The following is a 121,896-nucleotide window of genomic DNA, read 5'->3' as shown; positions in this document are numbered from 1 at the left end:
GTCACTGTTTCCATTTTCCCCCGTCTGTTTGCTTGGACATCATCAGAATAATCTCGAATAATCTCTGTGCACGGGAGGACACTGTCCCGAGTGCACAGGCCCCACAGGACGGGGGAACACAGTCTCCAACTACAAATCCAATAAAGGTTTAATAACCAGGATATACTTTCTAAAACCTCTAAAACTCAAGAACAAAAACTCTTGAAACTCCTCAACGAACGAAAAAATTAAAAAAAAAACTAAAAAAAAAAAAACCAAATTAAACAAAAAAACACAACAATGAATAAACGGTGGAAACGCTTTTTATGTTAAACATGCACATTATATGTATAATCTAATACACGTACACACATGTCCACGCCACACGACTGCGGGCGGCGCCTGGGTCACAGCTGAGAGCGCTGAGACCTGCCTGGGGAGTCCCCGGCCCCCCCGCCCCTCAAGACATTCCTCCAAGGAAGACTTAAGCACACTCACGAAGTGCCCGAAAAGGTAGCGTCACTGTTGGGAAGACGCCAATCAAACCACAGTGAGAGGCCACTCCACTGTGGCAACGCTACCTCCGAACAAAACAAGTGTTGGAGAGGACGTGGAGAAATTGAAACTTTTGTGCACTGCTGGCTGGAATGTAAACGATGCAAATGCCATGGAAAACAGAGTGGAGCGTCCTCAGAACTGAAACACAGAGCTACCATGCGGCCCTGCAAGCCCGCCTGCAGGTGTGCCCGCCCCCAGATGGAAGCAAGGTCTTGAGATCATCGAGCACCCGAATTCACAGCAGCGTTTTAAACATAAGCAAGAGGTGGAGACAATCTGGTGTCCGCTGTTGGGTGAGTGGGTTTCACAGTGGGGTCTGTCCATGAATGGAATATGACTCATATTTACCTGGAAAAAAGGAAGGAAATCCTGACACAGGCTACACCATGCGTGAGCGCTAAAGACTTGGTGCTCAGTGAAACCAGACACAAAGATAAGTTGTGTATGATTCTACTTCTATGAGGTCTCTAGAATAAGCAGACTCACAGAGACAGGACAACAGAGGTCATCCCAGGATTGGGGAGGGCGTCCCTGGTGGCTCGGCGGTAAAGAATCCACCTGCGGTGCAGGAGACACGGATCCGACCCCTGGGTCACAAAGATCGCCTGGAGATGAGAATGGCAACCCACTCCAGTGTTCTTGCCTGGAGACTCCCATGGACAGAGGAGCCTGGCGGGCTGCTGTCCACGGGGTCTCAGAGTCAGACATGACTGATGACTGAACCATCAGCAGCCTGGGGGAGGAGAGTGAGGAGTTTCCGTTTGGGAAGATGAAAGTTTGAGAGAGAATGATGGTAGTTGCACAACAGTATGGATGAGCTTACAGCTGATATTTAAATGTGGTTGAAAGCGTATAATTTCACACAGACGAACGTGGCCTTAACTGCAGGTGCTGAGTGGGTCAGAGCTGAGAGCCCTGGGGCCTACACTTTGGGACTCTCTGTGCATCCCAAGTGCCCGCCTCTGGGTCCTGGCGGCTCTGAGGTCTGAAAGGGGCAGGGTAGGCTCTGCTAAGGGGCTGGGCCTGGCTCCAAGATCCAGAGGCTGTGGAGGGGGAATCAGGTCCCAGCTTTGTCCCCAGAGTCAGTGGCCCCGGGCAGCTGGGGAAAGGGATCTGGTCCCCCAGACGTACCTGTGTGCTCAGGGCCACAAGTCGTGGCCGGAGTCTCAGAGGAATCAGATGCTTCTCTCTGGGACTTCCTGCTGCTACCCAGGCGTGGAGGAGCCGCCTGGAGCGTCTGCAGGGGGAATGCAGTGGGCCTGCGGTGGGTTGGGGTCCGGCCTCTTATTTGACAAGAGGAGAGGCTGCCGTCCATGGGAAGGGACTCCTCCTTGAAGAGGCGGGCCTCTCAACACAGGACAGGCGCCCCTAGATGCAGGGCCGGGAGCACAGGAACAGGCCCAAGGGGACACGGGAACAGGGCCACTTTGGCACACAGAGACAGGAGGATGGGGACACGGGGAAGCAGGGACGGGGACACAGGGGCAGGGGCACGCAGGGGCTGGGGCACAGGGGCGTGGGCACACAGGGACGGGAGCACAGGGGCGTGGGCACACAGGGGTAGGAGCACAGGGGCATGGGGACGCAGGGACGGGAGCACAGGGGCGTGGGCACACAGGGGTAGGAGCACAGGGGCATGGGGACAGGGGGGTAGGAGCACAGGGGCGTGGGCACGCAGGGACGGGAGCACAGGGGCATGGGGACAGGGGGTGGGGGCACAGGGGCACGAGGGAGCCAAGGGTGTGTAGGGATGGGGCTGCGGGGAAGGGACTGGGGGTGATTGTGCTGTGGCCCTGGGTGACCTCAGGGAGGCCACACCCACAGGGCGGTGTCACATGGTGGGCAGTCATTGTCACCACACTGAGAGCCACAGCATGGGGCCTGGGGCTGTGAGGGGGCGGGGCACGCAGCTCCCTCCCTGCTCAGCCCAAGGCCCTCTGCTTTCCGCGGCCCATCACCCGACAGGGGAGGCCTGGGCAGAGGCCTGGGCAGAGACCGCGGGCCGGGACCGTCCTGGGAGTGGGTTCAGACAGCCCCCTCCCCTCTGCCGCCGTGCGGGGCAACCCCCCTCAACCCGCTCTGGGCCCGGCTCACGGGCCACATCCCCAGCAGGACTGCAGTCAGCACAGCCCGGCCTGAGACTGAACAGGCCACCCGCTCGGCCTGGCTGGCCCCTCCAGGCCCTGGACTGGCACCAGGGCAGTGGGGGCCCTTCTGTCCTCTGGGTACCACGGCACCAGAGAGGGGCTGGCCTGAGGGGGCGAGAGAGGGTCCTGGATCCCAGCTCGGTGTCCGAAAGAGCGGCCCCAGCTCCTGTGTGGGCGGCGCGGCCCTCGAGGTTTCTCAGGCGCTAGGCTCCTTTCTAGGGCTGCTGACCCCACCCCTTGCCCCAGGGCTCAAGAGCTGTCCTCCCGCCGAGCTCTATCTTCCTAACTCTCCCTTCCTCCCCCTCAAGGGCAGGCCTTCCCCAGCCTCACTCAGGAGACGGCAGGGCCAGGAGGGGGCTGGGCAGCAGCCGGGCGACGGGGAGGTCACCTCCTACCCACACGCGCGTGGCATGGCGCCCAAGCCGGCGGTGGCCATGGAGGATGGGAGGCTGGGCGGGCACACCCCCGCCCCAGCACGGACCCTCGAGCCCTCAGCCCACTTCCGTGCCCCCACGGTGACCGTCTCCACGGTGACGCAGACGGAAGGGCCGGGAAGCTGGCACTGGGTGGGTAGGGAAGTGCTGCTCACAGCGCCGCCCCAGCCGTCACGTGAGGGGTTCCTCTGGTCATGTGACCCCAACCGCCTGACCCGAAGCTGCCGGGCAAAGTGAACATGAGCCCCCATCCCTGGCCGACCCTGCTCTGGGCCCTGGTTCTGCTGCTGGGGCTGCAGCCACGAGGTCTGGAGGCCGGGGGTAAGTGTGGCCCAAGGCCCCCATCCCTGCCCTGGGCCCCACTCCCCATCCCCCGCGACCCTTGCAGGGCCCGCCCCCACACCCCCCTCAACCCGCGCCAGGCCCCCTGCACTCAGCCCTGGGCTCCAACCCCCATCCCCCGCGACCCTTGCCAGGCCCCAATCCCCGTGCCCCCTGCCTGGCTCCCTCCCATCCCCCCCCATACCCCTGCCTGGCTCCCTCCCATCCCCCCATACCCCCGCCTGGCTCCCTCCCATCACCCCTCACCCCTACCAGACCCCCAATCCCCGCGCGCCCCACCCGGCTCCCTCCCATCCCCCCCCCCCCACGACCCCTGCCGGACCCCCAATCCCCGTGCCCCCTGCCTGGCTCCCTCCCATCCACCTCGATCGACACCCCCCAGCCCGTCCCCCATGGCCCCGATGGCTCCCCCGACCCCGCTGAGCGTGGTGCCCTCTAGCCCACAGACCCAAGGACCCTGAGTTTCAGGAGGCCTACTTCGAGCAGCTTCTGGACCATTTCAACTTTGAGAGGTTTGGGAACAAGACCTTTCTCCAGCGGTTCCTGCTGACAGGTGAGCCGCCCCGGGAACAGCGCCCGCTGCTGGTGAGGGGGGCACCCTCCCCCACCCCTCACTCGCCTCCACCCGACAGAGAAGTTCTGGAACAGGGGCGAGGGGCCCATATTCTTCTACACCGGCAACGAGGGGGATGTGTGGTCCTTCGCCAACAACTCAGGATTCATCCTGGAGCTGGCAGAGCAGCAGGGGGCCCTGGTCGTCTTTGCCGAGCACGTGGGTACCGGCTGGGGCTGGGCGGTGTGGGGGTGTCGCTCTGGGGGCTCAGAGTCAGCGCCCCCCACCCCTGCCGCCCACCTGCTTGCAGCGTTACTACGGAAAGTCACTGCCTTTCGGTGAGCGGTCCACGTGGCGTGGGTACACGGAGCTGCTGACGGTGGAGCAGGCCCTGGCTGACTTCGCAGGGCTGCTCCGGGCGCTCCGGCAGGAGCTCGAGGCCCCCGATGCCCCGGCCATCGCCTTTGGCGGCAGGTGCGTCAGCGTCTCCTTTCTCTCCCCAGCAAGTGTACTTGGCCCTGCCCAGAACTTCTGTGGGTCTTGGACGTGTCGGGTCCTGGGGGGCACAGGGCGGGAGGCCCTGGGAAGGCAGAGGACGTGGGTGTTGGCCACACAGCATGCACGCTGAGAGGCTGCCGAGTCTCCCTTGCAGGCGACGGGGCGCTGGGGGTGCCCCAGGCTAACTCTGCAACCGCACCAGCTACGGGGGGATGCTCAGCGCCTACCTGAGGATCAAGTACCCACATCTCGTGGCGGGGGCCCTGGCGGCCAGCGCCCCTGTGGTCTCGGCGGCAGGCCTCGGCAACCCCTACCAGTTCTTCCAGGACGTCTCCGCGGTAAGCCGAGGCCCTAGCCCCTCTCTATCCTGGGCAGCCCCGCTGGTGGGTGCAGCCACAGCCTTCCTCCCTGCAGGACTTCCAAGGCCAGAGCCCTGAGTGTGCCCGGGCCGTGCAGGACGCGTTCCGGCAGATCAGGGACTTGTTCCAGCAGGGAGGTGAGGCGGCTGCCCCCTCCAACCAACACCATCCCGCCTCCCAACGTGGGCCCGCGCCGCCCCGCCCCCACCGCAGCCCCCTCTGGCCCGCGCCGCCCCGCCCCCCTGCAGCTCCCTCAGGCCTGTGTCAGCCCCCACAGCCCCCTCAGCCCCCTCAGGCCCGCGTCCCCCCTGCAGCCCCCACAGGCCCGCGTCCCCCCCGCAGCCCTCACAGGGCCATGTCCCCCCCAGCAGCCCCCTCAGGCCCGCATCCCCCCCACAGCCCCGCACGTCGTTAGCCAGGAGTTCGGTACCTGCCAGCCCCTCTCCGGACCAAAGGACCTCACCCAGCTCTTCGGCTTCGCCCGGAACGCCTTCACCGTGCTGGCCATGATGGACTACCCGTACGCCACTGACTTTGTGGGCCACCTTCCTGCCCACCCCGTCCAGGCACGTCACCCGCCCCTGCCGCCCAGAACCTGGGGAGGGGCCCAGCCACCCTGGGGTGCTCAAAGGCACCCGGGCCTGCCCCGGGGCCTTGTGCCCGCTCAGCCCTGGGACCAGGGAGGGGTGGGGCGGCGCGGCTGCTGAGGTGTTCCGTGCTCCCCCAGGTTGGCTGCAGCCGGCTGCTGAGCGAGAGCTCAAGGATCGCGGGGCTTCGTGCACTGGCAGGTGCGTCTGCCCCCCTGCCCGGACCGGTGCTGAGCGCGGGGGCCCCCGAGTTGGTGGGCAGCAGCCAGGCCCCAGGAGGGCGGTGTGGGGTGGGGAGCCCCTGGGAGGAAGTGGCCACCCCCGTGGGCCACCCCCTGCGGAGCATGGCTCCGGGGCCTTCTGGAAGGCCCCCAGTCAAAGGGCAACACACCCCGTCCCAGCCCACCCTGCTGGGAGGGGGCACGTCAGGTGGGCTGACCCGCCACCCTGAGCGACCCGGACGGAGCGGACAGCACAGCCCGTCCCCTGGGACCAACACCCGGTCCTCGCTGGTTCCACTGGGCCTGAGAGCCCCGACCCCTGCAGGACCCCTCTAAGTGGACAGGGTGGGTGTCCAGGCCCCTGGCCCCAGCAGCCCTCTCCCTCAGGGCTGGTGTACAACTCCTCTGGCATAGAGCCCTGCTACGACATCTACCTGCAGTATCAGGCCTGTGCTGACCCCACGGGCTGCGGCTTGGGCAGTGATGCCAAGGCCTGGGACTACCAGGTACGGGGGCCTGGGGGCTCGGGGCGGCTGGGTACAGGGGGCTGGGGGCCCGGGGCTGCGTGGGCTGGCCTGATCACAGTGTGGTGGCCCGCAGGCCTGCACTGAGATCAGCCTGACGTTCTCCAGCAACAACGTGTCCGACCTCTTCCCCGAGCTGCCCTTCACTGAAGCCCAGCGCCAGCAGTACTGCCTGGACACGTGGGGCGTGTGGCCACGGCAGGACTGGCTGCAGACCAGCTTTGGGGGGGGCGGTGAGGCCCACGGCGGGGGTCGGGGCGCGGTTCCTCCCACCGCACTGAGCAGGCTCCTTCCCAGGCTCCAGGACCCAGCCCCTGGGTCAGGGTGAGGGGGCCCCCAGTCCCACCACGCTCCCTCCATCTGTTTCAGACCTCACAGCTGCCAGCAACATCATCTTCTCCAACGGAGACCTGGACCCCTGGGCGCGGGGCGGGGTGAGTCTCACGGGAGCCTGGGCCCGCGGGCACCACTGCCTCCGCCCCCTCCGTTGGCTCCCGGTCTCCTTCCCGTGGCCTGGCATCTGCTCGTTCACGGTCATCTTTCCTTTCTAATGAGGCTACTCTCAAGCCCCTGCGGGGGCTGCATTCTACCTGCTGGGACGAGCAGGTGGTGAGCACGCGCCCCTGACACAGGCTCCTCCCACGACAGATCCAGAGCAACCTGAGCGCGTCCGTGCTCGCCATCGCCATCCGCGGGGGGGCGCACCACCTGGACCTCAGGTGCGCCGCCTGGGGAGGGCTCGGTGCCTGGTTGGGGCGGGCGAGGGTGGCAGGGCTCAAGGCCGGCCAGCTGAGCGCCTCCCTGCCCGCCCCCAGAGGCTCCCACCCAGACGACCCCGCATCCGTGGTGGAGGCCCGCAGGCTGGAGGCTGCCCTCATTGGCAAGTGGGTGGAGGCAGCGAGGTCCACGGGGCTCCAGGGCTGAAGGCTGCCCGCCGCAGGGCCAGAGACGACCGGCTGGGGCAGGCACCGGGCCCCGGCTCCTGCAGCTGGAGCCGTGCCAGGGTGGGCAGGGCCTTGCCCAAGGAGGCACTGGACAAACACTGCTGGCCTGTCAGGCGTGTCCAGTCGTATCCGTCCCGTCGGAGGCTCTGGACACTGGCATGCTCACACCACCTCGTCAACGTGGCTGTTGAATAAAGCAGAGTCCTCAGCTCCGCGTGCTGTCCTGCGTAGGGCGCGTGGGCCTTTACCACGGCAGGAAAACCCGAGATTCCACAACCAACGGCTGCCCCAGTGACCCTCCACCCTTCTCAGCCGTGCTCTCCATCCCCAGCTACTGCAATGGCCCCTGCGGCCCCCAAGTCCACCTGCTTGGGGCCAGGCTGGCCCAGGGTGGGGGGCAATCTGCTTCACTGGGCCAACTGTGCCCCGCAGGGCCGCAGAACGTCAAAGACGAAGCCTGTGGTCCAGAGTCCGGACAAACCATTGCTGAAGCGGCTCCTGGGCTGCAGGGTGGTGGTGGGGCACACTGTGGGCCCTCCGGCTGGTTTCTGCACACAGGCAGCCCCAAGAGGCAGGCCCTGCTCACATGTGGGTAGAAGCCCCGCTGGGCCCGTGGGCAAGAGGGGGATGGCAGCCTCACAGGATGGACACAGGAGGGCCGTCAGGACCAAGTGCCACCTGCGGCTGAGCCAGGGCGGTGGGGAGGCCCCTGCAGAGTCTGCCAGCAATAACAACGTGTCTCGTCACACAGCCGGGGAAAGGGTCAGCCCGGCCCATGAGGGCGCTGGCCTGGGACTGGGCCCAGCCTGTGGATCTGGCTTCTTGCTGGAAAGCCACACCGTGGTCACTTCACTTCACTCGCTCTTGTCTCTTTGCAACCTCATGGACTGCAGCACACCAGGCCTCCCTGTCCATCGCCAACTCCCGGAGTTTATTCAAACTCATGTCCATTGAGTTGGTGATGCCATCCAACCATCTCATTCTCTGTCGTCCCCTTCTTCCACCTTCAATCTTTCCTAGCATCAGGGTCTTTTCAAATGAGTCAGCTCTTCACATCAAGTGGCCTAAGTATAGGGGTTTCAGCTTCAGCATTGGTCCTTCCAACAAATATTCAGGGCTGATTTCCTTTAGGATTGACTGGTTTCATCTCCTTGCAGAACCAAGGGACTCTCAAGAGTCTTCTCCAAGATCAGTTTGAAAGCATCAGTTCTTTAGCTTTTAGCCTTCTTTATGGTCCAACTCTCACATCCATACATGACCACTGGAGAAACCTTAGCTTTGACTAGACAGACCTTGCTGACAAAGTAACATCTGTGCTTTTTAATAAGCTATCTAGATTGGTCATAGCATTTCTTCCAAGGAACACGCATCTTTTCATTTCACTTTCACACCCTGGTCAGCCCTAAGGAATGGGTGCTGCTGGCTGAGCAGAAGGGACTTGACAGGCCAGCCAGGCGCCTTGAGAGGAGCAGCAGGCGCTGGCAGCCCACACCCAGGGCAGCGGGCGGAGCACAGGGCCCACTGAGGCCCACAGCCAGCATCTCACACCCTCACCCTGGGGCCGCCTGCCCAGCACAAGTGCTGTGTGTGGACGTTTCCACACTTCCCGGGGCAGAGCCAAAGCTGACGTCTGGACATGGGACACCAGATCTGCCGCAGCCCCTTGTGCCGACCTCACGCTGGAAATCAGAAAATAAAGACGAAGCACATGCCATTCAGAACAAGTGTACTTTTATCGTGGGTTAGAAGTCCCGTCTGTTGGGCTGGGAGCCGGTGAACATGCCCCCCAGCCTTGCCCAGCCCTGTAAAGGCAGGGGCGGATCCCTGAGTCCAACGTGTAAACACCACAGCCAGCCAGGAGCCCGAATCCCCATGAGGTCAGGACGCCCCGAGCCCCTGCGTCGGGCGTGTTCACAGGCTGTGATCCCGAGGCTGGGCTGTACTGGGCTGTGCCCAAGACTGTCTCTGATCATATCGCAGGCTCTGGGCCAAAGTGGCTTGGGGTGACCAGATGCCCAGGACCCCGAGGAAGCCCTTGCAGGGCAGCAGGAGAGTGTTCAGGCTTCAGGAATGTAGATCATTTGATTTGATTTTCTAGGAAGAAGGAAGAAACTCGCTGAGTGGACAGGATCCCCAGAATCACACCGCCCATTTATTCCTATGTGTTCCAAACGGTGATCCAACAGGAACCAGGCGAGGAGCACAGAATCAACGGCAGAGCACCGGACGCCCAGTGGCCACCCCGAGCAGCTATGAGGCCCCGAAACATCCTGGCCCTGTGGCCCACCGGCCTCTGTCACCAGCCCGGCCCGGAGCACGTGCCGCCAGCTGAGGGGACACCTCACAGCCAAGGTCAGGGCCTGGGTCTTGCCGACAGGCATCCTCACGGACAGCACATATCAGCCTCCTGGGCAGCGCCTACTCGTGAGCCATCCCGCCCTAGGAGGGGGCCCAGATGGGCAGGGGGTGAGCCTCTGTGTTGAACACGTAGGTGTCCAGGCTCAGCAGGTCGGGGTCGTCAGAGAAGAGCAGATACAGGTATTTGAGCGTCTCTCCCAGAAAGAAGCTCTCCATCTTGTCCCTGGGCTGGGGGTGGCGGGGGTCCTGGACGTTGCTGATGGAAGAATAGCCGCCCGAGGGGACCTGCTCGAGAGCCGAGGCCGCAAATCACGATGCTGGCTCAGCCCTCTGGAGGGCTGCCAGCCAGAGGCGCGCACCCCGGGGCCTGGCCCACCCCAGAACACACGGCCCCCCAGGGCAGGGTGTGGGGTGGAGAGGACTCCAAAGCCCAGAGGGAATGGCCACCTGGAGGTCAGCCATGGTTCCCTTCAGTGACCAGATGCCAAGTGCCACCTCCAAAACCTGTGCAGGCCTCACAAAGGCCCCAAGGCCACCCGAGGGGTGTAGAGTCCACCTCAGGGGCCACAGGGCGAAGGTCAAGTCGCAGCCCTGCCAGGGTGGGCAGTGGGCCCTGGGCATAGCAGGGGGTGGTGCGGGTTGGGGCCCCCGGCCTGGGGAGTAGTGGCTCAGAGGTCACCGACTGCTGGATGGAAACACGCTGCCCAAGCCACATGGAGGACCCAGCAGAGACACAGTCTGTGCGCCTCGGGCCACTGCAGGGACCCTCCCGACACAGCTGTCCCCCAGACAAGACAGACAGATGCCCCGACCCCCGGGCCCTCACAGCAGGGCAGGGCCTCCCAGTGCAGCCCCTGGGAGGTGACAGTGAGGCCCTGGGGACACGGCGGGGGCTCACCCGCGTGTAGGTGTTGAAGCTGTGCAGGATCTCCCAGCCCCAGTCCTGGTACTTGCGGTCGCCCGTGAGGCGGTGCAGGTAGAACAGGCTCTCCACGGTCTCGGGCCGCAGCAGGTTGTGTCTGTCGGCCGCCTGGGGAGGCACATGGGCTCAGGAGGTGCCTCCCGGCACTCCCATCTGGCCCAGCCCTGGGCCCAGCATGGCTCACCTTCACCTGAACGTCCTTAACAGCCTTCGTGTGGTGGAGGTTGAAGTGTGCGATCTCGGGGCTCAGCCCCGTCTCCATCTGACGGTACATCTGGTAGCAGGTGTCCATGAGTGCCTGGGCCAGCTCCATGTGCTCAGCAGGCAGGCCGTGGTGGGCACCCAGAGCCAGTGTCCCCGGCAGGAAGCACACCAGGTGGTCCTGAAACCACAGCGTCACCTCAGCAGCAGGTTCAGCGCCGTCAGGCCTCAGACAGGGGACTGGGCTGCGGGCCAAGCACCTGGGGCCCCACACGGGCAGGGGAGCAGCTTCTGGAAGGACCACCTCAAAGGCTGACAGAGCCCTGGCTGCAGGAGAGCAGGACGGGGTGCAACTGGGAGTGGGGGTTCCCCAAGAGTGTGGAAAGAGAGACCGGGGCAGGGCAGGGGACCTGGAGGAGGTGGGGGCTCCGGGGTGGGGGCCCTGGCACCCCACAGACCTCAGCTCCTCCTGCTGCTCTCACGGGACACCCACATCCACCCAGGACCGCCCCGCTCCACAGCCAGGATCACGAGGTCCCCCCGGTCGTCCCCACTCAGAGCCATCAGACGTCAAGCACAGAGGCCGGGTCCCCACGCTGCCTTGAGGCCGCATCAGGGAAACACCCTCCCACTCACCATCTTGGCGCTGAAGCGGCCGTGGTTGAGCTCCCCAACGAAGGTCAGCTTCCTGGGCTCAGACCTGGCGAGCAGGTGCTTCCTGATCCCGTCCACGGCTTCCAGGTAGTCTTCCAGCAGCCTATGCAGAGCAGCGGGGCCTGTGTGCTCTGGCCAGGTGGGCGCACAGCCCTCAGGTCCACAAACAGGGCTGACCCCGAGCTCCTGTCCCCGTTCTGGGATCTATGAGGCCCGGCCCTGCCAGCCCCATGGGGTCAGCCTCTCGGGCTTCTGTGCCACCCCACTCCAGTGAGGCCAGTGCCTCCCAACCAGCCCCAAGGGGCCACTGGAGACCAGCCTCTGCCCACCTGATTCACCCTGAACCAGCCTGCGGGCTCCCAGTCAGTGACACTTCCTGGGCCACAGTCACCCCCAGGCTTGAGGCTTGAGAGGATCCCAGCACCCCACTGGGGTTTATCTCTTTTATAACTGAACAAGGAGCGACCAGGCTGCTCCCTGGGAATGTGTGAGTTTTCAGTGTCAAAGTGCTAAGCGTGAGGAGGCCCACATGGCCCTGGCTGCCTCCCGCCGGAGCCGACGACCTAGCAGCCACAACCCCAAGGAAGACCCCTGTCTGCCCACCCCGGTGGCTGGTCCTTGCTCTGCATATAGGATGAACAGAAACACCCTTCCCCACAGAGGGCCCCGCCACCCCGAGCCCGGGGGGCCACCCCGAAGGCAGAGAAACAGGCCTCACTGCCGCTCCTTCTTCCCGCCCTGGATCCACTGCTTCAGCAGGTACTCGTAGTAGCTGTCGGCCCTGGCGCCCAGGGTGAACACGCCCAGGTGGGTGAAGCTGCCGCTGTTGGTGTTGATGAACATGGGCACCAGCCCGTCCAGCTTCCCGTGCAGGGCATGCACACGTCTCGTCACCTCCTCTGCGGCCTCCTGGGCAGACGGTGGGGGCGGTGAGCAGGTGAGCTAGGTAGAGGGGCTGCCGGCAGCCGACCGCGGGGCTGAAGCTGTCCTCGAGACCCTTCCCAGCCCTGAGCCAGGAGGACAGGTCAGAAGCAAGTGGCCTGTGTGGTGTGACCACGTCCCAACCTCAGGACAGCACAGGCCCCTCACGGCAGTGCCCGGCCGGGGACCTGCTGGGCCTCCTACGCAAAAGACACGCGGCACGTGGACACACACACGACAACACACCACTGGTTAAAAATCAAACCCAACTGGAGGCACCGTCACACCCCCGTGAGGAGGGACAAGTGACAGCTGGATGGCGGACAAAGGCACGTCTGGACAGGTGGACCCAGCCCGGGCCCTCCCGCCAACGACCCAGCGGCACACCAGCTGAAGCTTGGCAGTCATCAGCCCAGCAACAAGTCCACTGTGTCAGGGATTCTCTAAGCTGAGAAAGGAAGGATCCTGACCGGTCCTGCCACCTTGAGACAGCAGGCTCACTGGCCACCCAGACTGCAGCCACGGCAGGAGAAGACGCCACTGAGCACGGGGAAAGCTCCGCACAGCCTACCTGGCTGCCCAGGCTGGTGGAGTGACAAACGGGAAGTCGGTGAACAGTGCTGGGGTCGCTTGGGTGGGGGGGACAGTTCTAGAGGGGGACGACGGCCAGACGCGTGAGCACAGACAGCCACGGTTACGGGAGACGGCGGGACCTCTCGACACAAACATCTCAACAAAAACAAGATAGGGTGAGCGGAGGAAACAAGGAAAGCTCAGCGGATGCCGACACGCAGACAGACCCGCCACAGGAGAGGCCCTGTGGAGGCAGGTGGCAGACGCTCCTGAAGACAGAGACAACCAGAGCCAGCCAGAGAGACAGGTCCGCCATCCCTCCACACACACAGTCAGCGCCGCGAGCCGGAGCCAGGCCGGCACCCCACTCCAGCTGCCCACCCGGGACAGCGTGTGGGCCCCGTCAGGGCGCCACAAACGGGACGACGACGACGTCACCTACGCTGACCTGGCTACGAAACCCAGAGCTCCAACACACCCCGTGGCACTCAGCCACAACACAGCAGGCGGTCCTCGCCACTGCAGGAGGGCACAGGACAACGGCAAGTGGACACCAGGCCATGCCGAGCGCAGCAGGACAAGCCGTCAGCTGTCGGGGCCCCGCAGGCCAGGCAGAGGACTCGGCCTCCAGTCAAGGCCTCTCCCATCTGCGCCTCTGGCATCACCAGAAAATGCGATTCTGCAGGAGAACGTGGGACAAGAACCAACACCGACGCGAGTCTCGTGGCCCAGCACCCACAACCACGCAGACCTGCACTCGCCTCCACGAGCCGGAGACGGCCCCGCAGAAAACCCGCACCAGCCGGGGGCAGAGCCCCCCCATACCTGAAATTTCTTATCCCCCGTGAGACGAGAGAGCTCTCGGAACTCCAGCTGAATGCTTGTCACCTCAGCCACCGTGCTATCAGAGGTCCATCGGGGTGGGTGAGCAACTCCAGTGCCAATGTTTACATCGGAGTATGGAATCTTAGAGGGTGTTCGGAAGGCAGGCATTAACCGATTTCCAAAATCCTCCTGACACACAACACAGCGATGAGTCAACGATTCCTGCTGCTCGGCGGCCTTGTCTCCACGACACGATGGTGAACCCAACACCCCTTTTCATCTAATTCCGTGGACAGACCCGAGTATGCTGGCTTCACCTGACCCAACCCTGGCCAGCTACAAAAACCGAGCTGGACTCAATTCATTCAGAATGACCTCACGGGCAGGCAGCAGGCTGCCACAATGCTGCTTCAGCCACCCACGTGCTCAGAAAGAGACGCCAGAGCGGGAGGAGACAGAACCGGAAACAAACGCCCGCCACAGCCTAATCCCGTGAGAAAAGCATTGACTGCTGAGCACTTGAGACCCCAGTCCCCCCAGGAAGCGAGCAGACCCGACGCCGGGACACTCACAGCCTTCTTCAGGAAGAGGATGTCCCCAGACAGGTGGAAGGCACTCAGAAGCCCCCCCAGGATCCGGATTGTGCTCTCAAACAGGTTGACGTCCACATCTTTCTGAAACAATAACCTCTTCGACACCCAATTCCTGGCTTCTTGAAATTCTGCCACGTGGAACAGCAGAGACACAGGAACAAATGAACAGGCCAGCCTTTCCTGGCCGGGCCCTCAGGGCTCTGCACACCCCTGCAGGGTTCCGACATCACCTCCTCACGCAGGAGGGGGGCCCAGGAGTCCTCCAACCGCACAGAAAACATGGGGCCAGCGTGCAGCTGGGGGAAGGCTGTGCAGCGTGAGCACAAGTGCTCAACGTCAAAGCCACGCTACAGAGAAGCACGAGAGAGTGAGTGGCTGGAGGCCTGCAGTGCAAGTGTTAGACGGAACAGGGCCGTGCGCGCCAGTTCAGAAATACCCAGGACACGCCACCCGTCTCACCCTGTCTCCACCGACAAGGCCTGAGGGAGACTCGGGGCGCGGCTGGCCACCGCGTCGGATCATGTGCCGCCTCCCCCCACAGGGCCCTCCTGACCGCCAGAAACACGGGCTGCAGACGCCCCTGGACTCCACCCTCCACCACGCTCGGCGCTCTGCAGGAGGCGCAGGGCGCACAGATGTGCGAGGACAGAGAGCTGCCCACCGCCAGCACAGCCACGCTGGCAGCCAGGACAAGGGGAAGCACAGCCCAGCGGGACGCAGCGTGTGGTCGCCTCCCAGACCAGGCGCGCTCGGGCCCGAGGGTCACGCGCGGCGAGCTCGAGCCCACCACAGGGACGGCCAGGTACCTTTCTTTAGCCCCAGAATCCACATGGTGTCCAGCGCGTCGATCAGCGTGAGGCCGAGGCCAAACCACTCGCTGAAGGACCTGGTCAGGGGCTTCAGCTCGTCGTGGCCCCAGGCGAACTTGCGGTATCCAGCCCACGCGTGGAGGAAGGCGTCTACCACAGCCTTCTGGCGCTCGTTCTGGGGGGCTGGGAGGAGGAAAGCAGGGTGTGGGCACCCAGGCAGACCTGCCCTGTGGCCCCACAGCGAGTGAGCCTGCCGTGGGGGCACCTTAGGCTGCAGTGAAGGCCCAGCTGAAGATACCACCGGCCCAGGCTGGTCAGCCTGCACCAGGTCCCAGCAGGGACCCCCCTCCAGGAAACAGCGAAGGAGCGAAAGCGAAGGACCCAGTGTGCCTGGTGTGCAGTCTGGCTTGTGGACATCAAACGTGACGGGCGCTGGTGACCCGGACAAGAAAACCTTGTCTGACCAATATAGAAGGTCCTTAATAAGCTAGTAATAGAGCTACCATGTGACCCCGCGACCTACTCCTGGCTATAGATCCGGAGAGAAACACGACTGAACGGATCCACGACCCCCAACGTCACCGCAACACTGTTTACAAAAGCAAGACACGGAGGCGACCTAAACGTCCACCAACAGAGAAACAAAGAAAGAAAACGCGTTACATGCAGACAGCAGAAGCTCACTCAGCCTCGCAAAAGAGTGAAGTGATGGCATTTGCAGCCACATGGGCGGAGCTCGCAACCGTCACAGTGAAGGAAGTAGCTCAGACAAAAGACAAGTATTCTGTGACACCCCTTATACATGGAATCTAAGGAAAAATGATACAGGTAAACTTAGTTGCAAAACAGAAAGGGACCCACGGACGCAGAGAATGAACTTACGGTGCCGGGGGAGTGAAAGCGGGGAGGACGTAGTTAGCGAGTCTGGGCAGCCTCGTCTACACTGCTCTACTCTAAACGGGCAAACACAGCATCTACCTCACAGCACACGGACCCCTGCTCAGTGTTACACGGCACTCCACACACAGAAAAGCGTGCAGTAGGATGCGGACGTGTGTGTACGGTTGAGCCCTTCCCCTGCTCATTTGAGACTGTCACAACACTGTCAGTCACCTCTACTAGAATACAAAATAAAAGTTAAAATGGCTGCAGCACCGGATACTGAAAGACATCTGTCCGGGAGACAGACGTCGTCACCAAAGCTATAGAGTGCCTGACCCACAGGAGCCTGGTCCACCTGGGTGTCCAAGGCTGAGCCGAGCTTTCGAGGGACAGCAGGAGCTGCACAGCCACCCCAACTCTCAAGCGTGTCCTTTGCTGCAACACTCAGAACGAACAGCAGCTGAGGCCGGAGGCGGCAGGCGGACCTTACCTGGGTTGGCCTGAATCCTTGCTGCCTTTGGGGAAGGCCTGGCAGGGAGCTCTGCCTTCTTTCCAGGAGGTTCAGTGCCCTGCTGTGGCTTGGTCCCTGCTCCCCTCCAACTACAGGGAGAGAAACGTGAATGCTCAGAGCAGGGACAGAGGTGTGGATGCCCCAAGGCTGCCACCGAGCTCAGGCTCAAACTCGCACGCTCCCCAGGGGACCACGAATGGACAAGCCACAGACACCCTATTCCGCGAGGGCGCACGGTGTGAAACACAGGAAAACACTTGTTAGCACTTTGTCAAAAAAACCAGAAAACACTGGTTCCCAAGATCAGACCATCTCTGATGCTCCCGGTACCTGAGGCCGTCTCTCTGCGCCTCTGCTCCCCAGCCAGCCTCGCCCACCACCTCTGCCCTCCTCTGGGCCCGGTCCTGCCTCCTCTCCTGGGGGTCTCCATCGGGCGCTCTAATCTGCAGGTTGGGGGGTCCTCGTCGGAAATGCCTTTGGGGCTTCTGGACAGAGACAAGAGTCACTCGTACAATGATTCCATCCCGCTTCTAGGACGCAGCCCATCCCGTCAGACCTGGAGCCACATAGGGAGCGCTGTGGACTGGCTGAGCAGCTGCCGTTTCCTAGAGGAAATGCTTTCCACTTTTCATACGATGCGCAGCTTTGGGAGGAGCCCCTTTCTCGTCAGATCCTGGCTCTGACTCCCTGATGGAGGCTCTGCCGATGGGTGAATGTAGCCCTGGAGAGTCAGTTAAGCCCCTGGCCAGAGCGTGTCTGGGAGTCAGACCCTAAGGGTAGCAGGGCAGGGATAAACCACCCCATCCCCGTCGATGGAGCCACAGAGAACACTGCCCAGGCCTGCACCCGGGACTCCCACCTCAGCCTCGGAAGGCTGCGGCAGAGGCGGCCGGTCAGTGACAAAGCGCCGTGGGAGGCCGCACTCATCCTGGCTCCAGCCCCCCAACAGTGGCTGTGACAGCAACTCCTCCAGCTCCCAAGGACACAGACCCGTGAATGGAAAAGCCTCTGGCGGCAGCACCCACGGACACCTTGGGGGAGGATCCGTGAAGACACCCCCTTCCAAGATCCAAACCCCACCGAGCCGGGCCCCCAGGTCACGAGAGTAGGTGCGGCTGAAACAAAGCTCCATGGATGAAGCAGGTCTCGGGGACGAGTGCCGGCATCGGACCCAGAGAGGAGGTGCCAGCGGACTCAGGATGCGCAGGGACCCCGAGACTCGCTCCACAGGAGACGTGGATGTCCACGCCTTCATCCCAGGCCCCTCCTGGACCCCAGAGTCCAGGTCATGGATGCTGAGGTGTGGAAACGTGTCTCTCGGAGGAGAAACAGCCACGTTCTGCTGTCACATGACCGTGAAGTCAACACACAAGAGTGGGCACAGAAGTGACAGAAGGAATGCTCTTGGCTCTAAAGGGAGAAACCGGCTCTCTCACACACAGACCTTCCAGAGAGACGGGGTGAGAGCAGGCAGCCTGTGGGGCTTGAGGCCGGCATCAGTCCCAGAGCCTCTCCCTGGGGGCGCCTGGGCACACCTGGACACCCCAACCCGCAGGAGCGTGCACCTGGCACAGAGCACCCTTGGTGCTCAGAGGCCGGCCGCCCTCCTGGGGTGGGACCTGCCCTGGCTCTGGCTGACGCCTCGCCCTCTAGTCTCCACGTGCTACCCCGCCCTCGCTCGCCCCCCTGGACGGCTCGGGGTTCCCCAGGACGCGACCTCACCCCTGCCCCCACCCCTTCTGGATGGCAGGGGGTGAGGGCACCTGCCAACTCCCAGTCCTCCCTGCTGACCCCACTGTGATGCGGAGGCCCCAGAACCTCTGTCTGGGCAGGTCCAGAGTGGAGCCCCCGCCTGACCGCCCCCGGCCAGTAGCTCCCAGAGAAAAGGGCCGGTCTCTCTCACCTCCCAAGGACCCGGAGCAGCAGATGGGCCAAGAGGACAGAGGACAGAATGGCCCTCCTCCTCTCTCCGCGTCTCCTCCATCCCCCCAGCCCAGAGCAAGGAGCCTCAGGTGAAAACCTCAGACACACGGCAGGAAGCAGGATTCTTCCCAGTCCCTCTCAAACAGCCCACGCTGTGCTGAAGCGCCTCTGGCCTGGACCCCAGTTGCGACTCCACCTTCAGTTTACTCCAAGTACCTGAGGCGACAGCCCCGCCACGGCCTCCGGGTTCTCAGCTGCTTTCTGAGGAGCTGGCAAGACGGGAGGATTTGCTGGTCTCATCTGCCCTGCTGCCGCCGACCTGCTGTCCACAGCTAAACAGGAGAATCTATTTTATCTCCAATACGCCTCAAGGCCCAGAGGAGAGTCAAAGGGCGCTGGAAACAGCACCTACACAGCCAGCCCTCCTGGAAAAGGACAGGCTGGGGCCTCCGCAGAGGGCAGGTCAGGGAATTCCAGAGTGGCCTCAGGGAAGCAAAGCCTGCCCATAGCCCCCGGCAGCTTCTGTCTTTACCCCACCACAACCCACACACTTGGCCTCTATCTTTCCACTTCGAGGAGGCCCACGGTGGCACACGGGCCATTCACGGGAGCCAGCCGCGGGCTCTGCAGCTTTCCTCCTCCAAGGAGCCGCGAGCAGAACCCAGGAGGGAGCTGCCCCTCCTGCCGGCACCTGCGCTTCCTTCCCAGCACTGCGGTGCGTGTTAGGAAGCACCTGCAGCACAGCGCGTGCAGACTCCGCCTGTACCCTCGGACCTGGATCTCGGTGTGAGACGGCCGGCGGACAGGCCGCTTCTCACAGCAGACGTCTGGGAAACAGTCACACACGGCAGATTAACAGCCACCTTATAGCGGGGGGCTGGGAACATTCTAGGCTTCTCCTTATCTCACTTCCCGCCAATGCGTTGAAGTCTGGGCCTCCTGCCGCTGCCAGATCGCTGTGCCACCCCTTAGTCAGCCCTCAGGACACCCGAGGATCATGCAAGCTGGTACCTGTCCACTCGTCGGCCACGTGGACATAGGACAAGAGGCCGAAGAGCATCAGGACCAGCAGCAGGAAGAGGGCCACCGTCCGCTGTAACCTCGACAGCTGCTTCCATTTCTGACGGACAGAGAACGACCATTTTACTGAAAGGAGCACACGGAGCAATCTCTCCCGCCGTGTCAGACTCCGGGGGGATGAGGAGCAATTCCCGAGGCCCAGCGTGGGGCTCTGCTGCTTCTGAACCGGGACGTTTCCTCCAAGCGGGGGCCGCAGGCTGGAGCGGTACTGCAGCCGACACCCGCACCGGCTTCGTGGGTGCTAATGACTCGCAGCGTCCCACTCCGTTCGAACCCCATGGACTGTAGCCCGCCAGGCGCCTGTGTCCATGCGATTTCCCGGCCAGCACACTGGAGTGGGGAGACACCTCCTCCTCCAGGGGGTCACCCCGACCCAGGAATCGAACCCGCGTCGCCCCTCGACAGGCGGGTTCTTTACCGCCGAGCCACCTGTGAAGCCCCAGCGGTCGGAGCTGGAGAAAGGAAACTCCACGCAGACACCGTCTGTGCCCACAGTGGACGGTCGAGAGGGACCCGCAGCCCTCCTCGCCTGGGCCCCGCGAGGCCGGCCGCAGTCGCGCCCGGTCCCCAGACCCCAGCCCGGGGAAGCGCCGACCCGGCCGCCCGGCCCGCCCCTCACCCGCCAGCAGGAGCGACGCCTCAGGCCCTGGCCGCCATCGTAGCTCCGGCCGGGGCTCAGCGTCACCGAGATGAAGTCCCGACGCGCCGGCGCCGGCGGCGGGTACATGACGGCCGCAGGGGCCCGAAGGGCCTCGCCTTCCGGCGGCGTCAGGAAGCCCTGCTTCGAGCCGGGCTGAGAGACCAGTCGGTCTGAGTCGGGTGTCCGGCCATAGCGGCGCCGTCAACTCCCCGCCCATCGCGCCGCGCCGCGCCGCCAATGCGCCTCTGCCGCGCCTTCGCAGCCCCACTGCGCCTGCGTCCGTCGTCGCGACTCGGCTGAAGGCAGGCTTGGGTCCTACGCCCTCTGCGTCTGCTCGTGCGCGGTGACGTCACGCCCACACGGCCGCGCCTGCGCGCAGCTCACCGCCGTGGCTGCCCCGCGCTGGGACAGGCTTCCTGAGGGATTCGGGGCCGCTGAGCCGTCCTGCGCCCTCGCGCGGCTCCCCCGGGGCCTGTGGGCATCAAGGATCAGCCAGGGCTTCTCACGGCAGTGCTGACCGCGGGCAGGTGTCTCCTGCTCCACCACGTCAGCCGGGAGCCCCTGAGCTGCGGACCCCAGGGCTGGACCCTGCCCCACCCCCCCACCGGTTGGATTTGACCTAGTTGGTGCCCGGCCCGGCTGGGTGGGCGGGATGACGCGGGGCCCGCTACGGAGTTAGAAGCCCGGGGGTTTTCATCCATCGGACCTGTCAACCGTAAAAGTAGCCAGCTGTTTGGTCAGCAAACTGAGTTTATTCGGGCATGGCAAAGGGTTTGCAGTTAAGAAGGTGCACCTGTAGCAAATAATAGCCATTTCGAGACCAAGGAGAGGAATATTACTTTTGTTGGTGTTTTCCAAGATCTGGCGGCCTACGTATCGATGCTGTTTGATCAAATGCAGTTTTTTCACGGAGACTTTATGTCCCTGTAAAACAGAACAGTTTTAACAGATTGCTGATGGCTTCCTGTGAAGAGGTTTGAGGAGAGCAGAATAGTAAGTCGTCCCAATGCTGTAATGGCGTGGAGCCTGCAGGAAACCTTATATCGTCCAAATCAGCTTTTAAGTCTTGTGAAAGGAAGGAATTTTAGTGAAACCTCGGGGCATTCATGTCCAGGTGCGTTGTTGTCCTTCCCAAGTGGAATCTGAGAGGTCTTGGCTAGCCTTAGCTGGAATGCAGGCACACCTCGTGTTAGCATACTTTCCCTTTCACACTTTGTGCATACTATGTCTTTTAAATTGAAGGTTTGTGGCAACCCTGCATTGAGCAAGTTTATGGGCACCATTTCTCCAACAGCATTTGCTCACTTCCTGTCTCTGTCACATTTGGTAATTCTTGCAACTTTTCAGACATTTTTGTCACTATTATATGTGTTATGGTGATCTGTGGCCAGTGATTTTTGATGTTACTTTTAAAATAACTTGTTAATGGTGAGCAGTTTTTTGCAATAAGTATTTTTTAATGAAGTACATCCGTTTTTTTAGACACAATGCTTTTGCATGTTTAGTAAACTACAGAAGAGTATAAAGAACTTCTTTGTGCACTGGGACCAAAAGGTCGGCGTGACTTGCTTTGCTGTGAGGTTCCTTGTTTTGCAATGGTCCTGAACGAGACCCACAGTGTTCCTGAAGGTGCACCTGTGCTAAGGAACACACAACGTAACTACAGTGAAAATTGCTGCTTTCAGCAGGAGTGCTTGTAGAGGGTGGGGATTAAGAGCCAGAGGGTGCTGAGGGGCAGCAGCGTTGATAATGGCCTGCAGGCCCTGGACAGACCTCTATCCTCAGCCACTGGGCTTTCTCACAGGTTCCGTTTAGCAGTGTGCACGGGGTGGGGAGGCCCTGAGCCCTGGAACCCTGTCACAGGCTTTAAACCTGGAGGGGCTTCTCTACTTAAGGCTATTGGTTCGTTCTGGGGAGAGGATTCGAGTGACTTAAGTTTGAGTCTTGACGGGAAGAGCTGTGGGTTTTGTTACTATCAGCTGGAGATGTTGCCCATAAGGAGGGTGGTAGCTGATTCAATAGCAACAAATAGGTCAGTGTCTCCAGAAACAGCTCCAGGACTGTGAGGCAAAGCAAAGCAAAGGCGGTGAACAGTCAATCCACTTTGTTGGCTGTTTTGTTACTGTGAATTCCTAGAATTCTTTCCCCTTTCGGGAGAAAGAAATTCCAGCGTAGTATTTTCTACGATGTCTTGGCCTAATCAATGGAGGTGGAAGAATTGAGGAGAGGGAGTGGTGGGTATCTCGGGGGGCTTAAGCAAAAAGAAACAGGTTCAGAGACACGTTGAGGTTCATCAGGGACCACCACCATTTGGACCACTTTAGTTTTCCAAGACAGGGGCTACTTTACTGCAGTTGAGCTGAGTGTGGTAAGACATTCATTCCCAGACTGGAAACTTGTTTCTCTGAGCTGATGATGAACAGGGTTTGGAAAGAGCCTTGTCACTGGGGGCTAGGAGGGCGCTGGAAAGGCTGATTAGAGCCTGAAGGCAGTTGAAGTACTTAAGCTTGCCACAATCTCTTTCCAGTGTCCCGGCTTTTTGCAACGCTAGCAGAAACTAAAAGGGTTTGTGTAGGGACCATTATTCACTGGAGTTGAAGGTTAAGGATTTGAGAGGCCGCTCTTGGTTGAAGGACTTCCCTGGTGGCTCAGAGGTTAAATCGTCTGCCTCTAACCCAGGTCTCCTGCAAAGAGTCGGACAGGACTGAGCGACTTAACTTTCACTTTAACTTTCTTGGTTGAAGGCTGCTGCTGCTAAGTCGCTTCAGTCGTGTCTGACTCTCTATGACCCCATAGACGGCAGCCCACCAGGCTTCCCCGTCCCTGGGATTCTCCAGGCAAGAACACTGGAGTGGGCTGCCATTTCCTTCTCCAATGCATGAAAGTGAAAAGTGAAAGTGAAGTCGTTCAACTGTGTCCGACTCTTAGTGACCTCATGGACTGCAGCCCACCAGGCTCCTCCGTCCATGGGATTTTCCAGGCAAGAGTATTGGAGTGGGGTGCCACTGCCTTCTCCATTTAGCTAAATCTGGAGTAGACACGGTTTCCTGTTTGATCCCAATCCTTTGAACTAAAAGGGAAGGATCTCCTTTCAGCCAATTAATGAACACAGAGCTAAAGGCTACCTCAAAGAATCTGTCATGAAACCAAACTCAGGTCCACTTGCCCACACACTATAAAGTCAGTCTCCTGATACCAGCTTAGCCTGCGGGCTCTCGTTTCCGCAGGGCCACCAGGCTGCAGCCCCTGGACGGACGCAGACCTGGGACACCCAGTGCCGCTCCGCCACTCGCTGGTCAGACAGCGCGCTCGCCAGGCCGGGCTGGATCCCAGCACCTGGTGTTGACTGGAAATCCCTGCATCCTGGGAAAACTGAGTTTGTCCATCTTTCAAAACTCAGTTGCTTCAACTAGCAGCTGTCTGGGTGAGAGATGATGGGGCACGTGGCTCCTAAGGAAGCAGGAGGGAGATGCTTGTAGCCATGGGACCCCCAACCCACAGGGAGCCTCACCCGGGAGAGAGGACTCAGCACGACCAGGGTCTCCTGGTCACGGCGTCCTCGCATCGCAGAAGGACAGACATTGCAGGAGACGGCGAGGTGTACCCGGGACCTCTCTGCGCTGAGCGAAACCTCACGTGAAGGTGTAATTATTTGAAAATAAAAAGGCTTTGTGAAAGCAAGCTGTTTTAATAGTTTACCCAACGAACTCGACTTGGGAAAGAGGCTGCCCCGTCGTGGCAGTGAGGAGCCCCTGGGCCGGGCGGGACCCTCAACCTCGGCCTCCTCCTTGGTGACCCTCGTCTGCCCCAGGCCCTCTGCTGGCCTGTGGAGCAGCTGGGAGAAGGCAAGTAAGGCACAGGTTAGAGCCTGGGTGGAGGCACAGCCCTGGGCCTGGCCCTGACCCTGCCGGCACACCCGAGGCGGGAGGCTCACTGCCACTGAAGCCCCTGGGACAGCACCCTTCCTGGGGGAGACGGCCGCACGTGGGCTGGAGGAGCGGGGAGGGGCGGGGCGGGCGGCACTTAGGAGGCTGTTCACAGGAGGAGGGGCAGGCGCCCTGTGCTGTTCTCCAGGCGGGAAGCGGCCCCAAGCAGCCAAGCCCGTGGAGAGAGACCAGAGGCAGCCAGCTTCTCCCCACCTTGACCAGGCTGAGGGTGTGCAGTGAGGGTCTGTGCCCACCCCTCCCTGGGTGGGGCGGTAAGGAGTGCGGGCACCGTGTTGTCAGAATCTCCCTGTAGGCTTGGGGCGGGGGCGGGAGGGCGGCGCCCTCCACGGGTCCCACTGTTTTCTGGGGGCTGAAGCTTTGGATGGAACTCGAGACAACTGTGCCAGGCATGCAGGCCAAGCTTCCCGGAGAGCCAGCTCCGGACCTGCTGTGGGCCGCAGCCGGGCAGGGAAGGGGCGCCTGGCTGTGACCCCCAGGCTCAGCTGTCCCTCCCAACACAGAGCCCTGCAGGCTCTGCCGTCGCTGCAGAAAAGCGCAGCATGGCTGCTCCTGCTCCTGCCAGGTGGGTCTGCAGGCGCACAGGAGCCCTTTCAGCTCAGACAGGCCCGTGCGCCTGTCAGCACCTGCCGCACCGGCCTGGGCCCCACCCCAGTCCTCCGAGTCCCTCTGCCTCCAGCCTGGACACCACTGCAGGAGTGAAGCCAGAGCGCCCCCAGGGACCCTGCAGGCCCGGGGTCACCCGGCTCCCAGGGCCCTGGTGGCGGGAGGCCTCCCACCCCTGTGGAGGAAGCCTGCTCCGTTCTGTGGTCTCCAGTCTGCAGCCAGAATCGCAGAGCAGCTCTCCTGCCTGGAGCCCAGGTGGGGCTGCGTCCTGAGTCTTGGGCCCCAGGGTTGGCAGGGGTCAGGGCCGCAGCTCCCTGGCCATGGCCTCGTCCAGGATGAGTGGGGGCCGGAACTCGCGGCCTCGCAGGTACTTCTCCAGCCCCTGGAGACGAGCAGGTCGTGATGACCGGATCCCACCTCCTGGTCCACTGGGTGAGGCCCCAGGTCAGCCCGGAGCCAGTGAGAGGCAGGGCCAGAGAGGTTGGTAGGAGCGAGGGCTGGATGCCACCTCGAGCTCCCGGGCCTGTGCAGCCCTCACATAGGGCTGGCCAGAACTGCCCACGGGAGGCACAGCGGGCTGTCCTCCCACTGAGAGGCTCCCACTAGCCCAAACCCCAGGCTCAGATGGACCTGCTTTGCCTTCCCCAGCCCCTCCAGGCTTCTGACAGCTCACTGCACCCCAGGTCTTGGACAGTCCTCTGCCACTGAGGGACCGCTAACCCTGCCAGTTGACTGTGGCAGAGCTGTGACTTCCCAGCCAAGCGTCCAGCTCAGCCTGCCCCGTCCAACCCCGCCACCCCAACCCCAGCAGAGCCCCCGCCGCCGGTCGGCTCTCACCTCTCCAGCGTATGACACCAAGGGGGAGATCTCACAGATGGCTGGAGGCTCTGCGCTGCCAGGCAGGCTGGGGGGTGCACTCTTCAGGATCAGTTCAGGGTCCTGTCCCAGCGCCCTCCCTGGCCCCACCCACCAGGAAGCCGGCCAGCCCCTGCCCACCCAGTGGACCATCCCCCACACCCGCAGCCCTCCTCCAGGCAATCTCCTCTTCCTCTGAACACGCAGCCCCGGACACCACCCCAGAACGACAGGCCCTGACTTGGTCTGGAAAATGCTCCTTGCCCTCTGCAGGCATCTCACAGCCTGGATAGCCAGATTCAGGAGGTGGCTGTGGGCAGTGGGGTGGAACCTAAGTTCCTATTCTTTCCCCACCCTAGAAAGTCACCTGCCTGCTGCTTTCTGGGTGCCCCGCCTGGGAAGATGCGGCCCTCACGTCCCCGGGGCCCTGAGCAACCTCGAGGACCGGGCACACGGCCACCTGCATTCAGTGTGGTGCAAGGGCAGAAGCCCCCACCCCAGCTCAGCAGCCATGACAGCAGGGCCCTGCAGTGCAGCTTGGGCTGTGACACCCTGACATCACTGTCCTTCGGGCCACACCCCGCTGCCCACACTCACCTGAGCTGCTCGGGGAGCTGGGCCCCGTGCACGTCCAGGAAGCGGGCGCCTGCCCGCAGGGCCCACCGGCAGTGCTGGGCAAGCAGGGCCCGCCGGGACGTGGAGGGGTTGTCCCTGTCGGCTGAGTCAGCGTTCTTGAGTGGGGAGAACTCCTCCTCCCGCAGCACTTGGAAGGCCATGAAGTTCCTGGGGGAGCAGGGGAGACAGCTGCAGACCCGACGTGCTGGCCCAGACGCCCTGGGCCCCGGCAGCTGAAAGCCAGGCCGGAGCGACACAGACTACGCGGGCGTCTGTTCTCTGGGCCCCCGAGCACGCGGGAGTCTTTGTTCCAAGACTCCGGAGCTATGGTCCTCTCTTCCCTCCCCTTCCCACCAGCCTGACCCCCAGAACCTGGGACCCCAGGTGGGGGCCACCTACCCTGGCAGCTCCAGCTACTTCCCCTGGAAACAGCTTCAGGGCCCCGGGCCAGGGCAGAGGGGGACTCAAGAGGAAGCACAGGTGTCCCCGCAAGTCCACAACCCCAAGGGCTCCGACCGCTCTAGACGCGCCCTCTGCTCCCACCCCAGGGACTGCTTCCTCTGGGCTTCTTGCACCAAAACCCTCCTGCAGCCCCCCAGCCCCCCTGCAAAGGGGCATGGCCTCCACTTCCCTGCCTGTTGGGCCTCAGAACTACCACAAGATGGGGGTGGGGGCAGGAACAAAGACAGCTTCTGCACTGACTTGGCAAACGGGAGCACGTCAAACACGAACTTCTCCATCTTGATCCCGTTCGGCTGCAGCGGCTTTACTGGGTTCCCGTGCTCATCCACACAGGGGACCTTCTTCACAGCCACGTGTGGCTGCAGCAGGGGCTCGAGCTCCCTGGGGATGCGAGGCCAACAGGAGGTAAGACGCAGTTCAGATGGGACACCTCGGGGCCCCAGCCTGCCTCCCGCACGCCTGGCCAGGTGAGGCAACTGGACAGACGGACACAATGGACACAGGGCAGTGAGAGCCCAGCTGAGCCCTGTCTCTGCTGGCCAGAGAGCTGGCCACCATCGGCCTCACCCCTGACCAAGCACAGTGGCAGCAGCAAGCCCCGGGGTGGGTGGTACCCGCCGGCACAGCCTCTCTACAGGAGGGCCAGGCCCACTCGGCCGCACCAGCTGCCGAGCTCTCTGGTGCCTCCAGCTTGTTTAAACTCAACAGCCATTCTGCACTGCAACCCACAGAAGGTCAGGTCTGCCCTCAGGCCCTGCAGCCAGGCTGGCCGGGAAGCCGCCTGCCACGCACACCTGGTGACCGTCCGGAGGAAGTCTCGGGTGAAGAAGTGGTTGCAGATGTTGCCTGCGTTGTACAGCAGACCCCCACCTGGCGCGCGCAGCTGCGCCACCTCGGGGCTGATCTCGCTGTACTCCACCACCTGGGGGACGCCGTCCACCTGGCACACCACGCCCACTGGCTCCTCAGGGTACGCCTTCTCCACCACCTGCAGCCTCGACAGGATGGATAGATGGCTGGCTGGGCAGATAAACTGACTGGGGCCGGACCGGGCAGGCGGGGACGCGGGGCGGGGAGGGCGGGGCTGAGAGGAGGAGGCGGGGCCAGGGGCAGGAGGAGGGCGGGGCTTGGAGGGCGGAGCTGGAGGAGGAGGCGGGGTCGGGGCGGGATGAGGGCGGAGCTGGAGGAGGAGGCGGGGTCCGGGCGGGGCGAGGCGCGCGCCGGCTCACCTTGGCTCCACAGTCAGCGCCCCGCAGCACGCAGAAGCCTATGAAGAGCGGGTCGGCCAGCCGCACCAGGATGTTGTCCACACAGTACACGTGCACGAACTCCACTCCTCGCCGCTCCATGTCCTCTAGGATCTGGTGGTCCTCCAGCGCGCTGTACAGGCCCCCATTGCCATCTGCCGACGGAGGAGAAAGGGCCTTGCAAAGGCTCTGGCCGGCCTCTAGTTGATGGTGTGCTAGAGACAGGGGAGGCCCCTCGGGGCTGGACCTTGCGCCTAAGGGCGCGCTCTATCGCCATCCAAGTAGCCCTGTGGCTGTTCCAGGTGACAGATGGGAATCAAGGCCCAGAGAAGGGAGGCCCCTTGCTCAGGACTACGCAGCCTCTGGGCAGCATATTCTGGCCTCTGTCCCAGGCCTCTTGACCCCGACCTAGCTCCACATTCTCGGCCCTCCTCCACATTCAGACCCTTCCTGCCTCAGAGACAGGCGTACCTGGTGCCATGGCGACCTTGTCTTTCCTCTCCAGGATGGCCCTGCCATCGAAGGACACAGCAGGCAGCATGCGCTGTTCAAACATGATCACGTTGTTGGGATCCAAGTGGAAAAAGTCATGCTCCTTGAAGAACTTGGCTGTGGGCTCCAGCGTGAACTCACTGGTCATGATGTACCTGCAAGGGAGGCAAGGCTGAGCCAGCCTTGCAGAGGGCCTAGTCCCCCTGGCAGATGGGACTGGCAGGCCTCCCTCTGGGTGGGGGCTGGGCTCTGACTGGGACTGTGCTGGGGTTCAAGTCCTGGTGCGGAGCAGGACTGGGGCTACACAAGGTAGGGGAGGGGAATCACTCCGGGGCCAAGGGAATGCAGGTGGGCACACCAGGGCACAGTGCAGCGAGTCCCGTAGCGCTCGCCGGCCAACTGCTCCACCCGCCGAATCCGTTCTGCCTGCAGTTGGTACAGGGTCTTCTGGCTGGGCAGCCCCACTTGATACATGCCCTTGGGGTAGGTCACGCCCAGGCGGGTGCCCTGCCCGCCAGCCAGCAGCAGCACGGCCACCTTGTTCAGGGCGATCTGATGGAAACCTGGAGGCAGGGGGCACCATGAGGGGGTTCCCGAAACCCACCACACAACCACCCCTTCATTTTAGCGCAAACCAAACTTGAGCCTGGGGCTGCGAGCCACAGCGCATAACTTTCCAAATGACACTCTGACCTGGGCCGGGGCCTCACCGACCCTGCCGAGGTTCTGACCACGCCCTCCTGGGTCCTTCAGAGGAAACACCCCGCGGGCCTGTTCGGAGCCGCCGGCGGGGACCCGGGGGAGACTCCACTCCAAGAGCAACAGCCTCAGCTACGGGCCAAGAGGCAAGGAGCACAACTCGCCAACACTGCTGTGAAACGGAGCCTGTGCAGGTGTCCAGGGGTCCCCTACTGTCAGTAAGTGGCAGCTGGCCATCCAGGGGCGCCCAGCACAAAACACGCCCCCAGGGAATTCGGCCCCAGAACCAACCCGAGCCGGTACGTGTGAGAAGGCAGGCGATTTCACGAAGAAGGCAAACTGAGCTCCAAGCTCCGCTTCCCCGCGCGCCCCGCTCGGCCCGCTCCGTGGGCGTGGCCCCTTCCGGCCGCCCGCGGCGCCCGCCGCCGGGACCCCCGCCGCCTACCTTCCTCCTCCCAGAGCCGCCGGGTCTGGGGGTCACCCTCGCTCGCGCTGCCCACGCGCTCAAGAGGCAGGGGCTGCAGGCGCGCAGCCAGGTCGGGCGGCGGGCCCGGGGGGCGCGCGCAGGCAGCAGCCGCGCGCTGGCAGTGCTGGCGCAGCGCCTCGGGCTCCAGGGCCTCGAGTTGGGCCAGCAGCGCGGCGCGGGGCTCCGGCGCCAGCTCGGCGCAGAAGCGCAGGAGGTGCTCCTGGCTGGCGCGCTGCAGCCGGGCGCGCAGGTCCGCCTCCGAGGCCATGTTGCCGCCGCCGGCCGCGCTGGCGCTTGTGACCCGCGCTCTCCGGCCGGTGTCACGGGACCCGGCGGGCGGCCCGGACTCCAGCCGGGCGGGCCCGGGGCGCCCCGCCTTGACCCCGCCCCGCCCCGGCCCGGCTGGGTCGCAGACCCCTGCCCACTCCGCCTCTCTTCCGCCCCCGCCCCGCCCCTCCACTATTCAGCCCCGCCCCTGCCCGCGCTGGCGCTGGAGGGCGGGCTTCACTTTTAGTTCACCTCCTAGCCCACAGTCCCCTGGGGAGGCCAGGGTCAGTCCCTGCCAGTGGCCATGTTTGCATCCAACAGGACCCCTGGCGCCAGGGACCCCAGTCCGGGGGCTCAGGGCTCAGGGCCAGCAGACTGAGGGCTGGGCGGGGGCGGACTGAGCCAGATCTCCAGCAGGGCCCCCCAGAAGGCCAACCTTCCTGCCTGCCTGTGGGCCCCCTCCTTCTCATTCCTCCTCCTTCCCATTGCCGTGTGACCGGAAGCACGCAGGGGCTGCCCCTGGCCCTGGCTTTTTACTTGAACCATCAGGTTTTAAACCTCTTGCTGTTTACAGCCTCCTTGGTGGAAAATATGAAAGAGTAGCTTCAGGCACTAGAGGACAAAATTTTCTTTTAGAAACTAGTTTCATTAAGTCTAAAAGTCATACGTACCCATGGTTACAACAAGTTAAAATGGTGCTTTAGGACCCGAAATGAAAAGATCTCTGGGACTTCCCAGGTGGTCCAGAGACTAAGACTTATCTCCTGATGCAGGGAGGTTGAGTTCAATCCCTGGGCAGGGAACTAAGACCCCACAGGCTCCAATTAAAGATCCCAGATTGTTGTTATTGTTCAGTCATCAGTCGTGTCTGTCAGTGACCCCACGGACTGCAGCATGCTAGGCTCCTCTGTCCGCCACTGTCTCCTGGAGTTTGCTCAAATTCACGTCCATTGAGTCCATGATACTATCCAACCATCTCATCCTCTGCCACCATATTCTCCTCCTGCCTTCCATCTTTCCTAGCATCAGGGTCTTTTCCAATGAGTTGGCCAAAGTATTGGAGATTCAGCTTCAGCGTCAGTCCTTTCCATGAATATTCAGGGTTGATTTCCTTTAGGATGGACTGGTTTGATCTCCTTGCAGTCGAAGGGACTCTCAACAGTCTTCTCCAACACCACAGTTCGAAAGCATCATTTTTTTCTGCTCTCAACCTTCTTTATGGTCCAACTCTCGCATCCATACATAACTATTATCGCTTTGACTGTATGGACCTTTGTCAGCAAAGTGATGTCTCTGCTTTTTAATATGCTGTCTAGGTTTGTCATAGCTTTCCTTCCAAGGAGCAAACGTCTTTTAATTTCATGGCTGCAGTCTCCATCCCCAATGATTTTGGAGTCCAAGAAAAGACAATCTGTCACTGCTTCCACTCTTCCCCTTCTATTTGCCATGAAGTGATGGGACTGGATGCCATGGCCTTGGTTGTTGTTGCTGCTTTTTAATGTTGAGTTTCATGCCAGCTTTTTCACTCTCCTCTTTCACCTTCATCAAGAGGCTCTTTAGTTTCTCTTCACTTTCTGCCATTAGCATGGTATCATCCACATATCTGAGGTTGTTGATTTCTCCTGGCAACCTTGATTCCAGCTTGTGATTCATCCAGTGCAGCACTTCCCATGATGTACTCTGCATTTAAGTTAAATAAGCAGGGTGACGATATATATATAGCCTTGCTGTATTCCTTTCCCAATTTTGAATCAGTCAGTTGTTCCATGTCCGGTTCTAACTGTTGCTTCTTCTTCCTTTTCTTTTATTTTAAATAATTTTAGTTATTTACTTTTGGGTGTGCTGGGTCTTTATTGCTGCACAGGCTTTTCTCTAGGTTCAGAGAGCGGGGTCCACTTTCCAGTTGCCACGCATGAGCTTCTCGTTGTGGTGGCTTTTCTTGCAGAGCACGGGCTTTAGGGCGCTTGGGCTTCAACAGTTGCAGCTTCCAGGCTCTGGGGCTCAGGCTCAGTCGTGGTACACGAGTTTAGTGGCCCTGCAGCATGTGGGATCTTCACAGAGCAGGGATGGAACCAGAGTCTCCTGTATCGGCAGCCTGACTCTTTACCACTGAGCCATCAAGGAAGCCCTAACTGTTGCTTCTTGACCTGCATACAGGTTTCTGAGGATACAAGTAAGGTGTTCTGCTATGCCCATCTCTTTAAGAATGTTCCACAATTTGTTGTGATCCACACAAAGGCTTTAGCACAGTCAATGAAACACAAGTAGATGTTTTTCTGGAATTTCCTTGCTTTCTCCATGATCAAATGAATGCTGGTAATTTGATCTCTGGTTCCTTTGCCTCTTCGAAATCCAGCTTATACATCTGGAAGTTTTCGGTTCACATACTGCTGACATCTAGTTTGAAGGATTTTACCTGGCTAGCATGTGAGATGAGTGCAATTGTGTGGTAGTTTGAACATTCTTTGGCATTGCCCTTCTTTGAGACTGGAATAAACACTTAGCTTTTCCAGTCCTGTGGCCACTGCCGATTTTCCAAATTTGCTGACATATTGAGTGCAGCACGCTAACAGCATCATCTTTTAGGACTTCAAATATTTCAGCTGGAATTCCATCACCTCCACTAGCTTTATTCATGGTAATGCTTCTGAAGTCTCATTTGACTTCACACTCCAGGGTGTCTGGCTCTAGGGAAGTGAGCATGCCATCATGGTTTTCCAGCTTACAGTTCTTCAGTGTATTCTTGCCACTTCTTAATCTTTCCTGCTTCTCTTAGGTACTTACTATTTTTTCCTTTACTGTGGCCATCCTTGTATGAAATGTTTTCCTGCCATCTCCAGTTTTATTGAAGAGATCTTTAGTCTTTCCCAATTTGTTGTTTTCCTCTATTTCTTTGCATTGTTCATTTAAGAAGGCCTTCTTATCTCTCCTTGCTATTCTCTGGAACTCTGCATTCAGTTGGGTATATTTTTCCCTTTCTCCCTTGCCTTTCACTTCTCTTCTTTCCTCAGCTATTTGTAAAGCCTCCTCAAACAACCACTCTGCCTTCTTGCATTTCTTTCTCTTTGGGGATGGTTTTGGTCACTGCCTCTTGTACCATCCTACATGCCACAACGAAAGATCCTGCGTGCCGCAACTAAGACCCGGTGGGAGGGAGACAAAGAAAGAAAGAAAGAAAAGAAAAACCTCCTCCAGCCTGTCCCGCGAATGCCTGTTAAGGCGCGAGCCCCACCCCTTCCAAGTGCCCTTCCTGGGTTGGGAGGCAGAGCTTAACAGCCTCTCGGGGGTCCCCTGCGCTTGCTCGGGACCTGAAAGACGTGTGCCTGCCTCAGGTCCTTTGCACCTGAATGGCTTGTTTTCAGAAAGTTGGGGGACTTCCTGCTCCACTTTGCCAGATCTCTGCTCACAAGTCACACTTGGGGAGACCCTTCTATCCTTTTCTGTCCCTCCTTGCCTTTCTGCACCCTCCCCTGCCTGGCTTCCCCGTGGGAACTGAACCCCCTGAGAGCTGGATGTTGTCTGGTTCACTGCTGTGGGCCATCACCTGACCCATGACCAGCACGCAGTGGACACTCAGCCAACGCGTGTTAACGGAACGATCGTGTTGGGCCCCAGGTCCAGCACAGGGACTGGGCCTGACGGCTGTGTGGGCGCGCACGCTGCATGAGGGGCTGGTCCGCTCTATCAGTCTGTGGCCCTGAAGGGAGGTCTGTGACAGGCACTCCAAGTGGACAGTGTGCGTGGGAGGTTGGGACTCAGTTGAGGTCAGAAGGATTTGGACAATTGAGACCATGTAGCCGGAGGCACCTGAAGGGCCAAGAGTAAGGGGGCCGGCCCACCTGGGCAGAGGGGGCACTGACAAACGGGGATACCTAGGAGGCACAGGTGGGTGACAGCTTCTTGGGCCACCTGCCAGGGGCGGCAGAGGACAGCGTGGCCAGTGCCCCTGCCTGCTCCAAAGAGCTCCTGGCTGCCGCAGAGAAAATTACAACTAGGGTGGGTACCTCAAAAGTTTAAAGGCCGCAGAGGATCTGCCTGGCCTGGGCCTCTGGGAAGCCTCCCCCATCCCCCACCAGGGTGACAGCCAACCTGACAGTTACAGGTGGGAAGGTGTTGGGCAGGTTGGAAAGCGGAAGGAGGAAGCGATCAGAGTTCAGGATCAGAAAGACATGGGGACCACGCCTTAGTCCCATGACCAGAGCTGGCACTGACTCCAGCTTCTCCATAACTTTCTCCAGTGCCTAGTGAGGGGCCATCGGAACACCCATGGACCAGGGGCCGGCAGGGCCCACCTTCCCCATGGCTCTAGAAGCCCTGAGAGGCCTTTGCTTCCTTGGCATAGTGGGCTCAGGCTCACAAGGGCCGTGGCCTAGCCTGGGTCCCGCTGGGCATGACGTCTGAGAGGCAGCAGCTTTGCTTGCTGCCAGACGCCGGCCTCCACACCCACCCTAACCCCACAGAGCTGCCCCCAGGCCGCCCCCTCCCACAGACCTCGCCGTGGTTCAGCGTCCCACCCAAAGATGCTCTTTCCGCTGCAACCTCCAGGAAGGTTTCCACTGAGCACCACTGTGGACCAGAAGAGCACAGGGCTCAGCCAGGAGCACAGAGGAAGGGTGTTCCTGGTAGGAGAGCCCCCAAGTGCAAAGACTCAGAGGTGAAGGAACACCAGTACCCTAAGCATAGGGGACTGGGGTAGGGGATGGTTGCTGGAAGCAGAGAAGGAAGGGGAGATGAACTGCAGGACAAAAGACCTGAATGCCTCTGGGGACGTTGGCTGGTCCTGCCACTAAAGGGGAAGGCAGGGACAGACCAGTCTCCATGGGGTGACTCTAGGCTCACAGCTTTCTAGGTACCCCCCAAGTTCCTCACCATAAAAGAGTCCTCACTTTGAGGGATAACCCCAGGAGAGAAGTGGACCCAGGACACTCCCTGGCCAGGGCAGCTGCCCTTACAACAGCTTGAGACTCAAACCAGTGCCTGTGGCCCAAGGACACAGAGGCACAGGTAGGCAGGCCAGCCAGAGTGTGGAGCCCATCGCCACATCAAGAGCCTGTCTGGAGGAGGTGGTCGTCAACTCTTTGTTCTTTTACCCCCCAAGGTGAACAGTCTTCTTCTAAAGCAGCAGATAACTCATCTGCTCTGCTCAGTGGCAAAGTGGGGTATCAGTTACATGGAGAAGACCATCAGTGGAGGAAAGGGATCAGGGCAAGACCTCAGGGCAGGCTATGGGGAAGGCAGGATCCCAAGCAGACAGTATCTCGGGTCCTTCCCTGATTTGGGGAAGGTCCCATCAGTGGGCCTGAGATGAGCCCCTCCCAGACTGACCAGACAGAGTGACCAGGGAATGAAGCAGGGGCAGTGGGCAGGGGTGGGAGGGGGTGCACAGGCCTGCCTAGCTGGCTTCAGGAGGCCATGAGTGCCCTGGTTGCAGCTGGAGGAGGTGTCCAGCCAGAGGAAGGGGCCGGAGCAGAAGGACCTTGTGAGCACACGGCAATCTGGGGACACAGGAAAAGTGGCTTTGTCCTGCGGCCGGCAGGAAAGGCCAGGCTTTCCCGAGGGACCGGCGGAGGAGGGAGCAGCGGTGGGGACAGAGAGATTTCTGTGAGCGGAAGCGCCCAGCTGGCTGGAGCCCACAATCCCCTTGGGGCCCGCCTGGCGCAAGAGAAAGAAGCCCCAGGGCTGCGCCGAGGGACACTCAGCGAAGAGCGCGCGGGGCAGCTCGAGGGGGAAGGGGGGTCCCTGGAGGGCTGCTCTCCTCCTTATCCCGGGAGGCGACCTGGGAACAGGTTACCGCCGGCCCCGGGCCCCGCCCTCCGGAAGGTGGGCTGGGCGGCCAGAGCCAGCGAGGTCAGGACCGCGGAGGGAGCAGCCGGAGTAGTTGGGCAGGGGGAATCTACGGGGGCGCTCGGGGGTCCCGCCCCCATCCGCAAGCTCGAGAGGGAGGCGGACTTGGGGGACCCCGCCCCCTACCCGCCGGGCGCCTCCGCTCGCCCCCAGGCCCTCTGGGCACGGCGGGAGCGCGCGAGCCACCGGCCTCTGCACCCGAAAATCAAACCGGGGCTGCCGGCCTCTCAGCCAATCAGAGAGGAGACGAGCTAGCCTCGGCCAATGGCCGCCGCGAATGCTAATGAGCGTTGACGCCACGGGGAGGCCCATTCAAAAAGTCGCCGCTATTGTCGGGGTGGGTCGCGCGCCGCCGGGCCCGCCGTCGGACTGCGCAGGGACCGAACCGGGGCGGCTTGAGGCCGAGTGCTGCGGACGGGCGCCCATGGCCGGAGCCGCCATGGCCGAGCCGGGCGGCGGGCCGCCTCCCGCGCCCGGCACGGAGGGGCTGCCGCGCGCCTTCCTGCAGAGCTTGCGCACGCTCTTCGACATCTTGGACGACCGGCGGCGCGGCCTCGTGCACTTGCGGGAGATCGAGTCCCGCTGGCGGGGCGCCGACGCGCGCGAGCTGCCCCGCGGCGTGCTCGAGGGCCTGCGCCAGGTGGCCCCAGCCAGCGGCTACTTAACCTTCGAGCGCTTCGTGGCCGGCCTGCGCACCGCGCTGCCGAGCGCCGACGGCGGCACGCGGGGCCCCGCACGCGACCCGGCCCGGGAAGGCTGCTCGGCGCGGCCCGGGGGCCAGCCGCCGCCCCCGCGCCTGGTGTTCGCGCGGGCCGACGAGCCGCGGACCGTCCTGGAGAGGAAGCCCCTGCCCCTGGGCGCGCGCCCCGCGCCGGCTGCCCCCGGCGTCGCGAGTCGGAACCTGGAGAAGCCGTGCGGCCCGGCGGAGGCGGCGGCCGGTCCGGCGGAGCCCGAGCGGCCCCGGGGCGCGGCGCTGGAGCGGAGCCCGAGCAAGGACACGGGTGAGTTCGGGGCGGCCCCTGGGCCCGCCCGGAGCTCCCCGCTGGCGTCACCCCGCTGCCTGCAGGGAAAAGAAGTTCCTCCGCGCTTCGGGTGCTCGGGGACCCTGCCAAGGAGCTGCTTGGAGCCCCCGCAGACCCCATCAGGAGCCCACTCCGAGCTAAACCCGAGCGGGGAGCCGTTTTGGTCTGAGGGCTCTCCACCTCAGTACTTGCCCACACCTGGGGACACCCGGGCCCTTGGGTTCATCTGGTGACTCAGGCAGAGGCAATTCTCACTGGTGCCAAGGGAGGGTCCCCAGACTGTGAAGGGCCTTTGCTGCCTCCTTGGGTCCTTCTCGGTCTAGCAGCTCGGCGGAGAGACCTGGGCGGACCGCCCCCTTGAGGGCAGGGTGGAGCTGCCAGGCGTGGTGCAGGAGAACCTGGCCCCAGAAAGGGCAGAGAGTGGAGGGTCTCCAGCCGAATCTTCCAGGCCTGGAGCCTTGGCGCCTCTGACACCTGGGCGGGATCAACCACAGCCCCCTGGGGATGGCCCAGCTTCCGGTCCAGTTGGCAGGGACAGGGCATGACTGAATGGTCTCCTGTTTATCCCCCAGAGAGCCTGCCCTGGGAACAAGACTGGCATTATCCGGGGAGGGGGCGGGGCCCGGCCCCCTCGGGCCATTCAGCCTGTGCAGGTGCAGGCCCTCCGCTGGGCAGCTGTGGCCGTTTCTATGCTGCCCACCGCTCTGCCAGCCTTGCTGGACCCCCTGCCCAGGCTCAGACATTCCCCAACTCCATGACTGCCAGCTGGAGCTGCGGTGGCCCCCGCCTCCCTGTCGAGCTCATCAGACCCTCAGCTGGGGGCTCCTGCATCCAGGCTCCTCGCTGCCCGGCCTCCACGTCCCCCCCGGGTGTGAAGGGGAAGCGGGCTTCTGGGCGTGCGGCCCTAGTGCGGGCCCAGTGCTGTCCGCGTGATTGCATGCGGTTGAGAATTGGCCGTGGGACTGGGGTTTGCAGCCTCAGGCCCGTCATCGCACCAGGTCCGTCACTGCGGTCCTCTGAGGTCCAGTTCCGGCGTCCACTGTCACCTTTTACCAGCGGAGGCCCAGACGGGGCTCATTACATACTGTTTGGGTGCAAAACCTGGAGGTCTGAGAACCCTTAGCACCCCAGGAAGAGAAAGGTGCCCCACGTTCACAGCCCCCCAAGCCCTCCCCGCCGTCCAGGCCCTCCTTCCTGTTTCCTGTTGGGGTTCAGCATGCACCCCAGGCTGGCCTGAGCCCCGTAGGTACAGGCTGCTAGATCCCACTCGGATGGGGTGGGGTGGGGTCAGGGATGCCTCTGCCTGCTGGGCCTCCAGCCTGCTGTCATCTGCGGGCCCTGGGCCACCCTGCAAACCTCTGGTGCAGACCAGCCCAGGTGTTCCAGGGTGGCCCAGCACCCCTCTGCTGTGCCTTCTCTGCCTGGAGCGCAGCTCGGCAGGTTGGAACGTGAACTCAGCCTGCCTGGAGCCGGTCTGCCAGGCTGGCTGGTTGGAGCTGGTCTACCACAGCTAGCCGGTGGCCCACATGGCCACCTGGTCCCAGCCCTCTGGAAGTGTCCCTGTCAGACATACCTGTGCCTGCTTCTTGCATCACCTGCCCACTGCCATGCCAGGCAGGGCATAGGGCTTGGGAGCCCAGGGAGGGCGCCCTCTTCACCTGCACCCACTCCCCCCTCATGGGCAGCCCTGCTTGCCTTCCCTATCCTCCAGGGAAGCTGGTGGCCCTCCAGGAGGCCCGCCCAGGGAAGCACCTGGCTTTCTGGCCCCACGCCAACTCTGCGGGTGGCCATGTATGCGTAGGAGTTACTGCTGGGGCTCCACTGGTGCAGGTATGCAGGGATCGTGCTGCAGTCTCCTTCCTGGGAGAACACTGGGCTCTGCTACCTAAGCCCTACATTCCTCCTGCTTGAACTCCGTGTGTGCTAAGTCGGTTCAGGCATGTCTGACTCTTTGCAGCCCCATGGACTGTAGCCCGCAGGGCTCCTCTGTCCCTGGAGTTCTCCAGGCAAGAATACTGGAATGGGTTGCCATGGCCTCCTCCAGGGGATCTTCCCGACCCAGGAATTGAACCGAGTCTTTTTGTGTCTCCTGCATTGGCTGGCGAGTTCTTTACCACCAGCACCACCTGGGAAGCCCCAGTCACCCTTAAAGGGCCAGGCGGACAAGGAGAGAGGAGTGGAGGCCAGAGGTCACCTCGCTGGCTCCGAGTCCAGCAGCCTTTGAGCCCTTGAGGTATGGGCCCTGGGTGTGCAGAGCTGAATGAGATGGAGCCCCCTGCCCTCCAGGAGCTTGCACAGGCGGTGCGAGTGCAGACCTGTGCCTCAGTGGCCGCACGGCTGTCTGCAAGGCAGGTGTGAGGGCAGCTTGTGAGGGGTGAGAGAGGACCAGGCTCCAGCCAGGCCCCAGCAGGGTGTGGCCCAGGGAGGCTCTGGATTGCTGAGGATCCCAGAGGCATGCAGGCCTGGGCACCTGGCTTTGTGCAGCCGGGATTGGTTGGGGGGTGGGTCTGGGATGGATCTTTGGGGGTTTGGGGGAGTCAAGCTTGCCTCACGGGAAGTGAGCCAGGCTCTCACTTCTCTGCTACAGGAGCAGTGACCTGCAGGGCCCAGGAACTCGGCACGGGGGCTGCCCACTGGGGGCCCCGTGCCCGAGGGGAACGGCGGAGGCACACCATCACCAACGGCGTGGACTGCGCCCTGGTGAGTAGGGGCCCGGGGGCGCTACCATCTTGCCTGGGTTTGGACTTGGCCCCCACACATGTATGTGGTTTCCTGGACCATTCCTCTGCCTGGGAGGGGACCCTGTGGCAGGAACATCGGCGGTTCTAAACCTCAGTTCCTGTCCTGGTTTGAACCCACTTGGGAGCTGGCCCACGGTCAGGTCAAGAAGTCCTTTGGTCAGCCCCTCCCCGGCACTGCACTGGCCCCTACCTGCTTCCCTGGCACGTCAGGCCGGCCCACCCGCTGAGAATGACCACATGCCATAAAGGAGGGAAGATTCCCTTGGGAACCCTGTGTGGAGAGGCTAAGGAAGGCCAAGACTGCCCCCAGTCCCGGGAGGAGGAGCGGGGCTGTGTTCCCAGTGCGGAGGCGCACAAGGGCTCCTGTTGGTACCGGGGTGTGTGAGTGCAGGTGTGCAAGGAGGTGTGTTGAGCAGGGGGTTGTACTCGGGTGTGTGTGTGTGGGCCAGTATGAGTTCCAGGCACAGGCAGGTGCAGGCCATCCTGTCCTGCTGCGTGCCTGTGTGCAGCATGGCACGTGCCCGTGGGTGACGCAGCGTGTGCCCGTGTGCGGCAGCTGAAGCAGATGAGGGAGCTGCAGCAGGAGCAGGAAGTGCTGCTGCAGGGTCTGGAGATGATGGCACGGGGCCGGGAGTGGTACCAGCAGCAGCTGCAGCGCCTGCAGGAGCGCCAGCACCGCCTGGGCCAGAACAGGGCCAGCTCGGTGAGTGACGCTGCTCCCTGGGCCCGTCTTCACCCCCACCCCCGGGCACAGCGACCCTCCCCCCACAGTGATCCCCTGCCCAGGTGGGCAGAGGACAGTGGGTGCCCCTCTACCCAGAGTGCTGGGTCACCCTTCCCTGCCATGATACTCTCCACCTGTGACACTCCTGGGCTCCCTGCCCATAGGGCCCCCCTGCACCCCTGGGCTGGCCCTGCTCCCTGACCGCCCCTCCGTGCTCTCCTCCAGGACCTCGGGGCTGAGGGCAGCCCCCGCCTGCTGGGGCAGCTGCTGCCCAAGGTGCAGGAGGTGGCCCGGTGCCTGGGGGAGCTTCTGGCTGCGGCCTGTGCTGCCAGGGTGAGTGCCTCCCAGACCAGCTCGTGCTACCCTCACCCTCATCCTAGAGGCTGTGCCAGGCCTGCCTGACTGTGCCCCCCTGTAGGCTCTGCCCTCGTCCTCCTTGGGGCCCCCTGGCCCTGTGTCACCCTCGGCCCCCAACTGGCAGCAGCAGACCATCCTCATGCTGAAGGAGCAGAACCGGCTCCTGACCCAGGTGGGCGGGGGCTGGGGGCGGGGTGCGGGCAGGGGTTGGAGGCGGGATGCGGTCCGGGGTGCCAGCAGGGGCTGGGGGGCCCTGGCCAGGCCCTGACCGCCCTCCCACCTCCCCAGGAGGTGACCGACAAGAGTGAGCGGATCACACAGCTGGAGCAGGAGAAGTCTGCCCTCATCAAGCAGCTGTTTGAGGCCCGAGCCCTCAGCCAGCAGGACGCCGGGCCCCTGGACTCCACCTTCATGTAGCCAGCCCCGGGCACAGACATGGGACCTTGCCTCCTGGCCAGTCTCTCAGCTCTGGGCAGGGGGGCACTCCCTTGGCCCCCCTCTGAGGCAGAGGTGCCTGGACACCTGCCTGGACATCGCCTCCCTCCTCCCTTCTGGTCTGGTCTTCGGGGCTGGCTGAGTGGGAGACGCCGTCTTGCCGGCGCCCAGCCTGGAGCCGCTGTCAGGGAGGGGACGCCGCCCTCAGCAGCTGTGGGCCTACTCCCGTGTTCTGCTGGCCTGTGTACCCTCCGCCTCTCCAGTCCGCGGTCCTGCTCACCCTGCACTGCTAACTGGCCTTGGAGCCTGCATTTGGGTGTCTCGGATAGGGCCTGGAGTAGGTGGCCCTGGGGTGGGACACCTCAGACCCAGTGGTGATTGGCCCCGAGGGTCCATGGACACATTTCCTTCCTCAGGACTAGGGGTCCGACCTCAGCCAGGAGTCCAGGGGCTTCTCCTGGTGTCCAGTTCCAGGGGAGCCCGGGGCACAGTGTTCAGGGTTCACTGGATTCCTGCCTGAGCCAGAGCTGGTCTGCTTTCTCTTCCTCACAGACCTTAGACGCTAGGCGAACAGGCTGGCGGTCACCCCGCTGGCCCGGACTCCACTGAGCAAACAGTACCCCTTCTTGGGCCTGCAGAGTAGCCAGGCCAGGGCCATGGGCACCAGCGTGGCATAGGGTGCCCTCCGTGGGCAGTGCCCTGTCTTCAGGGTGGTGGTACCCTCTGGCGTGCCCCAGGAAGTCCTGGAGACCCAGCAGCCTTAGCAGCACCCCCACCAGATGCGTGCTTCCCAGGGAATGACGGGCCTGGGTCTGGGTCCGAGGAATGTGGGCCTGAAGGACTCAGGAACAGCCTGGCAGCGGGTCCGGCCGGGGTCGTTTGTTGCCTGTGCCCCCACGCCCGGCCCGCTCTCAGGGAGACCACCTGCTCAGCTGGCCTGTAGCCACCCTGGCAGGGGCTCCGAGTGCCCCCAGGGCCCTCCCCTGGAGCTGAGGGCATCCAGGCTTGGCAGGCAGGCCGTGTGGTCGGGCACTTACAGAGCCAGGATCTGAGGGCTGACTGTGCACAGCCTCACTTGCCTGGGGGTGGCAGCCTGCCCAGAGAGCAGGGTCCAGGGTGCTGCGCCCACGGGGCCCAGCTCTGCCTGTGCCAGCTGGAGCCCTCCCCACACCGGCAGCCAGTGGAGGAAGGTGGTTGTCTCAGGTCCGGCATGCAGGCTACTTGACGTTGACCTGAGCAGGTTCCCTGGGATGTGAGGCAGAAGGGGAGCTGGACCCAAAGGGCGGCACCAGGTCTCCAGCATCTGAGCCATGCGGTGACTGGACCAGGGCCCACCAGGACCACCCAGAGGCTGCCCCTCTCCTGGTTTCCCCTGGTCGTCCCCCTCTGCCAGCCCTTGACCAGAGCCCCCGCACCAGCTCAGGCCCTGAGCCCCTCAGTAGGAGTCTGCTTAATTCCAGAACTGAAAACAGCCCTCCCCAGCTCCGAATCCTTCCTCCACCCGCGTGACTCCACCAGGCTGGGGGCCATCCCAGCTCTGGGTTCTGGGGAGCTCCCTCCCCCGCTTCACCTGATCTGCTCCTGCCCAGCCCTGCCTGAGCCTGCGGGGGCTGGAACAGCAGAAGTGGCAGCCTTTGCCCTGAGGAGCTCTGCGTCCCTGCTGAGAGCTCGGTGTTCACCCCAGGGGTACCACCAACTGCAGGCGGTCCCTTCAGTTGCAGGGTGAGTGGGAGAAACCTGTGACTTGCAGAGAGGCCTTTAGTGATGATGCTGGCTTTCCACGCAGGACGTGACTTGCAGAGAGGCCCCTAGTGATGACGCTGGCCGTCCACGAAGGACGGAAGACATGCCCTCCTTATTTGCAGCCTGCACTGAGGCAGCCTGTGCCGCCCTGGAGACCCCAAGGGGAGAGCTGTGAGTGCCCGCAAGCTGGCGAGCCCAGGTGGCTGGCAGAAGCAAAACAGCCTTTCCAGAGCAGCGAGTGTGAGCCACACAGGGGCAGCGCCCAGGGCGGGGTGGTCTTGGGGCCTGCCCGTGCCCTGGAGGAGGTGTAGCAGCATCTGTCCACTAGATGCCAGCAACACTCAGTGTGACACCAGCGCTGGGAGTGGGCGGGCGAGGCCACCCTTGGCTGAGCATCTGTGCCAGAGCGGTACGGCTCCACCAGGCCTCGAGATTCCCTGTGGACCAAGTGCCAAGGACAGGCAGTGTCTCCAGTTTAAAACCTGCTCACAGGGGAAGGAGCCACTGAGCCAGGAGAAAACAGATTCTGTGGCCATTTCAGATACCGGGACGGTCAGAGAAGATGCCGATGTTTCGTGTAGCTGGAGAAATAAAAGATGCTTGAAAACACAAACACGGAATCATCTATAGTTTCTTATTCCATTAAAAGTGTCAACCTTGACTCTATAAAAGTGGCCAATAAAATGGATCTAATAGAACTAGAAATTTGAAAATAAAATTTAAAACTTGACTGGGCTTGATGTGGAAAATTTCAGCACAGCTGAAAGACTTTATGAATTGAAACAGAGCTTAGGGGACGATTTGAGGACCATTCACTTAGAGAGTCAGGAACTATGAGAGAAGTGTCTTAAGAGGTGGAGGGCTGTTTGATTAGATTTCCTGAAAGGATGGGGAGGAGGAACAATATACGAAGTTAAAATGGCTTAAATTTTTCCAGAATCATCTTAAGAAACCAATCTACGTCCAGGAATCCCAGTGGATCCCAGGCAAGATGAATTAGAAAAATGACATTTTCTCTTGCAAGATGGTTAAAGCATCCAGAGACAAAGCCAGTTACCCTCAAAGGAGATACCACAGTGACATCAAAGTCCAGAGACTGAAAAGCCATCAGTAGCTGAGATGATGTCATTATTAATCTAGATGCTTACACCTGCAGACACTCTTTCAAGAGTGAGGATAGGGGCTCCCCTGGTGATCCAGTGGCCAAGACTCCATGCTCCCAGTGCGAGGGGCCGGCTTCAATCCCTGGTCAGGGGACTAGATCTCACATGCCACAACAGAAAGATCCCACGTGCAGCAAAGTTGCTATTTTTAAAACCCACAACTTAGTGGCTTATGTACACAGCTCAGTCGCTTAGTCGTGTCTGAGTCTTTGCGACCCCACAGACTGTATGTAATAGCCTGCTAGGCTCCTCTGTCCATGGGATTCTCCAGGCAAGAGTACTGGAGTGCCATTTCCCCCTCCAAGGGAACTTCTCGACCCAGGGATTGAACCCACGGCTCCTGCATTAGCAGGTGGGTTCTTTACCACGGAGCAAGCAACACATTTTCTTGCCATTTCTGTGGGTTAGGAGCTGTGGCGTTGGCCTGGAATTGCATGAGGCTGCGGCAGAGGCGGTCCTCGGGACTGCAGCCTTCTGCCATGCTGAGCGACCAGGGAGGACTCACTCCAGAGATGGCGCGTCCACACACTGTCAGCGGGCCTCCTCCCTTTCTGTCTGCGGTGACAGTGATCCTAATGAGGATGAGGGTGCTGAGCTCTGGGGAAGTGGAGGAGAACCCAAATGTCACGATGGCAGAAATGGGGGAGCTGAGGCATTCCCAAGTATAATTGTTCACAAGGCGGGAAAAGACACCAACTGGGTTTATTTTACTAAGTTTGCAAGTTACAATAACTGGGAGAACCAGGTAAGACAATAGCTAAGAGTAAAACTTTCCAAAAAAGGGAGGGACAGGGAAATGGAGGAGAAAAGGGGAAAGAAATTCAAATCTAGAAGAAAAAATGTAAAAATCAGAAAACACATAAGGTCAAAGAAGTATATTACTATTCACAGTATATGTGAAAGATTAACTCTGGTGAGTTATCAGATTGGGTTTTTAGAAATTCAGATATAAGCTGTTTTAAGAGACACACCTGAAATATAATGATACCAAAAAAACAAAAACAAAAAACTCAAGCAGTTGTATTAATCTAAAACAAAATAGATTTTAAGGCAAGAGATGTTAATAACATTGAAGAGAGTAACAATCTCAAAAAGTTTAATTTACCAGGAAGATACAGCAACCCTAAAGTTGTACTCACCCAACTGTAAAATATAACTCACAAAGATAGGCAGACATTTCACTGAGGAAGACACACAGATAGCGGATAAGCATGCGAAAAAATGTTCAACATTATTAGCCGTTAGAAAAATGCAAATTAAAAGTACAGTGAGAATGGACACGCCCCAATCAGAGAGGCTAAAGTGAGGAGCTGGAGACACCACCTGCGGGCGAGCACGTGGGGAGACGGCCACTCACACATTACTGGCCGGCGTGTCCAGTGACGCAGCCGCTCCAGAGAATAACTTGGTCGTTCCTTTCAAAGCTAAAATCACATGTGATGGCTAATTTCACGTGTCAGCTTGACTTGGGTATGATTCCCCATCCTTTGGTCACAACACAGAGGCTGCTGTGAAGGTATGTTTCAGACATGACTCACTTTTACATCAGTGACCTCTGAGCTAACCAGATTGTCCTCCATAACGTGGGTGGGCCTCGTCCAGTCAGTCGAAGATCTTGAGAGAAAAGACTGCAATCTCCTGAAAGGAAGGAGGTCTGCCTGCGGGCTGCCTCTGCACCCAAGGCTGCTACATCGGGCCTTCCTGGGTTCCAGCCTGCTGACGAGCTTTGCAGACTTCAGACTTGCTGGCTCCCACAACTGCGTGAGCTAGTTCCTTAAAATAAAAATCTGTTTCTCTCCCTCTCCCTCTTTCCCTCCCCAAACATGTATCCCTATTGGCTCCCCTTCCTTTCTCGGGGGCACCCTGACTAATACACCAGATGCACAGCGATGGCATTCCTGGGCGTTTTTCCCAGAGGAACAAAGACTTGTTTTCAGACAGGAACATGTACAAGATGATTCACAGCAGCTTCACTGGCCGTCGCTCCCAGCTAGACTGCTCAGATGTCCTTCCTTCTGCGGGTGTCTGTTCGGACACTGTTCCAACCACGCCACAGGATGCAAGTCAGCAACGAGAAGGAAGGGACTGCTGCTAACGCAGCAACATGGGCGAGCCTCGAGGAAGGGATGCCAGGTCGGGAGAACCAAACTCAAAAGGACACGTGACGCGTGACCCATCCCTATGCCGACCGGGAAACGACACGGACAGGGCTGGGCGGCGTGGGGCGGCTGGAGCTGGTGCCGCGATCGCTCGGGGACAGTTCAGTCGGGTTTCCTAATTGTCACGGTGGTTACACAGGGCTCCACGTGGGATAAAACTGCAGAGAGCTACACACACATGCACGCGTGCAAGGAAAACCAGTGAAATAAAGTAAGCTCCTTGGACGGTACCACTGTCGGTTTCCTGGTTTGGCTACTGGTGTTCAGCTGCTAGGTCATGTCTGACTCTGTGACCCCAGGGTTGGTAGCATGCCAGGCCTCCGCATCCCTCACTTTCTCCTGGAGTTTGCCCAAGTTCATGCCCACTGAGTCTGTGATGCCATCCAGCCCTCTCGTCCTCTGCTGCCCTCTTCTGTCTCCGTTTGCTATTGTACCATATGTTTATGTATAAAATACATGTATATATTATACATATGTATACAGCAAGACTCGTCAGAACTGTAAAGAAAAACCAGCAAACTCATCATCACAGTGAGAAGTCTTAACGTACCTCTTGATAACTGACAGCAGATTTGGACGTTATTGGTAATGGTGATGCAGCGTACAAATCCAGACCAATGCGTTCACTAACTGGAGAACACACATCCTTCTCCAGCACACGAGGAACATTCGTATCTCTTTATGACCACACACCGGGCCCCAAACCCAATCCGACAGATACCAGAAGACTGCTTGCAAGCAGACTCCGTGATGTAACCACGATGCAGGTACCTTAGATAAAAGCCCAGGAACTTCCCTGCTGGTCCAGTGGCTAAGACTCCAAGCTCCCAATCCACGAGGCTGGGTTCAATCCCTGGTCAGGGAACTGGGTCCCACGTGCCGCAGCGTAGACCCAGTGCAGCCAAATAAATATATATATATATATTTTTAAAAGCCCAGACTTCTGGGTTTTAAGACACACACACTTCCTCAGAAAAACAAATCCAAAACAAAGCAAAAGAAAAGGAAACAACCAGAAAAAAAAAGAAAAAAACATGAAAAAAGAGATTTAAAAAACACCCATATCTAAGCAATTCATGTGTCAAATAAGAAATTGCAATGAAACTGGAAAAAAAATAGATGAAAACAGCATGCAACGAGAGCAGAGACCAGAGGGAAACATACACAGACATCTAGACATTTACATTAGGAAAGAAGAGAGGCTTGTAAAGCATGAATTAAGCATTGAACTTCAGATTCTGGAAGAAGAAAGATCCAATACAAAGAATATAGAAGACAGGAATTATAACACGTCAGTTTAAAATATTTTTGTTGAGTGTATATGTACCTGGCAGGGCTTCCCAGGCAGCTGCTGCTGCTGCTAAGTCACTTCAGTCGTGTCCGACTCTGTGTGACCCCATAGACGGGAGCCCACCAGGCTCCCCTGTCCCTGGGATTCTCCAGGCAAGAACACTGGAGTGGGTTGACATTTCCTTCTCCAATGCATGAAAGTGAAAGATGAAAGTGAAGTCACTCAGTCGTGTCCGCCCCTCAGTGACCCCATGGACTCCAGCCTTCCCGGCTCCTCCATCCATGGGATTTTCCAGGCAAGAGTACTGGAGTGGGGTGCCATTGCCTTCAGCACTAGTGGTAAAAACCCGCCGGCCACTGCAGAGGCATAACAGACATGGGTTCGATCCCTGGGTTGGGAAGATGCCCTGGAGGAGAGCATGGCAACCCACCACAGCATTCTTGCCTGGAGAATCCCATGGACAGAGGAGCCTGGTGGGCTAATGGGGTCACAGAGTTGGACCCAACTGAAGCGACTTAGCACGCATGTACACGGACCCGACCCTTCTCTTGATGCTGGGCAACAGCTGAGAGAGACGCAAAAACTCCTGCTCACACAATGGCATATCCGAGTATAAATAATAACGATTGAGCAGGAATTAGTGAAACAGAAAACAAACATCCAAGGACCTCCCTGGCGGTCTCAGGGTTAAGACTTGGTGCGTCCAGTGTGGGTTTGATCCCTGGCTGGGGAACCATGCTTTCACACGCATTATATGAAACATCGACAAAGGGGCAAAAACTTGACTGAGAAAACTCACAAAGTGCAGAAACGTCTGCCTGGATTAGTGAAGCATAAAAGACATAAAACAAATAAAATGATGTTAGGAATTAAAAAAAAAAAAACAGAAATAACAACAAATGCCGCAGAAATAAAGCAGACACTAACAGGGAATTTTAAACAGGATTACACCAATCCACCAGCAGTGGGTAAATGCCTCATGGCAGATTACACGTACAAGCCCCAAAGGTGCAAAGGACAGAGCAGAAAACGGATACGTCGGACCAGTCAAGAGCTTCCGTGATTTCACTGCAAGGAACTCATGGCCAGAGTGTACATACAAGCTGTGCAAATCAGCAAGGAAAAGACAACCATCCCCGGAAACCGAACTCAAGATTCAAACGGGTGCTTCACGGAACGCAGGAAAGACTCAACTTCTGTACTAACTGACGAAACAGCATGAAAAGCTCAAAGAGATTTCTTTCTCACCAGCGTCTCAAAAATCCAAGAGTTGCAGGGGGACCTCCCTGGAGAGACCTGGTGGCTGAATGCTTAAGAATCTGCCCTGCGATGCTGGGTACACAGGCTTGATCCCTGGTTTGGGAACAAAGACCCCTCATGCCTTGGGGCAACTAAGCCCATGGACCGCAGCTCCTGAAGCCCGCTTGCTTCAACTGGAGTCCATGAGCCACAGTGGAAGACCCCTCAAGACAGTGACGGTCTCATATGCTGCAACTGAGATCCGACGCAGCCAAATAAATAGTGTTTTTTTAAAAAAATCCAAGAGTTGCAGAATAGCAACCAAAACAGTGGCGCGCCCTTGAGGTCACCAGGTGGCGCCACCTTGCTGTAAACCGGGCGTGTTGGCGGGTGACGCTGAACGCACACGTGCTCTGGTCCCCCGCCCCTAAGCTCTTCCCCAGGGAAAGGCTCGTGTGCAAGTGTGTGTAGCAGCAATCAGTGAAAGCAGCCTGACGCCAGAACCACGAACACACTCACTATGAAATGTGAGGTTTGCGACACTCGTACCAGAAGACAGAGCTTCACGTGTCAGCATCACGAATCTCAAAAATCCAAAAGCAGGGGAAGAAGCTAATTCCAGAAGAGCATTCCAGCACGTCAAAAAACAAAAACAAAAACCAGGAAAAACAGCACAATAGATTATTTAGAGATGCATCGAGGGGTGGAAAGCTATAAGCAAAAGCAAGGGCCTCACCAGTAAAAGGTGCGGTTGCGTCAGGCGGTCAGGGCTCGTGATACGCCAGCCCCCTGAACAGGACTCCTCCGGAGGCCCGGGGCCTGCACCTGCTGTGCGTCTGCAGTGCCTTGCGAGGCACCCCTCCCTGGACCTGCGGCGGGTCCTCCCCACACACTGCCTTCGCTCACTGTGCATGCAGTCTGGGGCGCCTGGTCCTCAGAAGGATCCCGGCAAACATCTGCTGAGTGACTTCTCGAGCACAGTGAGTGGCGAGGAGTTTCAGCCACAGGATGTGGTGGCTTCCCACTAGGAGATGGAGGCAGGGGCAGTGGAGGCCTTGACCTCTGGGACCCCCTCCCTGGGAGGTCTGGGTCCTTCAAGGGGGGTGGGTTGCAGGCCCTCCCCCAGGGCCTCTCCTGGCACCTCTCTGCAGCCACATTCCTCTGCCTGGAGCCAGGGCCAAGCATGTGCAGAACATCTGGAGCCCCACCTCCGCCGAGGTTCCCGGAGGAGGCCGGCTCGCCTTCAGCCCAGTGGGCCCCTGCCAGGGCCTCCCTGTTGCATGCCCCCCAGCCCGCCTTCCAGAGTCCGGTGGTGGTCGTGGTCGAAGGATGTCTCTGGGCCAAGAGGCAGTTCCGACCGGCCCCTGTGGGGGGGAATTCACTCCCGTTCCTGTCTTGCCCTGGCTGTTCCATGCCCCCACTTCCTCCCATTGGCTCTCCCCAGGCTAGTCTGGGCCCTTGGCATGAGCACGGGGGCCAGGCCTGCGTCCCTGCGCCCCCTCCACTTGGGCCTCAAGGGCTGGGGGGGGCTGGGGCAGGCTGGCACACCAGTGTCTGCCAGGCTCCCTCTGGGCCGCCTTTGTCTCTTCCTTTTCAGCCTAGACTGCCGGCCTCTCCCTCCTCTGAACCTTCCGGGGTGGAAGAAAGGGCCTGGGCTGGGAGGGGTGGGGGGAGCTGGCGGGAAACCGGGGCCTGGAGCCCTGAGTTGGCCGCACCCAGTGACTCTCTGCTGGGCCCCAGCCAGGAAGGTTTGGGGAGGCCAAGCGAGGTCCCGGGGCTCCCACCCCTCCCGCCGGGTCCTGAGCTGGAAACAAGGCTGCATTGCTGGGCCTGAGACACCAGCCCCTCAGCCTGGGCAGCCGGCCCGGCGATCCTGACTGTCCCGTCCCGTTCCAGCCGGCCGTGGCACTGCCCAGACCCTGTGCCCATCGAAGGCTGTCCTTCTGGGCCCCCTCCCGCCCCAGCCCTGTTGCTGGCACTCCAGGGTGGTCTTGCCACATAGTTCGCTGCTGTGGGAATTCCCATTTTGCGCAAAGTGGGGGTGGCCCTTGGCCCGGGTAAGGGGTGATTCTTGGCCAGGGTGGCATGCAGGGTGGCATAGGGATTCAAAGCATAGTGACCGGACATGTCATGGGGCGCAGGGGCAGAGCTGGGGCTTCGGCCAGTGGAGCACCTGTCCACCCCAGTGTGCCCACCGGCCGGCCTGCAGCCCCTCTCCCCCTCCCCTCAGCGGGATGAGGCCTCCTGTGCAGAGGCCCCTCCTCCCCAGTCCAGGCTTCTGGGCCCCTGGGCGAGGGCCCTGCGCTGGGCGGGAGCGGTGGCAGGGCCCCGGGCCCCTGAGCAGGGCTCCCTGTCTCCAGGCTCCGTGGGACTGTGGGCTCCCTGCTCTGCTCTCTGCCTGCACCCTCACCAGTCTCCTTGGAACCCTGTGAAGTAGGTCTGGCTTCCCCCTGCTTGGCCCTCAACTCTCAGCTCTCAGCACCCCCAGGGTAGGCAGGCCCAGCCTGGGTCAGCACAGCGTGCTGGGGCTTGACTGGCACGGTGCCCTGCCATGAGCCCAGGATTGGGTGGGCACCGCAGGCAGGTCGGCCCTTCCCTGCAGGGACCCAGCTGGGAGCCCACCTCCTTCCTTCAGGATCAGGCCAGGGGATAGCCGGCTCTCCAGAAGAACGACCCTCCAAACAAGCGTGCCCAGGAGGACCCCAGGCCAAGGCCAGAGAGGGCAGGGCGTTCTCTGGGTCCTGCTGGAGTGCCCAGCGGCCCAGCGTGGCAGGCTCTTAGAGGCTGGGGTGGTGGTCCGGTCAGGAGGGATGACTCTAGGGCAGAGCAGACAGGAAGAGGAAAGGGGGCAGTGAGCAGGGTGCCTGGGCTGCGGCCGGGGCGCCGAGAGGGGCGGCGCGGGTGACTCAGCAACCGAGACTCTCACCTGCGCTCGGGGCGGGCTGGAGGTGGGCGGGCCGTCCCGCCGTGGGCGTGGCCTCCGCGGACCGGTCCCCGCCCCGGGTGCCAACCCCGCGGTCCCCCGACCTCGTTCGGCCTCCCGGCTCCCCGCCGCCGCTCCGTGCACGCCGGGCCCGCCTGCGCACCCATGGCCGGGAAGGCGCTGTCGCTGCTGCCACCGCTGCTGCTGGCCGCCGCCGGCCTCGCCGGCCTCCTGCTGCTGTGCGTCCCCACCCGCGACATCCGGGAGCCGCCCGCCCTCAAGGTGCACGCTCGAGCTCCCGGGCAGCCCGGCGCAGTCCGCGGGGGGCTTGGATCGAGCCGGGCTCGGCTGCGCCCGCGTGCCAGCCGGGACCCCGGGCGCTCCGCAGCCGGCCCAGCAGGGTGGGGTCCGGGCCCCTCAGCCGCGCTCCGGCCCCGGCCCAGGGCGCTGCAGCGGCGCTTCCGGGGGACGCGGTGCCGGAGGCCGACACGCCAGGATCTCTGGTCGCTGCGCCCGCCGCGGAGCCGTCTCAGAGCGGCCAACGGGGAGTCTCTCCGCACCCCCAGGGTGCCCGGGACGTGGCCGGGCCCGCGCCCCCAGCACACTCGGCCTCCCTTGGGGTTTGGCCCGGATGGGGTGCGACAGGCGCTGGGCCCAGGGACCCCTCCCCAACCTCGCCTCTGGCTCTCACGGTGCGGGGGCAGCCCTGACCGGTCCTAAAAAAAAGTTCGAGCCGACTGGGCCTGATTCCCCCACCCGCCCTCGCCAGAATCGACCTCCGGGAGCCTGGGCTCCCTTAACCCTCTACTGCACTGAGGGCCAGTCTGGTGCCCGGGTAGACAGCGGGTGCTTGGAGCCCCAGGCACCGGGAATGCAGGTTCAGGGTGAATGAGCTGTTGCCAGGGGAGACCCCCGGCTGGGGTGGGGCCCGGCGGGCTGTTGGCTGGCTCTGGTACAGGGACTCCAGCAGGCTCCCCAGCAGGCTCCCCTTGCTGAAATGCAGGCCCCTGGGGCAGGTGCGGGGAAAGTGGCTCTGGCAAGCTGGGTGCTATCATCTTCCGACGTGCAGGAAAGGCCCCTGCGGTGTTCCAGCAGCTCTGCACAACAGCGCCCCCTGGCCCTGCCCTTGAGGCCCAGGGACGGGGCCTCTGCTCATTGGCCAGTGATCAGCCTTGGTCCTGGCTTCCCTGGGGCCTCTATTTCACATCCTCAGATGGGACAGAGATCAGAGAGACAGGACAAAGGGTGGGAAGGAAGGGCCGGTCTGAGGGGCTCTTGCTGCAGCCTGAGGACCTCAGGCCCCCCGCCAGGGCTCCCAGGGTGGCCCCCGACCCCTGACTCTGCTCGAGCCCCTCAGGAGGCTCCTGCAGTCAGCGGTGGCATGGCCGATGGCCCTCCACCTCCACCCCCATCTCTGCCCACCAAGCCATGTCCCAGCGGTTGTCCCTGGCCTTCTCGGAGCCTCAGAACTTCATTCTGAAGCTTCCAGTCTGGACACAGGGTCGGGCAGGGTGGGCCAGATAGCTGAGAGAGCCACAGGGCATGGCTTCACGCCCTGCCCCACTCCTAAGGCTGACCCCCACCCCACCCGCAGTATGGCATCGTCCTGGATGCGGGCTCTTCCCACACGTCCATGTTCATCTACAAGTGGCCGGCGGACAAAGAGAATGACACAGGCATCGTGGGCCAGCACAGCTCCTGCGACGCGCAAGGTAAGAGCCCCCTGAGCGCTGGGCGCCCCCAACCTGCATGCCCGCTCACTGTGGGGCCTCGGGAGCCCTCCCTGGTCTCAGCTGCTGCAGACTCGAGCCAGCAGACCTCTCTGCTTGGTGCCAGGGGGCCACTCCAGGCAGGAGCTGCAGGAGCCCCCCACCTCCCAGAGGGAGGCTGCATCCCTAGGCCTTGGAAGGGCTGTGGACAGTTCCTAGAAAAGAAGCCCCAGGGAACATCTGGAAGGTTTGGGCCTTGCCTGGCCCAAGATTGGCTCTACATCCCAGTAGAGCAGGAGGGGTCCCAAGGAGCTGGTGGGCACACCCAGGCAGGCCCGTGGGGAGGCCGGGCTGGGTGGACAACACCCAGTGCTTTGTCCAAGCACCTGTGTGCATGCCCACTGGGCAGGTGGCAGCTCGCAGACCGTGGGTGGCCCACAGGCGGCCCTTTCATCTCTGAGCGGGCGTCTCTGAGCATTTAAGCTGGGAAATTTGGTCTCAGCTGCCACCTGGCTTGGGAGCACAAACGCCCCCAGTCCTGCTGGCCTGTGGACCACCTAGAGGCTGCCCACCAGGCCCCTCCTGCTGCTCCCTCCAGGTGGAGGCATCTCTAGCTATGCTGACAACCCTTCTGGAGCCGGGCAGAGCCTTGTGGAATGCCTGAACCAGGCGCTTCGGGACGTGCCCAAGGAGAGACACACGGGCACGCCACTCTACCTGGGAGCCACGGCGGGCATGCGCCTGCTCAAGTGAGTGTCCTGCCCTGTCCGCTGACCTCCTGGCCCTAGGGACCACGGCAGCCTGAGCCCAGGGTGGGCCCTGCACACCCCCAGCAGCAGCCCTGGGGCCCCTCAGCTGGCTGGGCAGACGCTGAGCACCCCAGCAGCAGGATCACAGCCACCTGGGGAAGACTCTGAAGTCCTCCCTGTATCACAGCCTGACCAGTCCAGAGGCTTCAGCCAATGTGCTAGCTGCCGTGACGCAGACGCTGACCCAGTACCCCTTTGACTTCCGCGGTGCCCGCATCCTCTCAGGCCAGGATGAGGGCGTGTTTGGCTGGGTGACCGCCAACTACTTGCTGGAAAACTTCATCAAGGTGGGCCCGGTGGCCAGCCCGATGAGCCAGGGGTGTGGGCACCCACCCACTGGCTGACCCCAACCTCTACTTCCCACAGTACGGCTGGGTAGGCCGGTGGTTCCGGCCAAGGAAGGGGACGCTGGGGGCCATGGACCTGGGGGGAGCCTCCACACAGATCACCTTCGAGACGACCAGCCCCACGGAGGATCCGGCCAACGAGGTTCAGCTCCGGCTCTACGGCCAGCGCTACCGAGTGTATACTCACAGCTTCCTCTGCTACGGCCGTGACCAGGTTCTGCGGAGGCTGCTAGCCCGTGCGCTCCAGGTACCTTCTACTGAGTCCTCCTGGAAGTAGGGCTCGGGGAAAATGGGGGCCAAGGGCCCAGAGCAGAGCCTGAAGAGTGGCCAGAGCGGGGCTTCTCCAGGAACCCAAGTCGTGCTTGGATTAGCTGGAAGGACAGGTGGGCAAGAATCCAGCACAAGCAAAGACCCAGAGGCTGGGGGTGGACCTGGTGAGTAAGGAGGGCTGGGGCCAGCTCTCAGAGGATCTGAACTGCCTGGCCAAGCACTTTGGGTTTTGTCCAGCAAGTGAGGGGGAGCCATGGATAGCTCATGCATTCAGAAGAAATGCTGTCCTCTGGGGAGGCCCTCCAAGGGTCCTAGGGTGGGGGTGGCTGGTAACGCTCAGAGCGGGACTGATGCACACCCTCATCATTCCCCAGACCCACGGGTCCCACCCCTGCTGGCCACGGGGCTATTCCACTCACGTGATGCTCTGGGATGTCTACGAGTCGCCCTGTACTGCTGCCCAGCGGCCCCAGGCCTTCAACAGGAGCGCCAGGGTCAGCCTGGCGGGCAGCAGTGACCCTGCCCTATGCCACAGCCTTGTCTCCCAGCTCTTTAACTCCTCCTCCTGCCACTTCTCCAGATGCTCCTTCAACGGCGTCTTCCAGCCCCCTGTGGCTGGGAAGTTTATCGTGAGTCCAGAGGACAGGAAGGTGGGGGGCCCATGCCCTGAGGTGCCTGGGGTCTGGTCACAGTGTGACTGTACCCGCGTTCCAGGCCTTCTCTGCTTTCTTCTACACGATGGACTTCCTGAGAACGGTGATGGGGCTGCCCGTGGCAACTCTGCAGCAACTAGAGGGGGCTGTAGTCACCCTCTGCAACCAGACATGGAGTGAGGTGAGGCCTGCCCCCACTCCACCAGGACTGTGCAGGGTGGGGCTGGGGTTTCTGCCAGCCAGCGCCAGGCCTCCCGATCTTTCTTTTGCTCTGTGAGTAGAGGGGTGTGGGGATACACTGCCAATCAGACTTGAAAAGTGGCCAGGCTACAGCCAGGAGCCCAGCAGTCAGATGAGATGGGATTGCAGAAGCCTCTCTGAGGCCTGACCCTAGATCCAGGATCTGGAGGGTGGAGAAGACAGCCAGTGCAATGGCCCTGGGGCAGCAGGGAGCTTGGAGTGGACAGGGCAGGGAAGAGTGTGGCTGGGAGAGCGTGGGGGAGAACAGACAACCCGGGGAGAAGTGGAAGGACCCGGACTCAGCAGGTAGAACAGGCAGGGCTTGGGGAGTCAGGAGTGGAAAGCAGCGGTGCTGATCCCCTGTGAAGTAAGATGGAGGGGTCTGGGCCCGCGGAGGAGGAGGGAATTCCGGAGAAACACTTGCGTGCCTGTGAGGCTCCTCCTGCTCTCTCTGTGTCTAGTCCCAGGCAGACTTGGGGAGCTGGGGAAGTGGGCTCAGGAGGCAAGCCCAGGACTCGGGAGCAAGCCGGGAGCTTCTGCTCCCCTGATCTCTGCAGGCCCGCTGCAGCCCTGCTCCCCGGGGGCCATGCCGCTGTTCCCTGGCCCTCAACCTCACAGGCACCGCGCCGCTGCCATCCAGAGGTCACGCTGCTCCTCCCCAGGAGAGAGCCCCGCCTGCTTCTTTCTGGGACCTGCAGTGCCGTCTCCAGCCCCGCACTACCTTTCTGTGTCTGGTGGGGCAGAGACCTCCGGGTGGTCGCTGGCCCTAGAGTCTCCCACTTGCATCCCAGCTGCAGGCTCGGGCGCCGGACGACCGAGCCCGCCTGCCCGACTACTGTGCCGGGGCGATGTTCGTGCAGCAGCTGCTGAGCCGCGGATACGGCTTCGACGAGCGCTCCTTCGGAGGCGTGACCTTCCAGAAGAAGGTGGGAACTCGGGAGTGGAGGGGCGGGGCCGCCCGGGCCAGGGTGCGAAGGGGCGGGGCCGCCCTGGCTGCGCCGAAGCTCAGGCCGTACCTTTGGCCCGCAGGCCGGGGACACTGCGGTCGGCTGGGCGCTTGGCTACATGCTGAACCTGACCAACCTGATCCCCGCTGACCCGCCTGGGCTGCGCAAAGGCACAGACTTCAGCTCCTGGGTCGTCCTCCTCCTGCTCTTCGCCGCCATGCTCCTGGCCGCGTTTGCCCTCCTGCTGCACCAGGCACTCTCCACCAAGTCGGCGAGCACCATCTAGGGGCCCCCAGCGCCAAGCCTCCCCATCTCCATATCCCCTCATCCCTCACCCCACCCCGCCACCAACATCTCTGTCCCTAATGCAGCCCAGGATCAAGACTCAGTGCCCACGCCGACATCTGGCCGGGATGGGCAAAGGGAACGGAAACCAGCCCCACCCCCCCCCAACTCCAGCCTTGGTCTCACCTCCAGGCCTCCTGCTCTCCTTCTTACTGAGGTTGGGGGTCCTCAGCCTGTGAGAGCAGAGTCGGGTCTCCGGGAGTGGAGTTCTGAGGGCCCCCCACCCCAGGATTGGGTATTAGGGGGCAGGTCGTGGTCACAGCCCAGGCCTACTTGTACCCATTTTTTACTATTGAATAAAAGGATTTTCGTAGAGCAGTGGAGAGAATGTCCACGGGGCGGGGCCTCTCTGTCGCCTCCCTCCCCACCCCAGCTGCACTGGCTGCACAGGCCCCACTCTGGTCCTAGGGGAGGACCCTGGCTCTTCCTACTTCCTTCCTCTCTGGACTCAGGCTGGGGGAGTGCCGACCCTGCACCACCGTGGCCTGGAGTAGCTGTCAGCTGGCTGCTCTAAAACAGAGTCCCTGAGACTCCTGCCAGACTGGAGCCTGGGCCCTGGTCTCAGGTTGGCTGGGGTGGGGTGGGGATAGCGGACGAGGGAGTGAGTGGGCCCAGTGATGGCCTAAGTTGTGGGCAGTGTTCAAGGGGGCTTCCCCGGCGGCTCAGCGGTAAAGAATCCGCCTGCAATGCAGGAGGCCAGGAGACGTGGGTTCAATCCCTTAGCTGGGAGGATTCCCTGGAGGAGGAAATGGCAACCCACTCCAGTATTCGTGCCCAGGAAAATCCCATGGACATGATTGAGCACGCAGGCCTCGCAGTCGCTGCTCAAGACACTGAGGGAGGTCTCGGGAAGGAGGGGGCAAACCCTCCGCAGGAGGCGGGAGGTGTGGGGAGAGCCCAGGAGGGATGCAGGGCCCATTGCTCAGGAGGATGAGCCTCGCAGAGAGCCTGGCTCTGGCGAAGCCGAAGCCGCACAGTCGCACAGACTCCACCTGCCGCTCGGGCAGCCCCTCCCCAGGCCCTGTCTCCCCCGAGTGGGCAGGCGTGGTCTTGCCTGAATCTCCCCGCCCCCCTACCCCACATTTTGGGAAGTGAGCTCTGACACTATTTCTGTCTGATCAGTGCCTCGTAGGGGACGGGGGCGGTCCTTCTTCTGCATACACACACACAGCACCCCCCCCCCGCACACCCCCGCACACCCCACATACACGTATGCCAGATTCTGAGCATTTCACAAACCTGCGGGCCGCCAGCCCCGTCTTCGGAGTTCCGAGACTCAGAGGGCCGAGAGGAGCACCGCGGGCGGAGGGGGCGGGGGAGAGCCGCCCTAATCTCTCAGGGACGGGAGCCTGGGAGGTTTCCAGGTGGGATGCGGAGGCTGCGCTCCCAGGAGGCAGTAGGTGGGGTTAGGGGGTGCACCCCAGTGCTTGCCGTCGTGGGGCATCCCGGAGCTAAAAGGCTGTCACCTGGGCACCGTGGACAGCTCCCAGCTGGTTGTTAGCAGCAGTTCCAGGTCACTCTTGCCCCCTGGTGGCCTCACCGGGAGCGGCCATCCCACTCCAGTTATCATGCCAGGCTAGTCCTGTGCGCCTGTGTGTGCCTTTGCCGTGTGTCTGAATGCCCAGTCGGCCTCCGGGCACACCTGCGCGTCCCCGTGCGCCTGCCCAGCTGTGTGCGCCTAACGTCCCTCCAGACCCAGGCGGATCCTCCGCTCCAGGAGGGTGGCTGGGTGTGGGTGGGAGTTATCAGCCCGAGAGGGACCGGCTGGGGAAGCGCATCCCAGGGGACCCAGCCCTAACCAGTGCCCCGCCTGGAGAAGGTCCAGGTTGCAGAAGTCGCAGAGGCTGAGGCGCCCGGAGAGCTGGCTGGGGGGCCGAGGAGGGGCTCGGAATCGGAGCGGGGGGCGCAGCCTGACGGCGGTCCCGCCTCCGCAGGTGGGGCGCGCAGGCGCACTCCGACTCGGCGCCCTCGCCGCCCCCTCCCGGATCCTCTGCCGCAGCGTCAGTGCCGCCGCCGCCGCCTGTTTTCCTCGGCGTCCGCCTTCGGCCTCCGCCCCCTCCTCGCCGCCGCCTCCCCCGGCGCCCCGACCCCGCGCCCAGCCCCGGGCCGCGCGGTGCCATGCTGCCCCGGCCGCGGCGCTGAAGGATGGCGACGCCTGTGCCCCCGCCCTCCCCGCGGCACCTGCGGCTGCTGCGGCTGCTGCTGTCCGGCCTCGTCCTCGGCGCGGCCTTGCGCGGTGCGGCCGCCGGCCGCTCCGGTGAGCGACGCGCTGGGCAGCCGGCTGCGGGGCGCCCCGGGGTCGGGGGTCGCCGGGTGGGGCTTCGGCCGCGCGGCGCCGCGCTCACCCTCCCCGCCGCCGCCGCCGCCGCCCTGGTCTGGGCCCGCAGGCCTCGCAGGCCCCGCCGGACCAGCCCGCGAGCCGCCGCGCCGGCCTCGCCTGGCCCTGCTCGGGTAAACAGTCCCCGGCGGGAAGGGCGCGGCGCCGCACCGCCGAGGGACTCCTCTGGACGGGGCTTCTCCGGGCTCCTTGGCGGCGAACCTTAAGTCCATCCGCTTCTTGTCTTTGTCTGGGTTCGTGAGCCGGTGGGTCGGTGTCGCAAGCGGGCTGTCTCGGAGCGGGCCGCGGCCTGGAGCCGGTCCCAAGGGCGTTTCTCTGTGCGCGCGGCTCCGGTGCCTGCTGGCCTTCCTGCCGGTGGCCGTCCTGGAGTCGGAGCCGCAGTTCTGATCTGTCCCTGCCGCTTGGGTGGTGGACACGCACCTTGCTTTGCTGCCGTGGTGGCGTCTGAAGTTTCCCGGGCGTCTGACAGCTCGTCTCAGGCTTCGGGGCATGCTATGGCCTCGCTGGGGGCAGGAGGAGCTCACAGTCTCTGCTTCCTCACTCACCCTCTGCCCTGCGGGGCCCTTCCGTTCCATCTTCTGTGCCTGGCAGTGGGGGCACACCCCCAGGGCAGATTCAGGCAGGGAGGGATGAGCCCAGGGTCCTGGGAGACCCTGCCAGCTTCCCAGATGGCAGTGAGGCTCCAGACTTCTGCAGGAACCCAGAATCCTGCTCGCACCCTCCCAGGTGGCAGGACCGGGGGACTTTGTACCCAGGCCCCATTTCTCCTAGCAGCTCCATAGGAGAGGTGCTGCCTTTAGCCCATTTCACAGATGAGAAAGCTGAGGCACAAAGAAGTGAAGTGACTAGGATGTGCTGCAGCTGGGACGATAACCTGGGCAGCGTGGTCTGCATGTGTAACAAGAGGCCAGAGCAGGGCAGGCTTCTTCCTGGGGACAGCACCTCTGGACAGGGGCCTGGCCTGACCAGAGGAGGCTCCCAAGGAGGCCTGAGGGCCAGGGCATGGCTGGCCAGGGATGGTGGAGGCTGCTTGCTGGCGGCCTGGCTCCAGGGCGTACAGCGTGGGGCTCCCGAGGAGACAGCGAGGCTGGGTGCCGCCCCAGCAGCTCATCAGCTCTGTGCTCGCCCAGATGCAGGGCAGCGTGCCAGCCGCTCTCCAGGTGCTGTTGTTCCTGGGGCCTCATTTGCACTCTGAAGCTAGAGCGGGGACCTTCCCAGGATCAACGGGCAGTACCCGCGTCTTCCTGGGGCAGGGGGCAGGGAGCAAAGGGAGAGCCCTGGAGCCCAGAACCGAGAGCCAGCTCTGGACCACAGGCCCCTAGCCGTGGTCAGTGCACTCCGGGTTCTCAGCACAGGGGCTGGGACTGCCTGGCTCCCTGGGGCCCAGCTGGTGGGTGGGGTCTAGACAGACCTGCTGGCGCAGGCTTGATGTTTAACCAGCCCCAGCCCTGGGTCCAGCGCGCTGATACTGGCGCCTGCTGACCCAGGCTGTGCAGGAGGCGGGAGCCCTGGGAGGGGAGCCCCAGCCTGCTTGCCCACCTGCTGTTGAAGCTGCTGGAACTTCCTCCAAGGGATACCTACAGCCAGAGGTTGCAAGTATTGTTACCAAGGAAACCAACTCAGGCCAGCTGAAGTCTGGAGGACAGGCTGGGATGACACGCTCCCACGGGGTAGGGGGAGGGTGCTGGGCCAAGGGGACCAGTCCTGGTTGTCCAAAATACCCCCACGCCCACCTCCCCAGGCATGATTGACAGTCCTTTGGGTCTCTCCGTGGCTCCCCAGGCTCTGCTGTCGAGTGACTGGGGCCAGTGTCCCAGGCCTTGAGACTCCCCAGCGTGGAGGTGCCTCACCTTCTGCATCCAGAGAGGAGGCTGAGGCTCGAGGGCCACTGCCCTCCAGTCCCCAGCATCAGGGTGGGAGCCACGGTTGTGTGTGCAGGACACTGAGGTCTGGGCCCCAAATTAGAAGCGGCCTCCCTGCTGGAGTCCCAGGGCCCCCGTCCCCGGCAGCGGCGGCTGCAAGAGTGCCCCGCCTGGTTTCTGTTTGCAAAGCCAGTGAAGCCAGCAGACCCCATCCCAGGTTTCCCCACCCCAGCAACCCCTCTCTGTGCCGGGACGGGCTAGAAGGTAGACATGGTGGGAGCGACTGGATCTGGGCCGTCTCCCAGCCGGGCTTTCTAGGGCTGTAGGATGTCGTGATGGGCTTTGAGTGGCAGCCCTGAGGGGATGAGAGATTCCAGGGCCCCACCCTCTGGGGCTCGAAGGCTGGATGAGGGGCTTGCTCTGGGTCAGCTTGAGGCCAGAAGCAGGGCTTGGAGGGCTGCCCGGTCCTGCCCGGGAGAGCTCTGTGCTCTCAGGAGGACAGGGCAGTTTTCGTGCAGACAGCTGGCCTGGGCCTGGGCAGTGGACTCTGGGGAGTGGGTGGGGCGAGGGAGTTCCCATAAGTGTCAGGACTGTTTGTCTTCCTGGTTCTGATCCCTGATGCGGGGGAGGCAGGGCCTGCCCAGAACAATGGCCGGAGCCGGCTTGGCCAGCTCTGGGGTGGGGGCGGGGTGGCCAAGACAGCACCACTTCTGGGCAGGGGCTGAGTCAGGCCCCCTGAGATGCTTTTCTTCCTCTGTTTCCTTCCCAGATACAGCCGCCTGTCCTGGGAGCCTGGACTGTGCCCTGAAGAGGCGGGCACGGTGCCCCCCAGGTGCACATGTCTGTGGGCCCTGCCTGCAGCCCTTTCAGGAGGATCGGCAGGGGCTCTGTGTGCCCAGGATGCGCCAGCCTCTGGGTACGGCCTCTCCCCTCCCCCCAACCTGGTACATCCGCTCTCTTCCTTAGCACTCGGCTCGGGCGTCCTGTACTTTGTGGGATGCCAGGACTCGCCAGTCTCCCTCCAAGTGGCCTGGTGACCCTTTCCGGATGGCACCATGAGGAGTTGGGTAGTGGGCTGGGGCCTGGGGCAGTCACCCTTCCCAGGGCCACCGGTACCCAGCATGAAGTGCCAGGGTGACCCCAGGAGAGACAAGGTCAGAGTTCCCCAGGCCTGAGTCTCCGCAGAGTCAGGCTCCCACCTCTCCACCCCGCGAGCTGCCTCTGCTCTTTGCCCAGCACCTCTTCTCTCTCCATCACTCACTCGTCCTGTCTGCTTGAATGCCCTGGTGCTGCCCTGACCCAGCGTCTGTTGGGATGGTGCCAGCCAGAGTGACTTCAGGTGTGATGGGGCATTACAGAGGGTATTGGGGCTGAAGTGTTGGATAGGGTGGGAGGGGCTTCCAGGAGGAACATGTCCCTGGCAACGAGTTGGGGGGTGGGCCCTGAAGGCATGTGGTCTGGGATGGGGAGGCCCATCCACAGCCCCTCCCTTCCTCCTGGTGACCAGGCAGGGGTGGGGGTTAGGACGGGGCTTCTCTGCGTCCCTTGGGAAGTCCTGCCCCCCTCGGCCGAGGAGGCCCACGCAGCCCGGGTGACGCACTGTCCCTGTGTTCCTCCCACCACTTTGTGGGAGGCGGGTAGGGAGAGGGCCGGCACCCCTGTCCTGTGCTGGCCTCTGCGTGTTCCCCCCGCACTTGCTCCTTGCCTACTCGCCTGGGAATTGCCGCTCACACAGTTGCTTCAGCTGTCACCATGGCGACTAGGATGGCCAGGGCCTCGGGCTGGCACCTGGTCCTCTGGCTCCTGGGGCCTAAGAGGAGCCTGTAGGGAGGAGACCCAGGCCTGGGGACTGGCTGGCGGATGGGCCTTCCGGCTCTCTCTGGGAAGGCCACCTGTAGCTGGTGTTGCCAGGGAGGGCCCAGGGCCTCTCCAGCTGATGGCCCCTCGACCTCGCCAGGGGAGGGCTTGCACCAGCCCAGACTGGAAGAGGAGATCGACTTCCTGGCCCAGGAGCTAGCCCGGCAGGAGGCAGGGCGCCCCAGGCTCAAGGCCCCACCCCAGCTTGAGGCACAACAGCGGCCCCCAGAGGCGGGTGAGACCCTGACCCGTGCATCTGTCCGGCTCCCTACACCCTTGACCCCAGCCCGGTCTTGCTGTGCTAACTTGCCATCTCCCTGCAGCGGCCACCCTGGGGCTTTCAGAGCGAGGCCAGGGACTCGATCTGGGCCTCCCCTCCACGCGGGGAGCCCCGGCGCCCACACCCCGCCCCTCCCTGGGCCCCGCTGTGTCGTCTGGGCCTGTGCACATGTCCCCCCTGGAGCCGCGGGGCGGGCACGGTGACGGCCTCACCCTCGGTAGGTCCGGCCGGGCGGGGAGGCGGGGTCCTGCCCCGAAGGCTGCCCTCACCGCACCCCCTCCCTGCAGCGCTGATCCTGGCGTGCTCCGTGGCCGGCGCGGCCGCGCTGGCGGTGGCGGCTCTCTTCTGGTGGCGGTGAGCGCGGGGCGGGGTGGGGCCGGGCGGTTGGGAGGGGATAAAGGGGCGGGGCTGGTGTGGGAGGGAGGGGCTGGTCTAAAGGGGCGGGGCTGGGGAGGGTGGTGACCCCGAAGGTCTCTTCGTTCCCCGCAGGCTGCAGCAAGACATCCGCCTGACACAGAAGGCCGACTACGCGGTCCCGCAGGGGCCCAGCTCCCCAGCTCCGCCGGGGATCTCGGTGCGTGGCCCCGCCCCGCTCCTCCGCGTCCCACCCCTCCGTCCCGGGCCTGACCCTCCCGCCCCACCCCTCCCGCAGCCCGGGGACCAGCGGCTGGCGCACAGTGCGGAGATGTACCACTACCAGCACCAGAGGCAGCAGATGCGATGCCTGGAGCGGTAAGACGCCCCGCCCAGTGCTGCCCACCCACCCACTCCAGGGGCCGCTGCCTCCTCCTCAGCCCTCCCCACCTCCACCCCGGCCTGCCGCCACCCCTGCCCTCTACCCTGGGCCGCTGGCACCTGCACGGTGAGGGAGCACCCAGCGATCCTGCCCCCCACCCAGGCATAAAGAGCCTCCCAAGGAGTTGGACTCTGCCTCCTCCGACGAGGAGAACGAAGACGGCGACTTCACGGTGTACGAGTGCCCGGGCCTGGCCCCAGTGAGTGCGGGGCTAGGGGGTGGGGGGTATGGGCCGAGGGAGGGGTGCAGGGGGAGGCGGAGGGGGGTCCCTGCCCTGCTCTGGGCCCACCTAACGCCAGCGTTCGCAGACGGGAGAGATGGAGGTTCGGAACCCATTGTTCGACCATGCCTCGCTGTCCGCGCCCCCGCTGCAGTGACCTGAAGGCTGACACCCACCCTTTCGCCCACCCTCTCGAGGACGTGATGCACACTGGTGGGGAGGAGCAGGGGGCCCGGCCTTTCCCATTAGAGAGGGTGTCCTGATGCGCGCCTGCTTGTGGCTGGGGCCTCAGCGGCTAGGAACCCCTCGCAGGGCAGACTCCTGCCTGACTGTGCCCCCTTGTTGCACCTGTCCCAAGTGTGGAACCCCCCCAGTCGAGGGGAGGAGGAGAACCCTAGAGACCAGGCATGGATTGGTAATACCGGAAACAAGCCAATTAAAGTACATTTCAAAACTTTGGCTGAGTGTGTTAGAGACTGACCTCCCCCTCAACAGGCGGCCATGGTGGATGGACCCTGGAGTGGGTCTTCGGGCCTTCTGCTGCACCCCCAGCCTGGGAAGACCCTGTCACTGCCTGCTGGGGAAGAGGGCTGGGGAGGGGACAGTATGGGTGCATGGCCAGGCCAGTTTGGAGTTAGTGCTCTTTCCTCAAACACCCCATCCTGTGTATGATGACAAGGGCTGGGAGTGGGCATTGAAGATGCCAGGCAGTGGGCACTGAGGCCTCCAATCCTGCCTGCCTCCATCTGGGCCAGGAGGGATGGGCTGCACACCTTGTCTCTGGGCTTCCTGTGGGACCACGTGGACTCCCGGGCCCCTGCAGCACATAGGGGGTATGCCAGGCAGAGGAATGGGCTTCCTGTGGGACCATGTGGACTCCTGGGCCCCTGAAGCATGTAGGGGGTATGCCAGGCAGAGGAAGCTAGGCTACACACAGGCGGGTAGACCAGGGTGGGCAGCTGAGGTGACAGAGGTGGTGGGGTCTCTGAATGTCAGGAGGTACCTCTGAGTCGACCTCAACGCCCCGCCAAGGAGCAGGAAAGCCAGTGGAGGGGGAGGTGACCTTCACCTGAAGCCCCAGAGTAGGGTCCAAGTTTTGTGCTCAGAAGTGATGAGGAGACTGGGCTGGGAGGAGGGGCTTCTGGGGTCCAGGGAGCAGTGGGAGCCTGGTGCAGACAGGGTGGGAGTCAGGCCTGTCTGCCCCACCAAGGGTGGGGAGGAAGGGTGGTGGGGTTCAGAAGCCCCTTAGTGAGTCCTCGGGGCGGGTCCCGAGGTTGCTGGACCTCTGGCTCCTAGTGCGGCAGCCCTGCAGAGGGCGGACACGGCCCGCTTGGGGCAGTCTGGTCCCTCAGGTGGGGCTGGGCAGTGGAAGCCGGGTTGGCCCTCCTTAGAGCTAGTGGCTCTCCTAAAGCAGTGTGTCGCTAGGGCTATGGCCTTGGGTGGGCCCCCAGCGGGAAGCCACGGTGTCCCTCTGGTGTGCTGGTGTGGGAGATGGAAGGGGGTGGGGACAGGGAGCTGGGAATGAGCGCAGGGTGGCATGTGGGCAAGGCATTGAGGACCCTTGTCCCCTGTTACTTAGTCCATGTCATGAGGGGGAACGGCCACAAAGAAAACTGGGGGACAGAGAGGTTAAGGCCTCCCTTAAGGGTAAAGGCCAGTCACCAGCTGAACCCTGGAGACCCAGGACTGAAGGTTGCCCTGGAGCCCTGGAGTCCGTGGATTCCTGCAGCCCCTGCAGCCTCATGCTGCTCTGACCTGGGCAGAGGATGGCCACCCACGTGCCCTGGTGGACCACCGACTCCCTCCAGACAGCAGTGCCTAGGCGGGGCGGAGGGAACACCCAGCTGCAGCCAAAGGGGCGTCTTGGGGCCAGAGGGCCAGAGCACACCTGTCTGCCCCCAGGGCTGGGTCAGCCCAGCCAAGTGGGGCCACGGGCTCGGAGCGCCCCCTGGTGGCGGAGCTTGGCTGTGGGCTCCTGCAGAAGGGGGCGAGGGCAGCAGGGGGAGCCCGCGCTGCTTTTCTCCAGGGAGAGTGTGAGGCCAGGGCTTTGGGGAGCCCCTTGGGGAAGAGGGGTGCACAGAGGCTGGCAGTTGGCCAAGGGAGCCCCAGGTCAGGTGCAGCTGCGGGGGCAGCAGTCACAGCAGGCAGCTGCCTTCAGCCTCACTGCGGACCACCTGAGGCCACCAGCCCCTTCAGCCCTCCTGCCCTTCCCACCCGGCCGGGGGTCCTGGCCACATCCCATCCAGGGGGAGCTCCAGGGCCTGCTGGGCCCCCTCTAGGGCCCTGCACACCACAGCCTGCCCCGGCTCAGCGCCTGGTGCCGCTGGAGCGGCAGAGGTGTGCGTGCAGGATGGGGTCTCCAGACCTGCCCACCTCCGGGCTGTCGGGGGCTTGGTTCAAGCAGTGATTGCAGTTTGGCTGCTCTGCTTGAGCTCACCGGGGCCAGTGGCGGGAGTGGGCACTGGGCTCCGTGGGGCCGAGAGCCCAGTGCGTGGGCTGAGGGGCCTGGTCCCAGCCCCTGGCCCCTCTTCCCTGACTAGCGGCCGGCCCTCGTTTCACTGAAGAGGCCTCTAGGAGGAGCCTCTTCCCTTGGGCCCTGGGGACCAGTTAGGGGCCCTCCAGGCAGGTCCCCCTGGAGCAGCGCCACACGTGGCTGGGCTGCAGGGGTGACTGTGTGTTCCAGGTCCAAGGTGCTCATGGACAACTGAGCCAGCCGTGAGTGCCTGCCTGCACCCTGTTGACTCTGGGGCCTGGCACCGAGTTGGCAGGAGGCCCCGCTTTCTCTTTGACTCAGGCTCGCCAGTCTCTTTCTTTTTCGCTCAGAATCTCTCATTCTGACCCATTTTTGGGCCAAATCCTGAGCCCCATTTCCCAGAAAGCAGGTTCTCACGAATGGGGCCCTGGCTGCCCCCCGAGCAGGTAGGCGTGCAACGGGCCCCGGGGAGCATCCCAGGCGAGGGTGGGGCGGCTCCTGTGAGTCCACCCAGGAAGGGAGCGGGCTGCGGGTGTGGCTGGGGCCTCTGGCAGAGCCCCCGCCACCTGGCAGTGCAAACAGGAAGGGCAGAGGCCCTGGCAGCCAGGAGCCAGGTCGCCAGCGGTCTGTGGGGGGGTCGGCTCCTTCCTGCCCTCCCCCACTGCCCTCGGGGTGCCTGCCACAGGCAGAGGGGGTGGGGTCCTCGGGGGTGCCGGCCACCCTCTGTTCTGGCCAGCCCGATGCCACATCCACCCCTCGGGCCTCCAGACGGTTTCCGACGGTTCCCACGGCCCTCCCCCAACACCCCCCGCCCCCCAGTGTTGCACAAGAGCCTCGCCACCACCGCTCAGAGCCTCTGCTGGGGGTGAGGAGCCTCAGAGGGGCCAGAGGGCCCCCTTCTCCCAGACCGGCCTCTGTATCCCCCATGGGTGTGCTGACGGCTCCTCAGTTCCCGTCCTGGACACAGTCTGGTCCTCACCAGGGGACGAGAGCGGGGACAGGCTGGTAGTCCCGGGAGCCCAAGAGTGGACAGGGTGATGGGCGGCCCCCAGGACATCACAGGTGGCAGGCCTGGTGAAGGTTCCAGGCTGGTGTTCCTTCCACGACACCCAACCTGCAGCCTCCAAGAACCGGACTGGCCTGAGGCCCTCAGGACGCTAGCGCCAGGGCTGGGCCTTGCTGGCCACATCCGGCTGAGGTGAAGGAAGCTAGTGACCGAGAGCAGAGCGGGCTGGAACCAGGGCAAAAGGGGAAGGAACTGGACCTCCATGCCTGGGCCCCAGGACTGGCGGACGGCAGGGTGGGGAGAGGGCCTCTGGACTGCTGTCTTCCTTTTCCTGGAGCAGGTGCTCACGTCAGGGACACAGCGACTCCTTCCCTTTCCAGCCTGGAAAACCCCCTCCGTACTCCCCCGCCCTGGGCTGTGGGGCCTGGAGGAAGAGACCCGGAGCCCCCAAGGGCGGCGTCCCAGCCCAGGTTCCCGCGTCTCTTCCTGGCCTGGCCAGACCCAAGGCCACCCAGGCTGGGGCTCCTGCAGACCGATGCCGTTGGTGGGGAAGGAAGGCGTGGCAGCCCCACAGCCCACTGGAGCCAGGCCCAGCCCGGCGCTGTCCACCAAGGGTGTGTGCTGGGGCCCTGTGTGGACCCTGCGACGGAGTCCCTCCCAGGGAATCCGGGTTCTGGGACAAAGGTGTCCTCGAGGCCGCAGGGATGGGCGGCATGGAGAGGCCTGGCGAGAAGCAACGCGCGGGAGGAACCTCAGCCTCCCGGGTGGAGCTGAGCGCAGTGAGTCTGCAGCCAGAGGGTCTGGGGGCCCACCGCAGAGCCGAGAGGGGGGAGCGGGGGAAGTGGGTGATGACACAGCGCCAGGGGAGGCAGCGGCCCGCGCCCGGCGGCCGCAGGGAAGCACGCCTGCTCTCTGTGGCACCCCTGGCAGGGCAGTGGGCGGCTACTGAGTCCTCGATGTCAGGGTCGCCCTTTCCGGGTGGGGGCCACCTCCACTTGCAACGGCCTCCCCATCCCTGAGGCCAGGCAGGCCCTCTCCTCCCGGGCCAGCCGGCGGGTCATCTCCAGGCCTTTCCAGAGGCCAGCAGGGGTGGGAGTCACGGTCCTGGACCTTGTCTGGGTACCCTTCCGGGAGCCGCCGCCCCCCAGCAGCCAGGGGCCTCTTGGGGGAGGCGAGGCGGCATTTGGATGCTGGTGGTGTCAAAGGTCACTGGGGGCGGGACGGGAGCGGGAAGATACTCTGGTGGCCTTCCTCCGGAGCAGACGAAAGGAGAGTGTTTGCAGGCGGCGACCCAGCGCGGGGGAGCAGCTGTGGTTTCAGGGCGTTCCCGCAGAGTGGAGGCCGTGATTTGAGGAGCCGTGAATGCAGAATGCTGGTGAGTCTCTGGCCTTGAGGGAGGCCTGGGCTGGGAGCCTGGGGCCCGTGGAGAGCTGGAGGACACAGCCTCTCTTCCTGTGTCCCCTGCAGGGCTCAGCCCCACTCCGAGCCTCCGGGCTCTGGGGGGCCTGGCCGTGGCGGCCCTTCTCTCCACTGTCTGGCTCTGGTGGCGGCTTGGGGCGGCCCCCGGGGGAGCCCCAGCCCCACAGCCCACGACCACCATCCTCGTCTGGCACTGGCCATTTGCCAGCCAGCCCCCAGAGCTGCCCGGGGACACCTGCACCAGGTACGGGGTGGCCCGCTGCCGCCTGACCGTCAACCGCAGCCTGCTGGCCGGCGCCGACGCCGTGGTCTTCCACCACCGAGAGCTGCAGACCCAGCAGGCCCGCCTGCCCCTGGCTGAGCGGCCGCGGGGCCAGCCCTGGGTGTGGGCCTCCATGGAGTCGCCCAGCCACACCCGCGGCCTCGGCCGCCTCCGAGGGGTCTTCAACTGGGTGCTGAGCTACCGGCGTGACTCGGACATCTTTGTGCCCTACGGCCGCCTGGAGCCCCGTGAGGGGCCGGCGCCTCCGCTGCCGGCCAAGCGCGGGATGGCCGCCTGGGTGGTCAGCAACTTCCAGAAGCGGCAGCGGCGCGTGCAGCTGTACCGGCAGCTGGCGCTGCACCTGCGGGTGGATGTGTTCGGCCGCGCGGCCGGGCAGCCCCTGTGCGCCAGCTGCCTTCTGCGCGCCGTGGCTGGCTACCGCTTCTATCTGTCCTTCGAGAACTCCGAGCACCGGGACTACATCACCGAGAAGTTCTGGCGCAACGCGCTGTTGGCCGGCGCCGTGCCCGTGGTGTTGGGCCCGCCGAGGGCCGCCTACGAGGCCGTCGCCCCGCCCGATGCCTTCGTGCACGTGGACGACTTCGGCTCGGCCCGCGAGCTGGCCGCCTTCCTCACCAGCATGAACGAGAGCTGCTATCGGCGCTACTTCGCGTGGCGAGACCGGTTCCGCGTGCGGTTGTTCAGCGACTGGCGAGAGCGCTTCTGTGCCATCTGTGCCCGGTTCCCCCAGCTGCCCCGTGGCCAGGTCTACCAGGACCTTGAGGGCTGGTTCCAGGCCTGAGCTCTGCCCATGGAGGGGGGAAGGGGCGGGTGGCTGGGGAGCTGGACATGTGGGTAGTGGGTGTTGAAATCAAACCACCGGCATCCGACCGGACCCCCATAGGCAACGGCAGGGCGGACATGGAGGCTGGGGTGGGGGGCTGGGAAGCAGGGCTCGTCTGGGCAGCCTGCCTGGAGGAGGAGGCTGCTGGGCATTGGAGCCACTCTTTTGAGGCAGAGGCGAGAGCAGGGAGGGAGGGATGGAGTACGGGGTGCTGAGGTCCGTCAGGCCCTCCGTCCCTACCTCGATCATATCTCAGACGGGCGGGGGCTGAGAGAGGCTGTAGGCAAGGCCCTCGGGGCTGCAGACATGACCCCTGAGGTCTGTGGGGTACAAGCCGGCCCCCAGCCCATAGCTGGGGTCCCTTTGTCCCGGATGTGCAGTCTGGAGCCTGCAGACCCTGTGGCCTGCTGCCCCCTGGGGAGGGGAGAGCAACGAATAAAGACACAAGCAGAGTGTGCGTGGACTCTGCCTCCCCTGCACCCCCGCCACAGGGGCCTCCTGTCCTGGCCAGATCCGCCCCCGCCCCCAGGCTCGTCCTCCCGGCCTCCATCTGCCTCACTGAAAGGCTCTGCAGCAGAGAGCCCGCCCTGACGCCCTCCACCCCGAAAGGCCCAGGGGCGGGGAGCAGAGGCCCAGCTCAAAAACGTGGCTGGGGGACGTGTGCAAGGCGCCCTGGGACTTCATTCTCAGGCTGTGGGCATCCAGGGTGTGATGAGGCCCGGTTAGATGTGGGCTCTCTGTCACTGGTGGCAGCGTGGGCATGGGGCAGCACCAGGTTCCTGCTGCACCAGGGGTCCTGGTGTGCAGGGGAGGGGGATGGGGGCTGGCGCTGAGCCTCTGGGTGGCGCTGCCAGGGCCCCAGGTGGGTGGGCAGCAGGTGGTAGCAGGAAGCTGCTGCCCTCCCCCTTGGCAGTGGCTTCCTGTCCTGACCTAGCCCCACGTCCTGATAGAGGAGAAGGAAGTGTCCTCAGGCTTCAGGGGGAGGGGGGAGGAGGAGGGGGGGAGGGGGGGAGGAGGAGGGGGAGGAGGAGGGGGAGGAGGGGGAGGGGGATGAGGGGGGATGGGTCCCCACCCCCTCCTGCCTGGCGCTCAGTTTAGAGCTTTCTCTGTGTAGCGCGACACCACTCGGTTTGCCCCTCCCATTCACAAATTGGGAAACTGAGGTTGGGAGGAGCCCAGAGAAGCGCAAGGCAGGACGCTTCTTGCAGCAGGGGCGGGCCTGCCCTCTGCTGGCCTGCCCGGGAATGGGCCTCCCCACGCGGCTCAGACCTGGCCAGGCACTGCCCCAAGCCTGCAGGTGCACTGGCCCCAGACACCCCTGCAGAGGCCACAATCACCCACACCCACAGGAAGAGAAAGCGGCCCCTCACAGAGGGCGCAGCCTTAGCCTCCCCAAACACCAGCCTGCCTCGCCTGCACAGGGTGGTTCTCTGGGTCCCTTCTCCCCCTGGCTGAGCCCAGGGAGCTGCAGCCCCCACCGAGCCCAGCCAGGGCCGCCCTAAGTGGCTCATTCACAAGGAGCACAGGAAAGTCTTACAGGGGAAGGGCAGCCCACCTGCTGCCCTTCTAGTCAGTACGTCCCCCCACCAAGGTGCAGGTGGGGTTGCCCCCAGTCTGGCAGGAAAGCCAACTCTTTGAGCCTTTAGAGACATGCCCGCTCTGCACAGGTAGGACCTGCATCCGAGGCTGCGCGCCCCCTCCCCAAGTGTGGGCAGCTGTCCCCCACCAGCCCCCAAGTGCCCCAGGCACTGGGATCTGGCTCTCAGGTTCAGATGAAATTCCTGCCATCGTCAGCTCTTCTGCGCGGAGGGCAGACAGAGGTGGGGACCTGGTGGGGAGCGAGCATCCCCCAGCATCCCCCCAGGGGCCACGGGCCGGGGCCAGGGTCGACCTCGGAGCGCCTCTAGGAGAGGACTATTTCAGGGGTTGGGATGCTGCGCCTCGGCTCGGCGCCCGTGGGAGAAGAGCGCCCTGGGACTGAGTCGGGGATCTCGGTTTACGTCTGGGTTCTTGGGCGCATCACCTCAACGCCTAGAGGGAGGGGGGCAACCAGAAAGCCTCTCGTGGCGGGTCAGAGCTCCGGGAACCGCCCAAACGCCGGTGGGCAGGCGACCCGGGTCGGGCGACGTGCGGAGGGCACCCGGCGGCCCCTTTAAGCGGGGGCGGCGCAGGCAGGGCGCGGGCGGGGGGCGGTGCGAGTCGCTGCCGCCGCGGCCGCCGAGGCGGAGCCAGCGCCGAGCCGGTCCCGGAGGCTCGAGACCCCGCCCCGCGCGGGCGATGCCGAGCGGCGCGGCGGGCGGCGGGCGGCGGGGCGCGCAGAGGAGCGGGCCGCAGCGCGGAGGCGGCCGGAGCGCGGCCCCGCCATGGGCTTCCTGCACCAGCTGCAGCTGCTGCTCTGGAAGAACGTGACGCTGAAGCGCCGGAGCCCGGTGAGCGACCCCCGGCGCCGCGGGCCGGCCGGAGCCGGAGGCTGCGGGCACCGGGGCCGGCGGCGCGCTCCCCGCGCGCACGTGCGGCGGCCCGGCCGGGCGCGCGTGGACCCCAGGCGGGCGGGGCGGCGGGTGGTCGCCCCTTCCTGCCCTCGCCCCTGCCCGCGCTCTGGCCTCCAGAGAGGGGGCTTGGCTGTACCCGGCCCGCCGCCCGCGTCCGCTGACATTCGTGGAGCTCGGCTGAGTCACGGGGCGGGCGCCCTCCGCAACGCGCTCTCCCGGGCCAGCCTCAGGGCTGGAAGGTGGCCCCCGGCTCCTGGGGGAGCGGGAGGCCCTGCTTCCCCCGGCAGAGGACCGGCTGGGAGTCTGGGTCCGACTCAGAGGCGCTGAGGTCTCTGGGCCCAGCCCTGGTGCCCCTGCAGGGACCCTGCCCCTCCTCCAGGCGCAGCCCTCTGTCCTTGGACAGGAGCCTCTCCTCGCACACATCCACCGACCCTCGCTCACGGGCTCGCGCCGCGTCCTCGCTGTGCCTGCCTCGGCCCGCCCAGGCCCTGCCGCACCCTTTTGTCCTTCGGGGCCCTCCTCCCTGAAGCGGTCCACTCTCCACTCCCCCAACCCGGCCTCCCCCCGGGACTGGGTCCTCTGACCACCATGCTCCCCAGCTCTTTGCCCTACCCTTGGGGGTGCAGGGCACAGCAGCTGTCAGGGGCTGAAGCACCGGTGAGGAGTGGGGCTGGGGCGGTATGGGTGTCATCACACTGACCGCCACTGCTCCGGCCTTGGGAAGGGCAGGGGCATCTGCTGGCCTGCCCAGATGGCACCAGCCACATCGCAGCGAGGCCTGGGCAACTCGGGTTCCTGACAGGACACTGGGGATTTTCCAGCATGGGGCTCAGGGCAGGTTGGGGTCTGGAGATGGAACCTGAGGTGGAGGCATCCTCCTGCCCCTCTGGAGTTTGGGGGCTCCTGTCCCACCTGGCCCCGGGGCCCCTTGAGCTGACCTGCTCCTGCCTGGGCCCCTCCCTGAGAGGGGTTTCAAAGTGCACAGCGGGAAACCCAGACCTGCAGATGGGCAGGGTAGCCGTCATCACCCTGGCCTGGCAGGATTCCCCTGGGCACCTGGCCCTGGCAGGGAGCCAGGCTTGTGTTCGCTCCCTGCCCGCGGCGCCCGGGGCTGGCTGGCACTGGGCTTGTGGATCAGACCTGCAGCCTCTGGTGCTGCCTCCTCTGCTGCAGGTTTTGGGTAACTGGGGCCAGCAGGGCGGGGCCCTGGGGAGGGATTGAGACTGGACGTGGGCATGCATCAGTGTCAGCCCTCAAATTCCTGGCAGGGAGGATGGGAGCTAGGAGCAGAGGCTCCCATGAGGGCCCCAGCATCTCCTGGGGACCCCAAGGCTCAGGGAAGTGGGCACCTGGCAAGCAGGGGGGAGGTGCCCACTGACTTACACCCAGGAGTAGCCCCCGAATGTCAGGTTGGGCCTCCCCAGAGCCTTCCTTGCCCCGCCCCATGGTGCCCCCAGGGATGGCTGGGCTTGTGGAGGTCCTTGGCCTGTGGCCACAACACAGCAGGAATTCTTCCTCCAGGTGGCTGAGGCCTCGCTGGGCTCAGGCAGGGAGCTGGGGCAGGCTAGGTGGCCGGCGCACTTGGCCACTTTTCTGGGAGGGTCTTGGGCGTCACAGTTGGCTCCCTGGACTTGGCTGGCAGAGGGTCTGCCTGCGTGCTGCGTGCCTCACTGAGGGTGCATATGTGCCCTGGGGGAAGCCTGGTCTGGGGCAGGAACCGAGGCTCTCTGTGCCTGGCTCGCTCCACCTCCCCAAGCTCTGCGCCTCGGTTTCTCCATTTGCCGGTGTGGACCTCGGTCTGGATCCCGGTCTGTTCTGGGGCTTCTGGCTGCTCCTGGGGGGGGGACCAGGTCCCTGCAGTCGGGGGCAGCGCCTCCGTCCTCAGGCCTCACCTGTTCTCTTCTGGACGCAGCGGGAAGGGCCCGGAGGGGACACACGGGGCGCTGGCCCGTCTCCAGGGCCAGGGGTCTGACCACCTTGCAGACTGCTGGGTGGGGCGCCCAGGTGGGGCTGAACCTGCACTGCCTGCGGTAACTAGATGCCCCTCTGGCCACCCGCCCGCCAAGCAGGCCTCCCTCCTCCCAGCAGCTCATGTGCGGCCGTTGCTATAGCAATGAGGAGGCAGCAGGCCGGTTGCTGCAGTTACTCGTGGAGGTGCCCGGAGGCAGGGTGGGGGTGGGTGGGGCCGGCTCAGCGGCCGTGACCCCAGCCATGCTCGGTGTGCAGGCGGCAGGCGCCTGTCCTGGTCCACGATGCCTCCTGGGCTGGCCTCAGTCTGGCTGCTGGCTCAGGACGGGGGTGGAGGCTGGCACGGGCTGGGGCGGGCGTGGGGCGCAGACACACAGCAGGGTGTTCCACACCACAGAGCCCTATTGTCAACCCAGTAAACACAGCAGCATCTGGCCCCGCCCTGGGGGACCAGGGCTTGGGCCCTGGGCCAGAGAGAGCACCGCTGGGTCAGCGCTCTGAAGTCAGTTTGGTGTGGGGGTGAGGCTAAAGGAACCTTGGTGCCTCCGCAGAAGCTCAGTAGGGGTAGGGGTCAGGATGTGCCCTCGGGTGGGCCAGGGGCCCCCAAAGAGCAGCCAGCCCAAGGTCCGCCTCCCCCTTCCACCGTGCCCTCCCTGAGCCAGGAGGGGTGCAGGCAGGAATGGAGGGAAGTCTGGACCCCAGGCACTTCTTTCCCGCTCCAGGCAGGCCCCAGCAGGGCTCACCTCGGTGCTCAGCCTGCAGCCAAGTCTCCCAGGGAACCCTGATCAAAGGCCCCAGTGGCCGCGCCCACTCGAGCCACCTGGGGTCGTGGTGGGCCGGGGCAGGAGGCACCTGCGTCTCAGGGTCCGGGGGCGGGGGGGTGCTGTCAGACCCCTGACCAGGTCTTCCAGAGGCTTAGGGCCCAGGGCTACAGCCAGGCCCTCCCCTCACCCAGGCCTCACCTTCTTAGGCCTTTGCCAGCAGGGGAGATTGATGGCGCTACAGCTGCAGGGAGGAGGGCTGACCCTGGGGGCGAGGGTGGGAGTCACAGGCCAGTCCAGACACTCCTGGATCCTCTGAGATCTTGCCCAGGCGGCCCTGCAGGCAGGCAAGGAGCTGGGCGACGCGTGGGTCAGCGTGGACCACAAGCTGCCTGATTTGTCCCTGCCGGCCTTCAGCGAGGCACATCTGGACTGGGTGTGGAGACCTGGTTCGCTTGAGCCAGAGAACACTGACCCTCTCGCTCCTCAAAGAGGTTCTGGAAGGAAGGGGCTGTGATCTCTGTGGGCTTGGGGGACCTGGGTGGACCTGTGGCCCCTGGCGGGGCACGCAGGGTTCAGTGGGGCTGGGCTGGCCCTGGGAGGGGTGGGTGTCTCTCTGAGGGAGAGTAGGGTTTGGGTGTGTCCTGTCCGGCCCTGGGCAGGTGGCCTCACTCCGCCTGCCCTTTCCAGTGGGTCTTGGCCTTCGAGATCTTCATCCCGCTCGTCCTGTTTTTCATCCTGCTGGGGCTTCGGCAGAAGAAGCCCACCATCTCTGTGAAGGAAGGTGAGGGGCTTCTGGGGGCCCGGCCGGGAGGGGCGGGCAGGCGGCCCTCATGGCGTCTCGCACACCCGTCAGTGTGCACACGGCTCCTCCGGGCACAGGGGTGCCCGTCCCCGCCGCGGTCCCATGCCCCACGCCTGGCTGGGCTGGGGTGACCGCGGCGCTGGGTCTCACTGTCTCCTCTGTTCTGTTCTGCCCCCTCCCCGCCCTGCATGGTCTCTGTCCTCCTCCTGGGCCTGCATGCAGTCTGTAAGTGCGTGGTCGCCTCCCGGCTGGCCCGGGCAACCTCAGGAGCCCTGAGGGGCTTCCTGGTGAAGCTTGTGCCCTCCCCCGCCCCTCGCTTGCACTAACGGAGTCTCCTGGCCAGCTGGGTCCTGCAGGGCCCCTGCCTGCTGTCAGGAACAGCTGGCTCAGTGGGGTGGGGGTGGGGTGGTGGGAGGTCAAGGCTGGAGTCCCCTGGACGTCGGTGGCTCCCTGGTCAGGCTCCCCGGTGTCACTCAGGGTGGGGTTGCCTGGCCCTGCTGTGCAGGGCTGCAGAACCTGGCCGCTGTCCACTCAGACCTAGTGGGCTCTTGCGTTCACTCTACTAACCAGCTGGCCAGAGAGGTCAGAGGTCACTGCCCAGTAGGGGCCCCCTGTGCTCCTGAGCCCTGGGGGCAGTGCCGCCTTGTGTTCTTGGTGAAGCAGTCAGAGCGCTGGCTTTGGCTGGTGGAGGGAAGAGGGATGCTCTAGCAGTTGTGGGGAAGGGATGGTGAGATGCCCTTTGACCTCTGACCTGCTGGGGTCATCTGCACTAGAACACTCAGCCTTCTGTTTCCTGTCTGCTGCCTGCAGCTGCTTTTCTTCCTGACTTTCTCTAAATCTCTCTTCTCGGCCTCTGTCTCTTCCCACCCCCCAACCCCGCCCCTCCCCGGCCCTGGGCCCTCTCGCCTGCCCCCCAGCCTTCTACACGGCGGCGCCCCTCACCTCCGCCGGCATCCTGCCGGTCATGCAGTCGCTGTGCCCCGACGGCCAGCGGGACGAGTTTGGCTTCCTTCAGTATGCCAACTCCACGTGAGTGCCCCGCCCCCGGCTGCCCCGCCCCGGGCCTGGGCCCCGCCCCCGGCTGCCCCACCCTGGGCCTGGCGGCCTGCAGGTGAAGGCCAGTGGTGCTGCAGGGTCACACAGCTGCTGGAGCGCCTCAACCGCGTGGTGGAGGAGGGCAACCTGTTTGACCCGGCGAGACCCAGCCTGGGCTCGGAGCTAGAGGCGCTGCGCCAGCACCTGGAAGCCCTCAGCGCCAGCCCAGACCCCCTGGACGGCCGCGCAGCCCGACCTGCAGGTGCGCCTGGGGGCGGGGCGGTGCCAGAGCCCTCGGTCAGCGGTCAGCGGGGTTTGAAGCCGGGCTCGGGTGCCTCCTGCCGCGGGTCCCACGCCCACACCCCTGCCCGGTGCTCACCTGGTGGCTGCTGCCCGTCACCGTGGCTCAGCCACAGTGGGAGCTGCTAGGAGCTCAGTTCTGAGGCCCTTTAGGGCTCTCTGGCCCCGGGCAGGGCCGGCCTTCAGCCCTGTCCTTCTGCCTGTCCAGGGTCCTCCTTCTCTCTGGACTCGGTGGCCAGGGACCCGCGGGAGCTGTGGCGCTTCCTGACGCAGAACCTGTCGCTGCCCGACAGCGCGGCCCGGGCTCTGCTGGCCGCCCAGGTGGACCTGCCTGAGGTGAGGACCAGGAGCCTCAGTGGAGCGCCTGTGTCTGCTCCTGGGAGCCCCCTGCCCTGGTCCTCCCCTGGCTTCCGTGGGGGTGCAGGGCTCCTGTGTCTGCTCCTGGGGGAGCCCTGGCCCTGGCCCCCCGCCGGCTCCCATGGGGGTGCAGGGCTGGAGCCCCAGCAGCTGAGCCACGACCCCCTCACGCTCAGGTCTATCGCCTGCTTTTTGGCCCTTCGCCTGGCCTGGATGGGGGTTCAGGGCCCCCCAGGAATCAGCAGCCCCTGTTCCGGATGGAGGTGAGGGACACATGCTGCCTGCTTCTGGGTGGGTGAAGAGAGGGCTCCCCTTGAGGGTGAGGGGGTCCCCAAGAGTAGGTGGTTGTCCCCAGGAGGCAGGGTGGGAATGCGTCTCTCTCCCTCCCCCTGCCCCCACCTGCTGTTGCAGGACCTGGGTGGTCTCAGACCCGCCCGCTGGGTGGGGCAGGGTAAAGCCCTGGGCCCTGTGGGCCAGGCCTTTGGTATCCTCTTGGCTGGGGCTCCTTTCAGCCATTCCTCTGCACCCTGCCCCCAGGAGCTGCTGCTGGCCCCTGCTCTCCTGGAGCAGCTCACGTGCATGCCAGGCTCTAGGGAGCTGGGCCGGGTCCTCACTGTGCCCCGGGGTCAACAGACAGCACTGCAGGGATACCGGGATGCAGTCTGCAGAGGGCAGGCTGCAGCCCGTGCTCACCGCTTCTCGGGGCTGGCTGCCGAGCTCCGGAACCAACTGGATGCAGCCAAGATCGCCCAGCAGGTGAGGCCTGCCCGCCAGCCGGCCTGCAGATCTGGCACCTGGGCGAGGGGGTGTGCTGGGGCTCCTCGGGAGTGCCTGGGCCCGGGCTCTGCCTAGCTGCCCTTGGGTCCCCTGCCCTGGGCCTTCGATCCAGCCTGTCTTCCCGTCCCTGGTTGGTGCTCCTTGACCCCCGGGCTGCTCCCCTGCTCGCCTCTTGTGTCTCCTGCGGGTGTCCTCCCCATTCCACGCTGACCTCAGCCTCCCCTGCAGAGCAGCCCCCAGACCCTGCGCCTGCCCCTGGGCCTGCGTCTGCCCACTCGCCCCATTTCCCCTCAGCTGGGCCTGGATGCCCCCAATGGCTCTGCCGCCCCACAGCAACCGCCACCCCCACCGCAGCTGCAGGCACTCCTGGAGGACCTGCTGGATGCCCAGAAGGTCCTGCGGGACGTGGACGTCCTCTCAGCCCTTGCCCTGCTGCTGCCTCAGGGCGCCTGCGCAGGCCGGGCTCCTGGGCCCGCAGCCAGTGGCCCTGGCGGGGCAGCCAACAGCACTGGGGCTGGGGCAGGCCCCGGCTCCAACAGCACGGCTGAGGAGGGGGCCCCGTCCACTGCAGCCCCGGCCCCCTCGGACGCGCTGCAGGGCCAGTGCTCCGCTTTCGTGCAGCTCTGGGCCGGCCTGCAGCCCATCCTGTGTGGCAACAACCGGTAGGTGGGTGGCAGGGGGCGGGGTGAGGAAGCCGGGGGTTGCTGGGCCTGCCCCCAGGCCTGGCTCTGATGCCCCCTCCCTGGTCCTGGTCCATGGTCCCCTACTCCATGCCAATTGTTTGACACCTGCACCCACTCGGAAGCCCCGCGCCCACCCTTCCCTGCCGATGCCCCGTCCTACCTCGAGTCTCGCCTGCTTGCCCCAGCACCATCGAGCCTGAGGCGTTGCGAAGGGGCAACATGAGCTCCCTAGGCTTCACGAGCAAGGAGCAGCGGAACCTGGGCCTCCTCGTGCACCTCATGACCAGCAACCCCAAGATCCTGTACGCACCCGCGGGCTCCGAGGCAGACCGTGTCATTCTCAAGGTGTGCGCCGCGGGCTGCCTGTGTCCTCTGGGGCAGGAACTGAGGGAGCTGGGCAGAGGGCTCTGCAGGCTGGGGACGCAGTGTGGGGGGGCGGCGGTTGGTAGAATTGGCACGAGAGGGGTGCAGCCCTGGCTCTTGAGAACTCCGGGGCTTGGCTCTCTGGGTGAGGGGACCTGTGAGCAAGTCTGAGGTGCAGGGGCACTTTGAAGGCTGCCTTGAGGATGCCCTGCCTGGCTGGTGTGGCGCAGGGTCCTGGCTGTTTGAGCATGACCAGGGCTGGGCAGCACTGGTGAGGGTAGAGGAGGGGCCGCAGGCAGAGACCGTCCAGAGCGTCGTCCGCTGGGTGAGATTTGGGCAGGGCATCTGCGTGGTTTGGGACCAGCTGAGAGCAGTGTCTGTGGCCCTCCCGGGTTGCAGTCTGGAAGAAGTAGAAACCAGGGCTGGAGATGGTGCAGGAAGGGGAGGGGCTGTGGAGGGGTTCCCTAGGATGAGCATGGGGGGAGATGAGGGCCAAGTGTCAGGGCCACTCGAGACGTATGTGGAGGGGTCCCACAAAGGGCCGGGGAAGACACCGCTGGTGGCAGGGGCTGGGGAGGCTGTGCTTTCCTGGGAGCCGGGCAGAGGGGGTTTCAGGGGAGGCGCTGAGCAGAGGCCTGGGAGGGAAGGCCTTGGAGCTTCCAGGGGCCATCTGGCCAGACCTAGATTGGTGGTTGGTGGGGACTGGCCAGTGGGTGGCCTCCAGCCACGGAGGGAGGTAAGGAGTGAGAAGCCTGCTGCTGGCCGGGGTCCTTCCATGAGCCCCATGCTCTGCCCTCACCCTCTGCAGGCCAATGAGACCTTCGCCCTTGTAGGCAACGTGACTCACTACGCCCAGGTGTGGCTCAACATCTCGGCGGAGATCCGCAGCTACCTGGAGCAGGGAAGGCTGCAGCAACACCTGCGCTGGCTGCAGCAGGTGCTGGGGGCCGGGCTGGGCGGGTGTGGCAGGGCCCCCTTGGCCAGCCCAGGCCACCCTCTGAACCGGTCTCCCCCTCCCCCAGTATGTGGCCGAGCTGCGGCAGCACCCGGAGGCACTGAGCCTGTCACCTGAGGAGCTGCCGCCCGCCCTGCGCCAGGACAATTTCTCACTGCCCAACGGCTCAGTCCTCCTGCAGCAGCTGGACACCATTGACAATGCGGCCTGCGGCTGGATCCAGTTCATGTCCAAGGTGGGTGGGTGGGCCCCATGGGCCCTGCGGGTGCCCAGGTCGCCTCTCATGACTGTCCTGTCTTAGGTGAGCGTGGACATCTTCAAGGGTTTTCCAGATGAGGAGAGCATTGTCAACTACACCCTTAACCAGGCCTACCAGGATAATGTCACCGTGTTCGCTAGTGAGCCAGCCCCCTGGGCAGGTCCCCAGCCCGGGTCCCCCGCCTCTCCCCTGCCCGAGACCTTCCCATCCCGGTCCCCCTTTACGGTCAGTCACCCGCCCCGCCTCCACCCCCGGCCCCACCCCGCCCCGCCCACCCCTCGGCCCCGCCCCCACCCCTCGGCCCCGCCCATCTCCCCTCCCTCCGCCCCGCCCCTTCTCCTGTCCCAGGTGTGATCTTCCAGACCCGCAAGGACGGTTCCTTGCCGCCCCATGTGCACTACAAGATCCGCCAGAATTCAAGCTTCACGGAGAAAACCAACGAGATCCGCCGGGCCTACTGGCGGCCGGGGCCCAACACCGGCGGCCGCTTCTACTTTCTATATGGCTTCGTTTGGATCCAGGGTGAGGGCCGACCCTGGGGCCGCGGGGGGCGGGGCGCAGCCTCCGCTGACCACCATCCTCTTGCTCCTCCCACCCGCAGACATGATGGAGCGCGCCATCATCGACACCTTCGTGGGCCACGACGTGGTGGAGCCCGGCAACTACGTGCAGATGTTCCCCTACCCGTGCTACACGCGGGACGAGTGAGTGCCCACCGAGCGCTGGGCGCGCGCTGGGCGCCGCGTCCGCCCGCCTCCGCCTTACGCTCCTCCCTCCCCCCAGCTTTCTGTTTGTCATCGAGCACATGATGCCGCTCTGCATGGTGATCTCCTGGGTCTACTCTGTGGCCATGACCATCCAGCACATTGTGGCTGAGAAGGAGCACCGGCTGAAGGAGGTGGGGGAGATGGAGGAGGGGAGAAGAGGGAAGGGGTGGGGCTGAGGAGGGGGGCGATGGAGACAGGTGAGAGGTGGAGAGGAGTACAGGTGGGGAGCAGCCGTGGGCAGCCCCTTGCCCTGCTGCCCCACAGGTGATGAAGACCATGGGCCTGAACAACGCGGTGCACTGGGTGGCCTGGTTCATCACGGGCTGCGTGCAGCTCTCCATCTCGGTGACGGCGCTGACCGCCATACTCAAGTACGGCCAGGTCCTTGCGCACAGCCACGTGCTCATCATCTGGCTCTTCCTGGCTGTCTACGCCGTGGCCACCATCATGTTCTGGTGAGTGCTGTGTGGCACAGCGGGCTGGAGGGTGGACTTGCTTCGAGTAATGACCCAGGACTCGGGTGTGGTTGACGGCCCATGGCCCTGCCTGCCCCCAGCTTCTTGGTGTCTGTGCTGTACTCCAAGGCCAAGCTGGCCTCGGCCTGCGGCGGAATCATCTACTTCCTGAGCTATGTGCCCTACATGTACGTGGCTATCCGTGAGGAGGTGGCCCACGACAAGATCACCGCCTTCGAGAAGTGCATCGCGGTGAGGGTCATGGGGGTGGCCCAGGCTTGGGGGTGTCCGGCCTCCTTTCCTGCACTGACACTGCTGTCTCCTCAGTCCCTGATGTCCACGACAGCTTTTGGCCTGGGTTCCAAGTACTTTGCTCTGTACGAGGTGGCAGGCGTGGGCATCCAGTGGCACACATTCAGCCAGTCTCCCGTGGAAGGGGATGACTTCAACCTGCTCTTGGCTGTCACCATGCTGATGGTAGATGCGGTCGTCTATGGGGTGCTCACGTGGTACATTGAGGCTGTGCACCCAGGTACCGAGCCCTTTGGAGGGGAGGGGAACAGGAGAAGGGGGCTATCTCTAGGGGGACACATGGCATGGGGGGGGACACTGACCCCAGGCCCTGGGTCAGCCTCCCCTCTCCCCATAGGCATGTACGGGCTGCCCCGGCCCTGGTACTTCCCACTGCAGAAGTCCTACTGGCTGGGCAGCGGGCGGACGGAGGCATGGGAGTGGAACTGGCCATGGGCTCGCACCCCCCGCCTCAGCGTCATGGAGGAGGATCAAGCCTGTGCCATGGAGAGCCGGCGCTTGGGTGAGTGGACACCAGGTGGGGACTGGGGCAGTTGCTGACTTTGGGGGGCTGAGGACATCCTTGGTGCTCACTCTGGCCCCCGTGCAGAGGAGACACGGGGCATGGAAGAGGAACCCACCCACCTGCCGCTGGTAGTCTGCGTGGACAAGCTCACCAAGGTCTATAAGAACGACAAGAAGCTGGCTTTGAACAAGCTGAGCCTCAACCTCTATGAGAACCAGGTCGTGTCCTTCCTGGGCCACAACGGGGCTGGCAAGACCACCACCATGTGTGTGCCGGGGGGTGGGTGGCAGGGAGGGCTCCCTACAGGAGGTGGGGCCGTGACCTCACCTGTCCGCCCAGGTCTATCCTCACCGGCCTGTTCCCACCTACGTCGGGCTCGGCCACCATCTACGGGCATGACATCCGCACGGAGATGGACGAGATCCGCAAGAACCTGGGCATGTGTCCCCAGCACAATGTGCTCTTCGACCGGCTCACGGTGGAGGAGCACCTCTGGTTCTACTCGAGGCTCAAGAGCATGGCCCAGGAGGAGATCCGCAAGGAGATGGACAAGTGGGTGGGGCTTGGGTGGATGCGAGGCTGCAAGCAGCAGCACCCCAGCCCTGCGGCTTACCTCCCGTCTGCCCCCAGGATGATCGAGGACCTGGAGCTCTCCAACAAACGGCACTCGCTGGTGCAGACGCTGTCCGGCGGCATGAAGCGCAAGCTCTCGGTGGCCATTGCCTTCGTGGGCGGCTCCCGGGCCATCATCCTGGATGAGCCCACGGCCGGCGTGGACCCCTACGCGCGCCGCGCCATCTGGGACCTGATCCTGAAGTACAAGCCGGGTGAGCGGGTGCCGAGGGTGCAGAGAGCGGCCCCCTGCCCGGCCCCACCTGGCCGCCCCTCTGACCCCCGTCTCCCCCAGGCCGCACGATCCTCCTGTCCACCCACCACATGGATGAGGCTGACCTGCTCGGGGATCGCATTGCCATCATCTCCCACGGGAAGCTCAAGTGCTGTGGCTCACCGCTCTTCCTCAAGGGCGCCTACGGGGACGGCTACCGCCTCACGCTGGTTAAGCGGCCTGCAGAGCCCGGGGGTCCCCAAGGTCTGTGCGGAAGCCACCTGCCCCAGACTCTTCCTCAAGACCAGTGAGGTTGAGGGGCTTGGCTCTCACTGTGTTGCCCAGTGGGCCCAGGATGCTAGTTGGGCCTGGCCCACCCTCTCCCCCAGCCCCTGAGTGAAGCTCTTCCTACCCTCCCAGAGCCAGGGCTGACAGCCAGCCCCCCAAGTCCAGCCCAGCTGAGCAGCTGCTCCGAGTCCCAGGTTTCCCAGTTCATCCGCAAACATGTGGCCTCCTGCCTGCTGGTCTCCGACACCAGCACCGAGCTCTCCTACATCCTGCCCAGTGAGGCCGCCAAGAAGGGGGCCTTTGAGCGCCTCTTTCAGGTGTGTGAGTCCGGGCTGGGGTGATGGAGGAGGTGGGGCAGAGGTCTGTAGAAAGTGGGGGAGGTGGAGGAGGTGTGTTCAGCAGAAGAGGCGGGCCTGGGCTCAGGGGCGGGGCCAGCAGGGGGCGGGCCTGGTGGAGGAAGCAGGACTGGGGTCGGGGGCGGGGCCAGTGGAGGGGGCGGGCCTGGTGGAGGAGGCAGGACTGGTCTCTGGGACTGGGGCAGAACTGGGGCGGGGCCAGTAGAGGAGGCGGGGCTGCCCAAGAGGTGGGCACAACCTGCCCCGCGGCCACCCTCTTTGAGGTGGGCCTCACGCAGCTCTTTCACAGCACCTGGAGCACAGCCTGGATGCACTGCACCTGAGCAGCTTTGGGCTGATGGACACGACACTGGAGGAAGTGTTCCTTAAGGTGTCGGAGGAGGACCAGTCGCTGGAGAACAGTGAGGCAGGTGAGACTCCAGAGCTGCTGATCAGCTCTGCCCCCATACCCTGGCTCCGCCAGCTCTGAGCGCGAGCCTAGGGTTGTCACTCTTATGCTGTCTCTGGGGGCCAAGGGTTTTAGGTGGGAACAGGGAGCCAGGAGACCCCAGGGTCAGGCTGGAGCTGGTGCCTGGGGTGGGTGGGTGTGGGAGTGTGGAGGCCTGCAGCTGAAGACCGCCCTGAGCCCCCACGCGTCTCCCCTGGCACCTCTGCAGATGTGAAAGAGTCTAGGAAAGACGTGTTACCGGGGGCTGTGGACCCGGTATCGGCGGAAGGTCCTGCGGGCAACCTGGCGCGGTGCGCGGAGCTGGCCCAGTCGCAGGTGTCGCTGCAGTCTGCATCCTCGGTGGGCTCTGCCCGTGGTGACGAGGGGGCCGGCTACACCGATGTCTACGGTGACTACCGCCCTCTCTGTGACAACTTGCAGGACCCTGACAATGTCAGCTTGCAAGGTGGGGGCTGTTGGGTACTGCCGGGAGGGTCCCTGGAGGGTGGAGCGGGGCCCGTGCTCAGCTCCTGCCTCCTGTGCAGAGGCAGAGGCGGAGACCCTCGCGCGGGTTGGCCAGGGCAGCCGCAAGCTGGAGGGCTGGTGGCTGAAGGTGCGCCAGTTCCACGGGCTCCTGGTGAAGCGCTTCCACTGCGCCCGGCGCAACTCCAAGGCACTGTCCTCTCAGATCCTGCTCCCTGCCTTCTTCGTCTGCGTGGCTATGACCGTGGCGCTCTCCGTCCCAGAGATCGGTAAGGCTGCCTAGCCAGATATCCGGACATCCGCCTGCTTGGGAGCCACATGGGGGGGCCCTGGGCACAGTAGCTGAGGCTGGTGGGCACACTCTGGGGTTCCTTTGGGGTGCAGACTCCAAGCTTGGGTCCCCTGTGGGTACTAGGAAGAGGGGCCTGGGCCCGTGAGGTGCTGGCAGGCTGTAGGAGCTTGCTCAGGCTTCCCCGCGTTTCCCACCAGGCGACCTGCCCCCGCTGGTCCTGTCCCCCTCCCAGTACCACAACTACACGCAGCCCCGTGGCAACTTCATCCCCTATGCCAACGAGGAGCGCCGGGAATACCGGTGAGCCAGCACCAGGGCTGCCGTGCGGGGCGGGGGCTGGTGCGGGGGCTGGGGGGCTGGCCTGACCCCCGTCTGGGCTCGCTCTGTGCTTTCCCAGCTTGCGACTGTCCCCCGACGCTGGGCCCCAGCAGCTGGTGGGCACCTTCAGGCTGCCGTCGGGTGTGGGAGCCACCTGTGTGCTCAAGTCTCCGGCCAACGGCTCACTGGGGCCCACGCTGAACCTGAGCAGCGGTGAGTCGCGCCTGCTGGCCGCCCGATTCTTCGACAGCATGTGCCTGGAGTCCTTCACGCAGGGGCTGCCGCTGTCCAACTTCGTGCCGCCCCCACCCTCGCCCGCCCCATCCGACTCCCCCATGACCCTGGACGAGGACCTGCTGCCTACCTCCGGGTCAGGTACTGGCTAGTGGGGCCGCCTGGGGCTTGGGAAAGCGGGGGCCGGGCTGACTGTGCGCTCTGCCTGCAGAGAACTGGACATCGGCGCCCTCCCTTCCACACCTGGTGCGGGAGCCCGTCCGCTGTACCTGCTCTGGGCAGGGCACCGGCTTCTCTTGCCCAGGCGGTGTAGGCGGGCACCCGCCCCAGATGCGGGTGGTCACGGGTGACATTCTGACTGACATCACGGGCCACAATGTCTCCGAGTACCTGCTCTTCACCTCTGACCGCTTCCGGCTGCACCGGTGAGCAGAGGGGAGGGGCGTTCCGGCCGTGGATGGGCAGCAGACCCCCACTGCCCGCCTGGCCTCACAGGCGGTCGGCTTCGCCCAGGTACGGGGCCATCACCTTTGGCAACGTCCAGAAGTCCATCCCAGCCTCGTTTGGGGCCCGGGCCCCGGCTATGGTGCGGAGGATTGCAGTACGCAGGGCTGCCCAGGTGAGCCCCGCTCGGCCCCGGGCCCTGCCGCATCCCGCCCTCCCCCAAGGTCTGCAGCGATGACAGGCTCTGGGGGGTCTCTCTATGTGCCCCCGCAGGTTTTCTACAACAACAAGGGCTACCACAGCATGCCCACCTACCTCAACAGCCTCAACAATGCCATCTTGCGTGCCAACCTGCCCAAGAGCAAGGGCAACCCTGCGGCCTACGGTGGGTGAGCGGGGCAGGGTGGGGCGGGTGTGCAGGCGCAGAGCAGGTCCTGAGGCCACCCCTGTGCTGCAGGCATCACCGTCACCAACCACCCGATGAACAAGACGAGTGCCAGCCTCTCTCTGGATTACCTGTAGGTGTGGGTGGGGGTGGGGGTGGGCGCCGCCACGGGACCGCGTGCCGGGCAGGGCTGAGGGCCTCCTCGCCCCCAGGCTGCAGGGCACCGACGTGGTCATCGCCATCTTCATCATCGTGGCCATGTCCTTCGTGCCGGCCAGCTTCGTGGTCTTTCTGGTGGCCGAGAAGTCCACCAAGGCCAAGCACCTACAGTTTGTCAGCGGCTGCAACCCTGTCATCTACTGGCTGGCCAACTACGTGTGGGACATGGTGTGCTCCCAGACCCCCGGCCGTCCCCCGCCCCCTGCCCCTCGCTGGGCCCCCGTCCTGCTCTGGGGACCCTCGCCCCTGTCCCCAGGCCTCTCCGGCTCTGGCCCCTCACCTGCCACCCCTGCTTCGGTAGCTCAACTACCTGGTCCCGGCCACCTGCTGCGTCCTCATCCTGTTCGTGTTTGACCTGCCGGCCTACACGTCCCCCACCAACTTCCCGGCCGTGCTCTCCCTGTTCCTGCTCTACGGGTAAGGGGCGATGGTGGGGGTGGGGCGGGGCGCAGGGGGCCGACGGCTCAGTGACGCCGCCTGGCTGCCACCCGCAGGTGGTCCATCACACCCATCATGTACCCGGCCTCCTTCTGGTTCGAGGTCCCCAGCTCGGCCTACGTGTTTCTCATCGTCATCAACCTCTTCATCGGCATCACCGCCACCGTGGCCACCTTCCTCCTTCAGCTCTTTGAACATGACAAGGTGGGCCGGGGTGGTGAGGTGGGGGGTGGCAGGGCTGAGGCTGTGCCCTGACACCCCCCGCTCCGCCGTGACCCTCCAGGACCTGAAGGTTGTCAACAGTTACCTGAAGAGCTGCTTCCTCATCTTCCCCAACTACAACCTGGGCCACGGGCTGATGGAGATGGCGTACAACGAGTATATCAACGAGTACTACGCCAAGATCGGTGAGGCTGCGGGGCTGACGGCGCGGCCCCTGGCTGGGGGGCCTAGGCGGGCTCCAGACCTGGGGGCAAGCGGGCGCTCCTGAGGCCCCGGCCCTGAGCCAGCTGCCCCGCAGGCCAGGTTGACAAGATGAAGTCTCCCTTCGAGTGGGACATCGTCACCAGGGGCCTGGTGGCCATGACCGTTGAGGGCTTCGTGGGCTTCCTCCTGACCATCATGTGTCAGTACAACTTCCTGCGGCAGCCGCAGTGAGTGCGCGGGCCCTGCGGGTGGGGGCGGGGCTGGGCGCTGCCCTCCGGCGTGGCCCAGGTACGTGGGCACCAGGTGGCATCAGCCACGCGCTGCCCCGCCCCCGCCCCCCAGGCGCATGCCCGTGTCCACAAAGCCCGTGGAGGACGACGTGGATGTGGCCAGCGAGCGGCAGCGAGTGCTCAGGGGAGATGCAGACAACGACATGGTCAAAATCGAGAACCTGACCAAGGTGGGCCCTGGGCGGCTGGGGGCGGGGCCTGGGGCAGGCTGGGGGCAGGCCGGGGGGCGGGGCCCGGGGCAGCCGGGGAGTGGGGGCGGGGCGGAGCCCGGGGTAGGTTGGGGGCGGGGCCCGGGGCAGGCTGGGACCCAGTGGGAACTCGCGGGGCCTGCTGAGCAGCCGCCCTCTCACCTCCGCCAGGTGTACAAGTCACGGAAGATCGGCCGCATCCTGGCCGTGGACCGCCTATGCCTGGGCGTGCGTCCTGGCGAGTGCTTCGGCCTCCTGGGCGTCAACGGCGCGGGCAAGACCAGCACCTTCAAGATGCTGACGGGGGACGAGAGCACGACGGGGGGCGAGGCCTTCGTCAACGGGCACAGGTGCGGGCAGGCGGGCGGGCATCTGGGCGGGCGGGCCGGAGGGCCGGCGGCAGCCCTGGTGATGACGGCGCTGTGTCCCCAGCGTGCTCAAGGAGCTACTCCAGGTGCAGCAGAGCCTGGGCTACTGCCCGCAGTTCGACGCCCTGTTTGACGAGCTCACGGCCCGGGAGCATCTGCAGCTGTACACAAGGCTCCGGGGCATCCCCTGGAAGGACGAGGCGCGGGTGAGGGTTGCCCGGCGGGGGAGGCGGCCGGCGTGGGGGTGTGGAAGGGGGTCCCTGACGTTCCCGTCACTCCCAGGTGGTGAAGTGGGCCTTGGAGAAGCTGGAGCTGACCAAGTATGCCGACAAGCCCGCCGGCACCTACAGCGGAGGGAACAAGCGGAAGCTGTCAACAGCCATTGCCCTCATCGGGTACCCAGCCTTCATCTTTCTGGTGAGCCCAGGGGTGGCACTGGGTACAGGATGGGGGATGGGGGAGGATGGGGGATGGGGTGTGTTGGGGGGATGGGGGAGGATAGGGGATGGGGTGGGTTGGAGATCAGGTACCCCAACCTTCACCTTCCTGGTGACCGACCCCAAGGGTGGGATGAGGATCGGTACCCCATCTTTGTGTTCTTGGTGAGCCGGGTGGGAAGCAGCTGGTGGGGCCAGCCGGGGTAGACAGGGTACAGCGGCTGAGCCTGGCACTACCCCCAGGATGAGCCTACCACAGGCATGGACCCCAAGGCCCGGCGCTTCCTCTGGAACCTCATCTTGGACCTCATCAAGACAGGGCGCTCGGTGGTGCTGACTTCACACAGGTCCGCCCGTGCCCCGCCCCGCCCGCCCCCCCCACAGGGCCCTCCACTCCGTGCCAGCCTGTGGGTCTTGCCTGCAGCATGGAGGAGTGTGAGGCGCTGTGCACGCGGCTGGCCATCATGGTGAACGGGCGCCTGCGCTGTCTGGGTAGCATCCAGCATCTGAAGAACCGGTGAGCCCCGGCAGCGGGGGGGGCTGGGGGGGAGGGGCACGGGGGGCGAGGGAGGGGGCGGGGGTCTGGGTGGGGAGGGGCACAGGGGGGCGAGGGGCCTGGGGGGGCACAGGGGGGCGAGGGAGGGGGTGGGGGCCTGGGGGGAGGGGCACAGGGGGGCGTGGTCCCGGGCGGGGGCGGCCGAGGTCACAGGGGGCGGGGGGTCCACGGGGACAGGCCGAGACTGGGCCCCTCTGCTGGCTGGGGTGTGGCCACGAGCCTGTCCCGCAGGTTCGGGGATGGTTACATGATCACGGTGAGGACCAAGAGCAGCCAGAACGTGAAAGACGTGGTGCGGTTCTTCAACAGGAACTTCCCGGAGGCCATCCTCAAGGTGGGCAAGGCCTGAGGGGCGGGGGGAAGGGGGCACCGCCCGAGCGGCCTCTGACCTCTTTGCCCCCCAGGAGCGGCACCACACGAAGGTGCAGTACCAGCTCAAGTCCGAGCACATCTCGCTGGCGCAGGTGTTCAGCAAAATGGAACAGGTGGTGGGCGTGCTGGGCGTCGAGGACTACTCGGTCAGCCAGACCACCCTGGACAACGTGAGTGCCCTGGGCTGGGGTCGCCCTCCCCGCTGGGCCGGCCCCCCGCCCACCCCCTGCCCCCGCCCCCGCCCACCAGGTGTTCGTGAACTTCGCCAAGAAGCAGAGCGACAACCTGGAGCAGCAGGAGACGGAGCCGCCCTCGGGCCTACAGTCCCCGCTGTGCCGCCTGCTCAGCCTGTTCCGGCCGCGGCCTCCCCCCACTGAGCTGCGGGCGCTGGTGGCCGACGAGCCTGAGGACCTGGACACGGAGGATGAGGGCCTTATAAGCTTCGAGGAGGAGCGGGTGAGCCAGGGGCTCGGGTCAGGGCTGCGGGCTGGCCGGGGGCCGGGCTCGGTTGGGAGTGGGGGTCGGGCTCCGCAGGGGGAGGGGCCGGGCTCAGGTTGGGACGGGGGCCGGGCTCGGGAGGGGCAGGGCCGGGCTACGGCGGGGCGAGGCGGGGCCTTAGACCCCGGCTGTTCTGAGCTGGGGCGAGGGCATAGGGACCCACGATACTCGGGAGTAGAGTGGATCTGGGAGGCCTGGGCGCAGTCAGGGGAGACAGACCACGCCGACCTCCTAGCACCTTGGAAACGGAGGGCGTTTTGGAGCCAGGCAGAACCGAGGTGGGCGGAGCAGAGCCTGGGACCAGCAGCCACCGGCCTGGCAGGGGCAGACCACCGGGAAGTCCGGCACTGAGAGGGAGCTCGGGGCGGACAGAGGCGGGAGGGCCGGCGAAAGGGCCGGCCTGGGCCGGGAGCGGGCTCACACACTCCAGCCAGCCTGTCGCTGTCCACCAGGCCCAGCTCTCCTTCAACACGGACACGCTCTGCTGACCGCCGGAGTTGCGTCGAGGTTACGCGGTGGGAACAGAAGTCAGGCGGTGGCCGAGGTCCCACGTGTGCCCTCCCCCCTCGCCCACCTGCCAGGCCCTGGAGTGAGCGGTCCAGGACCAAGGGCTTCAGCCCCCTCCAGCCCTGCCCCCTCGGCCGCCGCGCCGCCCTCCCCTCGTTGTGCCAAAGGCTGGCCCGGCCCGGGCTGCGCACACCCTCACCCTGCTCTGCCTTAAAGCCTTGGGGTCTGGCCGGCCCCTGGCCTCTGCCCTTGCCCAGCTCTGCCCACTACTCCCAGGGCCGCGGGGTGCCCCGGGCTGCCAGGACCGCCCGACCTCTCCTGGCGGGACCTGGCCTCCCCACGGGCTGAGCTCTTACACCCAGTTTGGATGGTGGCTGCTGCCGGCCTTGGGCTGAGGGGAGGGGTGGGTTCGGCCCCACCCGAGGCGCCTATTTATTTTGCTTTAGGATAAGGCTCCCTCACCCTGGCTTCCCGCAGGGAGGCTGCCAGGGGCGGCGGGCCGGGGGTCAGGAATGGAGACACTGGCCCCGCCGGCCAGGCGAGGGGCCTGACCCCCCTCCCCACCCCTCCTGCTGCCGTTGCCCTCACCCCAGCTCGGTCCCCTGCCCTCCCACCTGGGAGCCAGACCTGTACATAGCGCACAGATGTTTGTTTTAATAAATAAAGTCCATGCAAGCCTGTGTGTGGCGGGTGGTGTGTGGGGTGAAGGGGACCCACTGGATGCCAGGACACAGCGCCTGCCCGCAGGCACCAGGCTCTAGTTGGGGGACGCAGACAGGGTCAACCTGGAGGAGGGGCTGGGCTCCTCTCCCCTCACTGGCCCTTCTAACAGAGCTGTTAAGGTGCTGCTGGAAAGGGCCCGCAGGCAGGAGCTCAGGAGAGAAGAGTTTTCACCAGAGATGAGGCCCCTCGCGGGCCCTGAAGGGGCAGGGCGGGCAGCTCCACGGCCCCTCCGGCGGCTGCTCTGCGGATGTGGCAGGGGCGGCGGGGAGGCTGTGGTCCTGTTAAGGCTGGCACACAACGTGGTAGGCGGTTCAGACGACGCAGGCGGAGAAAGCACGGGCGGCGCGTCTGTGCTTCCCGTGTCCGAGGCCACTGCAGGTGCACGCGCATGCTCAGAGCCGCAGGCGCGAGCGCGCGGTGCTTTCCGTTTGCTGGGTTTCTCTCTCCCACTTGGCCTGCTTTGCTAGGGCCACCCTAACAGAGAACCACGACCAGGCAGCTTACACACCAGACACCTACTCTCTCACCCTCGGGGGCCAGAAGTTCAAGGTCGAGGTGCTGGCAGGTGGGATCCTCCAGAGCTCCCTGCTCTCCCAGCTGCTGGGGGTCTTCTGGCCGTCTCCGGTGTCCTTGGCTTGTAGGAGCATCGCCTGGCTCTCTGCCTCCAGCTCCACACAGGGTCTTCCGTCTGAGTGTGTGAAGGTGTCCATATCTGCCTTTTTTATGGGGACACAGTCATGGGGCTAGCGCCCATTGCCATGACCTCAACTTTGATCACCCCCATTTCCAAATACAGTCACATTCTGAGGGTGGGGGCTGTGAATTCAGAGGGGGCAGCCATAACACCAGGAAACCTCAGGCTAGTGGGACCCGCCCTCCATCCTGCACCAGGCTCCCACCCCCGGGGGACTGCAGACCGTTGATTCATCCTTCGTGTACTTACGGGGACGTCCCAGAGGCACTGCCGTTTACCAGGGGCATCCCCAGGAGTGCGTTTCCCCACATCCTTGCCAAGAACATGGTTGCCACATTTCTGTCCGTTGAACCACAAACCATTATCTATCTTGTTCTGATTTGTTCTTGAAATAAGTGTGCGATGAAACCTCGTGTGTGCTGTTGGGTGTTTTATTTCCTTTATTCTGAGCCACCTGTTCATTGCACCATTTTCCTAATGGACGTGTGAGGGTGTTTTTACACACAGGCCATCCGGTGAGCAGGTCCAGGTGTGGAGGGTCCGGGCCCTCCTCCAGGATGGGCTGTGTGACAGGAAGCAGGAAACCAGCTGGTGACCCCCTACCAGCGGTTGCAGAGCCGCCCATGGTGGTGTCAGACGGTCGGAGGCCCAGGCCCCGAGGCCACAGTACGTCCAGGTCAGCCCGGCTCGTGGCGGGGCCTGTGCCCAGGGCCCTGACCAGTGCTGGGTCTGGGGAGGGGTTGTCAGGCTGGGCCCGGGCAGGGTAGGGGCGGGGCCCTGGGCCTGGAGGAAGGCGCGTGCAGACCCCACGGTGGCCACCAGGCGGCGCGGCGCCTCCACAGCCCGGCCCCGAGGCCCCGCCCCGGGCGGGAGACGCTGCGAGCGGCCTGTACGGGGCAGGTGCGCGCGCACCTGGGAGGCTGCCAACCCCCAGCCTCTTCTGGCCCTTCCTTCCAGTCCGAGGGGAGGGCGGTTCCCATGGGTCAGAAACTTGTGGCTTCTAACACCAAGAGCTCTTCTTTTCAAAGGTTAAGAACCGGGAGAAACACACCTCGACCGCACAGGGGAGGGGCAGGGGCGTGGGGTGGGCGCGCCCCGGGGACAGCTCACAGGTGGGAAGGGGGCGTCCCTTCCAAGTGGCTTCCCACTCTTGTGGCGCCCTGGTCGGCAGGTGGGGAGACTGAGGCTGTGGCCAGGCTATTCCCACCTCCCCCGCTCCCTGGCCTTCGGGGCGTCCCCTGGAGGGCGGGGCCGACCCTGACCCAGAGCTGCCCCGCCCAGTCCATTGCCTCCTCCCCCACCACTCTGGCCCCTTCCCTCCCCGGGGAGCCCTGGGGGCTTCGGTCCGCTCTGAGCTCCCTCGTGCCCGCCCCGCAAGAGCCTGGCAGGCTTCCCGGCAGAGGTGACTCCACAGGGCGGGCCGGGGCTGGGGAGGGCGGGGCGCTCGGAGAACCTTAAAGAACGCTCCCGGCCCGCCCAGGCCCTGCTGCCGCGGCTCCCACCATGGCTGAGGCCGGCAAGCTCCAGCTCTTCGTCAAGGTGCCAGGCTGCCTGGGCTGGGGGAGGTCCCGGGGACGGGTGCTCTGTGGGGCTCTACTTTCTGGGGCAGGCTGAGGGGGGTCTGCGGCAGTGTCTCCTGAGGTGGTGGGCTCAGGCTGTCTCGTGGAGGCTGTGTAACTGGGGGCGGGGGTGCATTAGAAGGGAGAGAGCGCCATCCCCAAAAGGGCTGCGGTGGCCCCATTCTCCTGGGAAAAAAGCCCCTTCGGGGCTGTGCCAGGCAGGTAGCCCAAGGCCGGGGCTCAGGGGCTGTGCCAGGTAGCCCCCTCAGTGCCCAGATCTGTGATTCCTGTGAAGGGACTGCCAGGTCCTGGCCTCCTCCCACCCTTGGAGCCCGGGGCAGCAAGGTGCCCAGTTGGACAGGATGAATCAGAAAACAGCTCCATTGGCCCGACCCACCCTTATGACCAGCCTGCAGGGCCTGGTGCCCAGGGGCCTGGCCTCTGCCCAGGCTCTGAAGATAAGGGTCAAGGGGCCAGGCCCCAGAGCCAGGGTCGCACCCCTGCACCCCTCATCCTGGCACCTTGCCCAGCCTCCAGGCCCTTGGCAGCTCCGCAGACCCCTCCTCCCAGGGACCAAGTCAAGGGCTTTCACCGGCCACTTGTCGAGGTTGTGCCTGAGAGAGCGGGAGCCCTGGGCTTGCTCTGGCCTCTGGGCAGCAAGAGCCCACAGGGGTCCTGGGTGTCCCCCACTCCAGGCCAGCGAGGACGGCGAGAGTGTGGGCCACTGCCCCTCCTGCCAGAGGCTCTTCATGATTCTGCTTCTCAAGGGCGTGCCCTTCACACTCACCACCGTGGACACCCGCAGGTGAGCCCTGCCCCGGGACCCTGACCTCGCACTCCTCTGCCAGCCACCTCCCGCCCTGCCTCATGCCCACAGGTCCCCGGAGGTGCTGAAGGACTTCGCCCCAGGCTCCCAGCTGCCCATCCTGCTCTGCGACGGCGACGCCAAAACCGACACGCTGCAGATCGAAGAGTTTCTGGAGGAGACGCTGGGGCCCCCAGAGTGAGGGCCGGGCGCAGAGGGGCCCACAGACAGGCCACCCCCGGGGCAGAGCCCAGTAAGGGCAGAGCGGGCCGGGAAGGGGCAGCGGGCTCTGACTTGAACCCCCTCCCACTCCAGATTCCCCAGCTTGGCGCCCAGATACAGGGAGTCTACCGCAGCGGGCAACGACGTCTTTCACAAGTTCTCCGCCTTCATCAAGAACCCAGTGCCCGCACAGGACGACGGTGAGGGTCTGGAGGCGCGGCGAGGGTGGGGGGAGAGGTGCCCTGGCCGGTCCTCACCGGGCCCCTCGCTCTCAGCTCTGTACCAGCAGCTGCTGCGCGCCCTTGCCAAGCTGGACAGCTACCTGCGCGCGCCCCTGGAGCACGAGCTGGGCCGCGAGCCGCAGCTGCGCGAGTCCCGCCGCCGCTTTCTGGACGGCGATCAGCTCACGCTGGCCGACTGCGGCCTGCTGCCCAAGCTGCACGTCGTGAACGTGAGCGCCGGGGCGGGGCGGGGCGGGGCGGGGCGGCGCGGCGCGGGGCGGGCAGACCCGCCAGGAGACCCTGACGGCGCCCCTCGCCCGCAGACGGTGTGCGCGCACTTCCGCCAAGCTCCCATCCCCGCTGAGCTGCGCGGCGTCCGCCGCTACTTGGACTGCGCCCTGCAGGAGAAGGAGTTCAAGTACACGTGTCCCCACAGCGCCGAGATCCTGGCGGCGTACCGGCCCGTCGTGCGCCCCCGCTAGCGCCCCCCGCCACCTGCCCACTCGTCTGCAGCCCCATAAAGGCACCTCTGCCCCAGTGAGCGCGAAGGGGCATCGGAGGGACCAGAGGCCCTCAGTTTCTGCCACTACCGAACGCCCACCCTGGGCCGCTCAACTCCAGACAACAGCCCACGAGGACAGACAAGAGAAGCCGGTGGGCGGGGTGCGGTCCATCTCCCTACTCCTCGGGGATGGCAGGACTGGATTGGGCTCCCAAACCAGTCAGGCCAGGGTGGGGCGGCAGGATGGCTGGGGAGAGTGGGGAGCGAAGCCCCGTCTGGGCAACTCCGGGCCAGAGGGCGGGCCCCACATTCTTCAGCTCTGCCCAGGCGCAGACAGACCACCCCCCACCTCCCTGGCCATCGTGTGGGGTCTGCATCACTGAGGCATGTGCCCGCTGGGGCGGGAACAAGGTTTCTAGCCTCTCAGAGCCCCACCCTTGCACAGCTGGCTGGGCTCCTGGGCGTGCCGAGCAGGGACAGGAGGGCAGGGCTAGAGAGGTGGGCAGTCTCACCAGGAAACGCAGAGCCTGACACGGCCCCATGCCCAGCCCGCGGGCCCGGGAGCCAGCGTCTGGCCATGACCTCATGACTTTCGCCAGATGAAGCTGTTTATTTGACGGGGAAGGGGCTAGAGGAGTGGCCTTGTTCGGCCTGGCAGCAGGCTGGGCAGGTGCCGGCAGGAGGTCCTGGGGGCCGCCCCTGCCCTCTCCTCGCAGGCACAGTCCTGACGTCACACTTTCCGTGGTGCCTTCAGGGGTCATCAAAGTCTACACCACTTGCCGGCTTCTTACTGGGAGAGAAGAGGGGATGACGCTGTGGGGTGTGGAGGGGTGGGCAGGGTCCATGCTGGACCCTGGGCACAGGAGGGATGGGGGGCGGGGAGGCACCTCTTGAAGCCGGGGTTGATGAGAGACTCCCCTGGACACCGCCTCTTGACCCCAGGTCCAGGGCCACCTCTCTGAGGATCTGGGTCTGGGGAAACAGGAGTGGGGGGGGCTGAGTCCAGCAAGACCCCAGGCCCACGACCCCCTACCACAAGGACAGAGCCTCTCTCTAGACTTTGAGGCTTGTTCTTGAGTTCCAGCACAGTCAGTGCGGCCCCAACCCGAGTCACAAGTGACAGGCCTTACCTGGTAAGAAGAGACGAGGCCCCGCCTGCCGGGCGCTCTTCCTGGGGCTGGTGGCCGTCTCCTCCGCTGCAGCAGCTGGGGGGTGGAAAGCAGTAATGCAGGCCCGGCCTGGGGGACCTTAGTGAGCCCAGGTGGGGGGTTCCCACCCCCACCTACCTGCCAGCCGCCGCTCCAAGCTGCACACACGCTCCGCCAAGCCCAGTGTCAGTGTCTGCAACCTGGAGGCTGCCTCTGGGCCCGGCACCTTGGACAGGTCAAGTTCCAGTGCCGAGGGGCCCCCTGAAAGGGTCAGGGACGCTCTGTCTTCCTGCAGGGTGAGAGTCACAGCTTGCTGCTCGCAGGCTGCCCTGGGGAAGGAGGGGGGCTGAGTACCGTGGCCACATCCACTGCTCCCCACCCACCCTGCCTCTCTGCTCAGAGGCTCACCTGAATCGGAGGGCGATGTCTTCAGCCGCACTGAGGCCAAAACGGGCTTTCTACAGGGCACAAGGGCTGGTCATCAGGGGCCTGAGACCCTACAGTCTCTGGGGACACCCTCAATCCGCAAGACCAGGCCTCCTGGGGCAGCTGCAGGGCCGTGGGAAGGGTGCCCAGGTACTTCCGGGAAATTCCAGGCCGCCCCCTGCGAGCCCACAGGCGGTCCGCGCTGCAGGTGTGTGGTGCGGGGGGCCTCCCGGCCACCCAGGAGCCCCGTTACCCACCAGGGCCGCCAGGCGGTCCGGCGTGAAGCAGGTGCTCCAGAGCTCCGCGGCGTCCGTCACACTGCGGGGCAGGGGCAGTCAGGCCGAGCCGCCCGCGCCCCCTCGCAGCCCCGCGGGACCCGCTACTCACCAGAGGTTGAAGCCGCCGCGTTCCCCGGGCCCGCCGCCCTCCCCCTCGCAGTAGCACACGAAGCGCGGGGGTCCGGGGCCCGGCGGCAGCGTGCAGAGAGGCGGCGGCACCATGGCGCCTCGGCGGGCGGAGGGATCCGGCGGGCAGGGCTCCGGGGCTGGGGCGCCTGCGGGCCCGGGGCGCCTGCCGATCTGCCGCGCCTCGGGACCTGGGGCGCCTGCGCGGGCAAAAGGCTTCCGGATCGGGGCGGGTGGGGCGGGGCTTAGCCCGGGGCGGAGCCTGCGCCGTAGGGCGGGGCTTAGCCCGGGGCGGAGCCTGCGCCGTGGGGCAGGGCCGCAAGCACGGCTCGGGCTACCAGGCTCCTCTCACCGAACCTAGTCACCGTCTGGGGCTTGGCCCCCGGCGCACACTTGGGGGCCTCTTTGGACCTTCCCTTCTGCGCGCCCCCTGTCCCCGCTGAGTCCGGGGTTCCCCCCTTGGCGCAAGCCCTGAGGGGGCGCAGGCCTCTCCAGCCACCACTTTGGGCTCAGATCTCTTTGACCCCCCTTCTCTGGTCCCTGCGGCCTCCCCCTAGCCTCCGCACCCCTCTTCCTGTGTCAACTGGAACAAGTCAAATATAAAACAGAATAAAGTATGATAACCCGCGCCAGCCTTCCGCCCCTCGTTCATTCGCTCCGCCATGTTTAGCCAGCCCCCTTCCTTGCCGGTGTTGTCCCGGCCCGTAGCTCACCTTGATCAGTAGCCGGGTCTCTGATCTCCTAGAGCTGGGAAGCGCTCACGGGATGGACAATGAAGCATGAAGTCCTCAGGTCGTGCCCCGTGCCCTTTGAGCTGTGACCTGGAAGAAGAGAGGAATGGAGCACTCCAGGAAAGGGGGCACCAGGCAGAGGGGGCGGCCTCTGCAGAAACCCTGCTGTGGACAGAGAACAGCTCTGCTCCGGGCTTTGCGAGGCCAGGGTGACAGGACCGAGGCAAAAGGAGGGTGGCTGGCAGGTGGGTTTGTAAGCTGTCCTGATGGATTTCAAACATGCCTGCAGCTGAGCCTGCCCTGCTGGCTGCATCCTGTTTCACAACCTCCCCACCGCCCCCCCCCTACTCCCCGCCAGGCTCCTGTCTTGGGTCTCTGCTCTGCCTGGCACCCCCTCCCCAGACCCTCCTTCAGGTCTTTACACAAAGGTCCCTTACCGGTGAGGCCTTCTCTTGTTTTATACCTGATTTCAGTACCCTGCCCAACATCCCATGTCCTCTCTCCTCTGTTTTTACTTGTTTTTCAGCTTGTCACTATACAAAGCGTCTTCTGATTTACGTGTGGTGACAGCAGCCTCTAAGATGGCCCCCAACCAAGTGCCTCCTAGTTTTGCACCTTTGGGTACCCCTCCCCTGAGCCTGCGCTGGATGGATTTCCTCGCAGATAGCCAATAGAATGTGCCAGAAGTGATGGACTGTCACTTCTGTCTTCCTCTGGAATTGCTAACACGGCACAAGGAGCCGGGTGGCAAAGGACCAAGGCCCAGCGTGGAGAAGCCCGGACACCGACTATCTCCCGGCGGAGCCTTCTGCTGGGAACACAGCCCCCACCAGAGGGCACACAGCCAGCTTCTGGCCCCTCAGAAATAGGCAGACAATGCACGCTGTTTTCAGCCGCTGAGTGCTGGGGGTAGTCTTTCAGCAGTGGTTACTAATATGGTTATTTATTCTCTTTCTTGCCCATTTTCACCATGAGGTTTACAAAGGGAGGACTTGCTGTCTGTGTCATTCGCCATTGTATTCTTGAGTGTAAAGATGGGCTTGATAAAGGACAGAAATGGTATGGACCTAACAGAAGCAGAAGATATTAAGAAGAGATGGCAAGAATACACAGAAGAACTGTACAGAAAAGATCTTCACGACCCAGATAATCACGATGGTGTGATCACTGACCTAGAGCCAGACATCCTGGAATGTGAAGTCCAGTGGGCCTTAGAAAGCATCACTACGAACAAAGCTAGTGGAGGTGATGGAATTCCAGCTGAGCTATTTCAAATCCTGAAAGATGATGCTGTGAAAGTGCTGCACTCAATATGCCAGCAAATTTGGAAAACTCAGCAGTGGCCACAGGACTGGAAAAGGTCAGTTTTCATTCCAATTCCAAAGAAAGGCAATGCCAAAGAATGCTCAAACTACCGCACAATTGCACTCATCTCACACACTAGCAAAGTAATGCTCAAAATTCTCCAAGCCAGGCTTCAGCAATACGTGAACCATGAACTTCCTGATGTTCAAGCTGGTTTTAGAAAAGGCAGAGGAACCAGAGATCAAATTGCCAACATCTGCTGGATCATGGAAAAAGCAAGAGAGTTCCAGAAAAACATCTATTTCTGCTTTATTGACTATGCCAAAGCCTTTGACTGTGTGGATCACAATAAACTGTGGAAAATTCTTCAAGAGATGGGAATACCAGACCATCTGACCTGCCTCTTGAGAAATCTGTATGCAGGTCAGGAAGCAACAGTTAGAACTGGACATGGAACAACAGACTGGTTCCAAATAGGAAAAGGAGTATGTCAAGGCTGTATATTGTCACCCTGCTTATTTAACTTCTATGTAGAGTACATCATGAGAAACGCTGGGCTGGAAGAAACACAAGCTGGAATCAAGATTGCCAGGAGAAATATCAATAACTTCAGATATGCAGATGACACCACCCTTATGGCAGAAAGTGAAAAGGAACTAAAAAGCCTCTTGATGAAAGTGAAAGTGGAGAGTGAAAAAGTTGGCTTAAAGCTCAACATTCAGAAAACGAAGATCATGGCATCCGGTCCCATCACTTCATGGGAAATAGATGGGGAAACAGTGGAAACAGTGTCAGACTTTATTTTGGGGGGCTCCAAAATCACTGCAGATGGTGACTGCAGCCATGAAATTAAAAGACGCTTACTCCTTGGAAGGAAAGTTATGACCAACCTAGATAGCATATTCAAAAGCAGAGACATTCCTTTGCCAACAAAGGTCTGTCTAGTCAAGGCTATGGTTTTTCCTGTGGTCATGTATGGATGTGAGTTGGACTGTAAAGAAGGCTGACCACCAAAGAATTGATGCTTTTGAACTGTGGTGTTGGAGAAGACTCTTGAGAGTCCCTTGGACTGCAAGGAGATCCAACCAGTCCATTCTGAAGGAGATCAGCCCTGGGATTTCTTTGGAAGGAATGATGCTAAAGCTGAAACTCCAGTACTTTGGCCACCTCATGCGAAGAGTTGACTCACTGGAAAAGACCCTGATGCTGGGAGGGATTGGGGGCAGGAGGAGAAGGGGACAACAGAGGATGAGATGGCTGGATGGCATCACTGACTCGATGGACGTGAGTCTGAGTGAACTCCGGGAGTTGGTGATGGACAGGGAGGCCTGGCGTGCTGCGATTCATGGGGTCGCAAAGAGGCGGACACGACTGAGCGACTGAACTGAACTGAACTGCAGTGGCACGTTTTTGTTGTTCTGTTGCTAAGTCACGTCAGACTCTTTGCGACCCCATGGACCACAGCACGCCAGGCCTCCCTGTCCATCACCAACTCCCGGAGTTTACTCAAATTCATGTTCAACGAGTTAGTGATGCCATCCAACCATCTCATCCTGTCGTCCCCTTCTCTGCCTGCCCTGAGTCCCAGCATCAGGGTGTTTTCTAATGGCTGGAACATAGAGATATTTAATAAATATACAAATGAATGAATGCAGAGTGGGGAGCTGTTGGCAGGTTTAAGCTGGAGTGGGATGGAAGTGGCCATTCTGATTTTTGTGTATAAAGCCCATGTTGAATGTCATGAGGCGGGGGGATCAAGGGTTTCAGGGGTGAAGGCAAGGGGGGCAGGGAGAATAGTAGAGGGCTGCTGAGTTCCTAGGGCAGAGCTGATGCAGGTGGTGCCGGGGCTCAGAGTGGAGTTGGAGAGAGGTAGCAGGGAGGAGGGGATGGATCGTGGATGACCCCTGCATTTCAGGAGGGTAGAAAAGCCCTTCCCAAGATGATTGGGGCAGGGCAGGATTGGAGGAGACCTGGGGCCTCTCCTTTTTCACGGAATTCCTGACATGACTGTATGTCTGATGGAGGTGAGTGAAAGCTGCTGTGCTTGCAAGAGTCTAGTCTAGATGATCAGGCCGGGAGGTGTGAGTGTGGCATCACCAACGCCTTGTCGTCCAGTCGCTAAGTCGTGTCCACCTCTTTGCAACCCCACTGCGGCACATCAGGCTCCTCTGTCCTCTGCTATCTCCTGGAGTTTGTTCAGACTTGTGTCCATTGAATTGAGTCAGTGATGTTATCTAAGCATTGACTCCTCTGCTGCCCCTTTCTCCTTTTGCCTTCAATTTTCCCTAGCATCAGGCTCTTTTCCAATGGGTTGGCTCTTCACACCAGGTGACTAACATACTGAAGCTTCAGCTTCAGTAGAACTTCCAATGAATATTCAGGGTTAATTTCCCTCAGGACTGACTGGTTTGGTCTCTTTGCAGTCCAAGGGACCCTCAACAGTCTTCTCCAACACCGCAGTTCAGAAGCGTCAATTCTTTGGCACTCAGCCTTCTTTATTGCTCAGCTTTCACATCCATACGTGACCCCTGGAAAAACCCCAGCTGTGACCACACGGACCTTTGTTGGCGAAGTCGCATCTCTGCTTTTTAATGTGCGGTCTAGGTTTGTCCTACTGTTTCTTCCAAGGAGCAAGCTGTTGTGATTTCATGGCTGCGGTCACCGTCCGCAGTGATTTTGGAGACCAACTAAAGAAAAGCTGGCACTATTTTCTATTTTTTCCCCAACTATTTGCCATGAAATGATGGGACCGTGATCAATGCAAAGAAATAGAGGGAAAAAAAATAGAACCGAAAGACTAAAGATCTGTTCAAGAAAATTAGAGATACCAAGGGAACATTTCATGCCAAGACGGATGGGCACAATAAAGGACAGAAATGGTATGGACCTAACAGAAGCAGAAGATATTACAAAGAGGTGGGAAGAACATACAGAAGAACTATACAAAAAGGATCTTCATGACCCAGATAACCACGATGGTGTGATCACTCACCTAGAGCCAGACATCCTGGAGTGCAAAGTCAACTGGGCCTTAGGAAGCACCACTGCAAACAAAGCTAGTGGAGGTGATGGAATTCCAGTTGAGCTATTTCAATTCCTAAAAGATGATGCTGTGAAAGTGCAACAATCAATATGGCAGCAAATTTGTAAAGCTGAGCAGTAGCCACAGGACTGGAAAAGGTCAGTTTTAATTCCAATCCTAAAGAAAGGCAATGCCAAAGAATCTTCAAAGTGAAAATGAAGTGAAGTTGCTCAGTCGTGTCCGACTGTTTGTGACCCCATGGACTGTAGCCTACCAGTCTCCTCCGTCCATGGCATTTTCCAGACAAGAATACTAGAGTGGGTTGCTATTTCCTTCTCCAGGAGATCTTACCAACCCAGGGATTGAACCCAGGTCTCTCACATTGTAGGCAGACGCTTTACCGTCTGAGCCACCAGGGAAGTCCAAAGAATGTTCAAAGTACCACACAGTTGCACTCATCTCACATGCTAGCAAAGTCATGCTCAAAGTTCTCCAAGCCAGGCTTCAGCAGTATGTGAACTGAGAACTTCCAGATGTTCAAGCTGGATTTAGAAAGGCAGAGGAACCAGAGATCAAATTGCCAACATCCACCGGATCATAGAAAAATCAAGATAATTCCAGAAAACCATCTACTTCTGTTTTATTGATCACATCAAAAGCTTTGACTGTGTAGACTGCAACAGACTGTGACAATTTTTAAAGAGATAGGAATATCACACCACCTGACATGCCTCCTGAGAAATCTGTATGCAGGTCAGGAAGCAACAGTTACAACCAGACATGGAACAAGAGACTGGTTCCAAATTGGGAAAGGAGTACATCAAGGCTGTATATTGTTACCCTGCTTATTTAACTTATATGCAGAGTACTTCATGTGAAATACCAGGCTGGATGAAGCACAAGCTGGAGTCAAGATTGCCAGGAGAAATATCAATAACCTCTGATATGCAGATGACACTACCCTTATGGCAGGAAGAGAAGAACTAAAGAGCCTCTTGATGAAAGTGAAAGAGGAGAGTGAAAAAGTTGGCTTAAAGCTCAACATTCAAAAAATGAAGATCATGGCATCTGGTCCCATCACTCCATAGCAAATAGATGGGGAAACAGTGGAAACAGTGACAGTCTTTATTTTCTTGGGCTTCAAAATCACTGTAGATGGTGACTGCAGCCATGAAATTAAAAGACGCTTGCTCCTTGGAAGAAAAACTATGACTAACCTAGACAGCATATTAAAAAGCAGAGACATGACTTTGCCGACAAAGTTCCATCTTGTCAAAGCTATGGTTTTTCCAGTGGTCATGTATGGATGTGAGAGTTGAGCAATAAAGAAGGCTGAGTGCCAAAGAATTGATGCTTTTGAACTGTGGTATTGGAGAAGACTCTTGAGAGTCCCTTGGACTGCAAGGAGATCCAACCAGTCCATCCTAAAGTAAATCAGTCCTGAATATTCATTGGAAGGACGGATGCTAAAGCTGAAGCTCCAATACTTTGGCTACCTGATGCAAAGAACTGACTCATTGGAAAAGACCCTGATGCTGGGCAAGATTGAAGGCAAGAGGAGAAGGGGGTGACAGAGGATGAGATGGTTGGATGGCATCACCAACTCAATGGACATAAGTTTGAGCAAGCTGCAGGAGTTGGTGATGGACAGGGAAGCCTGGTGTGCTGCAGTCCATTGGGTCACAAAGAGTCAAACATGACTGAGTGACTAAACTGAACTGATGGGACCAGATGCCATGATTACAGTTTTTTGAATGTTGAGTTTTAAGCCAGCTTTTCCACTCTCCTCTTTCACCTTCATCAAGACGGTCTCTAATTCCTCTTTGCTTTCTACCACTAAGATGGTGTCATCTGCATATCTGATGTTATTGATGTTTCTCCTAGCAATCTTGATTCCAGCTTGAGTTTCATCTAGCTTGGCATTTCTCATGATGTACTCTCAATATAAGTTAAATAAGACAATATACACCTTTGATGTACTCCTTTCCTAATTTTGAATCAGCCCATTTTAACTGTTGCTTTTTGACCTGCATACTGGTTTCTCAGGAGGCAGGGAAGGTAGTTTGGTATTCCCATCTCTTTAAGAATTTTCCAGTTTGTTGTGATCCACACAGTCAAGGGCTTTAGCATAGTCAATGAAGCAATAGTAGATGTTTTTTTGGAATTCTCTTGCCTTTTCTATGATCCAAAGGATATTGGCAATCTGATCTCTGGTTCCTCTGCCTTTTCTAAATCCAGCTTGTACATCTGGAAGTTCTTGGTTCACATACGTTTGAAGTCTAGCTTGAAGGATTTTGAGCATTACCCTGCTAGCGTGTGAAATGAGTGCAATTGTGAGGTAGCTTGAACATTTTTTGGCATTGCATTTCTTTGGGATTGGAATGAAAACTGACCTTTTCCAGTCCTGTGGCCACTGCTGAGTTTTCCAAATTTGCTGGCATATTGAGTGCAGCACTTTCACAGCATCATCTTTCAGGACTTGAAATAGCTCAGCTGGAATTCCATCACCTCCACTAGCTTTGTTCCTAGTGATGCCCACTTGACTTCACACTCCAAATGTCTGACTCTAGGTGAGTGATCACACTTTGTGGTTATCTGGGTCATTCAGACCTTTTTTTGTACAGTTCTTCTGTGTATTCTTGCCACTTCTTAATATGGAACCTCCTGACTCCATTTTAAATATGGTTTCTATTTATTAATCTTTACATTTCCGCCTTTGGAGATGTCTCTCTGAAAGCATTGCTGATCAAGCCGCAGTTTTTTTTGTTTTTGTTTTTTTCCAGATTCAGCAACTTTTCCTCTTGATGCCAGGGAGGACCCTTCCTGGATATCGTGTCCCTCGGGACAGGGAGCGTGCACATATGGAGATCTCTTCAGGTCAGAGTCAAGTAACAGAACGGGTCGGAGGAGGCGCTCAGAAATCTCCCCTCTGAAGTCTGTGTCTTAGAACAGTGGATGCAGAAGAGCACACTCGAGCCGGAGAGAATTAAACACGCACTCTGGGGAGACATGGTTGATGCAAGAATTAAGGCATGGGGGAGTGATTCTGGATTATACGGAATTTGACTTAAACTTTATGCTAATTAGAGCAGCCTGTCTTATGGCCTGTTGAACATTAACTGTGTACCTGCTTTAACACACTGAGGAGGGAGGGGGAAATGCATTACCTGATTGTTTAGAATGTCCACTCTGAATACAGGGATAAATGCCACCTCCTGCCCCTTCCTCCCCAGCGACAGTGCTATATTCCTTCGAAGATGAGATTCCCTCCCCAGACACCAAGGTCCCGCTGACTGGCTGTGCACCTGCTAATCTGTCTTCGGACCTTGAGAAAGTGTAACCCCGTCATGTTTGGTGTTTGCTGCTCTGACAAGATATAAAACTGGCGCAGGCATCCACGCTGGATCCGGGGGGCCATTGTGGGTGTGGTTTCAGACAGCTCCTGCCTCACTGGGAACTTGAGTTTTTAAACTGTATCAGACTCAAGGTCATCCCCAACTGCGCTTTGCTAGTCCTCCCACCTGCGACCTTATGGTCTCAAGGTCCCTCCTTGCAACTTTGTATTTTGGGCCCCACTGATTCCTGCTCTACAAACAGCCTTCCTCCTTGTCAGCTTCAACCCTGATTCCTGACAGTTTCTGTATCTTTGCAGTTTTTGCCTGTATAAACGTCCCTCCGCATTTTGCAGCCTGGGGAGCACAATTCAAGTGCTTCTTAAATCTGGGCCTTCTGCCCTACAGTCCTCGGTTTAGCTCAGATAAAACTTTTCTATTCCTATGGTCAATGTAAATCACCAATAACCCATCTAAGCTGATTAACAAGGAGAGCTTGAAAGAAAGAAAAGACACAGTTTAAGAAAAAAATAGAGAGAGAGAGGGTTGGGGGACTCCCCTGGCAGTCCAGTGGTTAGAACTCCGCGCTTCCAATGCAGGGGGCATGGGTTTGGTCCCTGGTGGGGGAACATGCCATGTGGCGTGGCCAAAAACACAGAGGAGGTTTAGGAGGAGGCTTGGGAGGAGCCCCTGTGATTCCTCCGGGCCCGTGCTGGGGGTTGGGAGGATGTTGGAAAGGCTGGTTAGAGGCTGAAACTGAAGGCTCCTGAGTGCTTAGGCGTGGAACAACCTTTTTCCCAATGACCTGGCTCTTTGCAATAACACCGGTGGGGTCAGCGGAGGGGGCCCTTGTTGGCCACCTAAGGTCTTTGGCCTTTACTCTCTTGAGGGGACCCACGGGCCGGTTGTGGGCTGAGGAGTGGCGCGCTGACCGTGACACCTGCAGCCTTGGCACGGGTGGGCAGATGGCTGAGGGCTGCCCCCTTGTGGCCAGAGCTGGACGTGCAGGACTGGGCCCATCGGCAGGCGCCAGGGGCGTGGCCCTTCCTGGGTCCAGAAGGCCCTGAGCGCAGGCTGCATCTCCTCACGCCAGACCCTTCCCAGGGACCCTGGAGGGGACAGTGAGCGGGGAAGGCAGGGGTCGAGAGCCTGCTGGAGAGGCGGCCCCCCAGCCCGCCCCACAGTGAGTCCCCGCTCGTAGGCGATTTCCAGACCGTCTTCTCAGTCTGTGTGGAAGCCGAATGCCAACCAACGATCCAGCCGATCAACTGGGAATTCCCTGGCCCAGCAGTTAGGACCTGTCGCTTTCACCGCCGGGGCCCTGGGTGTGCTCCCTGGCTGGAGAGCTAAGTTCCCACAAGCTGTGCGTCTAGACCAGGGGAGCTGGCAGAGGGCACGCTGAATAGAAACTGGTTCATCGTCAGTCCCTCCGTAGATGCCTGTCTCGTGGGCAGCTGGCATCTCTGGTGGGAGGGGCTGGCTCTCTGCGCCTTCCCACCTACTGCCCGTCTCTGCGGGACAGGTGTCAGGCTGGGGGCAGGGGCAGACGGGACAGGTCCCGCCCCTGTGGTGCCCACAGCGGGCCAGAGCCTGGCAGGCCGGCCAGGCAGCAGCGGCACTGGTGGGGTCCAGGTGTGCAGGGGTGAGGGGCTGTCTGGGACCCCTGGACGTGGGGGCTCGTCCTCCCAGTGACCGTGCTGGCGGGAAGGGCCCAGGTGGAGAACACTAGTCTGGTAGGACAGGGCTGTGTTTCTACTGAAAAACATCTAGTCAGCTGAAGAGCAGAAAGAGTAGCATAGCAAGCTGTTACCCGGGGACCGCGCTCAACCTCTGACACGTTTACATCTTGAGCGATTGTTTTCTGAACGAGTTACATTACAGACGTCATGCCGTTTTACCCTGAAATGATTCAGGGCCAGCCGTGAAAGGACAGCATTATTTCCCTCATAAACATAACGGCAGGACAGAGATCTGTGGGCAGGCGTCAGGGAGGTGGGGTGCTGGAGGGCAGGCTAGGATGGATGCGGTGCAGGCACTCCCCGGGCTGTGGTGTGGGGGACCCCCCGGCTGTGGTGTGGGGGACCTCGGACTGTAGTGTGGGGGATCCCCCGGCTGTGGTGTGGGGGACCCCCCGGCTGTGGTGTGGGGCGCCCCCAGGCTGTGGTGTGGGGGACTCCTCGGACTGTAGTGTGGGGGAGCCCCCGGCTGTGGTGTGGGGGGACCCCCGGGGCTGTGGTGTGGGCGACCCTCCGGGCTGTGGTGTGGGGGACCCGGTGGGGGGGACCCGGGGCCCGAGGAGCCCAGGTGCCTACCGGGCGTGGGTCGGGGGTCTCGTTCTCGGGCAGCTGCAGGTCTGCACCCCTGGCCTGGCGCCTGGGGTCCGAGGGGGACTCAAGGAAGCCACTGAGACGCCTTGTCCGGCCACCAAAGGAGCCGCCTCTCTCGGGCCTAACTTCTGCCCAGGCGGTGGGCTGGGCTGCCGGGCAAGTGTCCTGCCCTGTCCCTCCAGGCCCCCGGAACCAGCTGCGGAGCGCGCCCCGGTGGGGATGGAGCCCGAGCCGCACACTGTTCCTCTCAGGCGGCCCCTCTCGCGGGGCGCCCCCGCCGCGGCCCACCCGGCCCCTCTGCCGCTACGTCCAAGAAAGGCGCGGCGCCGGCTTGTGGAGACTCTTTATTGTGCTGGGGGGTGGGATGGAGAGGCAGCCGCTCCTCGAGGAGGGCTGGGCCGCGGGCACCGCCAACCCCGCCCGGCTCCAGCTCCTGCGCTGGGTCCCCGCTGGGGTGGGGCTCGCGCCCCTCCCGCCCCGCCCTGCCCAGGGTGGGCCGGGCCTCCAGGGTGGGCGGGGCATCCGTGATGTGTGGGCGGGGCCTCCCGAGTCTGCCGGGCGCTGGGCGGCTGTGGTCCAGGCCGGCTCGCGCTCACCTAGGCCAGGACCTCCGCGCACTGGTCTGTGGAAGAGAGCGGATCCTGAGGAAACGCCCGGCGCCCCCTCCCCACCTCCCCGGGGCAGAGGTCCCGGACCCTCCGCCGAGGGGCCAAGCCCCTCCCCTGCCTGTGATCCCCTCCTCCCTCCCTGGCCCTCCTGTTGTGCGTCCAGCGCCCGAGGAGTGAGCCTTGGGGCCTCCCTAAACCCCAGTCTAAGTCGGAGGTCCTTCTGCCCCTGCAGCGCTGGGCGGCCTAGAGATGGTGCTCACCTGACTTGGGCAGCAGGACGCCCTGGCTGGGGTTCAGGCCCACTTTGGGTGCCAGCTGCTGCATCCTCTGGGCTCCTTCAGGAAACAGCTCTGGGGCCCGGGCTGAGAGCAGGGGCGCGGAGAGCAGAGGGGCAGGGCTGGGAGGGGGAGTGGGCGGTGGGGCGGGGCTGGGGAGGGGCCCAGGGAGACACTGGGAGATGCTGGTTTCACCTGCCTCCCAGTCGGGGCTGGCTGGGAAGGCACACGGGGACACCGCAGACCAGACCTCCCGTGTGACCCCAGAGGAAGGCCGCGATGGGGCCAGGGTGGTGTGAGTGCGGCCCTTCAGGTGGGTGGGTCTCCCACCACGTGTCACCCACCGTAGAGCTGCAGCCAGACGTTCTTTACACCCGCCTTCTGAGTCTCGAAGTACATGACGGCGAAGTGCTTATAGTCGGTGAAAGCCACCCTGATGTCGGTCTGCGCCATAGCTGGGGGCGCGTGGGAGCCTGCTGAGCTGGGCGCCGGCCTGGACGCCCCCTGCCCATCCCCATGGTCCCCGCGAGCTGGCCCTGCCACTGCCCCCACCCGACCAGCACTGCCCGCGACACGCAGGCCTCACCCTCGTTGCTGAACTGCCCGTCCACGGCCCCCTTGGTGAAGGTGCTGTCCGTCTCCTGGCACCCGCCATCGGGCCTGGGAAGGGGACCCCAGCGGCCTGAGTTGCAGCCCCTGCCCACCGCCCAGCCCTGCTGGGTGTCCTGAAGACGCTGCCCGACCGCGACAAAAACAGCTGCCACTTAGCTGCTGCCAACTGCCCCAGGGCCACCTGTCTCCCATCAGATCAACGCTTGATCACATGGGTGCTTTATGATTCACTTACAGGAGAGGAGACACCCTGGGGCAGAGGGACACAGCCAGGGGATGGGGGGCCTGTGGGGTCTCCCCGTCGCCCCTCGAGACACCGGCACACGTGCATACGCGCGCACACACACGGACATGGCTCCCCCACACCCTCAGGTGGGGCCCCTCTGAGGAGCAGGTGAGTGGGGCTGCTGTTTCGACAGCCCTGAAGCCTAGCATGGGCGGGCCTGGCTCTGGGGTCGGGCGTACCCCTGCTTCCTCCTGGCTCCCACCTGACCCCATGCTGGCCAGGCCTAAGGCCAGCCAGTCCAAGGTGGGACTCCTGGGATCACTTACGTGGGGAACCCAAACTTGATGCCCAGGTTGCCGTTGGCCAAGGAGGTCACCAAGACCACGGGCATCTTCATGTTGTCCTTGGCATCCAGGAAGTTCTGGTCGTCCGACACCGCCCCAACCACGTACCAGGGGCCCTGGAACTGCAGGGGGACGGGGCGAGCTGGGGGCAGCCCTGGCTGCCACGTCAAACCTGAGTCGAACCTGGGGGGCAGCTGCAACTCATCTGGCTGGCGGCCCAGCAAGTGGTGGGGACAGAAGTCAGACTAGGGGCTGAGGGGCCCACTGTCCTCTGCAGCCCCCAGCCCCAAGTCAGCTGGGCAGACAGATGCGGGCTTGGTCCCCTTGAGCTGAGCTTGAACCAGAGTGGGGGCTGGGTTGGGTTCCCCCAGCCCTCTGGCCTGCCTGGTAGAATGCAGTCAGACAGAGGCTGCCAGCCCGGGCATGTCCATGTGCACCTGGCTGGCATCAAAGTCAGCCTGGATGGGGACCTGGGCCTGGCCTGGGGCTGCAGCGAGTAGGGTGAGGGTCCCGCTGATCAGCAGCGTCTGCAGCATCCTGGAAGGTGGCTGTTGTCGATGGCACAGGGCTCGGGAGCAGGACAGGAGGGTTGGGGTGGCCTCTCCCACTGTGCCTTTATGCCCCTGAGACGCCCCGGTGCGCTGGCCTGCCCGCCTGGGACATGCCCCCTCTGATGATAGGCTCCGATCAGGTTGCTCCCTGGAGCACTGGCCTGGCCGCCTGGGACAGACCCCACTGTGATAGGCTCCGATCAGGTTGCTCCCTGGAGCACTGGCCTGCCCGCCTGGAGCACCCTGGCCCAGTGGCCCCCACCAGACCCCGCCCATCCTTCCTGGGGAGGGGGCCGGATGCCCCGGAGCAAGGGGAGGCAAAGGCCTGGCAGGCCCTGTGGGATGTGGCCTCCAGCCCTGGGCTCAGGCAGAGCCTCGGGAAGCCATTCCAAAATCTCACACTCACCTCTGACCCTCACAACCTGGGGGCCTGGACAGGGCCTGGTGGGCAGGTTGCTGTGGGCACTATGCCTTTTGAGCCAGGGGGCCCAGGACAGGGGCCCGAGAATGGTTACACTGGCTGAGAAGCTGGGGGCAGCAGGAGGCGAAGGGCGGGCTGGGAGAGAGACCTCGCGCAAGGCTCGGGTTAGCTCGGGTGCCAGGGGCCGGCGAGTGGGCAGGGCTGTGCCCTGGAGGCCCAGGCCAGAGGCCGGGGGTCTGGGGGCTCTCAGGCGGCCCCAGGAGATGGGGGGTGGCCGTCTCCAGCCCCCCTCGGCCAGTCTGTCCTGTCTGGGGTGCATGGGCACTCCAGCTTCCTTCCCCTCTGTGCCCTCAAACCCTTCTCTCTGCCCCGTCTGAGGGCACAAATCCCACTCCTTCAGAGCTGCCCTGGGCCTGGGCCTCTCCTGGCCGGGGTGGGGGCAGGCTGTGGGCACCTGCTCAGAACCGGCCGGCTGTAGCTGCACCTTGAGGGGGTGGCTGGAGGGGCTGCAGTGGGTGGGATCCGGCCACGTGGAGTGGGTGGGGACATAGCTTCCCTGGGCTGTCCAGGCTTCCGGCCAGCTGCCTCTCCCACACCGTCAGGGGCCGAGCTAGTGTGCCCCTACCTGCCCCTCAGGGCGTCCTGCAGAGCCAGCCGCTGAGATTTCACAGAGGATGAAGGGACTCCCAGGCCCAAAGCAAAGGGGGGCGGTCAGCTCCCCAGAGAGCTGGCCAGAGCCAGGCCCAACTGCAAGACAGACAGTCAGGAGGCAGGTGCTGACTTGCTTCAGAGTTTATTTTCAGAGCAGGAATAAAGGCTGAGGGGGGCATGGATGGCGAGGGGCCGGGGCTGGGGTCTCAGGCTGGGGTCTCGGGTGTTGCAGGAAACGGCTGAGCAGGGCAGAAGGGCCAGGTCCTGAGAGGCAGACTCACCTGGGCAGGACAGCGGGACCTGTGGGTGGGGCTGGCCACAGGCCCCCCACCCCAGGACCCCAGCCCCCTCCAGTCTCAGGTCGCGAGGGCCCTTCCACTGAGGCCTCTCAGCAAAGGCCACCGGCCTCCCCTGCCGTCCCCTGGTCTTCCCACCCCAGTCCTGTCCTGGCCGCCCGCTCCGCCCGCTCCCAGTGACCTTGCTGAACCCCAGCGGAGGCCCCTCCGTGAAGCAGCCCTTGTCAGCCGGAGGCCAGCCCTCATGGCAGAAGGGAGGCTGTCGGTGAGCGTGTGTTGAATGAACGAGTGAGGGGGCTGCTGGGTGAAGGTGGCCCCCAGCCCCCCACTCACCTATGGGTGCTCCTCCATGCACTTGTCTGCCAAGAAAGAAGCCCAGGCCCGTGGTCAGTGCCCCAGGCCCGCCCCGCCCACCCCCTGGTGCGGGCGTGGAGAGCATCTCGCCGACCCCTAAACTGCTGACTGTCACCCCCATCACTCCCGCCCCTCCCCCAGGCTCTGTCTACCCCTCCGGAAGGAAGATCCGGTGCCCCCGGGGCCCAGAGCCGGCTGCCTTGGCAAGGAGGCCATGCGCGCTTCAGGGAGCCTGTGCTGAGCCCCATGTGGCTGTCCCTGTGTCCCGACGCGGACACCCGTCCACAGGCCCCGTTTCTAGGGCCTGCCCCGCACCCCTCCCAGGCTGGGACCTTTGCATCCCCGGGGCCGACCCAGGGCCTGGCACACGGTGGGCATGTGATGAATCCAGGGAGGTGGTGTTTCCTGAGGAGCATCTTGCTGGGCCTGGCCCAGGGGCTGCAGACCAAGGTCTCGGTGTGAGGCCAAACCGCCCCCGCTCCGGAGGCCGAGCACCGGTCAGTAGGCAGTCTGGCCGGACGGACTGCACCCCTCGGCCTCCCCCAGATCAGGAGACAGTCTGTCTGCCTCTAATCTGACCTTAATCCCCTCCCTTCAGATCAGTGCGCTCACCAGTCTTCGGCAGGAACACAATGCCTTCCTCTGTGAAGCCCAGGCTCTTGGCAAAGGTGGTGAAGTGTTCCTTGACCTCGGCTCGGGGGTTCTGGGAGCGGCCTGGGCAGTGGGGAGCAGCCTTCGGCCTCCGTTTGTCTGGAGGATCCCCGTTCTGCCCCTGCTCCCAAGCCCAGGGCGCCCCCAGACACCCCCGCGGGCAGAGCCCCAGGCCCGGTGGAGGGCGCGGCTTGAGGACACGTACTGTAGAGCGTGGCCATGCGGAAGTCCTGCCCCGGGCCTCGGACACCCTCTGTGTAGAGCAGGGCGTAGGTCTCGTAGTCTGTCTCTGCCACTGACACCTCGTGGGTGCTGCTCCAGTCTGGAAACCCGGGAGACAGCCCCACAGGGCCCAGTGTCCCCAAACCAGAAGGCCTCAGAAAATCAGGGGTGCATGGGACAGCCACAGACCCCGCAGCCACAGCCCTCTGGGGAGGAGGAGAGACGGCCAGGGGAGGTCATCCCAGGCAGGGATGGGCAGGAGGGCAGGAGTCCTGGGGTGCAGAGCTGCCAGAGGAGCGAGGGGAGCGTGGGGCACAGACAGCTGGAGAGAGCCCTTCATGGGGGGCTGCTGGGCAGGCCCAGGCCGACCCTGGTGGGGCAGCCACCCCCTCACCCTCCCCTGTACTGCCAGGCAGGGTGTTGCCGAGTCCCGGCCAGCAAGTGTCGCTCCTGGCCACACTCACGAGGGCTGGTGTAGCTGTAGCAGCCTGGGGGGCCGGCGGGGCGCAGCAGTAAGGTCCGCGTCTCACACTGGTCTTTCCTGTGGGCAGGTCATCCTGGGGTCAGGGGTCAGGTGCTGGGCGTGTCCCCAGATTGCGGCCCTGCGCCGGGAGCTCTGGGCCCCAGATGCCCGCCCCGCTGCCCACCTGAGGAAGGTAGAGGTGAGGTTGAGGCCGCCGTCCGCCGCGGGGGCCACCACAGACTTGCACATGGACAGCACCTTCTTCTTCTCCAGGAACCAGCTCGAGTTGGAGGCAAGGCCGGAGGTGAACCAGCGCCCCAGAAACTGCGGCGACAGGACCCCATGCCGGTCGGCCGGGACACTCCGGCCCGCCGGGGGTGGGCGGCCCGCCCGGCTGCACCCACCCCGGCCCGCACCCCACCGGGCACCCCTGCTCCGGCGCGGCCCCGCCCGCTCACCCGGGCTCCGCCCCCACCGCGGGGTCCCCGCTCCCGCCGGCCCGGGGAGGGGGCAGGGGGGCGGCCGGCAGAGGGCGCAGGGCCGTCCCTAGCGGGGTCGGATGCGGGCGTGGGGCGCGGAGCTGGAAGACCCGCTCCGACGTGCTCCAGCAAACCCCCGCAGGCCTCTGCGCGCGTGTTCAGCGGGGAGGGGGCGCGCACCGCGGCGCACTCGGTCCGTCGCCATTCCTGGCGCCATCCCGGCTCCTCCGTCATCTGCGCCCTCGCGCACGGAGGTGCGTCCCCGGCCCAGGTGTGGAAAGTGTGCCTGTTTGCCCTGGGCGTCGTGAGCTCGTTGGGCTAACCGTGTTGGGTTAGGGGTGGCGAGCGCGCGCTCCCGCTCACAGGCGCGTCCCTGCCCGTCGGGCTCCTCTCTGTAGGGCTATTCTCTGTCGGTGAATCGCCTGGGGAGGCCTCTCCCGGTCAGCCTCCTCCGGCCGGTCCAGCCCTCCTCTTCTGCTTCCCCCTTCCCGGGGAGAGCACCCCACTCCCCACGGGCACCGTCCTGTCTCTGCACCAGGCAGGGAGCCCTCCCTCACCTTGTCCTCTTCGAAGTTGGGCTGCAGGGCGGCCTGGGCGGGGGCTGGGGTCTGCAGGACCCCCAGGACCCCCAGCAGGAGCAGCCCCATCCACAGCCTATTCGGAGTGGCCATTCTCCCAGGACCGGGCCGGCGGCACAGGCAGCGAGGCGGGCGGGAGGCAGGGAGGCCGCCCGGAGACCCCTATTTATGGGCCTGGCTTGGCCTCCGCCCAGGCCCAAGGACAGCCCACTGCAGGCTCGTGACGCGGGGGGTGACAGGACAGCGGAGTCCAGCGGCGGCCTCGCCCCCAACAGGGCTGCTTATGTAAGAGGCACTGACTGGGACGGCCTGGGACTGCCCCCCGGGCCGAGCTGGGGGGGCAGAGGCCCCCGCATGGCGGGTCCCTCCTCCACCCTCGGAAGGTCCACTCCAGCAGCCTGGTTGGGGCAGGGGGCAAGTGCCTTGGTGCTGCCCTGCCTCTGGGGTCTCTGGTCACTTGACTCCCCTCACAAGCCCTGCCATTGTTCTGTGTCCAAGCCTGGCAACCCTGGGAGGCGACACAAGGCCCTGTTTGCACTGCCTGAGTTTCGTCCCGGAAGGCTCAGCAGGCCAGGGGGTGATGGGAAACTTGGGCCAAAGGAGAGAAGCCAAAGCTCCCCCCAGAGTGGAGCCCGAGGGCCTGGTTTGCAACACAGCGTTCCTGGAGCCAGCTGGCGGGGTCTGGCTGGGGGACCCCGGGGCATCCTTCCCAGCCTTGGGCCCACAGCCTTGGGCAGAGGACCATTCCTCGCACTTGCACACCTGCACAGCTCCACACCTGCACAGCTCCACACCCGCACAGCTCCACACCCGCACAGCTCCACACCTGCACAGCTCCACACCTCCACACCTCCACACCCGCACAGCTCCACACCTGCACACCTGCACACCTGCACACCCGCACAGCTCCACACCCGCAGTGGCCCCGCCTGGCCTGTCCTATTACCTGGGGTGCCATGCTGGTGCCTCCCCTGGGGCCAGAGGACGTGAGGTTCCCCGACACTGCAGAGAGGGCCGCCTCCCCCAGAGGCCTCCCTGGGTTGACGGGCTGTCTCTGAGCCCGTCAGGTCCTGGGCCCTGTTCAAATCTGGCAAGTGTCCCCTGTCCCTTTGGTCCTGACCAAGGCCACCCCGACTAGCCAGGGCCTGAGCACAGGACTGGGTGGGGTCAGCAGCTCTGAGCAGCAGTGAGTGGGTGGGTGCACGCACCTGGGGTGGGGGCTGGGGAGGTGAGGCTGGGGAAGGAGGTCCCGAGCGTGGTACAGAAACGGGACACGGCTGTGGCTGGGGGGCACAGGAGCTGGCGCACCCTCCGGGCCCAGCCCACCACGGGACGCAGCCCCTGTCCGGTGCTTGGCACCTTCTGCCCGGAAGCTGGATACTTGGCAGCCTGGCCTCTGGTTTTGGACCAGACCCAGGGCTGTCCGGAAACCACGCGGAAGGGGAGGCGTGGGCCAGGTCAGCTCCCTGAATGGAGCCAGCGCGGGCCCTGCCACCCACCTCGCAGGGGCAGGACGGCGGGCCCCAGGCCCACAGGGGTCCTAGTGAGGGCAGGGTGCCCGGCCAGACCTCTGCTGTGGGGGCCCCACCCCGGCGGATGGTCCAGGATCCCAGAGCACAGAGTCGGGGTTTTGGGTCGGCACCACAAAGAGGGCCTCCTGCCTCCTCACTGGTGCCAGGGCTGGCGGGGGCTGTCCCAGGAAGAGGCCAGTGTTGGGGGCGCCGGCATAGGAGGCTGGAGGTGGGGGCGAGGGGAGGTGGGCCCAGGCAGGTCCGAGACCCCCACCGCCTCTGCCCTGGCCTCCCATGCACCCTGCCCCTCCGTATGCTCAAGGCCGTGCGGGGACAGTCTTCCAGAAGCAGACAGGAGTTGGGGGGCAGGTCCCGGGCCCTGCACCGCCCTGGGGCTCTCCCAGGCTGCAGCCTGGCCCAGGGGCAGAGCAGGGGGCTCCTTTCAGGACGGCAGAGGGCCAGGAAGAGGCGGGTGGGAGGGAGGCCCGGGACGTCTGTGTGGGCCCCGGTCTCCTGCTGTTCATCACTGAGCCCGGCGGCTCTTTGGCCGTGGGGAGGCTCATGGGTCCGCGGGGCTGAGCTGTGTGCCTGCTGAGCCCCGGTCACGCCAAGACCAGAGTGCCTCCGCCAGCGGTAAACATGTCGCAGAGCAAGGCAGGGGATTGAGGCAGGTAGAGGGCAGAGAGCGTGCCGGAGCAGGCGGCCCAGGACGCGAGGATCACGGACCAGCGCGGGCAGGCCCCGCCCCCCACAGGAGGGGCCCTCGGGCAGGGTCCCCAAGGTGTCCCTCTACGGAGCAGGGAGGCTCCGGGGACCCTGGGTGCCCACCTCCAGGCCCAGGGTTAGGGAGTACATCCGCCTCCCTCTTCTGGCCACGGACACCACGTCCCTTCCTCCCCTGCTCCCAGACTGGCCACTGCCGCTGACTGTGGCCTGGATGAGGCCTGGGGGTCTGGAGGAGCAGGAACTGCATCGGCCCCTAGGTCTCCCTGTGGCCCAGACGGAGTTGGGTGGCTGGGCTGGTTCGTCCACACTGTGGAGTGAGGAACTGGGCCTCAGACCCCTTCTGCACTGGCCGTGTTCAGCAAGACCCCAGGCCTCCAGGGGTCTGGGCGGGGGTGGCCGCCCTTCCCCCGGGCTTCCAGGGGGTGGCCTGAGGACTCCTGAGGCCCCTAGAGGGGAGTCTCTGAGTGCTGCCAGTGGAACAGCTCAGAAAGCGGGCTGTTGGTGGCCACCGTGCCCATTGCACACCGCCCTCCAGGGCCCCGCGGGGCGGGCGGCCAGGGCTCAGCCCTTCCTGGCCGGGAGGCTGGGCTCCCCATCTGCCTGTGCAGGCTTCTCCCTGAGAACCACGCCCGACAGCGGCCAGGGCTGCAGCTGGGAGGGGGCCCCCGCCCAGCCCCTGCCCAGCGCACGACACAGGAGGCCCCCCTCTGCTCAGATGGGCCTGGTCTTCCCTTGGGGCCTGGCCGGTGCTGCCCTGAGTGCTGGATCCTGCTCAGACCTCCACCTCGGGCTGCTCCCTGGGGCGGTGGGGGGCTTCCCTACCTTCTCCCGGCCCCCCATCTCAACGCTTTCCTGTCGCACCTGCTCCCGAGTGGCTGATCCTCTGAGCCCTAGTCTGCTCCGCGCTACTGACCCCTCCCCAAGCCCGACCAGCCCCACCTTCCCTGTCTCCCAGTCCACACCCCACCCTCCCGCCCCCACCAGCCCTTCGGAGCCCCCCAGCGTGGCCTCCCCACTCTGGGCCACTCAGTGACTGCTGTGGGGCAGCCACTCTGATGGCTGATGGCTGGAGGAGCAGCTCTTTCTGACGAGGAGCCTCTGTCTGTCTTCCCAACACGTTTCCCACCAGAGAGAGGCCAGGCTGCAGAGGTGCTGGGGTGGGCAGAGCCCCCAGTACGCCCCCAACCCCGCCCCTACCAGCACCTCTGGACAGTCTGGCTTGGGGCTGGGGAGGCGGGGACAGGGTGAGCTTGGGCTGGAGGGATGGGGTGGGCAACGCCGGGGCTGGTCTCCCGGCAGCTCCCTGGGAGGGCAGCGTGCTCTGCCTGTGGGGCCTCGTGGGGATCAGAGTGTGGACCTGGGCAGCTCTGTTCCGGGAGCCTCTTTGCAGCGCTGGGGACTTCTGCGGGCAGGGCTGGGTGGAGGTCAGGGGGGCCCTTTCCCAGTCCTCCCAGAAGTCAGGCTGCCGGGACCTTGAGCAGGGTGCGGTTGGGTGGGGGCTTGGGCCTGGCTGTGCTCCGGAGGACCCAGGGCGCGATTTCAGGGCCCAGGAAGCGGGTGCCAGGGGAGCTGCTGGGCCCCGCAGCAGGAAGAGGTGGCCCCCTGAGGGAGCTGTTGATGGGGGGCACACGCACCAGCCCCCCTGGGGGCAGTAACTCGATTCTGCCAGGTCCAGGTGAGGTGGGTCCTCGCTGGTGACTCCCACAGAGATGCCTGCGTGGTCTCTCCCCTCCCTTCCCGCCCGCGGGCCATGCAAGGCTGTGGCCGGGGAGGGGCGGCTGGGGGCATCGCGGGCACCAGGGTTCCCCCGGCACGGTCGTGCTCCCGTGGCTCTGCTCTGAGCTTGGCCTGCCTGTGGTCAGCCCTGCAGGCTGGGCCTCCTCTGCCCTCCAGGTGGGGGGTGCGCACGGGACGTAGGGAGGCAAGGCCCCTCCTGGCACCAGCTGAAAGTCCAGCCACCAGCCCTGGGAGCCCAGGCGCTCTCGCTGGCTCTCCGAGGGTCAGGCAGGTGGGGCGGATGAGAGGACACGGCCCTGACCCGGGAAGGCAGGGTGGCTGCTCTGAGCCCAGGAGGCCGGAGGTGGCCTCTCAGGAGCCCACACCCAGCCCTGGCATCAGAAGGGATCCTCCAGAGGCTGACCCGGGTCTCCCCTCAGGCTCGTCCCCTCCTCCGGGCCCATCGTGGTATCCGGTAGCTCTGGATGTGACTGGACCCGGGCTGTCCGTGGGCCCCGCGGGCACGTGAGCCACAGGTCAGCAATAAACAGAGCTGAGGCTGCGGTTTCCGTGGAGCCCGGGTTCTGGGAGTGCGGGGGGATGGGCATCTGCCTGGGGGGTGGGCGCTGGCCGCAGGCGTGCCAGGGGTTGGCTTGGACATTGGGAGGTCACAGGTGCCATGCTCCTCCTTCTGGCTGGGTGGGTTGGAGACAAGCCTAGACTTGATCTCCTGGGGGCAGTGACGGGCCCCAGTCTCTGTGCAGTGCCCCCCGACATGGCTGGCCCTTCAGAGCCCAGGCTCTCCCCACACCCAGTGGCCCCTCGCTGACCCACCTCACAGGGACTCACAGGGCCCTGGTGGACCACACCTGCTTGCTGCTCGGCCATCAGCAGCCCCCCCACCCCACTAAGCCTGCGGGAAGGGGCTCAGAGGGAGCTGGAGGGCAGGGGGCATACACCCCAGACTCTACCTCACCCGTCAGGCCAGCCCCCCACCCTCCAGGTGGCTTACAGCCCTCGGGGCTCCCCACTTCTGAGATGCTCCTAGCACGAGGGGGTCCCCAGCACGGAGATTTTAAGTGGAAGAGGGGCAGAACCCTGGGTCACCCAGAAACTGCTAGAAAGATCATTCCAGAAAATGCCTGAAGGCCTCCTCCCCTTTCCCTGAGCCTTCACTGGCTCCTGGATGGGTCCCATGTCCAAGGCTGCCCTGGGATAGATCTGGGGTAGCCAGGTAGAGAGAGGCGCAGAGTGGCCACATTCAAGGAGGGAGTGGGGGCCCTAGGTCTGCAGCCGGGCACCGCCAGGGCTGGCGAGCTAAGGGGCTCAGGACTCCGCCGCGCCCACCCAGGCCCCAGAGGACAGCTGCTGTGCGACTTAAGGAGGCGAGTTCAGACTCGAGGTGCCCCCAGGCGAGGCCATCTCTGAGTTTCTGCCCAGACCACGTGGGTCCACTCGCCCCTGGGCGGGCTCCGCCTGTGTCTCTGTCTGCTCCGTGCCCTGGGCTGGCCTTCGCTGACCCCGGTGAAGACCACATGTCCACTCTGCATCTTCTTTCCCAGCCCGGGAGGTAGGGCTGGTCTGGGGGCCCGAGGACGCTCCGGGCCAGCAGGGCCCAGGGCTGCTCCGCCACCCCCAGGGAGGCCGAGGCGCTGCAGCGCTCTGCCCCAGGGAGGGGTGGGCAGGGCTCCGGGAGAGTGGCCTGCCCTTCACACCACCACCTGTCCTGGCCTCCCTGAGCCATGACACTCAGTGTTGGGGCTTCCAGAAGCATCCGGCCTGGTGGAGGGTGGTCGGAGCTAAACTTGTCTCCTCCCCTTCGGAAGGCCATGTGGGTGGTCTTTGGGAAGGCGGGGCCTGTGGTCACCACGTTCCCTGGGGCATGTGCTGCACCCCTGAAAGGGCCCTGAAGCTGAGACTGCTCGTGGGGTCTTGCGCCTCCAGGGCCTCAGAGGAGTCTCTGGATTCCTCTGTAACTTGACCGTGTCAGGCTGGCGTGAGGGTGCACAGGGTCCCCTGGTGCCTGCAGAAGCCACAAGGCTGCCACTTGGGTCTGGGCCCGAGGCCCTGGGCTGGGCACGCTCCTGTGGTGGGCGCTTCTGCCACTCAGGGCCCCGGGGGTGGGAGCCCAGCGCCCAAGCAGGGCCTGCAGCAGGGGGGCCCCTGGGGGGTGCTGGGCTCTGTCTGGGTCGCCCCCAGCTCCCCGCTCCCCAGGCTCCTTTTGGGTGCTGGCAACGGTGGCCTGTGTGTGAGGAGGGGCCCAGCTCTGCTGGTCCCAAGAGCCCAGGACAGCCGGGAGCGTGCCCAGCCATGGGGTGAGGGCCAGAGAAGGAAGCCAGGACAACAGCAGATAGGACGCTCGGGCTCCAGGTGCCCCCGCAGTTTGCCCTATGGCCAGGGCCACCCCGGCATCGGCCGTCGGGCGGTCCTGCCCGCTCCTCCCCACACCTAGCGCTCACTCCTGGTGAGGGCGGGTGTGGGCACCGATGGCTTCAAAGGACAAGGCACGGGCAGGGCCTCGACCAGTGACCAGCGGTGACAGCAGGGCAGCCCAGAGCAGGGCCGGCTCAGAGTCGGGGTACAGCGTCTCAGGAGAGGGGCGGGCCTGGGCCATCTGGGAGCAGATGCCCCGCAGA

General features: G+C 63.3%; 12 protein-coding genes and 3 long non-coding RNA genes across 24 annotated transcripts; 8 read left to right on the top strand and 7 right to left on the bottom strand.

Moving 5' to 3' along the window:
• Positions 1–971: 971 nt before the first annotated feature.
• LOC133257819 (uncharacterized) lies at positions 972–1,750 on the bottom strand. The gene is made up of 2 exons (XR_009739705.1): positions 1,669–1,750; positions 972–1,522 (listed from the first exon to the last, which is right to left on the bottom strand). It is a non-coding gene; the product is annotated as an uncharacterized LOC133257819 (long non-coding RNA).
• A 1,315-nt stretch (positions 1,751–3,065) lies between these two features.
• On the top strand, positions 3,066–7,354 carry DPP7 (dipeptidyl peptidase 7). Of its 2 annotated transcripts, XM_061434248.1 has the most exons (13): positions 3,068–3,439; positions 3,900–4,013; positions 4,093–4,232; positions 4,324–4,487; positions 4,714–4,849; positions 4,926–5,007; positions 5,270–5,436; positions 5,598–5,658; positions 6,066–6,184; positions 6,279–6,435; positions 6,572–6,636; positions 6,851–6,921; positions 7,018–7,354. In XM_061434248.1, exons 1-13 carry the CDS (start codon positions 3,358–3,360, stop codon positions 7,124–7,126), a joined length of 1,467 nt encoding a protein of 488 aa, XP_061290232.1. In that variant the 5' UTR covers positions 3,068–3,357; the 3' UTR covers positions 7,127–7,354. The 2 variants fall into 2 exon arrangements, with proteins under 2 accessions (XP_061290233.1, XP_061290232.1); XM_061434249.1 differs by lacking the exons at positions 6,066–6,184; positions 6,279–6,435 and having other exon boundaries at positions 3,066–3,439.
• Positions 7,355–9,276: 1,922 nt separating this feature from the next.
• Positions 9,277–20,284, bottom strand: MAN1B1 (mannosidase alpha class 1B member 1). 3 transcript variants are annotated; one of them, XM_061434241.1, is made up of 13 exons: positions 20,018–20,284; positions 19,330–19,438; positions 18,535–18,650; positions 16,726–16,880; positions 16,375–16,484; positions 15,000–15,185; positions 14,173–14,321; positions 13,601–13,789; positions 12,000–12,190; positions 11,264–11,384; positions 10,611–10,808; positions 10,403–10,534; positions 9,277–9,789 (listed from the first exon to the last, which is right to left on the bottom strand). In XM_061434241.1, exons 1-13 carry the CDS (start codon positions 20,123–20,125, stop codon positions 9,586–9,588), a joined length of 1,968 nt encoding a protein of 655 aa, XP_061290225.1. In that variant the 5' UTR covers positions 20,126–20,284; the 3' UTR covers positions 9,277–9,585. The 3 variants fall into 3 exon arrangements, with proteins under 3 accessions (XP_061290225.1, XP_061290228.1, XP_061290227.1); XM_061434244.1 differs by having other exon boundaries at positions 18,535–18,640; positions 19,305–19,438; positions 20,018–20,209; XM_061434243.1 differs by lacking the exon at positions 13,601–13,789 and having other exon boundaries at positions 20,018–20,209.
• Positions 20,285–20,350: 66 nt separating this feature from the next.
• LOC133257820 (uncharacterized) lies at positions 20,351–23,715 on the top strand. The gene is made up of 2 exons (XR_009739706.1): positions 20,351–21,152; positions 23,266–23,715. It is a non-coding gene; the product is annotated as an uncharacterized LOC133257820 (long non-coding RNA).
• UAP1L1 (UDP-N-acetylglucosamine pyrophosphorylase 1 like 1) lies at positions 23,707–29,829 on the bottom strand. Its single transcript, XM_061434246.1, has 9 exons — positions 29,404–29,829; positions 28,618–28,822; positions 28,239–28,414; positions 27,750–27,922; positions 27,315–27,508; positions 26,761–26,901; positions 26,041–26,226; positions 25,426–25,492; positions 23,707–24,970 (listed from the first exon to the last, which is right to left on the bottom strand). The coding sequence occupies exons 1-9, from the start codon at positions 29,690–29,692 to the stop codon at positions 24,887–24,889; spliced, it is 1,515 nt and encodes a 504-aa protein (XP_061290230.1). The 5' UTR covers positions 29,693–29,829; the 3' UTR covers positions 23,707–24,886.
• Positions 29,830–34,045: 4,216 nt separating this feature from the next.
• Positions 34,046–43,170, top strand: SAPCD2 (suppressor APC domain containing 2). Of its 2 annotated transcripts, XM_061434251.1 has the most exons (6): positions 34,059–36,536; positions 39,145–39,257; positions 39,855–40,001; positions 40,248–40,355; positions 40,441–40,551; positions 40,668–43,170. In XM_061434251.1, the coding sequence occupies exons 1-6, from the start codon at positions 35,813–35,815 to the stop codon at positions 40,794–40,796; spliced, it is 1,332 nt and encodes a 443-aa protein (XP_061290235.1). In that variant the 5' UTR covers positions 34,059–35,812; the 3' UTR covers positions 40,797–43,170. The 2 variants fall into 2 exon arrangements, with proteins under 2 accessions (XP_061290236.1, XP_061290235.1); XM_061434252.1 differs by lacking the exon at positions 40,441–40,551 and having other exon boundaries at positions 34,046–36,536.
• Positions 43,171–44,385: 1,215 nt separating this feature from the next.
• On the bottom strand, positions 44,386–51,414 carry LOC133257822 (uncharacterized). The gene is made up of 2 exons (XR_009739708.1): positions 51,336–51,414; positions 44,386–51,225 (listed from the first exon to the last, which is right to left on the bottom strand). It is a non-coding gene; the product is annotated as an uncharacterized LOC133257822 (long non-coding RNA).
• On the top strand, positions 51,407–56,967 carry ENTPD2 (ectonucleoside triphosphate diphosphohydrolase 2). Its single transcript, XM_061434247.1, has 9 exons — positions 51,407–51,614; positions 52,927–53,044; positions 53,640–53,790; positions 53,978–54,137; positions 54,217–54,444; positions 54,842–55,096; positions 55,182–55,301; positions 56,152–56,286; positions 56,390–56,967. The coding sequence occupies exons 1-9, from the start codon at positions 51,498–51,500 to the stop codon at positions 56,591–56,593; spliced, it is 1,488 nt and encodes a 495-aa protein (XP_061290231.1). The 5' UTR covers positions 51,407–51,497; the 3' UTR covers positions 56,594–56,967.
• A 1,731-nt stretch (positions 56,968–58,698) lies between these two features.
• NPDC1 (neural proliferation, differentiation and control 1) lies at positions 58,699–64,464 on the top strand. 2 transcript variants are annotated; one of them, XM_061434255.1, is made up of 9 exons: positions 58,783–58,909; positions 61,622–61,768; positions 62,810–62,944; positions 63,033–63,206; positions 63,277–63,343; positions 63,479–63,563; positions 63,642–63,721; positions 63,888–63,984; positions 64,094–64,464. In XM_061434255.1, the coding sequence occupies exons 1-9, from the start codon at positions 58,798–58,800 to the stop codon at positions 64,160–64,162; spliced, it is 966 nt and encodes a 321-aa protein (XP_061290239.1). In that variant the 5' UTR covers positions 58,783–58,797; the 3' UTR covers positions 64,163–64,464. The 2 variants fall into 2 exon arrangements, with proteins under 2 accessions (XP_061290240.1, XP_061290239.1); XM_061434256.1 differs by lacking the exon at positions 62,810–62,944 and having other exon boundaries at positions 58,699–58,909.
• A 2,686-nt stretch (positions 64,465–67,150) lies between these two features.
• FUT7 (fucosyltransferase 7) lies at positions 67,151–70,462 on the top strand. The gene is made up of 2 exons (XM_061434253.1): positions 67,151–68,859; positions 68,952–70,462. The coding sequence occupies exons 1-2, from the start codon at positions 68,847–68,849 to the stop codon at positions 69,965–69,967; spliced, it is 1,029 nt and encodes a 342-aa protein (XP_061290237.1). The 5' UTR covers positions 67,151–68,846; the 3' UTR covers positions 69,968–70,462.
• Positions 70,463–72,306: 1,844 nt separating this feature from the next.
• ABCA2 (ATP binding cassette subfamily A member 2) lies at positions 72,307–91,835 on the top strand. Of its 2 annotated transcripts, none has more exons than XM_061434222.1 (48): positions 72,307–72,438; positions 75,921–76,014; positions 76,953–77,064; positions 77,169–77,332; positions 77,579–77,706; positions 77,904–77,990; positions 78,265–78,483; positions 78,799–79,166; positions 79,373–79,532; positions 80,359–80,487; positions 80,573–80,740; positions 80,807–80,903; positions 81,113–81,286; positions 81,366–81,468; positions 81,548–81,662; positions 81,796–81,986; positions 82,088–82,238; positions 82,314–82,518; positions 82,636–82,800; positions 82,888–83,068; positions 83,143–83,355; positions 83,434–83,630; positions 83,711–83,893; positions 84,050–84,234; positions 84,563–84,683; positions 84,930–85,166; positions 85,246–85,452; positions 85,673–85,775; positions 85,873–86,168; positions 86,239–86,452; positions 86,541–86,646; positions 86,745–86,856; positions 86,929–86,989; positions 87,069–87,243; positions 87,377–87,492; positions 87,570–87,717; positions 87,797–87,920; positions 88,034–88,166; positions 88,282–88,399; positions 88,589–88,767; positions 88,850–88,991; positions 89,068–89,202; positions 89,466–89,569; positions 89,647–89,739; positions 90,010–90,112; positions 90,183–90,320; positions 90,400–90,606; positions 91,101–91,835. In XM_061434222.1, the coding sequence occupies exons 1-48, from the start codon at positions 72,373–72,375 to the stop codon at positions 91,134–91,136; spliced, it is 7,263 nt and encodes a 2,420-aa protein (XP_061290206.1). In that variant the 5' UTR covers positions 72,307–72,372; the 3' UTR covers positions 91,137–91,835. The 2 variants fall into 2 exon arrangements, with proteins under 2 accessions (XP_061290206.1, XP_061290205.1); XM_061434221.1 differs by having other exon boundaries at positions 82,618–82,800.
• A 1,581-nt stretch (positions 91,836–93,416) lies between these two features.
• Positions 93,417–98,487, top strand: CLIC3 (chloride intracellular channel 3). 2 transcript variants are annotated; one of them, XM_061434224.1, is made up of 6 exons: positions 93,417–94,111; positions 94,827–94,936; positions 95,009–95,134; positions 95,252–95,358; positions 95,434–95,609; positions 95,703–98,487. In XM_061434224.1, exons 1-6 carry the CDS (start codon positions 94,076–94,078, stop codon positions 95,859–95,861), a joined length of 714 nt encoding a protein of 237 aa, XP_061290208.1. In that variant the 5' UTR covers positions 93,417–94,075; the 3' UTR covers positions 95,862–98,487. The 2 variants fall into 2 exon arrangements, with proteins under 2 accessions (XP_061290208.1, XP_061290207.1); XM_061434223.1 differs by lacking the exon at positions 93,417–94,111 and having other exon boundaries at positions 94,118–94,936.
• On the bottom strand, positions 96,472–97,955 carry PAXX (PAXX non-homologous end joining factor). Of its 2 annotated transcripts, XM_061434228.1 has the most exons (7): positions 97,843–97,955; positions 97,713–97,773; positions 97,438–97,487; positions 97,168–97,358; positions 97,012–97,086; positions 96,769–96,853; positions 96,472–96,671 (listed from the first exon to the last, which is right to left on the bottom strand). In XM_061434228.1, exons 1-7 carry the CDS (start codon positions 97,953–97,955, stop codon positions 96,632–96,634), a joined length of 615 nt encoding a protein of 204 aa, XP_061290212.1. In that variant the 3' UTR covers positions 96,472–96,631. The 2 variants fall into 2 exon arrangements, with proteins under 2 accessions (XP_061290212.1, XP_061290213.1); XM_061434229.1 differs by lacking the exon at positions 97,438–97,487 and having other exon boundaries at positions 97,168–97,318.
• Positions 98,488–108,907: 10,420 nt separating the features above from the next.
• On the bottom strand, positions 108,908–112,287 carry LCNL1 (lipocalin like 1). Its single transcript, XM_061434225.1, has 6 exons — positions 111,079–112,287; positions 110,624–110,763; positions 110,046–110,119; positions 109,804–109,914; positions 109,445–109,546; positions 108,908–109,198 (listed from the first exon to the last, which is right to left on the bottom strand). Exons 1-6 carry the CDS (start codon positions 111,466–111,468, stop codon positions 109,173–109,175), a joined length of 843 nt encoding a protein of 280 aa, XP_061290209.1. The 5' UTR covers positions 111,469–112,287; the 3' UTR covers positions 108,908–109,172.
• A 103-nt stretch (positions 112,288–112,390) lies between these two features.
• PTGDS (prostaglandin D2 synthase) lies at positions 112,391–115,560 on the bottom strand. Of its 2 annotated transcripts, XM_061434227.1 has the most exons (7): positions 115,287–115,560; positions 114,435–114,574; positions 114,252–114,328; positions 113,771–113,887; positions 113,527–113,628; positions 112,894–112,919; positions 112,391–112,545 (listed from the first exon to the last, which is right to left on the bottom strand). In XM_061434227.1, the coding sequence occupies exons 1-6, from the start codon at positions 115,398–115,400 to the stop codon at positions 112,894–112,896; spliced, it is 576 nt and encodes a 191-aa protein (XP_061290211.1). In that variant the 5' UTR covers positions 115,401–115,560; the 3' UTR covers positions 112,391–112,545. The 2 variants fall into 2 exon arrangements, with proteins under 2 accessions (XP_061290211.1, XP_061290210.1); XM_061434226.1 differs by lacking the exon at positions 112,391–112,545 and having other exon boundaries at positions 112,894–113,352; positions 115,287–115,466.
• Positions 115,561–121,896: the final 6,336 nt, after the last annotated feature.

The sequence above is a fragment of the Bos javanicus genome, chromosome 11, assembly GCF_032452875.1.
Source record: "Bos javanicus breed banteng chromosome 11, ARS-OSU_banteng_1.0, whole genome shotgun sequence".
NCBI classification, from domain to species: Eukaryota; Metazoa; Chordata; class Mammalia; order Artiodactyla; family Bovidae; genus Bos; species Bos javanicus.
Note: the sequence above shows the minus strand (reverse complement) of the source record. Positions and strands in the feature narration are given on the sequence as shown.

Excerpts from the sequence above, each read along its gene's own strand:
- PAXX (XM_061434228.1), bottom strand. The coding sequence starts at position 97,955 with ATGGTGCCGCCGCCTCTCTGCACGCTGCCGCCGGGCCCCGGACCCCCG. Across the intron at positions 97,774-97,842 it reads CGCGGCGGCTTCAACCTCTG|TGTGACGGACGCCGCGGAGC; the intron begins GTGAGTAGCGGG and ends CCTGCCCCGCAG. Across the intron at positions 97,488-97,712 it reads CGGACCGCCTGGCGGCCCTG|AAAGCCCGTTTTGGCCTCAG; the intron begins GTGGGTAACGGG and ends TGTGCCCTGTAG.
- MAN1B1 (XM_061434244.1), bottom strand. The coding sequence starts at position 20,125 with ATGTACCCGCCGCCGGCGCCGGCGCGTCGGGACTTCATCTCGGTGACG. Across the intron at positions 15,186-16,374 it reads AAGGATTCAGGCCAACCCAG|CCCCCCAGAACGAGCGCCAG; the intron begins GTAAGGTCCGCC and ends TCCTCCTCCCAG. Across the intron at positions 12,191-13,600 it reads CGGGGGATAAGAAATTTCAG|GAGGCCGCAGAGGAGGTGAC; the intron begins GTATGGGGGGGC and ends CCGTCTGCCCAG.
- SAPCD2 (XM_061434251.1), top strand. The coding sequence starts at position 35,813 with ATGCTAATGAGCGTTGACGCCACGGGGAGGCCCATTCAAAAAGTCGCC. Across the intron at positions 40,002-40,247 it reads GCCAGAACAGGGCCAGCTCG|GACCTCGGGGCTGAGGGCAG; the intron begins GTGAGTGACGCT and ends GCTCTCCTCCAG. Across the intron at positions 40,552-40,667 it reads AGAACCGGCTCCTGACCCAG|GAGGTGACCGACAAGAGTGA; the intron begins GTGGGCGGGGGC and ends CCACCTCCCCAG.
- NPDC1 (XM_061434255.1), top strand. The coding sequence starts at position 58,798 with ATGGCGACGCCTGTGCCCCCGCCCTCCCCGCGGCACCTGCGGCTGCTG. Across the intron at positions 63,207-63,276 it reads CGGTGACGGCCTCACCCTCG|CGCTGATCCTGGCGTGCTCC; the intron begins GTAGGTCCGGCC and ends CCCTCCCTGCAG. Across the intron at positions 63,985-64,093 it reads AGTGCCCGGGCCTGGCCCCA|ACGGGAGAGATGGAGGTTCG; the intron begins GTGAGTGCGGGG and ends CAGCGTTCGCAG.
- UAP1L1 (XM_061434246.1), bottom strand. The coding sequence starts at position 29,692 with ATGGCCTCGGAGGCGGACCTGCGCGCCCGGCTGCAGCGCGCCAGCCAG. Across the intron at positions 26,227-26,760 it reads GACGTGCTCCCGTTTGCCAA|GAACTTCATGGCCTTCCAAG; the intron begins GTCAGTGCAGAA and ends CTGCTCCCCCAG. Across the intron at positions 24,971-25,425 it reads TGGTGTCATACGCTGGAGAG|GGGCTGGAGAAGTACCTGCG; the intron begins GTGAGAGCCGAC and ends GCTCGTCTCCAG.
- ENTPD2 (XM_061434247.1), top strand. The coding sequence starts at position 51,498 with ATGGCCGGGAAGGCGCTGTCGCTGCTGCCACCGCTGCTGCTGGCCGCC. Across the intron at positions 51,615-52,926 it reads GGGAGCCGCCCGCCCTCAAG|TATGGCATCGTCCTGGATGC; the intron begins GTGCACGCTCGA and ends CCCCACCCGCAG. Across the intron at positions 54,138-54,216 it reads TGCTGGAAAACTTCATCAAG|TACGGCTGGGTAGGCCGGTG; the intron begins GTGGGCCCGGTG and ends TACTTCCCACAG.
- PTGDS (XM_061434226.1), bottom strand. The coding sequence starts at position 115,400 with ATGGCCACTCCGAATAGGCTGTGGATGGGGCTGCTCCTGCTGGGGGTC. Across the intron at positions 114,329-114,434 it reads CTCACCTCTACCTTCCTCAG|GAAAGACCAGTGTGAGACGC; the intron begins GTGGGCAGCGGG and ends ACCTGCCCACAG. Across the intron at positions 113,353-113,526 it reads TGTGTTCCTGCCGAAGACTG|CCCCTGGGCCAGGCCCAGCA; the intron begins GTGAGCGCACTG and ends CTTGGTCTGCAG.
- ABCA2 (XM_061434221.1), top strand. The coding sequence starts at position 72,373 with ATGGGCTTCCTGCACCAGCTGCAGCTGCTGCTCTGGAAGAACGTGACG. Across the intron at positions 81,287-81,365 it reads TGGCTTCGTTTGGATCCAGG|ACATGATGGAGCGCGCCATC; the intron begins GTGAGGGCCGAC and ends TCCCACCCGCAG. Across the intron at positions 82,801-82,887 it reads CATGGAGAGCCGGCGCTTGG|AGGAGACACGGGGCATGGAA; the intron begins GTGAGTGGACAC and ends GCCCCCGTGCAG.
- LCNL1 (XM_061434225.1), bottom strand. The coding sequence starts at position 111,468 with ATGGGCGGGGTCTGGTGGGGGCCACTGGGCCAGGGTGCTCCAGGCGGG. Across the intron at positions 110,120-110,623 it reads ATCAAGTTTGGGTTCCCCAC|GCCCGATGGCGGGTGCCAGG; the intron begins GTAAGTGATCCC and ends TCCCCTTCCCAG. Across the intron at positions 109,199-109,444 it reads CGTCCTGCTGCCCAAGTCAG|ACCAGTGCGCGGAGGTCCTG; the intron begins GTGAGCACCATC and ends TCTCTTCCACAG.
- CLIC3 (XM_061434223.1), top strand. The coding sequence starts at position 94,494 with ATGAATCAGAAAACAGCTCCATTGGCCCGACCCACCCTTATGACCAGC. Across the intron at positions 94,937-95,008 it reads ACCACCGTGGACACCCGCAG|GTCCCCGGAGGTGCTGAAGG; the intron begins GTGAGCCCTGCC and ends TCATGCCCACAG. Across the intron at positions 95,359-95,433 it reads AGTGCCCGCACAGGACGACG|CTCTGTACCAGCAGCTGCTG; the intron begins GTGAGGGTCTGG and ends CCTCGCTCTCAG.
- DPP7 (XM_061434248.1), top strand. The coding sequence starts at position 3,358 with ATGAGCCCCCATCCCTGGCCGACCCTGCTCTGGGCCCTGGTTCTGCTG. Across the intron at positions 4,488-4,713 it reads GCCATCGCCTTTGGCGGCAG|CTACGGGGGGATGCTCAGCG; the intron begins GTGCGTCAGCGT and ends CAACCGCACCAG. Across the intron at positions 6,185-6,278 it reads CCAAGGCCTGGGACTACCAG|GCCTGCACTGAGATCAGCCT; the intron begins GTACGGGGGCCT and ends GGTGGCCCGCAG.